The 125,331-nt window shown below is 37.1% G+C and overlaps 21 protein-coding genes, 1 non-coding gene and 5 pseudogenes across 25 annotated transcripts; 15 read left to right on the top strand and 12 right to left on the bottom strand.

Moving 5' to 3' along the window:
• Positions 1-1,304: 1,304 nt before the first annotated feature.
• LOC147280811 (Tetratricopeptide repeat (TPR)-like superfamily protein) lies at positions 1,305-3,284 on the bottom strand. The gene has a single exon (XM_086246410.1). It carries the CDS (start codon positions 3,282-3,284, stop codon positions 1,305-1,307), a length of 1,980 nt encoding a protein of 659 aa, XP_086102536.1.
• Positions 3,285-3,816: 532 nt separating this feature from the next.
• LOC147280812 (transcription factor UNE12-like) lies at positions 3,817-9,791 on the bottom strand. 2 transcript variants are annotated; one of them, XM_086246384.1, is made up of 7 exons: positions 8,847-9,791; positions 8,245-8,343; positions 6,190-6,306; positions 5,758-5,823; positions 5,524-5,589; positions 5,021-5,098; positions 3,817-4,594 (listed from the first exon to the last, which is right to left on the bottom strand). In XM_086246384.1, the coding sequence occupies exons 1-7, from the start codon at positions 9,198-9,200 to the stop codon at positions 4,364-4,366; spliced, it is 1,011 nt and encodes a 336-aa protein (XP_086102510.1). In that variant the 5' UTR covers positions 9,201-9,791; the 3' UTR covers positions 3,817-4,363. The 2 variants fall into 2 exon arrangements, with proteins under 2 accessions (XP_086102510.1, XP_086102509.1); XM_086246383.1 differs by having other exon boundaries at positions 8,245-8,358.
• A 2,189-nt stretch (positions 9,792-11,980) lies between these two features.
• On the bottom strand, positions 11,981-15,578 carry LOC147280813 (Bacterial sec-independent translocation protein mttA/Hcf106). The gene is made up of 2 exons (XM_086247045.1): positions 15,174-15,578; positions 11,981-12,225 (listed from the first exon to the last, which is right to left on the bottom strand). Exons 1-2 carry the CDS (start codon positions 15,501-15,503, stop codon positions 12,103-12,105), a joined length of 453 nt encoding a protein of 150 aa, XP_086103171.1. The 5' UTR covers positions 15,504-15,578; the 3' UTR covers positions 11,981-12,102.
• Positions 15,579-15,799: 221 nt separating this feature from the next.
• Positions 15,800-17,357, top strand: MEF20 (mitochondrial editing factor 20). Its single transcript, XM_086249147.1, has one exon. It carries the CDS (start codon positions 15,833-15,835, stop codon positions 17,243-17,245), a length of 1,413 nt encoding a protein of 470 aa, XP_086105273.1. The 5' UTR covers positions 15,800-15,832; the 3' UTR covers positions 17,246-17,357.
• Positions 17,358-17,852: 495 nt separating this feature from the next.
• Positions 17,853-21,672, bottom strand: BZO2H3 (bZIP transcription factor family protein). Of its 2 annotated transcripts, none has more exons than XM_086247835.1 (6): positions 21,245-21,672; positions 19,754-19,850; positions 19,124-19,334; positions 18,780-18,855; positions 18,534-18,659; positions 17,853-18,391 (listed from the first exon to the last, which is right to left on the bottom strand). In XM_086247835.1, the coding sequence occupies exons 1-6, from the start codon at positions 21,602-21,604 to the stop codon at positions 17,987-17,989; spliced, it is 1,275 nt and encodes a 424-aa protein (XP_086103961.1). In that variant the 5' UTR covers positions 21,605-21,672; the 3' UTR covers positions 17,853-17,986. The 2 variants fall into 2 exon arrangements, with proteins under 2 accessions (XP_086103961.1, XP_086103960.1); XM_086247834.1 differs by having other exon boundaries at positions 21,239-21,671.
• Positions 21,673-23,134: 1,462 nt separating this feature from the next.
• On the bottom strand, positions 23,135-26,247 carry LOC147280816 (vacuolar ATPase subunit F family protein). Its single transcript, XM_086247532.1, has 5 exons — positions 26,100-26,247; positions 25,296-25,374; positions 24,516-24,597; positions 23,789-23,871; positions 23,135-23,572 (listed from the first exon to the last, which is right to left on the bottom strand). The coding sequence occupies exons 2-5, from the start codon at positions 25,356-25,358 to the stop codon at positions 23,408-23,410; spliced, it is 393 nt and encodes a 130-aa protein (XP_086103658.1). The 5' UTR covers positions 25,359-25,374; positions 26,100-26,247; the 3' UTR covers positions 23,135-23,407.
• A 3,455-nt stretch (positions 26,248-29,702) lies between these two features.
• On the top strand, positions 29,703-33,002 carry GME (GDP-D-mannose 3',5'-epimerase). The gene is made up of 7 exons (XM_086247126.1): positions 29,703-29,861; positions 30,735-31,145; positions 31,337-31,430; positions 31,511-31,640; positions 31,733-31,865; positions 32,090-32,297; positions 32,493-33,002. Exons 2-7 carry the CDS (start codon positions 30,736-30,738, stop codon positions 32,646-32,648), a joined length of 1,131 nt encoding a protein of 376 aa, XP_086103252.1. The 5' UTR covers positions 29,703-29,861; position 30,735; the 3' UTR covers positions 32,649-33,002.
• Positions 33,003-34,183: 1,181 nt separating this feature from the next.
• On the bottom strand, positions 34,184-38,591 carry LOC147280818 (calcium-binding EF hand family protein). Its single transcript, XM_086245998.1, has 4 exons — positions 38,210-38,591; positions 37,524-37,718; positions 35,620-35,801; positions 34,184-34,786 (listed from the first exon to the last, which is right to left on the bottom strand). The coding sequence occupies exons 1-4, from the start codon at positions 38,505-38,507 to the stop codon at positions 34,469-34,471; spliced, it is 993 nt and encodes a 330-aa protein (XP_086102124.1). The 5' UTR covers positions 38,508-38,591; the 3' UTR covers positions 34,184-34,468.
• Positions 38,592-40,875: 2,284 nt separating this feature from the next.
• Positions 40,876-43,018, top strand: LOC147280819 (calmodulin-1-like). The gene is made up of 4 exons (XM_086246000.1): positions 40,876-41,105; positions 41,407-41,564; positions 42,090-42,170; positions 42,630-43,018. Exons 1-4 carry the CDS (start codon positions 41,030-41,032, stop codon positions 42,762-42,764), a joined length of 450 nt encoding a protein of 149 aa, XP_086102126.1. The 5' UTR covers positions 40,876-41,029; the 3' UTR covers positions 42,765-43,018.
• Positions 43,019-44,501: 1,483 nt separating this feature from the next.
• Positions 44,502-47,606, top strand: LOC147280820 (putative calcium-transporting ATPase 13, plasma membrane-type pseudogene; annotated as a pseudogene).
• An 11,722-nt stretch (positions 47,607-59,328) lies between these two features.
• LOC147280821 (putative aldo-keto reductase 1) lies at positions 59,329-61,086 on the top strand (the record flags this gene model as incomplete). Its single annotated transcript, XM_086246415.1, has 6 exons — positions 59,329-59,511; positions 59,607-59,819; positions 59,908-60,080; positions 60,223-60,319; positions 60,424-60,577; positions 60,692-61,086. Coding segments are annotated over 6 exons (1,011 nt in total), but the record flags the coding sequence as incomplete, so codon positions are not given.
• LOC147280822 (uncharacterized) lies at positions 60,728-63,211 on the bottom strand. Its single transcript, XM_086245999.1, has 2 exons — positions 62,308-63,211; positions 60,728-60,855 (listed from the first exon to the last, which is right to left on the bottom strand). Exon 1 carries the CDS (start codon positions 63,124-63,126, stop codon positions 62,311-62,313), a length of 816 nt encoding a protein of 271 aa, XP_086102125.1. The 5' UTR covers positions 63,127-63,211; the 3' UTR covers positions 60,728-60,855; positions 62,308-62,310.
• LOC147280823 (perakine reductase-like) lies at positions 61,633-69,479 on the top strand (annotated as a pseudogene). Its single transcript, XR_015122775.1, has 6 exons — positions 61,633-61,732; positions 63,388-63,555; positions 63,834-64,037; positions 64,195-64,367; positions 68,339-68,661; positions 69,287-69,479. The product of XR_015122775.1 is annotated as a perakine reductase-like (transcript).
• Positions 69,480-70,040: 561 nt separating this feature from the next.
• Positions 70,041-70,111, top strand: TRNAG-GCC (transfer RNA glycine (anticodon GCC)). The gene has a single exon. It is a non-coding gene; the product is annotated as a tRNA-Gly (tRNA).
• A 160-nt stretch (positions 70,112-70,271) lies between these two features.
• LOC147280825 (putative aldo-keto reductase 1) lies at positions 70,272-74,338 on the top strand. The gene is made up of 7 exons (XM_086247019.1): positions 70,272-70,430; positions 71,288-71,455; positions 71,720-71,926; positions 72,048-72,220; positions 72,407-72,503; positions 73,056-73,209; positions 73,811-74,338. Exons 1-7 carry the CDS (start codon positions 70,371-70,373, stop codon positions 73,996-73,998), a joined length of 1,047 nt encoding a protein of 348 aa, XP_086103145.1. The 5' UTR covers positions 70,272-70,370; the 3' UTR covers positions 73,999-74,338.
• Positions 74,339-75,437: 1,099 nt separating this feature from the next.
• LOC147280826 (putative aldo-keto reductase 1) lies at positions 75,438-77,710 on the top strand. The gene is made up of 7 exons (XM_086247020.1): positions 75,438-75,596; positions 75,796-75,963; positions 76,056-76,259; positions 76,382-76,554; positions 76,727-76,823; positions 77,090-77,243; positions 77,371-77,710. The coding sequence occupies exons 1-7, from the start codon at positions 75,537-75,539 to the stop codon at positions 77,553-77,555; spliced, it is 1,041 nt and encodes a 346-aa protein (XP_086103146.1). The 5' UTR covers positions 75,438-75,536; the 3' UTR covers positions 77,556-77,710.
• LOC147280827 (acetyl transferase 1-like) lies at positions 77,679-80,956 on the bottom strand. The gene is made up of 2 exons (XM_086247018.1): positions 80,454-80,956; positions 77,679-78,767 (listed from the first exon to the last, which is right to left on the bottom strand). The coding sequence occupies exons 1-2, from the start codon at positions 80,874-80,876 to the stop codon at positions 77,772-77,774; spliced, it is 1,419 nt and encodes a 472-aa protein (XP_086103144.1). The 5' UTR covers positions 80,877-80,956; the 3' UTR covers positions 77,679-77,771.
• A 2,472-nt stretch (positions 80,957-83,428) lies between these two features.
• PNG1 (peptide-N-glycanase 1) lies at positions 83,429-89,350 on the top strand. The gene is made up of 17 exons (XM_086247379.1): positions 83,429-83,578; positions 83,659-83,712; positions 83,827-83,988; positions 84,077-84,175; positions 84,465-84,551; positions 84,894-84,976; positions 85,333-85,446; positions 85,540-85,594; positions 85,677-85,763; positions 85,975-86,030; positions 86,134-86,193; positions 86,321-86,408; positions 86,735-87,499; positions 87,583-87,643; positions 88,255-88,357; positions 88,737-88,871; positions 88,949-89,350. Exons 1-17 carry the CDS (start codon positions 83,501-83,503, stop codon positions 89,031-89,033), a joined length of 2,172 nt encoding a protein of 723 aa, XP_086103505.1. The 5' UTR covers positions 83,429-83,500; the 3' UTR covers positions 89,034-89,350.
• Positions 89,351-89,597: 247 nt separating this feature from the next.
• Positions 89,598-92,600, bottom strand: LOC147280829 (PITH domain protein (DUF1000)). The gene is made up of 8 exons (XM_086247381.1): positions 92,454-92,600; positions 92,108-92,194; positions 91,181-91,304; positions 90,901-90,949; positions 90,764-90,821; positions 90,598-90,644; positions 90,439-90,516; positions 89,598-89,922 (listed from the first exon to the last, which is right to left on the bottom strand). The coding sequence occupies exons 1-8, from the start codon at positions 92,490-92,492 to the stop codon at positions 89,871-89,873; spliced, it is 534 nt and encodes a 177-aa protein (XP_086103507.1). The 5' UTR covers positions 92,493-92,600; the 3' UTR covers positions 89,598-89,870.
• Positions 92,601-94,148: 1,548 nt separating this feature from the next.
• Positions 94,149-95,347, top strand: EMB3119 (Ribose 5-phosphate isomerase, type A protein). The gene has a single exon (XM_086248724.1). It carries the CDS (start codon positions 94,324-94,326, stop codon positions 95,167-95,169), a length of 846 nt encoding a protein of 281 aa, XP_086104850.1. The 5' UTR covers positions 94,149-94,323; the 3' UTR covers positions 95,170-95,347.
• A 1,740-nt stretch (positions 95,348-97,087) lies between these two features.
• On the bottom strand, positions 97,088-98,963 carry LOC147280831 (uncharacterized). Its single transcript, XM_086247538.1, has 6 exons — positions 98,787-98,963; positions 98,524-98,676; positions 98,306-98,383; positions 98,080-98,211; positions 97,895-97,975; positions 97,088-97,358 (listed from the first exon to the last, which is right to left on the bottom strand). The coding sequence occupies exons 1-6, from the start codon at positions 98,884-98,886 to the stop codon at positions 97,282-97,284; spliced, it is 621 nt and encodes a 206-aa protein (XP_086103664.1). The 5' UTR covers positions 98,887-98,963; the 3' UTR covers positions 97,088-97,281.
• Positions 98,964-100,551: 1,588 nt separating this feature from the next.
• Positions 100,552-103,102, top strand: LOC147280832 (uncharacterized). The gene is made up of 3 exons (XM_086248792.1): positions 100,552-100,682; positions 101,708-102,530; positions 102,879-103,102. Exon 2 carries the CDS (start codon positions 101,778-101,780, stop codon positions 102,522-102,524), a length of 747 nt encoding a protein of 248 aa, XP_086104918.1. The 5' UTR covers positions 100,552-100,682; positions 101,708-101,777; the 3' UTR covers positions 102,525-102,530; positions 102,879-103,102.
• An 828-nt stretch (positions 103,103-103,930) lies between these two features.
• LOC147280833 (protein IQ-DOMAIN 19-like) lies at positions 103,931-105,777 on the top strand (annotated as a pseudogene).
• Positions 105,778-106,374: 597 nt separating this feature from the next.
• On the bottom strand, positions 106,375-108,336 carry LOC147280834 (uncharacterized). The gene is made up of 2 exons (XM_086246416.1): positions 108,206-108,336; positions 106,375-107,752 (listed from the first exon to the last, which is right to left on the bottom strand). Exons 1-2 carry the CDS (start codon positions 108,334-108,336, stop codon positions 106,375-106,377), a joined length of 1,509 nt encoding a protein of 502 aa, XP_086102542.1.
• Positions 108,337-112,606: 4,270 nt separating this feature from the next.
• On the bottom strand, positions 112,607-114,509 carry LOC147280835 (uncharacterized). The gene is made up of 6 exons (XM_086249190.1): positions 114,318-114,509; positions 114,037-114,207; positions 113,827-113,904; positions 113,601-113,732; positions 113,414-113,494; positions 112,607-112,877 (listed from the first exon to the last, which is right to left on the bottom strand). Exons 1-6 carry the CDS (start codon positions 114,415-114,417, stop codon positions 112,801-112,803), a joined length of 639 nt encoding a protein of 212 aa, XP_086105316.1. The 5' UTR covers positions 114,418-114,509; the 3' UTR covers positions 112,607-112,800.
• A 158-nt stretch (positions 114,510-114,667) lies between these two features.
• On the top strand, positions 114,668-116,751 carry LOC147280836 (uncharacterized; annotated as a pseudogene).
• Positions 116,752-117,580: 829 nt separating this feature from the next.
• LOC147280837 (protein IQ-DOMAIN 19-like) lies at positions 117,581-119,427 on the top strand (annotated as a pseudogene).
• Positions 119,428-125,331: the final 5,904 nt, after the last annotated feature.

Raw genomic sequence — 125,331 nt, forward strand, 5'->3', positions numbered from 1 at the left:
AATGGCAATTCCTTTCAGCTTCAACTGCTTCAACTGCTTCTCTGAAAAAAAAAAAAAAGTGGTTACAAGTTACAACTAGCAACCCAAAGCTGATATAAACACCCTTAGTATAACACAAGCAATACAATTTGCACTTGATTTCATTGAACAGAGTGAACCTGAAACCAATAAATTGGGGTTGGGGGAGGAGGGAGGTGAAAACAGAGTTGTTTTTGAATAATACCTGAAAGCTACAATTTCTTTATTCTCGGTGTCCAGCTTCAAACCCTCATAAAAACAATTGTCTGCTTCATCAAACTTGTGCAATAGACGCAATGCTGCACCTTTAGCATCAGTGGGATCCATATCAATTGTCTGTAAATGCATGGCCAAACAGAGGGTCAACTGCACATGTCACTAAGTAGTAGTCTGAACTATTTATCATTTGCATCCACCTCAGGGAAGGCTCCAGAAGCTACTCCTGAGCCAATCTTGACATCCACCTCAGGGGTATCTATCCCCTACAACCTCATCACTAGGCACAGCATCAGAAATGTTTCATAAATAATCTTGTGTGAGCTTCACTCTTAAGAAGACCAATATTGTCCACCAAATTATTAATCTTTGTTAACCCTACAAGGATTGCGAAAGAGAATATCACAAAACAATACTGCCAAGTAGCTGGATGTGAAGGGCTTCTGGACTAAAAAGTGGTGTAGTGGTTATTTGTGCGGGCGGTCAGGCCACTCCAGGAGGACGAACGGGGTTTGGAACTGTGAGGACGAACGTTTCAGAACTTGATCTTCTTCCATGGAAACATGTGTTGCATCTACCAATTCTGTATGCTTGCTTTTATGCTTTAAGCTCCCTTCAGGCCTTTGCTTTGGCTCACTCTGTGACCTGACTTTTGCCTTTGAAGATTGCGTGTTGGCCGTGTTATTTGCCATGAATGAGTAGTCATAACACAGAGGGTCTACACAATCATGCTGTTGAAAACTAGTTGCATAATCGTTAATTAAGTTTGCACAGACAACTAGATGGCCTGACTAGAGGAGGAAGCCAAAGACTAATAGACATATCACATGAGCTAATGAGTATTCTTTGAATCTTTGCACTGCCTCTCAGTTGAGTCTGTAATACTTTCTTCTCCATACTATCAGAAAATGCTACGGTTGTAATTTACATAAGACCATTAGAAAAAAAAAAAAAAAAAAAAACAGAATCTTCATGTCTGATTCACCAAGTGACAGCACATAAGAATCTGATATTCATGTAACTAGCAGCGTACGCCTGTGCCATTTCTACAACAACATCAAAATGAAGGCTCAAAGTTCAAACAAAAATGAACATGATGGTTCCAGCAACATGGGCAAGAAATGTGATTGGAAATCAGTATCCAACTTCATTTCGCTTTTCAGACATTGCAAAACAAGAAAGATGTCTACCCATCTTGGATGCCGCTTATCCCCAGCAACAAAGTCATTGATAACTCCATCAACAACTATGCTACTGCAACCAGCAGTCTTCTTCACTCCTCTGATTTCCATGATTTCTCTTATCTGATCTGAGTAGCTCCACCTCCCACAAGCAGCATACATGTTAGATAACAAAATATATCCACCCTCTTCCTCAGGCTCTAACTTGAGTAGCTCTGTAGAAGCTATTTCAGCAAGTTCCATGTTTCCATGAGCTCTACAAGCACTCAGCATTGCCCCCCAAATGTTTCGACTCGGTTTTATTGGCATCTTTTCAATCACATCTTTTGCCTCTGCCAACCTACCTGATCGACCTAGGAGATCAACTAAACACCCATAATGCTCAGCTGCTGGCTCGATACCATATTTTTTCTTCAAATTGTTGAATATATTAAGTCCTTCTTGCACAAGTCCACTGTGACTACAAGCTGTAAGAACAGCAACAAGAGTCACACCATTTGGCAATAGAACTCTCTGCATCTCAGAAAAAAGATCCAGAGCTTCGCTTCCATAACCATGGAATGCAAATCCAGTGATCATTGTTGTCCATACGGTAACATCCTTTTCTGTTAGTCCCCTGAAAACCATGAATGCTCTTTCAATGCTTCCAGCCTTGCAGTACATGTCTATTAATGCTGAACCCAAGAATGCATCTATTTTCAACTGCATCCTCACAATCAAGCCATGCATCCATTTTCCTTGGTCCAGTGCGCCAATTTCTGCTGCAGCAGAGACCAAATTAACCAAAGTGATATTATCAGGCCTCACATTCTCCCTTATCATGTTGTTGAATACCTCCATTGCCATCGTGTAATCACCCCTTTTGGCATAGCCAGCAATTAATGAATTCCAAGAAACAAGATCTCTTTTAGGCATTTGCTTGAACAAAGTGTGGGCAACTTCTATTTTGCCAACCTTAGCATATCCAGCAGTCATGGTGTTCCATGAAATGATATCCTTCTCTACTAAAGCATCAAAAATATTTTGGGCAAGCTCCAATTTATTGCATTTCACATACATGTCTAAAAGAGCATTACCCAAGATCAAATTTGAAGAAGTAATGGCCTTCCTCCTCTCAATCCAAGCATGAACAGACATTCCCAGTCTGGCATCTTCTAGTAGTCCACAAGATACTAGAAGTCCTAGAATGGTAAAGTCATCCGGTTTAAGACCCAAACCCACCATTTCATCAAACAGTTCAAGAGCTTCTAAACAATATCCCTTCTTGGCATAACCAACAATCATGATATTGAATGAGACTGTATCTGGTGTAGGTACACCATGAAAAACCTGGTGAGCAAGCCCCATTTCTCCTTTTTCCATATACAACTTAGAGAGGGTGTTCTGCAGGTACCCATGAGACAACAAGCCAGTAACAATGGCATGACAGTGGATTTGTTTTGCTTCTGATACACATTTGGATGCTTGGAGAAAGTAAAGAAGGGTGTGCTTATCTGGGTATATACCAGAGTGGAGCATGGAATTGTACAAGGCAAATGATTGAGTTTTAGAAAAAGACAAGGCAGAAATCATGGAATTATAAATGTAAAGATTGGGATAAGGAGTAAAGTGATTGAAAAGGAGGATAGCCATGTCTAAATTAAGAGGGTGTGAGATGGCTGAGAATGTGAGAAGCCTGCTCATTGGAAATGTCTGACCAATTAGAGAGGTCCTCATCATGTGCCCCAAAATCTGTTTGAAATGGTGCCTTGAACTGCATTTCTCAAGCAATATAAGAGTTGGGTGATTGAGTTCAAGAGCAACAGTTGGATCCCAGCTGCGAGTTGTAGCTGAACTCAAAAGGCGGATGCCTCGCCCATATTGGTACATAGATAATGAAAACGCAGCAAATACTGAAATACTCAAACACTCTGTGAAACAACTATCGCACTGACATTGAACCAAGTTGCTTCAATTTCTCACCTTTCTTTAGCTAATCAATCTATCGGACCCACTAAAATTTTTGTCTTAAGTATCGTTAGAATTGGCTCATTGAAGCCCAAACCGGTTGTTTGGAGGTACCCCTTAGATTTTGTTGGACTTCGTCTTGAAAAAAAAAAAACACACGCTTATTTGCATCATCTATTCTCTGTTATTTGTTTCTCATTCTCTTGCGATTGTGGGATCTTGCCCAACAAATAAAGAAAGAAAAAGAAAGATATCATTATTTCTTTATTTTCTCTCATTTTTCACTTTTGTCTGTTATAAAAAGTGAACCAAATAGATAGAAAATGTTACCATCTTTTTTGTAGAAGATGTCATTTTCTACTCTCCCTCCGTAGTCCGTCCAATAACTTTCCCTTCAATAATGATTCAGGAAATTTGAGAAAGGACTCACTTCACTTTCCAAGGAAACAACAAATTCAAATCCATCAATACAAATATATTTTTCTTAAAACCAGAAGCTTTCAACATAGCTTTATAAGACAACTAACCATTATCTACTATCAACTTGCATTAAAATTTTCTAAAGATACATCATACACACCCATCCATCCCTTTTAAATGGCCCCATACCCCATTATCCATATAAGAAAATTAAAGAGTTCCCACCAGGCCACCACCAATATTTTGGTCACACCCAACTAACCCCACCATTGATATTGCAAGAGGAACACATAAATTGGCTTTTGAAAATTCTTCCCTAGGCCTTCCATGGAAAATACATCAAGTAACTCACATTTTCTTCCTAAGCATGACAATCAGTCCCTTGTTTGACAAAACTGGGAAAAAAAAGGGGAATGAACAGTTGCAGTGACTTGAATGTTTCTTCTAATGAGTTATAAGCTTGACTAGAGTATAAAATACCCATTGTCATGAGTAAGAAGGGTACTAAGACAGGACTTGGGACCCAGAAGTGTGCTGGGAGTCGTTGATTGGCATGTGCTATTGCATATTTTGGTTGGGGCCTATGAAGAAGTGTTCGATTCTGGCTTGATCAGTGTCGTTGCATCCGGTTGATGTGTCCGGAAAATTGCTGGGGCAAGTGATATGGGCATGATGCAAAGTGCCTTGGACTGAAGGAATTGCATGGCAGCTCCTACATCTTCTTCCATCAGCTTAGCTACTTGTTGTTCTGTGCCATCATTTGACCACTTCTCCCATGCTGGTTGATTGCTTCCTCCTTCAATGCCCTCTCCCTTCATTCCACAATTATCCAAAGTCGATGGATAGGTAGAAGGAGACAGATTAGTGCATAGACTAATTTCAATTTATGAGAATGATTCTTATTTAAAAGATTTTGATAGGTTTAAACTGTTTATTAAAGCCTAATAAAGATTGTCTATTAATTCTATCTTCCTTGATCCCATTATTGACAATAGTTTCTTTTATTTTTCAAATAACCTTATAATACCAGATTAATGAAAATAAATTATGTATGTTGTTCTAGCCCCTATATATGTACATTCTTCTAGGGTACATGCCTGACTAGTAAATCTCGTATAGTAGTTGATACATGTAACAAAGAAGCTACATGCATAATTAAGTTTATTAATTTAAAAATGTGTACAGAAAAATATGATCAAGTAACAATAAGTTTAGGGTTATATTCTTCAGGTTCAAACCTCGACTGCTGATAGGGGCACATCAGCTACAAGCTGAGCCACTGCACCTGCTCCCCCGAGTCTACTCATGCTCAAGACCTGTTTCAATATAAATAAAGTCATTGAATGAAAAGTTGTAGAATTTGAATCGTTTGCTATTTGATTATGACTTCATTGAATTCTAAAGGTTCCAACCAGACAAAGTCATTTCAGGTTTGAAAAAATAACTACTTCATGTAAAGAAAGTTTCAATGCCTTTAATCATGTCTGGGATATGCAACATGACTAGGGCCTACCTTATGGTGAAGTCATTTTAAAGACGTTACCGCACAAATGGTAGGCATTTGGAGCAAGTTTTTGAAACAATGATTACTTCACTGAATGCCTTTAACCATACGTGCAAAAAAAGGCTACGTGAAAATCTAAGACTTCTTTCAACAATTTTAAGCCTACCTTGATTATGAAAATACTAAAAAATAACGAAGGAAATACAATGAATCTATTTAAATTCTGAATACACATACCTTTACTTGGAGCCTTAAAAATTTCACATAATCCACAATTTCGTCAAGCATAGCTGCCCTATCTGTCTGCACAAGATCTCATAAAGTGTCACTACATATAAAACTTATATCTATCTCAAAGGCAAGACATATTTCCAACACCAATAATTGCAGATAACATTATTTGAAATGATGAAACAAAAAATGCAAGTCATCCAGCAGAATGCATCCAAAAAAGCACAGCAAGGCACTAACCTTGTTACAACTGGGTACCAATTCCTGCAAAGCCTTCATTCTTTCTGCAATTCTTTCCCGACGTAACTGCAGCAAGAAAAACAAAATTATAAATCTCATTACCTTTAGCAATGGAGAAACAGGCAAGGATATTGGGAGCTTAAATAATAGAAAAGAAGGGCACCATCAGAAAAGTATCCTAGCATTTTTATCAAGTAATTATTGCTAAAGGTAACAATGAACTACTTTATCAGCCTCAACAAAATTCCACAAGCAAAAAGTTCAGATATTTTTATATCCAAAATATGTAGTACTGAGTCTACTAACATCTTGAATTATCTTACAGTTAAACATATCCAATTTGGACATCTTCAATGAGAATGAATTTACTGAGAAGAACTTTAGTACAAGGAAGATTTTAGGATTCTTTTAGATACGAAAAATATAGTTTACCCGCTCAGCGATACTGTGGGGATCTGTTGCTTGTCCTCGTCTTGCTCGGATCCTTGGGCGGATGGCAGGAGTGTGCTGGACAGCAGCAACTGGCCCTGGTGTTGGTTGGCTATGAAACTGCTACATCAAGAATTAACAAATCGTCATTTCATACATTATAAGTGAAAATGGAAACAAGGAAAAGATGAATACATGAAAACCAATAATTAACATATAGGGTTTATTTCATATTTAGTACCTAAACTTTGACCCTTGTCTTAATGTGGTACCTAAACTTTTATTTGTCCCAATTGAGTACCTGAACTTTTATTTTGTGTCTAATAGGTACCAAAATGAATTTCTATTAAAATTATCAACAAAAGTTAGGGGCAATATAGTCAAAGTATATTTTAATTATTTTCTTTATATGTTTAAAATTATTAAAAAAAAACACACAAAAAAAAAATATATAATTAAAATATAAATTTTTTGAAGTGACTATATTGCCCCTAACTTTTGTTGACAATTTTAACATAAATTCATTTTGGTACCTATTAGATACAAAATAAAAGTTTAGGTACTCAATTGGGACAAATAAAAGTTTAGGTACCACATTAAGACAATGGTCAAAGTTTAGGTACTAAATATGAAAAAAACTCAACATATATTAGGTTTACAAAGCAGAAAAATAAGATACTAATCATCTGATCTGCAAACCAAATAACTATATTAGCACTGACTCTTTACATTTTAATGTGTAGAGGCCAAAGTGAGTACAAATATGTCAAAATTCCGCAGGACAATCAAAAGCTCTTTTATAATAAAATCTTAATCAGTCAATATAAGAAGGCCTAAAAAATTCTCGTCAAATCATACATGACTAAACTTGAGGAAATTATGGCTATGCTTGAGGAAATTATGGCTAAACTTGATGAAATTATGGCTATACTTGACTAACTTACCAGCTAAAAAGTTTCAGCATAAAGATATTATATTTCAGCACAAAAACAGTGCAATTTAAAGTATTCATTCCTAGCCTTTCATTCACTCTTATTGTGACTCAAAGTTAGTTCAACACAATGTTTTCAATTTGGATTTCCATCAGATTAATCCCGACACTCCATGGTGGAAGACCATTTTACAAGTCATTTCACATCTTTTCTAACTTTCCTAGTTCAACACTCCATCGAATGCTCTTTCAAGGAAGAGATAAACCAAAGAACATTGAACACAAGGTTACCACCAGATGGAATTAAGTTTTGACATCTGGTTGCGTACAATCTGGGCATCTGCTCGTGCATATAGGATGTGGGGATGACTGAATTTGGTGTTGGACAAGTCAAGATGTCCTTAATTTCAAGAAAACACTCATTCATTCATTTTTTTTTTTTTGGAGTATTGGCCAGAAAATGTCAAAATTAACACAAAATACCAAATTGACTCAACTCTTAGACCACCCTTTGAGTCACCAACTGAAACATCAAAGAATTAAATATCCACATGCCCAGGAAAAATGTCAAAATAATTAAAAAAACAAATAAACTTCAAATTCAGAATCCTTAAATTCTGCAGCAAAATCTGCCATTCACTAGAAGTCAAGATATTCACAAAGTCAACTGGTAGGAGTCAACCCCATGTGAAGGGCAGGAGCGCATGTTCCCCACACGCTGTGCTAACTCCCAGAAGCGCGTGGTTGTAATAATTAGCCTTTAAACATAAAATGACAAAGATTGCCACTATAAAAACTCAAAAGGACTATAGAGTCCCACGGAGTCGGACGGCACAACTCTCCACACGTTCGAACAATTCACACGTTTATGGTGCCTTCTGTCTGTCGGTACACGTTGTACTAAAAAAGTGTCCCCACGTTCCCCCAAGCGGGTGCAGGACACGTACATTAACTACTAAATTGCTAGAATCAAAGCCCTTGTTTGTTCAAAAATTAGCAACAGTGCTCCTCAGTCCAATTGGGACTGGAGAACTAACAACTACATTACATAACATAAGCTTGAAATATGAAGGGCATCTTTGAAACAGTGAGGGCAATTTCGTCATTATAAATGTTGTTGAGCTTACCTGGTGAGGCTGTGGAGGGGGTGGCGTTGGCCGGACTGAGTGATTTTGCAAATGTCCAAATGCTGGAAACAAACTTGTCATGTGAACCGAATCTCTTTCCTGCCACACCAAGAACTAAAACAATGTGAAATTCACCAAATTAGCCTCACAATACCTTTCATTTTACAGGCATACCCTTTACCCAACATCCCCACCTTCACTGCTTCTCAACTCTCACATCCAGTGAAAAGAAATTCTGGATTCTAAATTCTCCCCAGAAAAAAAAAAAGTACAAAAAAATAAGAGAATAAAAAGAAAGAAATCCTGGGGTTTCAAATTCCAAGGAAAGCTGACAGGGGGTCACTGGTTTTTTTCTTCCAACACTTTCTGGCAAAGTAAAGGAATTTTATGAACCCCAATTGGTAAAAAAAAAAGGAATTTTATGAACCAAACCAAAAAATAAAGCAAAATTTTTTTTCATGGAAAACCCCACTTTCCCAGAAATGGCAAGCAAATCCCACATCCATCATCAAACAAGTAGAAAAAAAAAATTGACATCCTAATAATCTAAAAGAAAGAAAACCAAGATAAAGTCATAAAGATAAAAGTGGAGCAAGACTTACATTAATTGCAGAGGTGACAGAAGCAGAAGCATTGGATGTGTTGTTACTATTGTTATTAGTATTGGGTTCACCTTCTTCTCTGAACCTATCTTGCCCAAGAAACCCCTGCTCCAAATTCAACCCCAAAGGCATGCCCATCCCCATCCCAACCCCTCTGTACCCACCCCCACCAGAAGAAGACCCACCAGACCCCAACTGCAGCACCATGGGCATGGACCCCACCTCTCCACCTCCACCTCCATACCCACCACCAGCTGACTCAGCAGCAGCAGCAGCAGCACCATATCCTGGTGGCACAGCCAGGATCTGCTCAAAGAAATCGTCTCCAAGTCCCTCAGGCGGATTGCCCGCCATAACACTAACACTTCACTCACAAAAAAAGAACTGTTTTTTACTGTAATTTTTCAGAGTGTTGTTCTATGTATGCTTTATACAATTTAGAACAAGAAAAATGAAGTCTTTGGTGGGAAAAAAGAATTAAAGCTGGGTTCTTGAAGAGGGAGAGAGAGAGAGTGTGTTTCTGTGTTTGTTTAATTTTGTTTTATGGGAAGCATTGGGTTTTGGGAACTGGAAGTGAATTTGAGAAGTGGGTATTGGGGAGCCCAAGAAAAAAAAAAAAAAGAGTGTTGGTGAAATGGGTGTCAAACCCGATAACCCGGAAATGGTATTGGGGATTTCCAAGGGGGGTTGAGCTCGGTTTACAGCATGGGCATGGCGTCTGTGGTTGGAGCTTTTTGGTTACGAAAGCTGAGGATGTTTGTTTGATTGAGTTGAGTTTGAGTTGAGAGAGAAAATATGCTCTTGGGAAAAAACGTTCTCTTTTTGGCTTCTGATGAATTCTTTTGCTTTTGGGCTCTGAACTTTGGGTTGGGAAATTGGTTTGTGTGTGCGTGTGATTTATGGTTTTAAAGAGAGAGACAGAAAGAGAGAGAAACAACAATCAGTAAATTTGCACTATTTTGAAGGTTTAAGATTCCCTACTCATTTTTTCTACCATATAAGGATCCTTGTCCATTTTTAAGAGTAGGAACTCGCTGACAGCAGACCCTGACATTTCTTCAAAGTAAAAAAAAAAAATTGAGGCAGCTATAACTTATAAGCTATTGAGCTTAACACAAGAATTTTCCATTTTCTTTTTGACTATTGGATTTCCTCGGTCGAAGAATATAACAAGATTTGAACTTCAACTACAAGTAATAGCTAATGAGTGTGCCAGAATTAATGTATGAGTCTAAACTTAAAGTCTTATTTAGTAAGGATACAGACTACAGTGCATTGATATTTTTCTTTAATAGTATGGTAGAAGTTAGACGTGTTTTTTTAAGTATTTGAGTTTCTGGTAAAGGCAAACATGGGGTTGAAGAAATTAGATTTTTGTGCTTATTATGTACCCAAAAAGAGTGAGAAATTTGCCAAGATCATACGATACATATGGTCATTTGAATCTAATAATTACTCCCCATTGAAAAGATTTGGTAATAATATATTATGAATTTATGAGTTAGACCCCTTGATTATTAATAAAATGCATTATTGGTACTGATTTTGTATGAGATATATTCAATGATTCATTCATACAGAAGACATTTTGTTTTTTGTTTTCCTTTTTTGGTTCTTGTTTTGCTCTCATACTCTCACCAAAATGGGAAATACTTAATTAGGGAGCATACGAAAACTCTACATGACTCCCAAAAGACAGTATATCTGAGATTATCCCTCCAAAGAAATTAGAATACAAGTCCCAATCCAACCACACCAAATTTGTATCATCCAACTTTAATAACCAGACAAGAGTGTATCATCGAAAATTTACAACCGGATTTTAAGGTTTATGTTCAGTACACGTAATTAAGCTTCCATTATTGGGTCATCCATCTCACTGAGTCATCTTTTTTAATTCTATAATCAGGGTCTTTAATCACTAATCAGGATTGGAACTCTCTCCTTGTACGTCTTATTTTCTGAGGAGAAATAGTGGAATTGGGTCATAATTAAACATGGGTTTGATATTATCTTACCAGCCCAAACTGGGATGTTGACAAGAATGGATAGGGCCTATAAGCTGAGGCCTAGCTGACTGGTGACTACCATTGTCCGTTGCATTTTAAAATTTCAATACACAAAGGTTGCCATCTTTTTAGTTTTTAATTATTTTATCTTTTCTGGGTCGGTGTCCTCAATTTAGTGGAGTTACTTTCTTATATAATACACATATATCATACATACATGATGATACACCAAACTACACATGCCAAATAGCCTGGTGTTGCCCAAGATAGGGTGTTTCCATGAGCATGGTGTTACACAGACCTACATGCATGCATAAATTCTAAGTAAACCCCAAAGAATTACTCTTGGGTGCAATGTTGTTAACTATGTCTTGCTTTAAAATCATTGGTGCATCATGACCCTGCTTTTAAATATTGTATGATTGAAGCCTTTCAATCAATGAGGGCAAAAGGCAGATGATATAAAATTGTATAAAGTTGAAATGGATGTTAGTAAACTAATAAGTCGCACATTTTTCTTCCTAAAGAAAAAAAGGATGAAAGAGAGATCATGTATTTCTTGTATTAAATTACATCTATACTCTACGAGGACCTGCTAAAAGAGCTAGCAAAACTGATAGAAGACCTGTTAAAATATTATAATTTAAAATAGTTAATAATTTTTATTTAAAGTGTGAATATATAATTAATAAATTTTTAGTTGGGATGATGTCATGACCCAATTGCCATTAATCCAAAAGCTGGACCACCAATCCATGACCGGTCGGTTTCAAAAATCTGGAAAACGGTTCAGGGTTTTAAAACATTGCTGCAAGCGTTATAACTTGTAAGACACCTTGGCTTTAGAGAAGGTAACCCACATTCAGAAGCTTCTCTCCCTTTCATTTTAAAGCAAAAGGTTTCCTATTTTTATTGTTCTTTCCCCCTCATAACGAAGAAAGGAACTTCCATGTTACAAGTGTATACACCCCTTGTGTCAATCTCTTTAGTCACTCAAAGCAAATTGAGTTCAAGAGATAGGCCAAAATGCAAACTTGCATCCTTAACAAAAGAAGGGAGCTTTGGCTGATCTAAGTTGGCAAGTTCTTAAAACACTACAAAAAATTATAATGAGCATGGTAATCATACAGTTCAAGAAGAAAATTTCCTGCATAACTGATCTGCATTGAAACAATAATCTTGTTCTAAACTTACAGCACAACAACAAAAATAGAGAATGTGTCGACTAAGTGATTACTACAACAACCTCATACGTTTTCCTGTGAGCTTGAGACCTTGACTTCTTGTTTTTCTTCTTCGCTCACTGCTGTTGGCTGCTCTGTGAGGGCCTCAGGTTCTTTTTTAAGCTCTGTCTCAAACTCCTTTGCCGCCTGCAAGATTTACAGACAAACCAAAGACACTCTTATGAGAAGCAGGGAAAGGAAGCCAGCCAGCATAAACAAGTCAATTATAAATTGTAAAATCACTGTGTTCAAGATTGCAAGTAATTCCATAATCCATTATTCACTTATTTTTTGGCACATCAATAGAAAGCAGCAACAGTTAAATCAGTCTTTCATCAAGCGTGAGTGCACGCACAAAAAACCATGCTCTAATTAACTAATTTGATATCTATATGTATCAAGTTCGGGTCATCTGTCCCTATTTTCTCTGTCCGTCCTTTGTCCCTTAGCTAATTTTTTGACATCTGTCCCTCCATTTAACACCAACTTAACTCTGTTAAGTTCCCGTTTGTAATTGTATGCCCGTTCATCTTCTTCGTTCATTTTTTTTAATAATAGGAAAATAGAGACTTCACTCCGGTTTGATTATTCTTGACTTTGGATTTTATCAAGGAAGAAAAGCTTGAACTAAAGGGTCGAGAGCAAAAGAAGCTTCAGGATGCAGTTGAAGAAGCTGTAAGGAGTTCAAACCCACCATACTTTGTTTCATTGATCCCCTTTCTTTTCTTCACTTTTCCAGGATTTTTTTTTCCCTGTGTCGCATTAGCCTCTTTTAGGTTGCTAGGAAAACGGGTGAAAGATTCAGCACTTGAAATTTGGTTCGATGACTCGTGATTTGGGTTTTATCTTTTGTTTGGTTACTGGTAAGTTGGAAGAAAATGAAAAAATGGAGGGATTGCAGAGGAGGAGCCCAAGCAACTACATGGCTGGTGAGAAGAAGAAAATGGAGGGATTGCAAAGAAAAACAGAGAAGACGAATGGACGTACACAGCCGGAGTGAGGATCAGACTATTTTATCAATTTTTTATTAGAGATAACAGAGTTAGAGTTCAACTTAACTCTGTTTATTAAGTGGTGTTAAATTGAGGGACATATGTCAAAAAACTAGCTAAGGGATAGAGGAGGGACAGGGAAAATGAAAACAGACGATCCGAACTCATATGTATCCATCTGCTCACACTCATTTGATCTCTCTCATTTTCTCCCAATCCCCACAAGCACACACCTCAAAAATTTTGTGCAGTAACCAGAACATTAAAAGTTAGGTAGGTAGTATTATTGAACTTGAAAACGCCAGGAGCTAAGATTAAATATGAGTCATGGCCAGTCACATAACTAAACCAATAATTAAATTTGACCATCTAGGTATGCTGCAATGACCATCTCAAAATAAAGTATGCACCCACACCATTCATAGAACCCCCTCAATCATTATATTTTAACCCCTGCAATTACATTTTGACCTCCTCAAGTTTTGTATTCATTTCATCCCCTCCAAAGGAAAGGATCCGACATCCAACCATGGCCATTTGTTATTCTATCCCTATGCCAAGAAAACTAGTAGACAGAACAATGGAACAATGATTCACCAAAAATTCTTTGAGAGAAAACTTTTACACTATGTTTGGTACAAAGGATAGATACAATCGGAAAGATGAGATTATTTATTTTTTTGATAAGTGAAAAGATGGAAAATGGGAAGGATGGAGAAGAGTGTGTTTTCAGGTTTCCCTCATATTTTTTGGTATCCATAAAAGGAAAGGGGTACCATTTCCCTTCTTTGGTATTGCATATTAGAAGGGAAGGATACATTAGAATCTTCCTGTGAAATTACCATTTTAGTTGTTTTCCATCCTAAATCCTCCCCACCGAACATAGTGACAAGGTGTTTAAGGGGTTGGGAGAGTGTTTGAATAGTGAGATCCCTTTATTTTTGCATTTATACTAACCTCTGCAATAATAGCAAATGGTGGAAAAACTTTTAGTTTCTCTGTCTAGTTCTTTTGTCCTTTATATCTGTAAAGTAGTTGTAAAGATATATTACATTATTGTCAACATTACTGTCATCAACATTTATAAATGTAATATTCTACCTCCAATACCAAAATTTCTACTGAAACCTACTTAGATGAAAACTATATGCCCAACATTACAACTTACTGTAAAATCTACTATGACTGAGAGCTAACTGTAGTTTCTTTCAAAAAATTAGGAGGGAGAGATTCTAGTTATACAATTTTCATTGGACCCCAGTGGAGGTGGTGTTATTTAATCAAAACAGAAGATGAAATGCAATGGAATAGAGGGACAAATGACATCTAAGGGGGATGCATAAAAATTGATTTCAGTAGAAGAAATTCTCTGACAAGAAGTCCATTGGCCTTTTATAGGGAGGGGGAGTATAACATACACATGTACCCTAATATATATCTTTAACAAAATCTGAAACATACACATCAACAGTTCTACCTATTGCAAAAGTGATAAAAATGTGGCTAACAGAGAATGATTTGCCTTCAATGCATTTATAATCTCAAACAAGTTTCTACAACTAATTTCACAAAGACGTTTACAATAATACAAGGAAGAAACAACAACTTATCAGAACTTACAATTCCACAACAATCAACATCTAAACATTCCAACAATTGCCCCATGGATGCTAACATAAAGTCGAGATGATAGGTAAATGGAATACTAATGAAAATTCTCTCATTTTAATACTCAAAATATAAAGAATTTACTTAACTGAACACTAAGGCAGCTCTCCAATTTGATATACTCTATTTTAAACAAGTATGTGGCTATTTCTCTCTAATTTTTCATTAAACTTCCCATTTCTGGTGGAAACCAAGACAACATACTCAAACATAAATACCCAATTCCCGGAACTAAAGCTAGTGCAACAATAATTTCAGAAATCGCATAGAATTTCTTAAGAACATAACTGATATTTAGCTGAGTAAAACCACAGATTCTTGATTTTGTTCCAATTTCCAATCACACAAACAACAATAACAACAAAATGGACCCAAAAGGAAATAACTTTCATTCATTTTCTAAGGACGCAAACAGATCCAGATAAAGAAACCTACCTGTTGGAAGCTCTTGACAGTCTTCCCAATACTCTTGCCTACTTCAGGCAACTTCTTGGGTCCAAAAACCAAAGCAGCCACCCCAGCAATAACAACAAGCTCAGGCACCCCTAGACCAAACAAAGCGTTACACGTGAGACCCTTCTTGGCTCTTTCAGTTGTCGTTCGGATTCTGGTCCTGCCCAGAACCAAAGCACTGCTGTTGACCTTGGTTTTGTTCAAGAACGAAAAGTTGGTGGCATTGTTGATCAAGAAGGTGGACTGGGATGAAGAGAAAGGGAGCAAAGGTGGAGATTTTGGAGTGGACAGAGTAAAAGATGAGATCTCCATGATTGTTTTGATTTTTTTTTTCCCTGGTTTGGGTTTAATGGGTTTGGAATTTGGAGCTTCCGATTGAATTTTGTGTGTTTTTGGGCTGCGGAAGATTAGATAACACGAAGGGGCAGGTGGGACCCCCTGGATATATTGACTAATGATTTCCACATGGGCTACTGAGCTATACTCCTTTTGACAATAAATTCTCCATTACATTGGATGATTTTTTACTACAATTTTATTGAATAAGTAGTATTTATTTTACCAAATTGAGATTTATCATTTGGTAAAGTCTCATTGTTCAAATTTTTTGAGACATTCTAAGTTCACTTCCAAGAACCCACATGCACCATCTGCCAAGACTCAGAGCCCTGTCTCTCCTAAACCTCAAACTAACATCCAAACACCAACTCAAACGAATCCATGCCCAGTTGATTACCAGTGGCCTCAAATCACCATCCCTTTATGCCAAACTAATCCAGCAATACTGTGCCTTATCAGACCCACAAAGCACCAACCTTTATGCACATTCAGTATTCAAACACTTTAACGAGCCAAACCTGTTCCTCCTAAACACATTGATAAGATGTACTCAACCTCAGGACTCCATTCTTATTTTTGCCAATTGGGTATCTAAAGCAACCTTATTATTTGATGATTTCACCTACATTTTTGTTCTTGGAGCTTGTGCTAGGTTGCCTTCAGTACCAACGTTGTCAGTAGGTAGACAAATACATGCCCGGATAGTAAAGCATGATATCATATCAAATGTTGTGGTGCAAACTACTTTAATACATTTTTATGCTAGCAATGGCGACATCGTTTCGGCACGGAGAGTGTTTGATGAAATGGCTGTGAAAAATAGTGTTACATGGAATTCAATGATCAAGGGATATTGTTCACAAAGAGGAAGTGCCCGTGATGGATTGGTGTTGTTTAAGGACATGCTAGATGATGTTTGTGGGGTGAAACCAACTGATACTACAATGGTTTGTGTTCTTTCTGCGGCTTCTCAGTTGGGTGTGTTGGAAACTGGTGCTTGTTTACATGGTTATGTAGAGAAGACAATATGTGTTCCTGATGATGATGTGTTCATTGGCACTGGTCTTGTTGATATGTACTCAAAATGTGGATGTGTTGATAGTGCTTTTTCCATGTTTAAGCGAATGAAAGACAAGAATGTTTTGACTTGGACGGCAATGGCAACCGGGCTAGCCATTCATGGTAAGGGAAATGAAGCAATGGAGCTTTTGGATGCAATGGGGGCTTGTGGAATAAAACCTAACGCAGTGACTTTCACCAGCTTTCTTTCGGCTTGTTGCCATGTGGGGCTTGTTGAAGAAGGCCTTCATTTGTTTCATATGATGAAGAGCAAGTTTGGTGTTACGCCTCAGATGCAGCACTATGGTTGCATTGTTGACCTGCTTGGTCGCAGTGGGCACTTGAAAGAAGCCTATGACTTTATAGTAAGGGTGCCAGTTGAACCTGATGCCGTCTTGTGGAGGAGTTTGCTAAGTGCATGCAAAGTTCATGGGGATGTTGCAATGGGCGAGAAGGTGGGGAAGAAGCTGCTCCACATACAGTCAGCTCAAAGTTCTGCAAATGTGACTCTAAAGAGTGAGGACTATGTAGCTTTGTCAAACATTTATGCTTCTGCCGAAAAGTGGGAGGATGTGGAGATGGTAAGAGAGGAGATGAAGGTCAAGGGAGTTGAAAATAAAGCTGGTTCTAGTTCAGTTCAAACCATTGGAAAGTGAAACATTTAGTTGGTAAAGAGAAAACTATTCAGTGCCAACAGAAATCAGCATGATTCAGAAAGATATTCAAATTTGAGCCTGGAATTTGCTTTGAAAATTTTGAGTGGTTAGAGGATTTCATACAGATAATGCAACGAGGCAAGTGTATGTTTGTTCTTTAAAATTCTGATAGAATTAGTTGCAGTTATAACATTTGGTGTTGTGTAAACAAGGCAACAGATTTCATGGACCCTGTGTTACTTCAGTAGAAATTGAATTAGTAGCAAATTTCAATTGATCTCGGACAGCTTTCGAAACCTCAAAGCAACTTTTGAACCAGTTTTGATTTTTGATTTGACCCCTTCTAACTCATTTAAAGTTGAATGCTATTTCTGGTTTAGCACCAGCAATTGAATTAGTAAAATACAAAATAGGCATGGTACCAACTACCAACAGCCATGCTTTGCACAATTGATGGTGTCAGCTCATATTTTAGCCCCATCAGCCATCAAGCCTTTTAATCATGTTGTCGAGCATTTAATAAGGAGTAGGTGAGCCTGTCTGTGGCTGTCAGGCTGTGGAAGCCATTAAGCTATTTATGATTTGTTCCATGCGTGACGTGGGAAACTGAAGGGGGTAAAAATTATCGATCAGTTTAATTTGGTGTAGTTGGGCTAAAGAATAAGCCCAAAGTGATGTTGCAATACAATAATTGTTCAAAGCATCCTTGAATAAATCATTAATCTATTTGTAAGTTTGTAACTATTGCTCTCCATCGCACAGAGGACCAGAGAGAGTGCCACCCCTTATCCGCTTCTGCAGATGCTCTAAGCTAGCCACTCGCTGTAGCGAAGGTGATCGTCCCATCTTGTTTCCCACTGCTTCTGCTGATGTTGCTGAAGAATTCTGCTGCTGCCCATTTTGAGCTGAAGGGATGTCTGCCAAGCCATTGTTGACTCTCAGGTCATGCGTGGGTATAGTGTTGCTAGAAGCAGGTTGGAAAAAGTGATGATTCGAGTCATCTTGCACGAGAACAGCAGCATCTGTTGATGTTTCTGAAGGGCTTCCATCAAATGGTGGCATGCTTATTGAGGACACATCTGACATGGCATGGAACATGGGACTCGACCCAGTAATTCTTTTCACCGTCTCCTCAGCCATCTTTACCTGGAAATATAATCATAAATGAAATAAAAGTATATCAACTTTTCTGCTTCATCTTGAACTAATACTTATGGCTTCAAGAGCCTGCCTAGGAAGCAGTCAGCAAGGCATCCGACTTTCAAAGCAATACTGATGACACACTTACCTTTGCTCTCAATGTTTCAATATCAGCTTTTAAAACTCTATTGTCAACGGCTGCTTCACTGTACTTCTGGTTTATATCAGTCAGACGCTTCAACAGAGAGGAGTTTTCAACTCTTAATTGAGATACCTATAAAGAACATTGTGTTAGGGAATGTGTAGAAGATCAAAAGGCAAAGAGATGCTAGAAAAATGGACTAAAAGAGGTGGCAAGTACAAAAAGAGGCAAAATAAGTAATAAGGACCAAACCTGTGTCTCAAGCTCAGTCAAATGGGCCTGCTTTCTTCTTCTTGAGCGTCTAGCTGACTCTCTATTAGAGAGCATTCTGGAAAAGACCAGATGAATTAATGGAAGTGAGTGGAACCAGATGTATTTGAAAAAAAGAAAATTGATTAATTAATCAAGAGATGAAGATAAGGTGTGCTTATTTTGGGTCTCATGTGAATCAAATACGTGCTGAAGATGACATTTTGCAAACCTATCATGTAATACACCATAATCATTTTTACTTATCCAAAAGGAAAAAGAAAAAACCATCATATTCATTTTGACATGCATCAACTAAAATCCAAAAAAGTAGATACCACTGTTACCTCCTCACACGTTTCACATCAGCAGGGTCCAAATTATCAGTCATTGCAGTTTCTCCTTCAACTTCCTCATCATCAGACAGCTCTCTTGATGATCCACTAGTGGCTTGCCTTGCCGGAACCCCAGATCTATTTTGCGTTGCAGGTAATGAAGGAATTCCAAGTGGTGCATTAGCAATTTTATCATGTGACTTGGATAAATCATACCCGGCTCCTACATAAGTAATAGAAAAGAGGAGGATATTCTAAGTACATAACTTCTTTACTTAGCATGACATGCGAATTAAAATTATACTCTATGAGACTGGTGATGCACCACCTTAGTATGCCTCTTCTTATCAACTTATTTGTTAGAGAGAAAATAAAAATTAACCAATCTCCGAGCCTCAAATCACATTCATTCTCATCAACTAAATAGTCTTCTCCTTATTTGGTTATTATTTTTGCAATCCCGAGTGCAAGGAAGCACTTTCTCAAAATAGAAGAAGAAGATGGCATATTTTTGTTTTAATGAGGAATAAGTCACGGCCAATTTTTTTTCCCATGTTAAAGATGCCCTATACATATGTGCTACACATCATTCATACAATTATACATTACCGTATATAAATACCTAAAAAGAGAGATGCAAACCTTTAGAAGGGGCTTGAGATCCCAATTGTGAAGCATCAGAAGCCTGTGACCCACTGTCAGCTAAAGCAGCAGAATCATGAGCTTTCACTAAAGATCCCTATTGACACGACCAGAACATATCAGCTAGCGTTTATCTATATGGAAAAAAAAGGCATGATTTCAAATCTATTCAACCAAAGATAAAGGGTATAAATCATATGCAGTAAACTATGAGACTGGAGTACACATTTATTGAAACCCAGCATGCCCTACTAAGTATGGGAAGTACTCGCTCATGTCATTCTGGACACATTGCTCTCTCATCCTCCAGGGCACATGTCATCGCTGAAATGTTGCATAATCCAAAAGGCCTTAGAGTTCAGAAATATTCTGTACGATTCCATTTAATCAGATGAATGAGATGATGGCTTCAAATTTGTTAGGGAAAGCTACTACAAGTAGTCCATTGGGCAAAGATATTGATCTATTCAATCTGACTCTACGCTCTCCCTATAGCTTTTTGGGCTAACGGGAGAGCTCTATGAGTCCATTCCCTCACTCCCACTAGAAAGACAATTCAATGGCAATCCATTGGCTACTTTTTAGAGTAAGAAAGACTCCTTCTTCCTGCGTTTGTGCTCATTGTTATCTTCCATCATTGTGTTGCGGTTGATCCCGGGAAAGATTGGTCTTTAGACGGCTTAATAGATCCAAGGGCGATCCTCCCCGACCAAGTGAATCATGATTCTCAAGACTTCAAGTATTCAAAGAGAGTACTTGACCTTTGAAATCCTACTATAGAGTATAGATAGCCCCTTGGACATATACATTCTTCACTCAATTTCACTCAGACTTCAAATACATTCATTCATTCAATTTCACTCAGACTTCAAAACCAAGCTTCAGTTGTTCCTGCTTTAGTTTTAAGCTTTATAAGGAATGATGGGCAAAAGAGGATTGTCATGACTCATGAGGAACCTGGTGACACTGTAATTTTTGGGACTTTGCTAATTAACCAACCCTTCTCACTATTAACTATTTTCAATGTTTAAGTAAATTTTGAAAGTTACTTTTGCTATTACCATGAAGGTCCCACAAATCCACAACCAAAGGTTCCAAGTCAAAGTAAGTTTTTTTTTTTTTTTTTTTTTTCCACCGTAAAAACTCTATCACTCTGTTTGGAGACCGAGAAAATTATAGAAGAAAAAAATATTTAAATCCTACGTTTTCATCAAGATCCAACAAAAAACTAAAAAAATATATTAAGAAAAACTTGAGGGCATGAGGCTAATACAAACTATAAAGCAGCTAACTTGAGCTGAACTTTCCACTCTCAGAGAAACGAAATTCAAGAATTTCCAAGTCACAGTTCAGTTTATTTTCTTTAGCTTTCTGAGCGCCCAAACACAAGCTCATTCTCAAGCCATTAGTTTGGCTTTGACCATATTTTCTCGGAAACCAAACATAACACCAAGCCCTTAAAAGAAAAAAGAAGAAAAAACGAACCTTTACCCGAGACAAGGCGACGGCAGCGCAAGCGAGATCGAGCTTGGTCTTGAGGAAGGCCTGGTACTCCTCGGAATCAATGGGGACATCGGGAGGTTGCAGGTTGAGCGACGGCGTATTGTTGTTGTTGTTGGGGGTGTGATCAGTTGGGTTGGGGTGGGCATTGATCTTAATCTCTTGCACAGCGTCGTTTTGGTCATGAGCTGAGGAAGAAGAAGGTGGTGGTGAGACGGAGGCTTGTTGGAGAAAACGCTGGAAGGCCCACTCGGAAGCGCTCCGGTTCATTTTGGACAAGTCGTCGTCCGGTTCAATATTTTCAGACCACAGCTGCTCCGACATTTCCTCCACTGAAAACACCCTATCCATCTCTCTCTCTCTCTCTCTCTCTCTCTCTCTCTGTGGAATTTCTCTCTCCTATTGTCTCTTTGGACTTTATCTGATTTGGATTCTTTGGATTGTATCATTTTGGTATTTTGCCTAAATAATAATGATTCTAATTATTTAATTAATATTAATATTGTCATGCTGAGTCGGAGATTCTCTGTATTGGTTATGGCAATGTGGATGATTATATTCTTTGGGGGTCCTTGAAAAAAATAGATTAAAAAAATATAGATAGGGAAATTTTCTTTATTGGGTTGTGGACTTGTAGGGAATATTTAGGTTACTCGAGGGTATTTCAAGGTCACTTATCTTTTTAAATTTCTATTTTGACAATGTCGGTGTATAATCGAAATCGTTTATTTTTTAAAAAACCAATTAAAGAGTATCTCTGTAAAAAATCAAATCATTCGAAAATTGTTTGGTTATATAATTATTGTCAATTAGTAGAAAAAAATTGATGGTTTTCAATTAAAAATTAATTTTTTGACCAAATTGTTAATTTTTTTATTTAATCAACAATAGTTATATAACCAAACGATTTCTGATTGAGTTAATTTTTTGCAGAAATAATCTATAATATGTGATCTAAAAAGTGAACGGTTCCGATCATGCGCCGGCATTACCGAAATTACAATTTTGGGGGGAGGGGTGACCCAAGTAGTGTCCATGAAATATTATGTATAATTACCGGTTTTTTTTTTTCCTTCTATTAATGGGTAATAAAAATAATTAAGGCACGTGACAAAACAATAAACAAAACTAATTTGTTGGTCCTCTTTTTTTTCACAGTACGTATCATATTTTGCTTTGATTTTTTTGCTTCAAATTCAAGAGAAGCTCAGTTGTTCATGTTGATAGGAAGAGACGACTTGTTGTTCCAAATCGATATCAAACAATGAAAGAAGCCATTTTGTTTCTAAATCCTATTGGATGCTCATTGTGGATAATCACTAAACTGTGCCCACACATTTTTGTGGGCCGTGAAACTGCGGGGCCCAATATGTTCTCTCTTGTAAGGCACTCTTAAAGTCCCATTTGTCTCTTCCACTTGGTGCTACAACCACCATAACTTTTTGCTTTAATTTACCTTGGACCTTTCCCAAAATTAATTAAATACAAAGACTGGACCTCTCACCTGTGCTTTTTCAATCTGGGCCTCAATTAGGTAACATTAATATATGGCTCAAATTATACATATTTTATGAGGTCAGAATTTGATCTCTGTCTCTCGATGTCCATTGGTTAAAGAAAATGGTGTGAAAATGGGTGGTGGTCCATTGGAAGGATCTTTGATCATTGGATTAGAATTAAATAATTTTGGTTTTCCTTCAAGCTTATCCATTAATCATCATTATTTAGTTAAATACAGGCCCTCCCATCTTACCTTGGTCAGGGTGCTTGGGGTCCAGCAAAGGAAATCTTAATTTCCTTTTTAATGCTACATAGGGTGAGTTGGATTTGGAGTTGATATGAGGTTTACAGAGTCAAAATACCGTAAACAAAACCAGACAATGGACTAAAAGAATCACATCAACTAGATTAAGGATGAAGTTGTCCTTTACATGGTAATTATTTCTATAAAATTGAAATGACATTTAATTTGCATTGGTATTGATAGATAGAGTTTAGGCACAAAAGGAATCTAAAATACACAGATATACCAACCAACTGCAAGTCAGTCAGTCAGTCAGTAACATAGCACTGGGTGTGCATAACGGCAAAAGGCATAAATGCAAAAACTTATTTGGGAACCTGAGGAGTGAAACATACGGAAAGAGTGAGCGATTAACGCCTTCCTGATGCCACAGATTCAGAAGAGAAGAGGTACTTCACTCGTGAAAGAACTGAATCATGAGTAGGGTCATAAGGATGATCCTTGGAAGGGATTTCCAAGATGGCAGGAATTGGCTTATTGTAGCTATCAACTAGAAACCTTATCATGTTTGCAACCTGGAAAGAACAGAAGAGAAAAGGGTAATTTCTCTTCAAAATAATCTTGAACTAACAACCAAATTGGAAGAAATATAAAGATTGCAATACATAAAAAACTTGGTATATACTCTAACAAGTTTGACAACCACTTGGGCACTAAGGATATCACCTTACAAACCAGAAAAGCCATAATCCTGACAGTCGAAGAACTTCAAAGTATGAGAAAGAACTTACATATTGGCTGATTAAGACAATTGCAATATCCTCCTTTGTGGTGAACTCTTTGAATGCATCTTCAATTGCTTTCACCGTTGTTTCTGAGCAGAAAACCAGAAACAAATACTATTAGATTAAAAAGGAAAAAAAAGCACCATTGAATGAACCTTGCCTTAAATATTATTATGAATCATAGCTAAGTTTCTCACATCAAAGAGAAAAAAAAAAAAAAAAAAAAAAAAAAAAGAAGAAGAAAGAAAACTAGATTTTCATTTAAGGGACCAGGTTGTAGGTTAGTTTCAAGCGCTGTGCTACTAATTAGGAAGAAAGAAAGAGATACAAGGAAAGCACAATGACAGCAGTCCAATTTTAACTTCTCTGACCCAAAACCATTCTTATCGACCAAATGAAGTTTTATGCTTTGCTTCACTAATCAAAATGAGCAACTTTCACCATGGATGCATTGGCAATGATACTTACAACAGAGCAATTTCTCAACAAAAAGATATTATTTTTGGTAGGGATTCTACATATAATTCATCTCCTAGAATTTTGTAATTTGGTTACCCTTGCCCAGTCCCCCTTTCATTTACCCACAGGATTAGTTGGTAATAACACTTTATAAATAGATTATTCATTAAATGGCACTTTCATCCATCTGACTACCCATCTGCATAAATATAGAAACAGAGGACCAGTATGGATGAAGTTCCAACATTCAAGCATCAAAAAGCTCATAACATACTTGAATCAACAATAAGGTAATTTGTCTTTCTCCGCAAGTCTACATTGCCCACTCCAGCCAGCAAAAATCCAGTTACAGTGTCCTACATGATAAGAAACACTTCATCAGGAGGGTATTCTAGATTTATAAGATGCGATTCATATATATCATGGATAAACTAGTAGAACCCTTATAACACTCAAAGAATCAACCTCTTTTGGAAGCAGGAAAAAATAAATAAAAAGAATGCATTAAGATAAGTATAAATATAAATTTCTGACCTTTATACCACAAGGTGACTGAGGACCACAACTTCTAGAGTTTCATGGGTGGGATAAAAAAATAATAAGCATGTAGCCAGTTACATAATCTCCAAGGCATGGGACAAAAGGTGGGAGAAGAAATACTTAGGTCAAAAAGGGCAAACTGTGTAAAGGTTGTTTTATGTGCATAACTTCAAGATGACATGTTTTACATAAAGGGGAGCTTTAGAAAGCTATGTTTTCGAATTTCAGGAGATAATCTCATGCCAAGATTTATCAATTATTAGGTCGGCCAATGGTTGGCATGCTTCAGTAAGACTAGTTCTGAATGTAACAGTGTGCAGGGGCAGACAAATTTTCTAAACATAGTCAATCCATAAGGGGCATAATTTTGATCCCCTATCATCACTCTTTATGTGCATAAATATTACTCTTATAATGTTGCAAATCAACAAAAGTTCTTCCTACCAAAACTAGACAAATCCAGAATGCAAGAACTGAATTCAATCAAACAATTACAGAACAACATTATCCATACCTCATCAGCAATCATGGCAATGAGTGCTGAATTCCTAGTGGGGACTTGAGCTCTGCCAGCCATTTTAAGTCGATATCAACTACAGCAAGGAGAAAAAACTATCAGGACAAATATGCGTTCTTAATAACTACATCAAATAGTGTAATTTACAATGTACAGACCTAGTGCCCATCAATATAATGTGTCTATTACAAGTTAAGCAGTAGATAACCCATGTGGGTCACTCCATATAGTATCATAGGCCACACAATCAAATCGATGATCTCTTGTAATCTACATGAGAATAAGTTCTTGTTCGTAGTGAGAGGCTGAATTACTATAAAGTTATGATAAAGATATCAAACCCATTTTTCTATGCCTTTGATTGCTGAAAGGAAAAATGAAATAGATATTTAGATCTCTAAATTGTCATTTTCTTCGATTCATAGATACAAAATTCTTTACCCAACTGAGGCCTAGCTCAGCAACTTCAGCTCAGCTGAGCTGCCTTTCCATTCTTAAGAAAGCATAACATCTAAGAAAAACAAAAAAACCAATAACAATTGTTACTAATTTTTTTTTTTTTCCTTATTCTCTCAGCAACCAGGGAAATTGTTGTTGATTGTGTCCAAAATTTCCGCACAGATAAATCTCTAATATACTTTGTGTATGCAAATTAATCATCAAAAAGACACAAAATTTATAACATTTTCAATCACCAATTTTGACTATTCAAATTTTAGGACCTTAATCATAATAGACTCTAAACTGGGTCGACAAACATGCATGAAAGTGTCAAACAAACATAACAAAGAAAGGAAGTACCTCGAAATTAATGAAAGAAAACTCTGTAACGCAGCGTTTCTCAGTGTTTCGGACTTCAGATCTGCAGAGTGAGGAAGACAGAGAGACCCGACAGAAAGAGAATAAAGACGCTCCGGATCCTGGATGGTTGTGGTTCTGTAATGGATCCGGGTCCGGACCTCTTGGTTACTCTTTCGAAAAAATCCGGCCCATATTAAAACTCGCTCAATGCCCAATTAGCCCAGTATCGGCCCATGATCATGAGGCACCAAAATTTTTCAAGTGGAAGAGCTATTGAAAATGGAATTCAAATAAGATATTTTTTTAGAAAAATATCAGTGACCCATAAAGGTATGCCATATATAAGCCCACAAGGGTTTGAGGAATATGAATTTGAGAGTCTCACCATCTGGTATTCTAGTTAGTCTAGAGTTATTTCTCTTTACATATTGAAGAGGTTTTCAATAAATAAAAAATTCAAGACTCTCGTTGTAAGAAAATAAACTTATAAAGTGTAATCATACTTTTTTCAGCATACCAAATGAGCTTTTTTCATTTTAAAAAAATTATCATAAAGAATAAGATATGCCTGAGGTACTACATTCTAATAAAGAAACAAGTCTCACTCACCTTTTATTAGAGTTCAATGTATTACGCCAGATATATTGAAGATCTTACGACTCATATGAGTCAATGAGTTTGAGTTTAATCCATATGCTATGCCAAGTAAGACATTTTAGTTAGGTAATTACCTAATTTTTTTTTAGTCGAGAGGAGGAGGATCAAACTGAGGTACAGGAAGACAAATTTTATAGTCCGTTTAACCGAACTCCTTCAACAACTGCAATCTACTTAATTAATTACCTAAGATAAAACCAGTGACCAAAAAAAATTACCTAGGGTAAAACCAAAATCTGCTAACATGAGGACTTTCCAAGTAATTTCTCTTGGGCCCAACGAAACAGGCCTTTCACTCTCACTCCTCTTTCTGGGAATTTTCTCCTTTCAAAAAGTACTGGGGCCCATCGAGTCACAGCCCTATTTCCGCGGATGGATCCATATACCAGCCCAAGATTATCAAGAATTTAACTCGTAGTAGGCAACCAAGTGAGATAAGAGTAGTAGTGGACCAGTGGTACTGTGAACAACTTCGCATTGCACGGTATCTCTGTGTCTCTGTCTCTGGCTCTCAATTATTTATGAAAAATAGTAATAAAAAGAGCAAACTATAATTTAGTACTTCAATTTTATATGTTATTTAATTTAATATCTTAATTTTGAAAACATGTAAAAAAGCACCTCAATTTTTATTTTGTGTCAAAATAATACATCTTTTAATTTTTTTGTCAAATAAATTATTATATGCTGACATATTTTTGTCTTTTTCTACAAATTAAAAAAATAATAATATTTTTAAAAATTTTTGAATAAATTTTTGAATAAAATAATTAAAATAAAAATATTTCTCCCTCTCTCTTCCCCAGCCATGCCCCATGCCTCATGCCCCATGCAGAACCAAACCCCCAGCCCCAGCCATCCCCTCCCCTTCCCACCTAACTCAGCACTCCCCCAGCCATCCTCTTCGCTTCCCTTATTTTATATTAAAACAAATTACATGTAAGTACTTTAACTATATCATCATTTTCAAGTTAATATCTCAACTTAAAATAATTAAAACAATAATAATATTTTCAAATTTAAAAAATAATAATATTTTTAAAAACTTTTGAATAAAATAATTAAAACAAAAAAATTTTCTTAAAATAAAAACATTTCCCCCTCTCCCTTCCCCAGCCATGCCCCATGCCCCATGCAGAACCAAATCCCCAGCCCCAGCCCCAGCCATCCCCTCCCCTTCCCACCTAACTCAGCACTCCCCCAACCATCCCCTTCCCTTCCCTTATTTTATATTAAAACAAATTACATGTAAGTACTTTAACTATATCATCATTTTCAAGTTAATACCTCAATTTTAAAAAGTTGCACAAATATATCTTAATTTTTATTTTGTGTCAATTTCATACCTCCATTATATTTTATGTCAAAAATATTGTTATCTGTCGACATGGCACACATGGACCCCATGGCTTTAAAAAATATCCATTTCAATGAACCATACCAAGATCTCAAGCACGCAAGATGGAAAAGATGACTGCAAAAGGTGACTGCAGTGTACTTTTTGAGCCTTAGCCATAGGTTCCTGCCATTTTCCCAGTTAGTTTGGGGAATCAAGAGAAAATTGAATGAAAAACAATAAAAGAAAATAAGCAAACCCTATAGATTGCACATTCATCATCATATGCTTGTAGCTCTTCAGATTTTGCATCTGGAAGGGTTGCATGAAGAGCACCTAAGGCTTTCTTCAGTTTCATGAACCCTTTTATACGTTTTACAATTGCACTTAGTAAGGCCTGCTCAATAATGAATCAATAAGTAGGAAGAAGATTATATTGGGGATGGGGATGGGGATGGGGATGGGGATGGGGAGGATGAGTTGGGGCGGGCGGGCTGGCTGGCTGGGGAGGGGAGGGGAAGGGCTGGGTGGAGGCGAGAAGGGGAGGGGATGGTTGGGGGTGGTTCTATGTGGGGCATAGCTGGGGAAGGGGGAGGGGGAAAGGTTTTTATTTTAAGAAATTTTTTTATTTAAAAGTTTTTAAAAATATAAAAAATTAGGATTAAATACTAAATCTTAATAATTTTTTGGTATAGCATGAAAACCATATAATATTTCAATTGAACTACCAAATTTAAATGTATTTTTTTAGATTAGGTTACAAACATGTTAACCCATTTGATTTGAGCTTTTTTTATTTGATATTTTTGTCATTTAGCCCACATATCATGGGTGTTAGTTAAAATTTATAAAGTTTTGACAAAATTGCTCTTGAGGCTTTTATATTATCTTGAAAATTTGCTAATGTAGTCTCAACTTCACATTTAGTTGTGACTGTACAACGCTCATAACTTCAAATTTAGTTGTGACTGAACGACAGTCACATCTAAGTTGTGAGATAGTTACAGTTAAGTTGTGACTCAATTGAATTTTTTTTAGAGAAATTATACTACAATATTGTATAAATAAAGGTCAAAACAATACTTTTACTCAAAATAATATATAATATAGTGGTGTGAGTTGTCCATTTCAATTTACCAAGACAGTCACAGTTAAGTTGTGACTGAATTGATTTGATTTGATTTTAATACAATATAGTATAAATTAATGTAATATTTGTGATATAATATTTTTTTTATTTTTTTATTGTAGTGGCATGTGATGTAATTTTTGTAAATTATAATACTTTATTATTTTTCAACTAGTAGCTAATCTAAAATACTATTTACTTTTGATAAACAAAAAAATTATTGAAATTTAATAGTTAAAATCAATGAACTTTTAAAAATATTATTACTTTTTTAAATTTAGAAAAAAAGATAAAAATACTCATATCACGTCAGCAAATAACAGTTTATTTGACAAAAAAAATAATATAAATATTTTTTTTACATAAAATAAAAAATGAGGTATTTTTTTGTAAATTTTTAAAATTAAGATATTAAATTGAAATCATATAAAGGTGAGATTACTCTAATAAAATTAAATGAGTGGCCTTGTTTTCTTTGCTCACTCCCAAGGTCCTATATATAGCAGAGCGTTGCAGGCTCCGAATCCATACTCATTCACATCCTCTCACATCCTCTCTTTGAACCCATTTTGCCTTGCATCTTCTTCTTATTCTTCTTCTTCTTCTCAAGTTTCAAAGGATCAAACTTTACTCTTTTCAGGTAAAAATCCCAACTGGGTTTCCGGGATGTCTCACTTGCTCTGTTCCCTCTGGCCCTTGCCTGTATATTGGTTCCAATATTAATTTCCTAATATTTGTATTCTGATTTAGGTTGTAACATTTGATGGGTTTTTTAAAATTGTTTGTATAATGGCTCTGGGGCCACACTTATTCAATAAGCACTTTCTTTTATTTGCTTGATATGCTGGTAGGTTTTATAGCAGGGTTGTTTTGGGTTGTCTGCTAAAATTTCATTCCTTTTTGTACACTGAGATGGATACTTTATTTTAGCAATTTTGAAGATATGTTTGTTTTTTCTATGTAAATTTGTTGTATTTGCCTTTGGATACATTATGTAATTTTAAATTTTTGGTCAATTATAATTTCCTGTTTATTACTTTTTTGACATGTTAATTTACAGACAATTTGATGATAATGCTCCTGCCTATTGAAAAGACATTATTTGTTTACATGTCTTTTTTTGAAGTATACTTACTGGGTTACATTACTTTACTCTTTTCCCAGTTTTCCTATTCTTTTTTTTTTTTTTTTGGGGGGGGGGGGGGGGGAGGGGGAGGAGAGTTTAACTTTTTCTTAATTTTAAAATTTCTATCCAATATCTGTCTTTCAGTGTTCCTAATTTGTACGTTTGTGTATTGTTTTTTTCCTGGAGGGATGGCTATTCATGCATGTTACTTGAGTTGGGGTTCCTTTTCATTTATATCGTTATTTATTTGTTTTTACCAATTGTGATATGTTAGTGGTATCAACTTTTTTTTTGAGCTTGTTTATCAAAGCTAGTAAATTGATCCGTAAATGCTTTAAAAGTGTAATACTAAAGTCTTCATCTTTTCCGATGAATCTAATCTTGCAGAATGGGAAGTACCGGTGGAACTGACTATGGTGCATATACCTATGAGAACCTTGAGAGGGAACCTTATTGGCCTTCAGAAAAGCTCCGAATTTCCATTACTGGGGCAGGTGGCTTTATTGCCTCTCACATTGCCCGGCGATTGAAGAATGAGGGTCATTACATTATTGCTTCTGATTGGAAGAAGAATGAGCACATGACCGAAGACATGTTCTGCCATGAATTTCATCTTGTCGACCTCAGGGTCATGGATAATTGCTTGAAAGTGACTAAGGATGTTGACCATGTGTTCAATCTTGCTGCTGATATGGGTGGGATGGGCTTCATTCAGTCCAACCATTCTGTCATTTTTTATAATAATACCATGATTAGCTTCAACATGCTTGAAGCTGCTAGGATCAATGGAGTGAAGAGGTTTGCTGTCTTCAACTTAGTACATTTTATCCTTGAGTTTGAAATCTTAGTACATTTTGGTTAAGGTCTGTGAATTCATAATGTTTGAGTTGAAAATTGGGACCTTTTACCTTGAAGTTGTTTATCAGCTTTGAAGACATACTCAAATGATAGATAACATTTCTCTATATCTGACGTCTGGGTTTCTGCAGATTTTTCTATGCTTCTAGTGCTTGTATTTATCCCGAGTTTAAGCAGCTGGAAACCAATGTGAGCTTGAAGGAGTCTGATGCCTGGCCTGCAGAGGTAGGTTACTATTTGGTTATGATTTGGATTCTAGTTTTGAACGCATTTAATGAATTTAGTCTTTCCACCTTCATTTGTAGCCTCAAGATGCTTATGGTTTAGAGAAGCTTGCGACTGAGGAGTTGTGCAAGCACTACACCAAGGACTTTGGAATTGAGTGTCGTATTGGAAGGTTCCACAACATTTATGGTCCTTTCGGAACATGGAAAGGTAACCTCTTAATTGCAATGATAGCTAGCATGTATCCATGATTTTATTGCCATGTAGCCTAATTTTGTTGCTTCCTCGTATCTGTTGTATAGGTGGGAGGGAGAAGGCTCCTGCTGCTTTTTGCAGAAAGACACTCACTTCTACTGATAAGTTTGAGATGTGGGGAGATGGACTTCAGACCCGATCCTTCACCTTTATTGATGAATGTGTAGAAGGTGTACTTCGGTAAGCGCTTCCTTATTTTTTAACTTTTTTTGCTTCAAAACTTTTCTTGCTGAAACCCACACTTCCTTTTGTGGTTCAAAGCTTTAAAATAGTAGATTAACCTGGCCCTGATGTAGCAACTTTCACTATCTGTTTTTGTTGGGCCGACTTTTATCAAGTATATACTGTGTTTTGCATTCTCACTTTCATGAATTTTCCATTTTATTATCAACTATCATGATCAGGTTGACGAAGTCAGACTTCCGTGAGCCAGTGAATATTGGAAGTGATGAGATGGTTAGCATGAATGAGATGGCTGAGATAGTTCTTAGCTTTGAGGGCAAGAAGCTACCTATCCAGCACATTCCAGGGCCAGAGGGTGTCCGTGGCCGTAACTCAGACAACACACTGATCAAAGAGAAACTTGGCTGGGCTCCTACCATGAGGTTGAAGGTAAAAATAGAATGAGATCTCTAATGTACCCATTCTGCATTTTCTTAACACCACCAAGTTTGTTTTGAAGTTTGAGGTTATTCTAACCAGACTCACTAGTGGATTATTTATGAACCAAAAATGATTTGACACCTTATTTTGTTGACTTTGCTCCCTATTTGTGGAATAATTTGAATTCACATTTTTTGGCTATAGGATGGGCTGAGAATTACATACTTCTGGATCAAGGAACAGATTGAGAAAGAGAAGGCACAAGGTGCTGACCTGTCAGTTTATGGGTCATCTAAGGTGGTGGGAACCCAAGCCCCAGTCCAACTTGGTTCGCTACGTGCTGCTGATGGCAAAGAATGAAGGGTTTGAAGACAGATAGGTCTTGTATCTGCACTTGAAAGGCCACTATTTAGTAGATTTGGTTATGATATTGCGGCACACAATAAAATATCTATGTGTATGGACAATAAGTCGGGAACCTTTTATTCCCCATTGTATATCTAGCCTTTTAGAGCAATTTGTTGCCCTAGGATCGCCTTTAAGTTGTAATTTGTTTCCCCATCTGAAGCATTGTTCAGTTATGAGGTGTGTCTCCTATTTCCTTTTGTAAGATTAAATTTTGGTTTGAGGTCATCTCATGACCTCTCCCGAATATTGAGATCAGCTGCTTTTAATAGCCGTGCCATTTGCAATCTGTATGTCTAAATTTTATAAGGCGTTGCATGGTCTGAATAAGATGTGCAATCTGTAGTTTTACTGAGAATGTTTCATGGTGTTGATTGCAAGTTTTTTCAGTTTTATTCCTGTGTGGGCAGATATGTATGCTCAGCTGAGCTTCATGACAGATTGCATACTGAGGTGGAAAGATTTCTGCTGTATTATGTTTGCAAAAAAACGACCCCTGCTAGTTTTACTGAGAATGTTTCATGGTGTTGATTGCAAGTTTTTTCAGTTTTATTCCTGTGTGTGGGCAGATATGTATGCTCAGCTGAGCTTCATGACAGATTGCATACTGAGGTGGAAAGATTAGAGCCCTTTTTCTGAGCTCTTATTTGCGGTCCCTATTATAAGTTGACAAACTGTCATGATCTTATCTGTGCTTTTTCAAAATTTTAAAATCCAAATGCCCATGACGTCTATGAACTATCAATTTTCTCAAATGGAATTTTTGGGCCGCGATTAGCTGCTCCTTTACTTGCAATGGATATTCTCTAAGAATATTCAAAAACCATTGATACTAAGAAGTAAGATCTGATACTCCTTTATGCTGGGTATTATTGTCTTTTTAGTTTTTACAACCTACAAGCTGGCGGAATTTGGAACTTTTAATCTTTTTGGTATTATATATGCATCTTGACCTGTCTTTGTCTGAGAAGTTACAGTGAGCTCGGGGTCACTTGCTGTAAAAATTACAGCTTCAGACCATTGAACAAGGTATTAGGGTGTCTTTGAAGCTTAATAAATGTGGTCATTTATTCAATGTGGCAATTTGTAGATTGTGAAAGATATGACTACGTGATAGACTTAGGTTTGGAGGGTGGATTCAATGGCCAAAAATTGCAGATGGTGATGTGGCTGGATTTATTAGGGTTTAGGTTCACCAAGAAAACAAGGGGATCCCATCTTGTTACGTGGAGGCACAAGAGATCCAAAAAAGTACCATCCTTTTCACCTCATGCCCATCGCAATGGAAAATGACTTGTAGCATTTGGCTGGTTTGGGTCGACAGAATATATCTTAGCAATTTGACATGCGGCTGTGCTTCTTTCCGTAGCAACTTTTACGGAAAGCCGATAAGCAGTGGTGTCGGTCACATGTGCATCATGTGTGATGCGTAAAAGTCCTTTATTGCCAAAGCTCTTTGTTTCCAATTCCAAATTCTAATGTCAAACAGTAATAAAAGCAATGAACACAATGCGGTGAAACTCGAAAGCGATCTGATACACAGAGGCTTTTGTTTCTGCTTTGTATACTTTTATAATGGAGTCCTTGAGGCACTCAAAGTACTGAAAATTCAAGTTAAACCATGCTACAAGGCAATGATGATATTACAATGTAATTTTGTTCGTATTTGGCTGTATGGATTGGGACAGGTGAATAGGAATTCGAGAGGGATCTGCACAAACAAGAATCTCTGCCAATTGAGACTTTGATATACAGGATATCAACTTGTCTCTTTCTCAGTGATCACTGTCATGAAAAACAGGGTTCGCTTCCAGCTGCTCTGCCAATTTCTCGAGGACCGCCTTCACAAGATTTCCAAATTTATCTTTATCTACTTCCTTAGCACTCTCATCTTCCCCTAAATCAGTAAACACTGCATCATACAAAAGAGCCACTGCCTCGTTGGCTTTGGATGGTGGTAAGCCCAACTCTAGCCCACTCTTTTCAAGAAAACTCCTGATTACTTCTTCACTATCCAAACCATCCTTTCCATGATGCTTGTCTTGCAAAATCTTCTCTACCAAATTGTTCAATTGCTTCTCATCAGCCAAAACCTGCATAGTGTGGGTTTTCAGACTTTGTACAAAAGAATTCACATAACATAAATCTAGGCTTGTGCCAACAGTGACTAAAAATATTGAACTTCCAAAACCAAAAAAGATCCCACCACATACTCAAATTTCCATCAAGAAAAACTATGAATTTCATTGACTCGATCATGGACTAGCATAATCCACAGTGGATCGAAATGCTAGGTCAGCCTGGTTACCAATGTTAAGCAAATTTCTTTTACTTCTCTAAATAACAAGGGTAAAAACGGGGACCGCAACTTTTAGGTAAGTGCATAATTAAACTTTATCATTCTAAGAGTCAAGTTAACTAAGTATTTATCCCTCAATTAAAAACTGAGCATAAGAAAATTAAACCTGCTCTATGATCTCATACAAAATTAAACCTGCTCTATAATCTCAGAGTTTTTCATTAATGTCCAGATAGTGCAAATAATTCTTCGAGTTTTTGTGAACTTCCAAAGTTATTTTAGAATGACAGCATAATCTACTCATTCTTTAAAATGTGTACACATTAATTCTCTAATTATATGCATTGTCAAGTTTTTTCCATCAAAATAAATTTCAATGTACAGTCTTGCTTTTAAAATAACACAGGAAGTTTATATATTTCAATACTAAATTTGCCACTATGATCAAGGGTAAGGATTACGGAAGAACAGGACTAGCAATATAAGCAGCTCAAGATAGTATGTTATGTCAATACAGCGTCGAGAACACTTGTTATTCCTTTCTCTAAAGATTCATTTAGGGGTCTTCAACTGAATTAAAAATAGTTCATAGAAGCACTAAAATAAAAGATGGGGGAAATGAACTACCTCTCTCAGCTTAGAACCATCGACAATCTTCATGTTCTGGATAAAAACAACATTCTTTTTTGCCAAGGCCTCTGCTAGTTCTTGTAGGACAAGCTGGAGTAATTCAGCAAATTGTGCTTGGCCCAGTTCTTCTTCCCCATCAGCTTCGTGTTTTGTCAAGATATCACTTAGCGGAGGAAATTCTGTTAAATTGCACCTTGTAAATTATCAACTTTATAAAACTAAGAAATTAGGTTTAATAAGAGACACAATACATAATAGAAAATAATGGAAGATGAAAGTTGATGGGATTGGTCCCATATGCATGGAACCAGGGCAAAGACAATGATAAAACTAAAACATTGAAAATATGGAATAGACAATTGATAAATTGTACAGACTGGATTACCAAGTTCATGACTTGCTAGATCTCACAATTGTACATCTGATATAAATCTTTGAACCATGTATAGAAACTTGGCAACACAATCATCACAATTTCCAGAATTAAAATAAAGAAACACCAAGCTTGATTTTAACCAACAAGGTTAAAAGGAAGACTACAACCAACAAGGTAGGAAAATACCAATATCATTCCAGAAGTGCACTTGAAGAATAGCAATCCTGGAACTCTATTGTCATACATAGTGCATATATATAATGCTTGTTAGCAAATGATCTAGCATACGCACTTAGAGATAATGTGCCAAGAGCAAACATTCAGACAGGTGGATGTTAGCTGTTAAAATCACTCAAAATATGCACAACTTAATAATGCAACAGACAAAAGTTATTTCATTATAAGAGTGAAACTTGTAATAATTCTTGATTTGTAAAACACAAAATATGAATTGTACTCTTAAGGAATTAAGACTTGTATAAAAAAAGTTGAGGCAAATGAGATGAGACAACGTTGGTGAATATGCTAGGTTCATGAGTAATATCAGTTCTTGTCTTACTCTACCAGTTTGACCCAATGGTGGAAGACCAGTACTGGAACTATCAGTCATGCACGCTAGATGGATGTGCAGTATCTCTGAAATTCCATGGTAGGTCCAGACTATGGGATGCACACCATATGCCTAAGATTCTAAGAATGAACTTACCTTTACAGGTAGCCTGAAAAATACATGTCATAAATTTTACACTAAAGAGGAAGATTAACATGACAAAAAGGCACCTCCAGGCAGCCACTGTGTATTAACATCTAGGACCTTGCATTCAACATGAAAATACCCAATGCCTTAGGAATGTTGTTTAGAGCCCAAGCACAAAATATCCGAGGGTGATAAATAATCAAGTAAGTTTCCCCTGAAATATCTAGGGCACTAAGCTTAAAGGATTTGCCTCCTCACTCCTCTGATATGACAATTTAGAGTGATAACGGTCTATGGTATTCAAAATCCAAAATAAGCTTATTCTAGCTCTTCCAGGAACTTTGCACATTCTTTCATGCAAAGTCTCAAAGTCCACATAATAAAATGGATACACTTAGCACTAGGGAAGTAAGGATACAACAACACTAACGTATGAGAAGGCGATCATTGTCAACAACAAGTATACCAGACAAAGAGGATGATAGAAAGCGTAACCATGTGTTCAAAATAAATGGATTAAGTCAGTTTACAGATCTGAGTCATAAGGATCAAGATAATCTGGTCTAAATTCAATCCTTTTGCAACTCTTATATAGATAGAGTAATTCCAGCTAGGCAGATACATTCCTACAGGCCAAACAGGCCTCCCATGGACCCAAAAAAGTGCAGTCTTTGACTAATTGAAACATATGAGAAATGTTTAGAGAACCAAATACAAGAAAAGTTGAATTAGTGTCTGCAGAATCCACTACTCATAAAAAAATAACACAACCATATATATTTGAATAATCCTAGAATCAACAGCCAAAGCAATGAATTCAAAATTAACCTGAAATGGGAGGAACACCCATCTCAACTCCCATGCGGATGAGACCATTCCGGATCTCACTCTTGTTGATCTTTCCTTTATCTTCTTCATCTAGATCAGTGAATAGATTCTCTGCTAGCATTGCAAAGTCATCCTCATCCTCTAAAAACTGTCGAAGAGTGTATCCATCCAAGACAGATATGACAAGTGGATCATCTATACACCAAATTTGAGTATAACCATGTATTAATTTCAATTCATCATAATAGTAATCAACAGTATAATCAACCAATCATGAGATGAAAATAAAATGCACATACACAATGAAAAAAAGAAAGTTAACTATCCCACGTTTCTCGCTATCAAACAGCCTCAAAGTCAAACAACCTTTCATGCTAAAAATTACACCTTTCTTCAATCGGTTTTAGTGCTCCATCTATTACCGATCCTCACTTTCTTTGATTCAAAATCACATATATAATACATTCAAGAATCAAGCTTTTCGATTTATTTTCTTCTCAATCCCTTCCCTCAGTTTCTCAGCAACCAAACAAAGCAAAAAAGTTCTCATACATGTCAAAATCCACACACATATACACACGCATACACATTCATAATAGTCTCTAAGCTTCTTCAAAGCTCATTTTCAGTTGTATCATGCAATGTATGTGATATAAAATACATATGTATGTATGCGAATGCAACACCTTTTAATTCATCGGCGATCGCGGTGATGTAGTCCTTGATCGCCTTCAAAGCCTGCTCGCGATCGAGCTCCGTACGACGGTAAACGTCGTCGTCTGGGAGATTGATGCGTCTCAAAGCAGAGGACTTGAGGCTCTGAGGCAGCGAGAGGCCGAAGAGAGACGAAGAGGCTTTGGAGTCGGCGAGGTCGAGGACCTGAGCTCCGGTGAGGGTGGTGACGTCAGCGTCGGGAAGAGAGAGGTCGTCGATGGCTCTCAGGTGGGTCCCGTCGAGGACCGTTAACCAGGCTCTGTCCGACATTTTCTGTGTTCAGATTAAAGAGAGAGAGAGAGAGATGAGGGAGTTTACTGTTTACGCAGTGGACTTGGAATTGAACTGGTCTCGTAGCTGTTGGTTCCTTACTTGGTTTTGTGTCTCTGTCTGACTGTCTCCGTCTTTGCTTTGATTTCGGAAAATGTAACTTTTGCTTTGGCACCCCGATTTCAGGGAAATTACAAAAATACCAAATACTCTGTTTTTTTTTTTTTTTTTTTTTTATTGGATTTTAAAAAATAATAATAAATGAAGAATTTTGTTTTGTTTCAGTCTTTCAGATGCTAGGTGAAGATTTGGCACCAGATTACATCTTATATATGGATGAAGCTAAGTGACTGAAATTTATTTTCTAGTTCAGTTTGTCAATATGTGACTCGTATTTTTTGTAAGGGAATTTAGCATTAAAATAGGCTATTTCATTTGCTCACTCAACATGCTTTGCATTGTGGTTCTATGACGAACGCGATCAATTGGTGAAGTTTCTAAATCTTGATCGGTTCCATGTGAGTTGGCTTTTGAATTTGTAACTCCTTTATAGTTTTAATAAAATTATCATATTCAATAAAACAAAATGATTAATGTGGCAAATAATATATGAAAATTTTGGAATTATTTTTTTTATAGATAAAAAATATATTGCACTTCAAATTTTAGAGGAGAAAAAGTTTTGAATGAGGCAATTGTGTATATTATCGATCCACATTAGTATATTATTAGAGATCGTATTATGCATGTGGCATGCACGATTAACCTCACTAATAAATGTCTCATCTCATTCACAAGTATGTGAACAATACTATACATTTTATATATGTATGAAACCACATTTATCATCAAAATCTAAGTCCTCTAATATATATATATATGTGTGTGTGTCGAATGTACCGTATATGCGTGTGTGTGTGTGTCAAATGTACCGTATATGCATGAAAAATGATACATATTAATATATTATAGAAAAGTCGTTGGTCAAAATCGTTGCGCATGAATTGTTGAAATATATGGATGCATGAATTTAACCGTTCCATGAGCTGCTTTGATCAGCATAATTAAGTATACATGCAGTCGCTGCAGGTGGACACAAAAGTAAAACAACTTCATTTTCAGTTGAATATATTTTTGGCCGTGGAAATACTTCTTCAGCTGAATATTAATTTTATGCATATATATGTATGGTACCTAGAAAGACATACACAGTTATATATTCACTTATGTAGATATATATTAAAGTATATTATATGTTTATGATATTGTTGAACGTACGTGTTTATTAAATATTGATGGCAATAAGTACAAGGTTGAAAACGATGGGCAAATTAAGCATCCATACATATTAATTTGTATGAAAAAGGAAGATGTTGAAGAGAAAACCGTAAGTCCAAATATATTAATTGCCCCATCAATGACGTTTTAATTTAATTTAATTCAATTTTGAAACGTACTTCCCGTCCTTGTTGTTGGTCGTATACACGCATTGAAACATAATTGAAACGAAAGCATGCTATTATATATTACCATTTAATTAATCGTAATATTTATCTTCAAAAATTAATGAAACGTTCATCCTCATTATTAATTAAGCAATTGGCTAGATTTAGTCGATGAAACACTTATTCAGCAGCCTATCAATTCATCTAATAGATCCAATCTGATACTATAGCGCCACAATATTCACCAAGTGTAGTTATATTTCCCTTGAGAAGTTTTAAGTGAATTCTCTAATAAAAAAGGATTTTTTTTAAGGAAGAAAATGTATAATATATAACATATATAAGACACATGCAGCTAGTGCGTGCATATATGTCATTTGAAAACGTTTTATTTCAAGATTCAAGAGTCATGGTCACCAAGGTGGAAATGCAGAATATTGACGACATCAGCATCGTTATGATTATAATTGATTCTAGCTTCCCCAGTACACGACTTTGAATCCAATTTCTAGAAATTTCGTTAATAATTAATTATTTAGAATACATGCACAAACATTTTTACCATGAATATAGTGTCCACTGACTAAAAACAAAATAATTAGAAAAGGACTAATGATGACTAAACATTATGATAATAGAATGTCACTTTCTGTTATAATTAATTATTAATTATGAATCGAAGTAGAATAGAAATGACAATCTCCAAACCATATTAATTATTATTATAACTTGAGGAAATTAAGGACAAGTTTTACCAAATCTATATTCCTGCAAATTCGTAGCCCTTACTTAAGTACGTAGCTACATGTGAACATTAATTAATTAAGATATTATATATACAGCCAAAGCAGACAGTTGGGACTTGGGTCGATCTCATTCAGGCCGGTGTACATATATATATATATATATAGAGAGAGAGAGAGAGAGAGAGAGAGAGAGAGAGAGAGAGAGAGAGAGAGAGAGAGAGAGCTTAGCTGCTAGGCTCTTATCGATCGATCAGCGTAGGTGCGAATTAAAAGTGTACGTGGTCGATCAATTTCGAAATTAGTAAAAGATTCATTATATTTGAAACACAGCATGGGAGAGGTCCTAACTGAAGAACATATTGCTGAGTTTCAGGAAGCTTTCTGTCTCTTTGACAAAGATGGAGATGGTAAGTATTTAATTTCTCTTAATTTTTTCCATTTTTCTTTTTAAATCTATTCATACATACACATATATATATAGAGAAATTAGAGAGTTTGCCTTGTTTTTGTAGAAGTGTCCCTTGTCATATATACAAGGGTAAGCTTATTGTGAAAATGAAGAGCTAGCATTCAAGAAATGAAAGAAAACACGTACAGATAGCAAGGAGAATAAATAAGAAAAATATGATGGATTTCTATTGAAATGATGTATAATTAATTGAATTTGGTTAATTAGTAAGTAGTTAATTTGTTGTTGTATGTATGTAGGGTGCATCACCATGGAAGAACTGGGGACTGCGATCAAGTCGTTGGATCAAAATCCAACTGAAGAAGAATTGCAGAACATGATAAGCGAAGCTGATGTTGATGGGAACGGTACCATAGAGTTTGGGGAGTTCTTGAATCTCATGGCCAGGAAAATGAAGGTACATGCGTGGTCGCTCAATTAACTAATTATAATTTTTTTAGAAAAATTTACAAACATGATACATATTTTAATAATTGATTCATTTCAGTATATTAATTTTACTTTGTGTTAATGAAAGATATATACTTTCATTTTATGTTAATTAAAGACCATATTTTTTTCAATTTTTATTTCAATTTTGGCTCGACCTTGGATCCATCAAAACTCCACAAAATTCAGAAAAATTATTGGGTTTAAAAATATGCATCTCCTCTTTACAACCATATGAAGATCACCCAAATCGGATCTCTACAACTCCAACTAATCGGCCCCAAAGTAAGGTATCTGAAACTGTCCTGAAATAAAACAATCATCAAAGTATGTGTCATGTTTGTAAATTTTTCTCTAATTTTTATATTTCGATACTAATTTTAATTTATAAAATGGACACTTGTTGGTTCATTTTTTTGCTTGCATGTTACCCTAATTACTAATTAATTATAACCTGTACTAATTAAACGTGTGTGGCCATCTTTAAAAATAGGAAAATGATGCTGATGACGAATTGAAGGAAGCTTTCAAAGTGTTTGACAAGGATCAGGATGGCTACATTTCACCTAATGAGGTTGACTTCTATTTCTTCATCACGCACATAAATGAAATTCTTACAAAAAATTAAATTTTTTTGAATTCATTTTGACTTTGCTTCAAATATTGCATGTGAATTGAAAAAACTATACATTGGGCTAGGCTGCTAGCTGTGACAGAATGAATCAACGAAATTCAATAATAATAATTATTTTTTTACTTAAAGTATTCAATAATTATTGTGGAGTCTCATATATACTAACTTATTAAATATATGTGTCAAGAAAGACGTACGGACGCACGGTTGAAAGTATATATATATTCCACCACTCATATATTTATATATACCAAACAAACCACACCTTTAATTAAAGAATTAGCCTTATCAATAATTAATTTATATGCTTCTAGAAATTCATATACGGAGAACAAAATTTTAATTTATTTGAATTGTTTGAGGTGAATACTAATTTGGTGTAATTAATTGTGGATGCAGTTGAGGCATGTAATGATTAATCTAGGTGAAAGATTGACAGATGAAGAAGTAGAGCAAATGATCAGAGAAGCTGATTTGGATGGTGATGGCTTAGTCAATTTTGAAGAGTTTGTCAGAATGATGTTATCTTTTTGATCAATCATGGTTTGATTAGTTATGCGTACGCCTTGTGATCTTGTTGATATATAAATGGCCAATAGTAATATTAATAATCAGTATTATGGTAATTAAACCAGACATAATACAGTATTGCGTACCTGGGTCATGAGTCATGACCTGCAAAATTAAACGATTTCTATTTCTATTTTTTCCCCTAGGGTTTAGTTCTCCATGTTATGATATATATATATATATATAAATGTTGGCTAGCTTGAAAGCCAATTTTTCAATTTATATAAAAATAAAGGAAAAAAGAGAATTAGAAAACTCCTTGTTAATCTAAATAAATAAAAGAAAAATGCTCTTCACACTCTCCATTATATTTCTATACAACTTAAATAACTAAACTTTTCTCATCAAATATGATAGCCACGTTGCGATATGATGTTGTTTACCCTCTACCAAGAAAACTCAAATCCTTAATTTGGAAGGTTAATTTTAAAATGCATGTTGTGGCAATGGGCCTTTAAGGCGTGGCATGAACAGACTACCAAAAGCAATTTGTGACTTTTTCAATGTAAACCGAAAGGTAACAATTTTTGCTTTAGACTAACAATTTTTCCACATTGCGCGCAATATTCATTCTCCTACGTCGCAATGCTGATGGAGATGAACTCCAGTTTTCCACATTCAAATTCAAGACTCGAGATTTGACCAATTGATATGCTACGTTAATTTGTTCAACCTTATTCCATTTTTGGTTTAAAACACGATCTTCTCCATGTTTTTGTTTTGCATTAATTTGGGAAATTAAAAGACGTGTTAATATGGTTGAGAAGGGTTTCATCTTCGTTCTCCTCTATGACACGTACATATTTTTACCAAAACTTATTGGTCAAGTATTCGCTCTAAAATTGGAAATGTAGTAGAAAGTAATAATTTATTGTTTTATTATAAAATATCAACACATGACATTATATCATTGACTAGACCGATAACATTACCATCATGACATGATATAAGCATCTCACATAAATTACGTATAGTCAAAGTTTCATTGTAAAAGAATCTAAAAGATGATCATATAGAAATTTCATGGCGATTTCCATTCTTTAATAAAAGAGAAATAATTGCTTGAGAGACCCGTTTGGATGTATAAGGAAAACCTTCACTCCAAGTAAAAGGAAAACCTTCACTCCAAGTAAAATAGAGTGAAGAAGAAGAAGGAAAACCCTATTCGTTGGTGACGACATAACATTTATTGTTGAAGTAATTTGACTGGTAATTGAAGAGTCAAAATTGAGTGTTGTTATTTTATATAAAATTCAGCAGACATTCATAGCTCTTTCCTTTTTTCTTCTTCTTGAATCAGTTACTAAATAAAGGTTTAAAAGAAAGTCCAACGAAAGTGTTCAAGAGTTTCCAGGAACAAGCAGAAGGTAAATCTTTTTGGGCAACAGTAACTTAGATATGGGGGAGCCTCAGAGGAAAAGGGTAGGTCGATTTTGGGTAATTAAGAGAGAACCACAGTGTCGACAAATTTAAAAACAAAACAGAGAAAGCTTCAGTGATTTTCCTTCCCTCTTCATGCACGCCATGGAAAGGTCGTCTATCTCCTATATATAAACACCCCCCCTACATACATGTCTTCCACAACCATTCATACTCACTAAACCCTCCACTACTGTAGTACTCAACTTTTGCCTTGATTCCATTGATTTTCTGTGTTCGATCAATATTCAACTTGCTCTTAATTGATTTCCATTGTTCGACATGTCTCTGAGGTTTCGAAAACTTGGAGAACCAGCCATCGCTGGTCCTCAAGAAGATGACATCCCAGTGCTGCCGAAACCCCACAAGCGGAGGTGGCGGCTGGCTTTGACAGCCATATACTTCACCAGGGCTCTTGCTTCACTTTCCAAGAAAGTACTACTGCATAACAAGAATGCCTCGTTACTGCGCTCCCACTCTTACGTGGCCATTGACGTGCAACCCGACAATGAAGACCATGCATGCGAGAAGAAACACCTTCCTCTTCTCAACACTGATCAGAAAACGCTTACTGATTTGGTGAAGGAAAAGAATCTTGAACTTTTGAATCAACTTGAAGGGGTTCAAGAATTGGCTGCAATTCTTGAGACTGATGTGAAGGATGGTGTTAGCGGCACTGAGGCTGATCTTATGCACAGAAAGAATGTTTTTGGTGCCAATGTGTTTAAGAAGCCACCTGCAAAAGGCTTTCTGAGTTTTGTGCTTGAAGCATTCAAGGACACCACAATCATAATACTTCTGGTATGTGCAATTCTCTCCCTAGGGTTTGGGATTAAACAGCATGGCTTAAAAGATGGGTGGTATGATGGTGGTAGCATTATTTTTGCTGTCTTTTTGGTCGTTGTTGTCTCTGCTGTGTCCAACTTTAAGCAGTCAAGACAGTTTGCAAAGCTTTCCTCAAAGAGTGGTGATATACATGTGGAAGTTGTGAGAGATGGACAGCGCCATCCTACATCAATCTTTGATATTGTGGTTGGTGATCTTGTGTGTTTAAAGATTGGCGATCAGGTTCCGGCAGATGGGTTGTTCTTGGAAGGGCATTCTTTGAAGGTGGACGAGTCTAGCATGACCGGGGAGAGCGACCACATTGAGATCAATGACAGAAACAATCCCTTTCTGTTATCTGGCACAAAGGTGACGGACGGGTTTGGTTTAATGCTTGTGACCTCTGTGGGCATGAACACAGCATGGGGCGAGATGATGAGCTCAATAAGCCGTGATTTGGATGAGCAGACACCTTTGCAAACACGCCTCAACAAGCTGACTTCATACATCGGGAAGGTTGGTTTGGCGGTGGCTCTACTTGTTCTTGTGGTTTCTCTGATTCGTTATTTCACAGGAAACACCACAGATGACAGCGGAAACAGAGAATTCAGTGGCAGCAAGACCAAGTTTGATGATGTGATGAATGGTGTTCTGGGTATTGTGGCTGCAGCAATCACGATCGTTGTGGTGGCAATTCCTGAAGGTCTGCCTCTGGCTGTTACTTTGACACTAGCTTATTCAATGAAGAAAATGATGAGTGACAATGCTTTGGTCCGAAAACTCTCTGCTTGCGAGACTATGGGGTCAGCCACAACAATCTGCACAGACAAAACAGGCACTCTTACTTTGAACCAGATGAAGGTTACAGAGTTCTGGCTTGGTACAGAAGCAATGACAGAAGAGAATCTCTCAGAGATAGCACCTACCAGTCTCCAATTACTCCAAGAGGCTGTTGGTTTAAACACAACTGGCAGTGTATGTAAGCCAAATTCTTCAGCCCTACCCGAGATTTCTGGTAGCCCAACTGAGAAAGCAATACTTTCTTGGGCCGTGTTTGATTTGGGTATGAATATTGATGAAGTGAAGCAAGGCTGTGAGATAATCCATGTACAAACCTTCAATTCGCAGAAAAAGAGAAGCGGTGTTTTGATGAGGAGGAACGACAAAAAGACCATTCAAACCCACTGGAAAGGAGCTGCTGAGATGATCCTCGCCATGTGCTCAACTTATTCTGATAAAACTGGGACGGTGAGAGCCATAAACGATGAAGAAAGAATGCATGTTCAGTCAATAATTCAGAACATGGCTTCCAAAAGCCTGCGGTGCATTGCCTTTGCCCACAGAATGCTTGAAGACGAGGATGGTCGGGTTCCTGAGAAGATTGAAGAAAGTGGACTGACATTGTTGGGTCTTGTGGGTTTAAAGGATCCATGCAGGCCAGGAGTCAAGACAGCAGTAGACGCTTGCAGAGCCGCTGGAGTGAACATTAAGATGATAACTGGTGACAATGTGCACACAGCAAGAGCCATAGCTGCTGAATGTGGAATACTCAAACCAGATGAGGATTTGGAGAATGAGGCAGTAGTAGAAGGAGTACAATTCAGAAGTTACTTACCCGATGAGAGGATGGAAAAGATTGATAAGATTCGCGTAATGGCAAGATCGTCACCATTTGACAAGCTTCTGATGGTACAGTGCCTGAAGCAGAAAGGCCACGTGGTTGCAGTCACAGGAGATGGCACGAATGATGCACCGGCGCTAAAGGAAGCAGATATTGGGCTTTCAATGGGGATCCAAGGCACTGAAGTTGCAAAGGAGAGCTCAGATATTGTCATCTTAGATGATAACTTCACCTCTGTGGTGACAGTTCTGAGGTGGGGCAGGGGTGTGTATAACAATATTCAGAAGTTCCTTCAGTTCCAACTGACAGTCAATGCTGCTGCGCTTGTTATCAACTTTGTTGCTGCTGTATCATCTGGTAAGGTTCCATTGAGTGCAGTCCAGTTACTGTGGGTGAACCTCATAATGGATACATTGGGGGCTTTAGCTTTGGCCACTGAACAACCAACTAACGATCTCATGGAAAAGAAACCTGTGGGTCGAACAGAGCCACTCATAACCAGAGTCATGTGGAGAAACCTCATTGCTCAGGCCCTGTATCAGATCACCATCTTGCTGACTCTGCAGTTTAAGGGAAGATCCATCTTTGGTGTAAATGAAAAGGCTAAGAACACCCTTATCTTCAACACTTTTGTTCTTTGCCAAGTCTTCAATGAGTTTAATGCAAGGAAAATGGAGAAGAAGAACATATTTAAGGGGTTACTCAAGAACAAGCTGTTCATAGTGATAATCGGTATTACCATAGTTCTTCAACTGGTGATGGTGGAATTTCTGAAGAAGTTTGCCAGTACCGAGAGGCTGGATTGGGGGCAATGGGGTGCTTGCATTGGCATTGCAGCTCTGTCATGGCCGATTGGTTGGCTTGTCAAGTGCATTCCAGTTTCAGGATACCAGGTTCCAAGGCCAAGTGTTTCTGCATTGTCAAACATATGGAAAAAATAAGTCCTCATACTGAATATTTTGTAGCTCTTTTACTATTCGGATTTTATTCCAGTCAGTAGTTTCTCCTATAGATATTTTCAATCTATGGTTAGGAATATACATGTATGGGGATACCAATACAAATATGATTACTAGTTATTACATCTTCAGCTCTATAATGCAATTCTCATCATGGAACATAAAAGAAACAATTCTTATTGAAAATTTTGTTAATGCAACCTTAATTTGCAAGATACAATTGAAAAATTCCAAATAAATCCAAAATAATTGAAATTTTCATACTTTCACTGTGGAGGTTCTATTATTGTCCATTCTGCCATCCCATGTTCCTGTGAATATTTATATGGTACATGGAGCACTTGACCACATCATGTTCTATAAAATTCTACATAATTTGTTTGTACGCAAAGCATTGCTTTTGCAAAAGTTATGATGGAATAATAAACCAACTTTTGCGAGGATCAAGCAAATTCAGGGCATAAATATTATGTTACATCAGAGAGAGAGAGAGAGAGAGAGAGAGAGAGAGAGAAGCATAGCTACATCAATATTATGCTACAATCGAAGTGCAATAACAATGTCGAGAAAAAGAATGACATCTAGTTCAGTTGATAGTTTCAAATAGCTTTTTTAGATTTAATTTGATGCTGAAGAATTGAAGAATGAAAAATAGCGTAGGCAAATAATTCAAAAGAACTCTTATGATTAGCCAAAACATAATATCCATGAACAGTACAACAACCACCACACTGTCACCCCCCAAAACTCCTCTCCAAGGTCACATACACGTTATCTTTAAGAAAATAACATTAATAAAAAGTAGTCTTTTAAGTTTGGCAAGCATGATTAATTAGCTTAAATAAAAGTTTTAGCTAGGTAGGGTTCATAAAGTAACCATTTCTCCTTGCAGTTGCTTTAGACACTAGAAGAATTACAAAAAAGTTAACTTTAATACATTGTTACACAGAGCCGAACAGCTTTCTTCAATCGTTTCAGTCCCAATATTAATCCAGCTTTGGTCTTCTTTAAACTTTCAGTTACATCCAGAAAGCAGCAATCAGAAATTAATGCTTGGAAATGTAGTGTTTGAGTTAACAATAAGCAGCTGGAAAAGCATCAATAGAAAAGCTTCTCTTAAGGCTCTTAAAGCGCATTTAAAGTATTTCTAACCTGAGTTTCTTGAGGGTTAAGATTCTTTTAATTACTTTTATAGTGGCTTCCTGAGTCAAAATTTTCAAGATCCATGCAAACCCCTCAAAAGATACACGAAAAGCCACTATAAAAGTAACTTAAAGGAAGCTTAACTACCCTCAAGGGACACTCAAGTCAAACACACTTTTGAACCTTAACAGAAGCCTTTCTGATTACTGCTTCCTGCAGCATGCTACAGCTGCTTCATTGTAATCTCAAGTACTACATTTCTAAGCCTTTCTGATTGCTGCTTTTCTGGATTTGACTAAAGTTTTGCTTGTCAGCTTGTTAGGAGCATTCCTGTTTCCAGTCAGCAGTTTCCCATCTTCCCTAGCTAAAAGCTTATGCACTTCAAATCAGAGTCCCACAATCAGCTCCAAGATGTTCTTTTATAATATAAATGGATACATATAATATTTATAAATATAGAGTCTAGTTTCTGGATATCATGACAGAGTTTTAAGCAATAAATCAAATTACTATAGCCAACAAACTTATAGGACACTATATGTACAAGATGACTGTTGAAGTGGTTCTCCATACAGAACAACCACATTTGCCTTTCGGCAGATATCAAAAGGGTCCATCATTAAGGTTGCAAAGCTTTTCCCAAAGCAGAAACGAAAATCACTTAAAACTGGTGAAATTTTCCTAGTAGCTCAATTGAATTCACAAAAAATGCAAAAATAAATGGCCCCAAAATTAAATTTGACAAGTCGACAAAAGTTGATTCAAGCTACACCTACATATGCCCCAAAAAGTTAATAATATGAACTTTTCCTGTCACACCCAAATGCCTCCTTGTTAGAGAGTCTTCCAAATAGTTCAATCAAGCAATTTAACTATATAATGTTAACTAAATCCCTAGATTTGAAATCACAGCTCTGCTTCCAAATACGCCCTAAGATTCACATCCTTAGTTGAATTTGTTTTGCAGCTTCGAAGACAGTAACAGAAGATTATTCAGTACCACTGCTTTTCTCACATTTTCCCAGTAACCAAACAGTGCTTCTTCCACATTAAATAAACTCTTGAAAATTATTCCCAATAAAAATTGGTAAAGTTTGGAGTTTGCACATGGGGTCCAATGAACATAAAAAATGAACCCATTATTTACTGTGCTGTGTCGTAATTAATTAAGTAGAATAATTAATTGGTGATTATGATTAACATCAATCATGCAACGACAAACGCATGGGTCTGAACGAAATTATATTTATATGTTAAGACTTTAGATTCATATTCACCAGGAGTAAAGGAAGATCAAAGACTTTTACACAGAGAAAAAGCGAGGGAGAGAGAGAGAGAAGAAACTTAGGGGCAAACCTGGGTGCTATGCTAGCTGCCAATATGTACTTGGCTTCAAGTGTCGTCTTCCTGGGCCATTGGGTCCTTGCCCCATAGATTTCACTGTGATTTCTGCTGGAAATTGTTCAAAGAACAAAAGTTGTCACTCTTCTTTACTTGCAATTTAACATGTATTAAGTATTAAGTATTAACTTATTAGAAAAAATTAATTATTAAAATTTAAACCAAAGAACCAAATATATCTCTTTCTTATTTGGGCAACTTCATAAAATGGCTAGTAATAAAGAATTACACATGTAAAGGGACCCAAACATTTTTGTTTTGTTATTTGGGAAACTTGGTAAAATGGTGTTTATTATTTTGACTCTTCAAGTTTTATATTCGAATTATGCCTTTTTTAACTTTTTGAATAATTCAATACTAATAACTCAGAAGAATTAAAATTGTTAGCTTTGAAAATAGGCTTAATTACAAAATGCACCTATCAATTATATGGGTGCATTTTGGTCCATTAACTATATTTTAACTATCAAAAACCTACAAATTAGCAATTATGTTAAAATTTTCATTAAAAAAACTGTTAAGTGCCATATGAACAATGCTGATGTAGCATTTGTTGTTGACATGACATATTGGTAGAGGTATTTTCGGTTAAAGGTGAACATTATCTTATTTAATAAAAAAAATTAAGGAATGTGGCCAGTGTTTTCAGACGCAAAAACATGACGCGAGGCGTTTTAGTCGTAGAAGGCGAGGCGTAAGCCTCAACGCGTTAAGGCGTAAGCTTTTCGGTATATATTTTTTATAATAAAAAAATTATAAATATATATAAACATATATAAATAGATAAATATATATATATAAGTATATATATAGAACATAAGACCCAAATATATATATAAGCAAGGGTATTGTTGTCTTTTCAGCACATGTAAAAAAATTAATATTTTAAAATGTTTTTGAATAAAAAATAAAAAAAAACAGTATTAGGACTGTTTAGGCTGTAAGACCAAAGCCTGATGGCCCAAACATATATAAATAGCTCCAGGAAGATTTTATTCATTCCAAAAAGACCAAAGCCTGATGGCCATCACCATAACTGCAAGTCAACCTTTGCCTTGCACGATCTTACTCGGTTGGAAGAGTGGGTTCTTCTCCAACCGATCTTCTCCAAAACAGAGGTGCAAAAAACCTAGAACAGAGGTTGAAAAAAATCCCGCAGAGTTGGTCGCGAGGCGACGCCTTCAACGCCTTCAGCGCCTTGCCGTCGAGAGGCGTACGCCTTCAACGCCTTGCCGTCGCCTTTCAGTCGTTTTTCACAGTCCGGCGACGTCGTGCGCAATCGGCCGCCGCCTCGCCATGACTCGCGCCTGAAGCTCGCCTTTGAAAACACTGAATGTGGCTACATTGAGTTTTGAACTACTGACCACCAAATTGAAACTCAAGCACCCCTCCACCTGAACTAACTTCACTTCTTATTCATTTAATAACATATAATATATTTTTAAGATTGTACCTACTTTACTCCAGTAAATATAAGTATTTTTGTATCTAACTCTGGCCACTAACTTTTTAGTTTCACACTTTCACAACCGTCATCTTTCTTTCAATGCTCTCACAGTTTCTACATCCTCATTTTTTTTTAATATTTTGTTTCATCTATAGTATATATATATATATATATATATATATTTTTGCCAATCATCTATAGCAAGATTATTCTTGCTAGAGTATATATATTGGCCAATCGATCATCTTTTTTTTTTTTTTTTGCCAATCATATATACTTATATTTGGCCAATCATTTATAAATTGACAAAAATTAGGTAGAACATTACTTATATTTGTTAGAATAAAGTAAGTGAAACCTTATAAATATATTATATGTCACTAAATGAAGTTAGTTCAGGTGGAGAAATGCATGAGTTTCAACTTGGTGGTCAATGGTTCAAAACTCAATGTAGACACATTCCTTAATTTTTTTATTAATTAAGATAATGTCCACTTTTACCTAAAAATACCCCTAACAGTATGTCATGTCAACAACAAATGCCACGTCAATATTGTCCATGTGACATATAACAATTTTTTGAATAAAATTTTTAACAAAAGTGCTAATTTGTAAGTTTTTTATAGTTGGTGGATGTATTTGAAATGTTTTATAATTAATGTACCAATTTGAAATACCCCCTATAATTAGTGAGTGCATTTTGTAATTGAGCCTTTAAAATATAATCAAAATTATAGGCACCTAATTAAGATGTATCATTTATGAAGTTCTCCTGATCGATTTCTTCTGTAGGCGTCTCATTATTCCAAACCCCAAACTTTCTCACATCTAAGTTAAGGATATAATCCGAGTGCCTTTGTTTCTCATTCTAAGTGTAAATAATGCATTAAGGCCTTTTTTTAATATTTAAATTTCAAGTTTGGGCCTGCCAAAGTTTCTGAATTTTGTGTCTGAGTCTAGGTTCCATAATAATAGGGCTCAGGCTACTTAAATGTCCAGTACCAAAAATCAAATTCACACTATATATTTGCCTAAACCCTTTGTCTTCATCTCCAGAAGTTTAGTGGACCAATTATGCATAATTTTTTGTGTGACAATATATATATGAATTTTTTTGTATAAAAAAAGGGATGACAAAAAGAACCGTGGATTTGGATAACCACAGATACTCGAACAAAATGGGGCGAGTATAGGGAGAAAATTTGGGCATGGGAATGAATTTGAGGATTTTTTAAAATATCCGATTAGGTATGGAGCGGGAATGATATTGTAATTCTCATCCCCGAACGCGCCCTAAATTAAATATATATTTTATATTTTTATAATATTTAAAATATATAATAATAGTTTTTTTTTACTAATAACTAATTATTGTCAGAGTTACTATACCCTAACCCTACTCTTACCCTGTCTCCACCTTCACCTATATTGTTGATGCAAATTCTCGTGAGGTAGATGCAGCAACTTAGAAACGCTGATCTGGCTGATCAGATGCTTTGCTGGATGATGAAGTGGATGTTGATTGAGATCTTCCTGCAAAAGAAACAAGATCAAAGGAGATGGACCGGTGTGGTACCAGCCAAACACGCTCCGATGATGAAATCAGTGATGGTGTTTGATGGCGGATGAGGAAGAACAGAGGATGAACTTGGGAGAATAGGAAGAACAAGGCAAATGTTCTGGGTTATTCTCAGCAAGTTGGGTAAGCTCTTTGGTGAGTGGGAATTTTTGTGTAAGTGTTTGTGGGTAGATTCATAATGTTGGTTTTTGCACATATGAGTTGATATATATAAGCAAAGGAAGTCTTGATGAGTAAGATACCTGCATGTGAATGAATGGTTGCCAGTGACCCACGCGCCTGGTCAGAACTAGTTGCATGTACAGCTGCTCACCTCCTCAGCATTCAATGCTGCATTGAATGCCCCATTAAATGCAAGGTTGGAAGATTCAGGCAAACTGCCCCAGTAGTCATGAATGCAGACTGGATATTCTATCTGTCAGAAGATTTGTGTCAGGTGCATTTAAGTGTGGCGGTTCATCCCAATGTGATCTTCCTGGGAATGGCGGCGGAGAGCCGAGCCGAACCGAACATATATCCTTATGCGTATGCATGAAGTCTATGTGTGATCGGATCGGGCATGGGATTCCAGACCGAGCCGATCCAAAAGATAGGGGTCCCTCCGAGCCCTAACTGGCCGATGCCAGAACTCGAAGGAGGTTCCTTCAGTGCCGAGCCGAGCCGAACCAGGATGACCGTGGAAAGATGAACACTCAATCCCTTGGAAGATCATCGGTTCGGCTCGGACCGAACATGGAGGGCCCGGCATGGAGACCCGGTCTGAGCTGGCAGAGGAAATGCTGATCAGTGATGATGTGGAGGTCAAAGTTTGACCACTGAGAGTCAACTCCGAGGTTGGTTTTGACTGGCCACGTGTCGAGCCGTGATTGGCTGTTCGGATTGATGTGGGTTTTCCCACAAACATATATATAATCTCTATGTGACTTTAAAGTAAAATTTATTTGTTAATAATTTTAAAAAATTAAAAAAGTTTTTTACAAATGGGGCATATTCGGGGATTCCATATGGATATGGGAATTCATTCCCTGCAAATATGGATATGGGGAATCCCCAAATTGAAAAATCGGGGATTGGGTAGGGTATGGGGGGCAAAAAAAATTTGGGTATACGTATGGAGGTGGCATACCCATCCCCAATATCCCTACCCGTAGTCCGTACCCATTGTCATTCCTAAAAAATAGGTCTTATATACATGTTGTGTTCGAGGTCATATATATACAACATTGTCAATCTGTCATGTACAATCATTTGTTTATGCTATCTCAAGTCTCCTACCAATTACGTGTAGGTCACTACAATGAGAAACAGATAGCGATGAGATCGAAGTGGGCAGCTCGATCATAGTGTCACGGGAACTTCCTATTAATAGCATGTAACAAACTCTAGCAAGCAACCCAGCAAACCAGTTGCTATATATATATATATATATTGTTCAGGGTATCAAGACAAATGAAAACCTGGCCTGCAAGTGCTAGCTTGCGAAAAACAAATGGGTGACGTGGGTACGTTGCACTTAATATATATCCATCAAGTCCATATGGAGTTTAGCCAAACGCGGCTGCCAAACAAAACCAAATGTGAGTGCACATCTCCAACAACCCAACCAAAACTAACATCATCAATCAAATTGGTTCCATGCAGTGCTGGAGATAGCTACAGTTTCAAACATACATTATATATGTATATATTGAGAGGGGGGGAGAGAGAGAGAGAGAGAGAGAGAGAGAGAGAATCAAGGACTCAAAGGTAGGTTCAATATATGTTCCTTGGCCAAAAAAAAAAGGTTCAATATATGTTCCTTGGCCAAAAAAAAAAAAGGTTCAATATATGTTAGTTGAAACGCAATCAATTCATAGCCACGTCATAATTAAGATTGATCGATCGATCACTGATGTGCAGACTAGTTAGTAGTACTATGTACGTGGTCAGACATTATATATATACAATACAATACAATTGCCTAGGTAGCTTGCTAGCTGTTGCTAAGGAACTGATCACCGCAGGAGCTAGCTAGCTAGATGAATAATCATGACTTGTCCCTCTGATATATGTTTTCTCTGAAAGTCTGAACAAAACATTAATACCAAGAAATTTAATGGGAAAGCTAGCTTATAATTAATTAGCACACGAGATGAGAAATTAGAGATCTGATCGACCAACTTCATATTATTGAGAAAATGACTACTCGATCTTACACAGTGACAGTACTGCCTTATTTGTTTGAATCCAATCTATATCTCATAATTAATTTAAGATAATGTGGCAATATATAATAAGATATTGATCGACATATCATTTATTTAATGCATAGGGGAGTTATTAATTAAATGATATATATGAAACACTGCATGTTATTTTATTTGGTAAATAAAATTTAGTAATCAAATTAGGAGTGTAGCAATAGTACTCAAAATTAAATAAAGTCTGTGTACAAAGATATGCATTAAAACTATGAAAATTCTCACAAAATGCATGCGGAGATCGATGTTTGCCCATTTCGGTTACTATATATGAGATACAAGTTATACAACCACCACCGCCATATATATATAAATATGTGTTTTGGGACAGAAGTCTAGCAAGTACATTTCCTGATAGAGAGGATCGATTTAATTACATACATTTGATTTCTCTCTATATATACATATTAAAATTCTGTCCATGCATATATGTATACAACTGGATTTCGAAACCCTTTTTTTCTACTCTCTATGCATCAGAAATTGCGAAAAAAGATTAGCTTTGAGGGGGAGATCTAGAGAGATAGAGCGAGTTCTTAAATTGACAATTAATAAGACATCTGAAAAATAAATTCGGATCCTCAACAACATGATTTTTGCTGATTTGAGAGGAAAACACCATTCAATTTGAACATTTCTTTACAAACTTTTTTTCTCTGATCATATATATATTAGAGAGGACAGAATCTCAATTCAATAAACAAGAAAATTAAGAAATATATAGATCTCGGTCCAAAGAAAGGAAAAGAAAAAAGAAGATATAATTAGAAGTAGAACATAAGAGATATGCGTAGATATACAAACATGATCGAATGGACACAAATTAAACTGTACATGATATGAATTGAAGGAATATATATATAAAAAGTTATAAACCACTCTTCCCAATGAACGAGAATGGATCTCAAAAGCACCAACTCATTGACACACAGAAATTCTGTCACTCAAACCCCTAACAGTATCCATCCCTTGCTAATTTATAAGATTCTCCACAAGCCATAGCAAGAGTTAAGCTAGCTTTGATACTTTATATATCAATAACATGCACAACGTCCAAAACATCAAACTATGCTACACAAGAACTGTGCACAAAAGCAAAATTGGTGAAGAAATAGAGTAAATTTTGAGATACCCAGATGAGTAAAATAATAAATTATAGATAAGTAATTAATAATATATATATGTAGTATATGTATATGTAACAGACCTTTTCTAGGGTTTTGCCAAGGGAAAACCCTAATGGGTTTTTGAAGAGATTGGCTAAGATGATGAATCTAGGGTTGAGCCTGATCGATTATCCATATGGGTTTCTCATGCTTCCGTCAACAGGTGAAGCTACCACATGATCTAGCCCTTCCTATATAAAGAAAGCTCAGATCATGCTGGCAGCTTCAACTGTTAGAGGTGCATGATGGCATAAAACGCACCCTTTTCTTCTTATTCTTCACATTCTCCTCCTCCTCCTCCTTCTTCTTCTTGGAGAGGTTTCAGAGATAAGGGAAGATAGGGAAGATGAGAGGATATAAATAGAGCCAGAGGACAATTAGTCTTTAATTTCTAATTCTTCCAGGCAAGCTTTTGCATCTTCCACTCTATCTTTTTTTGTCTCATGTGAATAGGACGTTAGAGGTCTTCAATTTTGCTTCTTCCAGGCAACCTTTTGCATCTTCCAGTCTATGTTTCTTGTCTCATGTGAATAGGGAAAGAACGGCCTATAATAAATCAATAATTAATGCTCCAAAGAAGTTAATTAGATTTTCCATTTTGATTCTGTCTTGCAAAGAAATTCTAATATATTCATTTCATATATACCCTTAAAGAAAAAGAAAAAGAAAAAAACGACTATTTCCTTTTTTTAAAAGAACGAAAGGAAAAGTAATAATATTATGCTTGAAGGGTAACTGTTTGCACTACCACTATACAATATCTTTGTAATTTAAACAACCCAATTAATTATACATAATGCACATAATTTGGTGTATATATATATGAATTTTCAAACGGATTAATCAAGAATATGGTTCAATTTACAAGTTTATGCGTTTTTTTTTTTGTGGGAACGAAACAAATTTAGATCTAACATAATCATAGCTCGATCATGTCATTCTCATCCACTCTCATCACTTAGATTAATTCCACGCAATTATGTTTTGTTTAGTTCAAAATTTTGATGCGTATTTTTGTTATCAGCTGGCATACGAATTTGATTAAGTATATGAGAGATGAGAGAGTGTGAGAAGTGATGGAGAAAATGAAGCACTAGGCACTAAGGAGATGAAAAGTAAAACAAGGGAAAAGATGAAAGATGCATGCATCATGTGGCCCCAAAAGAAGATTGAAATTGAATATTATTATTGTCACGCCCACGCCATCACATGCAAACAGGCCTTTCTGAGGGTTTCTATATTTCTTATGGTCGGGACTCGGGGCCGGTTCTTATAACTTTAGTTTCAGCTACGAGTACTTTTCATATTCTCTCTCTCTCTCTCTCTCTCTCTCTCTCTCTCTCTCTCTCTCTCTCTCTCTCTCTCTCTCTCTCTCTCTCTCTCTCTCTCTCAGCTAGCAGCTCTGAATTGGTGTGCATGTGTGAGTGTGCTGTAAGGTAAGCATCAACCATGAAACCAAAAAGAGTATAGAACACAGATCAGCAAAAGGGGGACCAGTTTGCATGCCTAGCTAGCTCATTGGGCCTGCATATAACATAAGGTTCACACAAAAAGGAAGAAATTAAGGCAGCAATCTCTCTCTCTCTCTCTCTCTCTCTCACCTGAGGGCCGGGTGAGGTAGTATTAATGTGTTTCTTTCTTTGTTTTGTCCCTAGCTATGAAGAAGAGGCAGTAATTTGCTACACTACTGCTACTGCATACTCTGCATTCATTGCATAGCCTATTTATTTTCTTCAGTGATGCTAACATCTAGCTCATTTTTTTAGGCAAACATTTGGTTCATTTAACTTGAAAAAATGGAAGCCAATTGGAATTTGTAAATGCTTGCAATCTCTTGCACTGATTAGTGGGCCAGCCACTAGGCCCACCACTTATGGACCAGAGGCCAAAATATCATAGACCTGGTAACAAGTGGAAGTGATCCAACTCACTTGATTAATCGAGACAATGATGTGTCAAACCTTGGAACAAAGTTGTTATGCCTTTTTTTTTATTAAGAGGAAGGTGGATCGAGGGTGAAGTCGGTCAAATTCTACAACCCTTTTAACTAAAAGTTATTATTTTTTTATTAATCAATACAAACGTCCTTCATAAGATTTAAATTCAGTAATTTTTTTTCATAAAAAGAAGATTATTGGCGATAAAAGTTGGTGTTGAATTGGACTTAATTCCTATTTGTTTTTTCATCTAATATTTTATAATTTGAAGTAATGGAAAAATCTATCTTCTGTTTTTTTTCTTCTACTTTTTTTTTTTTTTTTTCCAATGAGGACCATGACAATGCCACTTTGATTAATTAATATATATATTTGAACCACACCCTCCTTAATGCATGAATGATTTTTAATTAGCCTACATAATTAAATATCGATCTCAGCTGTGGGACAGCTAGCAAGGAAGTCAAAAAGTGGGAACAGAGCACATGCAAGCATTTGATTTGATGATTATATACATAGTACATTTTGACATAATCAATGATCAAAACAGAAATTAAAGTAACATAATCAATGATCAAATTGGGTCAAGCACCACTTTGTACCCCTAACAATATGCATGCATGGGCTAAAATTGTACTACTAGTCTATATAAATATATATTGTGGAGCTCATGAAAGAAACAAGCCAAAGGAAAATCATATCAAAGAGAAATACAAATCTATAGAAAAGGAAAGAGCTAGGTATCAAAATGGGTCATGTGCAACAGAGTACTGTTGAGATACCAGGGGTGAAACTTGGGACTTGTGGACTTGAGGTATATCATATATCCCCATTCAACTTCATTAACTATATATTGTTTAAATTTCCTTTGGGTATCATCGTCATTCATCAAGGAAGCTTTCAAAAGTGGGATCACATTCTTCGACACAGCAGATGTTTATGGACCCTACACTAACGAATTATTGTTGGGCAAGGTAACATAATTAATTATGAATTTATAACTCATACACTATTGTTCCTGTTAGGGTTTGTTTTTGTTTTTACATTTATTTGTACTGTCTTTGCATAGGCATTGAAGCAATTGCCTAGAGAGAAGATCCAAATGGCCACAAAATTCGGCATTGTTAGAATGGACCACAGTGATCCCACAAATGTTGTATTTAATGGTGGTCCTGATTATGTCCGATCAAGTTGTGAGGCTAGTCTAAAGCGTCTTGGTGTGGATTATATTGATCTCTACTATGTACATAGAATTGATGCTTCAGTACCCATAGAGGATACTGTAAGCAATTTTCTTTTCCTGTTAAACTGTTTGATGCAGTTCAAATTTACCTTGTATCTGAATTGTTGTGATCATTTGCATGAGGTAGATGGGGGAGCTGAAGAAGTTAGTAGAAGAGGGGAAGATTAAGTACATTGGATTATCAGAAGCAAGTCCAGACACCATAAGGAGAGCTCATGCTGTTCATCCCATTGCTGCACTGCAGATGGAATGGTCGCTGTGTACACGCGACATTGAGGACAAAATTGTTCCGCTTTGCCGGTACTTCTTCAGTTTCATCTTTATATTACGAATTTATCGTACAAATTCTTGAACCAATAAAGCATTTTAACTTGTATAAATTTGCTTGTGATTAGCTAAGGATGTATGACTGAGGCCATCTGGGCAATACTAAAACATGCAGGGAACTTGGAATTGGTATAGTTCCATACAGTCCTATAGGTCGTGGCTTTTTTGGTGGCAAGACAATTGTGGACGGTTTACCAGCAAATTCTCAACTTGTATGGAAACTTTGTTCATGTTTTGAAACTCTTATTCTTGAGCATGGTATTCAAAACCCTAAACATCAATTGCTTGGTGACTGATGCCTTACTTTGAATTACAGGAATCATATCCAAGGTTCAAGGGAGAAAATATTGACAATAACAAGGTTTTCTACACCCGTATAGAAAATTTGGCCAAGAAGCATGGACTCACCACTGCTCAACTGGCCCTCGCATGGGTTCTCAATCAAGGGGACGATGTGGTACCTGTTCCCGGTAAGTTTCATTTTTTCTTTTTCTTTTTTTGGTTAATGTTATGTAAATCTGTATTCAAATTATTAAAACCTTGCAGTATTGTTTTGTGATATTCTCCTTGATCAATCTTTGTAGGGACAACAAAGATTAAGAATTTGGTGAACAATATTGGGTCTCTAAGAGTGAAGCTCAAAACAGATTATTTAAGAGAGATTTCTGATCTTGTGCCTGGTGATGAGGTTGCAGGGGATAGATACATTCTCTCTCGCTACACATGGAAGTTGGCAAATACACCACCGCTGAAAGATAGCAAGTTTACAAATTAAAATGTACTGCATGGAAGCCATGTTGATGCGTCAAAGTATTTTGTGATTCGTCTTTCTATAACTTAATAAATATGAAGTGCAAAAGCAGAATAAACCCATGTCAAGGAGTCACCAACTTTATTCTGTTTTTTGTCACTATATACGATTTTGCTAGAATGATATATTTAGCCAAGTGATTCTTACCATTCACCAAAAAGTTTATAAATTTGGAGCTGGGAACTTTAATCTACAAGACTACAACAAGATCATATTGATCAAAGTTTCCATATCTTCGATTGGAATTGCTCATATTGGTAATGATTTTGATAATAGAAAAATTCAACTAGCACCCAACTTCCAAGAAATTAAAAGGACCAACTTCCATCAAATTAGACTCATACACCCTTTGCGCATGCATGAATATGAAATTATATGTGGTAAAAGAAAGTAGTCTGAAGCAATTAGGAATGAGAGGGAGATAGTTGGGGAGGACAAATTTGGGATATTGGTATTTTTATAGAAGTAACAAATGGCCAACATGTTTTATTAAAAATAAATTGAAACTTCAAAATCACGTTCAAGATTTTAGTATATATTAATGCAGAATGCAGAATGCATGATCCAATTTCTAGATGACCAATAACAAAGTCAATGACCTAGAAAAAATAATGTAATACATGATAGACACAAAATTTAGAACATAACATAAAGATAAAACTGTTTTGGCTGTCCTGAACACCAAGCTGTTCTCTGAACTGATAGAAATTGCAATTTCCCCCATAACAAAGAACAAAGAAGGAAGAAGAACAGAATGGCTGAAGAGCAGAGAGTCCCAATTCCAAGGGTGCAACTGGGAAGTGAAGGATTTGAGGTGAAACCCATTTCAGATCCTTGATTTCATGTTTCAATGGCAACAAGAAAAATCAACATTTTGTGGTTTAGATTGTATTTCTTCATTCTTTTCTTCTGTTATATATGTGTTTTCTGCAAAATTGCTCACAAGTTGGTGAAATTTAAAAACCCAAGTTCCTTCTGCATATACCATTGTATATATTGTCAAGTAAATAGAGCTACTTCCATGTCTTCCTAGTGAGTATATAGACAGATGAGGCTTCAACAAAACAACATTGACTAATTACAGGGTTTACAGCAGAAAAACCAAGAATAAAGCTCAATGGTCCAGTTTCATTTGGCTAGATAGAAATTAGCAAGGTCCTACCACAGATTCCATTCATTCACAAAATATGAACCCCTTCTCGTTCTACATTACAACTCACAACATAGACATTGCAACAACAGAAACCTTTCAATCCAGACTTTAAATCAACAGAGTAATAAGAAAAAGTAGGTTCATGTCATAAAAGTTATATAATAGCTCATCATCCACAAACAAGCAAATCTAGACATTCACGCAAACAAGTAAAATAGAACTAAAGACAAAAGTACCAATCACTGTTGCTGCTGGTTCTGAGGGTTCGGCGGCGGAGGCGGCATGCCGGGGCGGGGTGGTCCATACACAGGAACTCCACCGGGTGGAGGCGGCATTCCGGGGCGAGGCGGCGGTGGTCCCCTCATCATCTGCCCAGGCGGCGGAGGCCCCATCGGTCTCTGCCCGAACTGCATCTGCGGTGGGCCCGGGTATTGCTGGGGTGGACCACCGGGTCTACCGCCAGGAGGAGCAAACTGCGGAGGTGGAACCCCAGGCGGTGGGCCCCGGCCCATTGGTGGCGGACCCTGACCCGGATACATTTGAGGCGGAGGCCGGATCACCGGCGCAGCTGGGTACGTCATGGGCGGCGCAGACAGCTGTGGAAGAGGCGGGCGAGAAATCTGCGGCTGCATCATGCCGGGTGCGGGCCCACCCACGCCGCGAACGGGGCCGGAGAGACCGGGCTGGGCCTGGGCAAGAGGAGCGGTCGGGATGCCTCTCCCGGTGGCCCGGCCGATTCCTGGACCGGCTAGAGCAGCGGCGGAGGCGGCCTTGGCGCGGGACTCTTCCTGAGGCGGTGGGCCCTCGACGGTCATGGAGACGACCTCTTCGCCGCGGAGGAGGACGAGGCCGAGCGTGCGGCGGTCTTCGCGGTCCTCGTTCTTCTTGCCTTTTGCGGGAGGGAGCTTGCGGAACTCTTCGCAGTCGCCGAGGACGAGGTTCATGTGGCGGTCGAAGGCCATGAACTTCCCCACCAGCTGCCGACCGTCTTGGATCGTCACCCGCATGCGGTAGTTTATGAATTGCAGCATCTTCGAGCTCTTCGACATCGACATTGTTGGGAAAATTTCAAGCTCCAAGGCTTGGCTGGGTTCAGGGTTTTGAGATTTAGGTTTTTGAATTTATGAGGACGGTGAAGTTGTTTGGTACTATTTCTATTTATAAGGGCTAGCTTTCCTAGAAAGATTGGGCCTATTTTGAATTGGGCCGGTTACAAGCTGATTGGGCTCTAATCTGCAAGTGACCCAAACGTTTAATTATGTTTCTCATTGAATTTGTAAGTTAAAAGTTGTGAACTTTGAATTGGGGTTGTGCAGGTTTCCAAGTTGGGATTTGGATGTATGGGGCTTAGTGGAATCTACAATGCTCCAGTCCCAGAAGAGTTTGGCATATCAATCATGAAGCACGCATTCGACCAAGGAATAACATTCTTTGATAAATCAGATTATTATGGACAAAATGCTAATGAAGTTTTGGTTGGAAAGGTAAGTCTGCTCCCAAGTATACCTATTCATATCATCTCTTTCTTCCTCAGCATTTGCCATGAATATTTACTCATTTCCATTACAAATTGAACATGGAGAGCTACAAACTTTAAAATCTTAATTCAGAAAATGGATTAAGAGTTTTAAAGTTGTATGTTACTCTTAGGATTTTGCTTCAACAGAATGTCACTCATGCTTTTATTGTTGGTCATTCTATGCTGTCTTGTGAGTTGTGAGAGGACTTTAAATTAACGAAGTACTCAAGTGTTTGACTTCAGGCATTGAAGCAGTTGCCTAGAGAAAAGGTTCAGTTGGCTACAAAATTTGGTATAGTAAGAATTGAACCTAATGAAGTTGTAGTAAATGGCACTCCTGGATATGTCCGCTCCTGCTGTGAGGCTAGCCTGAAGCGCCTTGGTGTGGACTACATTGATCTTTACTATCAGCACCGGATAGACACATCAGTCCCTATAGAGGACACTGTAAGAGTAATCTAAAGTCTTTCTTTTTCATTTTTTCGTTAAGTTTTCTCCTTACTTGCATTGCAATCAAGCCTGTACTGGTAGCAATCAGTAGTGTTGGGATTTCTCAACTTCTTGGTTTCTTGATTAAACCATTAATACTTAGTTGTAATGGTAGATGGAGGAACTAAAGAAGTTGGTGAAAGAGGGAAAAATAAAGTACATTGGATTATCTGAACCTAGCCCAGACACATTAAAGAGGGCGCATGCAGTTCATCCAATTACTGCTATACAAATGGAGTGGTCCCTTTGGAGTCGTGAAATCGAGGAAGAAATCGTCCCACTTTGCAGGTAGACAGATCTTATATTCCAGCAGTGGGTGTGGAATGGAACTCCTCCAAAATCTTTGCCCGCCAATTGGAGGACGCAGGAACAAATAAGCCATCACGATAATAAAGGCAATCATCACGCAAACTGTAGTGAGGCTTGGCTGAGGAATTACTTTTGAGAGCTTGGATGAGCGAAAGAGTCTTAGGATCCTGCAAGCAATGTTCTTGGATTTGAGCAACACTCTCAAAGATAGGACTAGACAATCCCATGATAGCACATAGCTCATGCTTCCGAGAAAGGACATCGGGAACAGTGTTAGAAGCCCCGGATCTATATTCGAGCACATAATTGTAACCCAGTAGTTTAAGTAACCATTTTTGTTGTGATGGAGTTGTAATCCGCTGATCTAAGAAATATTTGATTGTTTGATGATCCGTTAAAATTTTGAACTGGCTGCCAAGTAAGTAATGTCTCCATTTTTGGACCGCAAAGACTACTGCCAGCATCTCCTTATCGTAAACGGAGAGAGCCAAGTGTATACCCGACAAAGGTTTACTCAAGTATGCGATCGGATGGCCACCCTGAGTAAGTACTGCACCAATACCACCGCCCGATGCGTCGCATTCGACCACAAATTGGCGACTAAAATTGGGAAGGGACAATACAGGTGTTGTGGAAAGTGCTTGTTTGAGAGCCAAAAAGGCTTGTTTGGCTTCTGAAGACCACACAAAACCGTCCTTTTTGAGCATATCAGTGAGAGGGCGTGAAATACTCCCAAAATCCCTGACAAATTTTCTGTAGTATCCAGCAAGTCCTAAAAACCCACGAAGACCTTTGAGATTAATTGGCAAAGGCCAATCTTGGATACATTGTATCTTCTTAGCATCCACAGAAACCCCAGCTAAAGAAATGGTGTGGCCGAGATAATCCACAGTAGCTTGACCAAAAGAACATTTGGAATGCTTCACTTGCATCTGATTGGTACGCAGCACATCAAAAACAACCCCAACATGCTGTACATGCTCTTGAATATCATGGCTATAAATGAGAATGTCATCGAAAAATACCAGAACAAATTTGCGCAAAAAGGGCTTAAAAATGGAGTTCATAAGGGCTTGGAAGGTTGAAGGGGCATTGGACAACCCAAAGGGCATAACCAAGAACTCATAATGACCCTCATGTGTCCGAAACGCCGTCTTATGAATGTCTGGCTCCCACATTCGAATTTGATGATAACCAGACCGGAGGTCTAATTTAGAAAACACGGCTGCCCCATTGAGTTCATCTAATAACTCATCGATTACAGGAATTGGAAAACGGTCTTTAATAGTAATGTTGTTCAATGCCCTGTAATCCACACAAAATCGCCAAGTGCCTTCTTTTTTTTTGAACTAGTAAGACTGGAGAGGAGAAAGGGCTGGAACTTGGTCTGATGATGCCCATAGACAACATCTCAGTTACTTGGCGCTCAATTTCAGCTTTCTGGACATGAGCGTAACGATAGGGTCGTACATGCACAGGTCCTGTACCTGGTAGCAATGGAATGCGATGGTCCATCTCCCGCAAAGGTGGCAAGGCAGAAGGGAGGGCGAATAAATCTGCAAATTGCTCTAACAATGGGCCGAGAGCATCGGGAATGGTGGTAGTGGGAGGTGTCTCTTTGTCCGAACCCAACAATTGAGCCACCATAGAATCTGCGTCCTCAGGTTCCTCTGCGACCATCTGATGCACCGCCGTGGTTGAGCACACGGACGAACGATTCTTGTCCCCTACAATGCGATAATGTTGTCCATTAAAATTGAACTCCATCACCTTATCGCGGAAGTGCCAACCAATCAATCCCAAAGATTCTAACCATTCTGCTCCCAATACTAAATCACAGCCCGTGACTGCTAAAAGTCTGTAATCATTAGTGAATCGGAACCCTTGTAAATCCACCTCCACTTCAGTGACTGACCCTTGTGTGGAATAAGTCTTGCCAGTAGCGACAACAATAGGCTCTACATCAGAGGAATCGATTAGTTTGCCCAATTTTATTGCCACATGCGGATTTAGAAAATTAAAGTCAGCTCCCGAATCAATAAAAACATGAATGGGTAAGGTCCCAATTCGTCCCCACACCCGCATTGCTCTGCCTTTGGGTTTGCGATTAGAGGAAATCGCGTGAAGATGGATGGGACTCACGGTAGTAGGCAAAGGTGAATCAGTGGGTGCGGCCAGCTGTGGCTCGTCCTCTGATCCATCATACTCGGATTCGATCATTAAAATCTGGGGTCGTCGACAACGATGGCCTGGTTTGTACTGTTCGTCGCAGTGGAAACAGAGACCCTTAGCTCTGCGTTCTTGAAATTCTGCCTGAGTACCACGAAAAACAGGCTTCCCGGAAGGAGCTGGTGAAGGAGTGGGAGTGGTGGAGGCTCCTATAGGTGCAGAAGACTTCGAATATGAGCTGAAGGTAGTGGTGTTAGGCTTAGAGTAAGGAAGCTTGGCAGAAGTTTTGCGACGAAGATGTCGGGACTCGAATAGGCGGGCTAACTCCATGGCCTTGGCCAAAGAGAATGGTCCAATGGCCATCACATCCTCCTGTATTTCTTCCTTGAGACCGCCCACAAAAATTCCCATTAGTTGCTCATCAGACCAACCCGGAGCTCGACAAGATAATTTGATAAATTGGGTGACATATTCCTCTACTGACCCAAATTGAGTGATGTGAGACAGGGCCACATTGAAGTTTAAAGGGCCGCCAGGACCAAAACGTTGCAATAGCATCTCAGTGAACACAGCCCAGGAGTCAAAGGGGTACCGGGTTTTGAACCATTTGAGCCATAACGCCGCGTCGCCACCGAGATGGGTCGCTGCAACAGCCACTCGTTTACACTCTTCCACTTCATAGTAATCGAGAAACTCCTCTGCCATGGCAATCCACCCATAAGGGTCATCCCCGTAAAATCGGGGCAGTTCAATTTTCAAGGAGCGAAAACCTCCTGGAGGAGAAAACGGCGAATACCCAGAAGATTGGGTAAAGAACACAGGTGGTGTTGATGGAGGAACATGCCCTTGTGGCTCGGAGAAAGGAATCGATATCGATGGACTGGCCGAGACAGGAATCGGAAGAGTTGTTGGGCTGGAGGATGGAGAAGACGCTGGGATCCGGATGGGATTTGTGACGACGGACGGCGCTGGCGACCGAGGCAACGGAGGAAACTGGGCCGAGCAACCCAAAATGGGTCCGCCTAGCAGAGTAGTTGGACCAGTTAACGGAATCTGAGTAGATCCAATGGAAATATGAGGAACCGGAACCGATGGATGCACTACTGAGGCCGGTGGGCGAGTGTGTCCCGAACGGAGTAGGCGAAGCTCCTCCATAATCGAACGCTGAAAAGAAACTTGGTGGTCCTGTTGGAGCGTCAGAGTGGAAAGAGCTTTCTGAATCTCCACCATATTCTCGTGAAGCTCGTCCTGGCGAATCGTCAGAGAAGAGAGGTTACCTTGAACATCGTCAAGATGGTTGGCTATTTGGACACGCTGCAAATCCAGCTCCAACTCCGTCGTCGTCGGAATGTCGGTAGCGGAAAGGTGAGAAGCGGCCTTCTTCCCCATGGAAAGAGGGCTCTGATACCAAAATGGTAGAGCCTTGACAGAAGTGTAGAAAGGAAAATATTTAATTAAAAGTTTACTTCATTCCTCCCCTTTCACCAGGGAAAGATATGCCTTTATACAACTCAGAGAGGCAACATTCGCGTGACCTTAAGCAAGAAAAAGGGAATTGGCAAAATACAACCAACCAAATACTGACAGCTAGACAATAAAAGGAAATACCTAAATAACCCAATAAGCAATTACAGCATTATATGTAAATGACAAGGAATATAGATAAGGACCCCATCAAAACCACAGTTCTGGATTGTTAAATGCTGGAGGTTACATAACTTATTTACTAAATAGTGATTCATGTGGGGAAAATTGTGTTGTGTTTGTTGGAACATACATAGGGAACTTGGAATTGGGATAGTGCCATACAGCCCTCTTGGTCATGGATTTTTTGGTGGCAAGGGAATTGTGGAAAGTCTACCTGCAAATAGTCCTCTTTGGTTCTAATTGTTGTATGAATAGTTAAGTTCTCCTCTTCTTGCTTATGATGGCCAATCAATTTGTTATCAGGCATCAAGTCCTCGTTTTATAGGAGACAACTTTGAGAAAAACAAGGTCCTTTATCGTAAAACACAAAACTTGGCTGAAAGGCATGGATGCACCCCTGCACAACTCGCCCTTGCATGGATTCTTAATCAATGTCATGATGTGGTACCTATCCCTGGTGCGTGCCCCTTTCCTTCCTAATCAATATGATCGATGCTCTTCATATTAATAACTATATAGAATAATCATGACATTTTGCTGAAAACTTCTTATTTATCCTCTTTATGTTTGCCAAGAAAATGAAATATTTTCTTGGGATATATGTAAAATCAGTGTATCAAAACATCTAGACTAATTGAAGTTCTATACCAAGCATATTAGGGGGGTGTCCCCAACTCAGATTTTAAAAGAGTTTAATGGATTTTAAAATCCATAGAATGCATCAAAATCCAAAGGAATTTGGTGGAATTCTCATAGAATTTGTTATGTGTAAAAAATGTATGCAAATCCATTAAAATCCATCCAAATCCATCCAAATCCTTCACTTAATGAAATCCATGACTTTTTGAGGACACCTGGATTTCATTGGAATCCATTAAAATCTGAGTTGGGGACACCTAAATTTCATTGGAATTCATTAAAATCTAAGTTGGGGACACCTAGATTTCATTGGACTTTTAAAATCCAATGAAATCTAAGTTGGGGACACCCCCCTAAGACTTCAGAGCAAAGTATGTTGATGAATGTATCAAACATCACAAACTAATTAAGCTTATTACTGACCTCTTCTTGTGTTCATGCAGGGACGACTAAGATAAAGAATCTTGATGAAAACATTGGTTCCTTGAGAGTGAAACTCACTAAAGAAGATATAGCAGGGATTTCTGATATGATACCCATCAACGAGGTAGCAGGGGATAGAGTCCCTGACATTTTATTCGCTGCTCGTGGAAGTTTGCAAATACACCAGCAAAAGATAACAAAATGTCATCTTAAATGTTTGTATATATGCAGTCAGATCTGCACATTTCTTGTAAGAATTTGTATTCTTGCTACAACTAAAAGCAGGTAATAATCTTGTGGAAAGTCCAGAGTTTCCATAATAGAGAATATGGGTGTTGTTGGCAATTGCATTTGCATGTGTGTATTAATAAGATTCTGATGTTGATTTGCAATGAAATTGGACTTCTTTGGAGCAGTTATGGATGTGTATTTGGTGCCAAAACTATCAGAATCATTAGTTTTTAAGTCTCACTCTTTTCTAACAAGATTAAGCTTTACAATCACCCAAAGAAAACCACACTTCTCAATGTTGCATTCTCAGGGACAAAAGGGGTCTTTCAGAAAAAAATTCAAGTGGAATTTGATATTTGTCCATCCATTTCTAATTTCTTTAATCAAAACTTAGCACAAATCAGGCCTTAAAGCTCTCTTTGGATATTTTATGTTTGAGAAAATTTTAGTTTCACAACTTAAAGATGTTTTCAGATGTGTATAAATGTACAATTCATGCTTTGTAACGTTTATAAAGTGATCTGAGCTCTAATGCTCACCGTAGCACCAGTGGTCTAGTGGTAGAATAGTACCCTGCCACGGTACAGACCCGGGTTCGATTCCCGGCTGGTGCACTTTTCTTTTTGGTACTTTTCAATTTATTATTATTATTTTTTGGCCTCTTTTCAATTTATTTTCTTTTGGAAACACCCAATTGGCCAATTCATCATTGGCCATTGCCACTTGGACCATTTGTACTGAAAATCCACCTTACCACCTACCACCTCCACTCCATTTAGTCCACAGCAGTGAAACTGGAAGGAACTTAAAAATCTTGGAAGAGAGAAAGAGAGAAAGAGAGAGAGAGAGAGAGATAGGTGAAACTTTGGAAGGATGGCTGAAGATAACAAAGTCCAAGTTCCAAGAGTTAAATTGGGCAATCAAGGACTTGAGGTATGTATCTCATACTTATTCTTTGAATACCCATTTCAATTTTTCTTCTGTTTTGTTATTGTTTGCAAGAAAACTACAGTTCCATTTGTGTTCAAATCACGTTTCTTGAAAAGCCTACTTACATAAAATGTTTACTTCTTCAGTGAAAACAATCCGCTTTGTTGAATAATATTATTTTTGTGATCAGAGTGTAATTTAGCTTCTTGATCTGGTAAAGTTGTAGAGTTGATCCTGTTGGGTCATTTCCAATAATATATAGGACTGGGTTTTTTTCAAAGAGGTTACTTTCTAAAGTATTTGCATGTTTGTTCAGTGTTGGCATAGTCAACATGGAAGAATAGATAGCATAGTGACATAGTCAGTGATGTCAGTGTGAGAGTATATATATAATCAGTGTCTGTGTATTACTTTGCCAGTTTGCCTATTCTCAACGGTTTGAATTCAAATTATTTAGAGAAAAGAAAAACAATATGTCTGAGGGGAAAGGAATACTGGTTCCAAGAGTTAAAATTGGTAGTCAGGGATTTGAGGTATTATCCGTTTTGGTTCCTAATGTTATTCAATTTTGGTCTTTTGTTCTTCAGATTGAATTTTGTCATTGCATATGTTTGCTTTTGCATTAGAACTGATCGCAATATTTCTATTTCTGCTAATTTTAAAATGATTGCATTATTTTCTTTTTGTTGAGTGAATAAGTTATTGCATTTATTTAACAAGTGCACAAAAGGATACAGTGTTGAACCAAGAAGTCTTGTATGGTTTCTTCCAATAAGGCACATAAGTGATATAAGAATGGTTAATAATTGATCTAACTGATGTTTAAATTCCATTAACTTGGAGAGTTTTGAGTTTTTCAGGTCTCAAAATTGGGGTTTGGATGCATGGGCCTATCTGGGGTCTACAACTCACCTGTTGCCGATGAGGATGGTATCTCGATAATAAAGGATGCCTTTGTTAAAGGAATCACTTTCTTCGACACAGCTGATGTATATGGACCTCATTTGAATGAAGTTCTTGTTGGGAAGGCATGTATTTGCACTTGCTACTTTATCAATTTACTTAACTACTCTAACTCTAGAAGTTAAAATATGTGTATTGCTTAATTGATGATATATATAATTTATATTGAAGCAGACTATTAGCTAAATGCATCTATGTCAATGTTGTATATATGTTTTTTTCCCTTAAGGAGCAGAAACATGCTGTTACCTTACATGTAATTGAGGACCTATCATTATGATATTTATTGTTATATTCTGTATTCAACTGCAACGTTCTATGTTTTCTAGGCCTTGAAGCAGTTGCCAAGAGAAAAAATTCAATTAGCCACAAAGTTTGGTATTGTTGGAAAAGTGGGACCTCCTGGTGTTACAGCTAATGGTACTCCTGAGTATGTTCGCTCATGCTGTGAGGCTAGCTTGAAGCGCCTTGATGTGGATTATATTGATCTGTATTACCAACATCGGGTGGACACTTCGGTTCCTATAGAGGAAACTGTATGTGTTTCTCTTCCTCATTCAACTGCAACACCACACGTCCATAATATCCCCTTGTAGAAGTAATGGGGATTTGGCTGGAAAAATTGATTAAGCTACTTTTGTTTTTCTTGGAGTTTAGATGGGTGAGCTGAAGAAACTGGTGGAAGAAGGAAAAATACAGTATATTGGGTTATCTGAAGCCAGCCCAGACACAATAAGAAGGGCACATGCAGTTCATCCCATCACAGCTGTACAAATGGAGTGGTCCCTTTGGACTCGTGACATTGAGGAGGAGATTATTCCACTTTGCAGGTATGTTCCAAAATTTAATCTGAGTTATACAAAATTGTTTCCCTTAATTGCTTTTATAGTTCCACAGTACTCGTTAAAAATTGATCGGGGGTTACTTAAACCCTTGTGCAATTGTTCTCAGACTGTGGCTATAACTTTAATATGTGTCAATTATTTAGTTGGATGATTTAATGTTATCACATACAGGGAGCTTGGCATTGGAGTAGTTCCATATAGTCCTCTTGGTCGTGGGTTTTTTGGTGGCAAAGCAGTTGTGGAAAGTGTGCCTGCAAATAGTTTTGTGGTAGATATTTCTTCATTATTTTTGTGCCCAGTTTGTTGTAAAAGTAAATGTTGCAATTCATTATTCTTTTAATGAATTTGCAGTAATCCTTGATTAATCATGTGCATCTCCTCAGTAGGATTTACATGAAATTACTTCATCACCCTTATATTAATTAATTATTATCTAGAAAAAGGATTTTAAGACGCAATACCATTGAAACAGATGGAGCCTTTGTCACTCTTTAAACTTGTCAGTCATTATGTTTCAGTTTGAAAATAGTTCATTCCCTAGATTAAGAACACACTTAAAGGAGAGGTAGCACTAATAGCATAGTTGTGAGAACCATACTGATTATTGACCTGTCCATTGTGAGTTTACGGTTTCTTCTGCAGTTGTTATTGTGTATTTCCTTATGCAGTTCAATTACAAAACCATACCAGTTTAGGGCCCTGTTCATTGTTTTCCTGGTTGAACTGGCTTTTACAACTATACTTTAGATAATGTTTTCTTTCTGTGTAAGAAGACTACTTTTTGTTGAGTAAATCATTTTTCTTTTTTCTGTTATGTAAGATGTCAAATCCTCGGTTCATAGGAGAGAACTTGGACAAGAACAAGAGCATTTACAACCGAATAGAAACACTGGCTAAAAAGCACCAATGCTCTGCCGCTCAACTAGCACTAGCATGGGTTCTCCGCCAGGGAGATGATGTTGTACCTATCCCGGGTGAGTCATCATTACATTTTTGTTTCTCTTGAACTTGAATTAATAGAAAATCTGCTGTGATGCATCTGCAACTCATTGTTTGCATGCAAATGAGTTTGTGCATGTCTTTGTGATGGACCTGATGGTTGATGGTAATGTAATTTTCCTCCAGTATCTTATGGAATATGTACTCTAAGTGTAGTTCTTTTCCCTTTTCATCTGATGATTATGTTCCTAGGGAAATAAAATCATGAAATCTCATACAGACATAATGATGAGAGAACGGAAGATCCAATTTGAGTTTTTAAAAATTGAATGCAACCTCTGATTGTTGTCAATTAGTGTCTATCCTCCCAGTAATATTTTATTTTTAAGATGTAATCAGAGACAGGATTTTGCTAATGCTCCTGAGTGATTTGGTTGCTCTGGTTTATTTGATTCTATATATAAGCAGCTCCAAGTTGGTGCACTAACATATTAAGATTAAGAACTAATATAACTTCATGGCCAAAAAAAAAAGAACTAATATAACTTAAAAGTTGTTGTTAGCTCCTCCAAGTTGGTGCACATATATTGCATCACTTGACTACATTGCTCATTTGCTTTGGATTTCCAACTGCAGGGACAACAAAGATTAAGAACCTGGATGCAAACATTGGCTCCTTGAGGGTGAAACTCAGGGAAGAGGACCTGAAAGAAATTTCTGATGCTGTACCACTCAACGAAGTAGCTGGTGATAGAAGCTTTGAATTGCTGGCCCATTTGCAATGGAAGTTTGCCAACACTCCTCCAAAAGATTCCAAGGTCTGAGCTGAAGACATGACCACTTTTCCATCTCTCTAGGACTTGGAAAGTATTGTATTTTGTGAAATTAAGGCGAATGAAACTTGTTGTAAGTTATGTGCTCTGATCACTCACAGACCCACACATGTACAAGGGTTGAGAGCACTGCTAGTCTGCTACCCCTTCACTATCTAAATAAATGTATTAGCAAGAAAAGTTTCTGTTGTAAAACATTATGAACATAAGTTTAGAATTTGCCTTGTGAATTGTGATCCGAAAAGAAGCAAACTGTTAATTGTAAATGGGTTTCTTTTTTTGTAAGGACGCATCCAAACCGTCCAATAAACGATTATGCTTCTTTTCCGCAGCCTATCCGTATAAGAGGACACAGATTCCAAGAGTTAAACTTGGAACCCAGGGATTGGAGGTAATAAATAATCCATTTAATAAAGTTTTTTTATGTTTTGGCCCGGCATTTAATAAAGTTTCTTTCATGAGTTTCTTTGACTTTTTTTTTTTTTTTTTTTTTCAGATTAGTTTATGTCATTGCACTTGCAGACTTGCTTGCTTCTTCATTAGTACTGCGTGCTCACAATGCGCTCAAAATTTTATAAATATTCACCTTTACAGGAAAAATCTAATGTTTTGCCCCTTTCAAGACTTTCTAGGTTCTCTTTCATTGGGGAAGGGTCTCTAAATGAAGAAAATATTAAAATCAGAATAGAATATACAGCACAGTGACATAATCAATGATGGAATGAAGAATGGATACTAGTGACATATTGACATAGTCAGTGATGTCAAGTGGCATAGTGACATAATCACTTACCAAGAAAAAAGCACAGACTAAATCTTCGATGATGTCTCAACGGAGCATCTTTAATATGAGGCGGGACTCACAATGACACAGTTAAAAAAAATTCCATGAGGCATGCCTCAGTGGAGCATCTCTAGCATGAGATGAGACCCATAATGATATAATAAGTTATATGAGTCAGTAAAAGTATATATATATATATATATATACAAGAATATTCTAAAATTAATTAGTTTGTAAGTTAATACAAAACTAATTATCATGTTAGGCCCACCGCACAATGTAATCTCAAAATCTAAACTGTCTGTTTTTAGGCCCTACTTCAAAGATCATTCTTGTAAAAAATCTCCAAAATCAGAAGTCATTTAGCTATTTGATTAAAATAACAACTATTTCTATGCTTTTATCGAAAATACTGATCGTCTATTTATTTGATATCAATTAAATGACTACGTGATTTTCGATTTAGTTAATTTTTTACAATGATGATCTTTGAAGTAGGACCTAAATAATTGATGGTTCGGATTATGAGATTAGTGATGTGGTGGACCCAAAAGTGTGGTTAGCTTCGTATTAACTTGCTAACTGGTTAGCTTTAGAGTACTCTTATACTTGGAATAGACTTGGAATTACTTTGCTATTTCTTGAATTCATGTAGCCTATTCTCAACAGTTCGAATCCCATTTACATTTGGGATTGATCCATAGGAGGAAGCAATCAAAAGAAATCAGTGAAACAGAAGAATTATATGGCTGAGGGGAAGGCAATACAGATTCCAAGAGTTAAACTTGGAACTCAAGGATTTGAGGTATAGCTCTGCATTTAGATTCTTAAAGTTTCTTTCAATTTCTCTTTCTTTTTTCTGTTCAGATTAATTTTTTCAATGCATATGCTTGTTTCTGCAATAGGACTGATCACAATGAGCACAAAATTCACTAATTTTCACCTTAAAACTAAATTTCTCCATTTATCTCAAAATTTCTAATATTTGCTTGCTCTTCGATCAGGTCTCAAAATTGGGGTTTGGATGCATGGGCCTGACATTTGTCAACTCTCCTAATGCTGAAGAGGATGGAATCTCCATAATAAAACATGCCTTCAGTAAAGGAATCACTTTCTTTGACACATCTGATATATATGGAACTGATCATGCCAATGAAATTCTTGTTGGGAAGGTATGTATGTGTATCTGATATCTCCACTTGTGAAGAAGTCATTTAGTGTATGTGTGAGTGAGTAACTGCAACATTTTATGAATGATTTATAGGCCCTGAAGCAGTTGCCAAGAGAACAAGTTCAATTAGCCACAAAGTTTGGAGTTGTAAGCTTGGGACCTCCTCGTTTCGTAGTGAAGGGTAGTCCTGAGTATGTCCGGTCATGCTGTGAGGCTAGCTTGAAGCGTCTTGGTGTGGACTACATTGATCTCTATTATCAGCATCGAGTGGACCAAACGGTGCCTATAGAGGAAACGGTATGTTATGTACTTATGTGCATGCATTGTCTTCCTCATTATAACATTAGAATTTATATTTGGAAAATAATTAAATGAATGTAAGCAAAGGATGTGTGACTAGAAACTTGTTTGGAAGTTAGATGGGTGAGCTGAAGAAACTGGTGGAAGAAGGAAAAATAAAGTACATTGGGTTATCTGAAGCGAGTCCGGACACAATAAGGAGGGCACATGCAGTTCATCCCATCACTGCTGTACAAATGGAGTGGTCCCTTTGGACTCGTGATCTTGAAGAAGAGATTATTCCACTTTGCAGGTATATAAATTGGGTTCAAAATCTAATCTAAGTACTGCTGGAAACTGCTTCCCAAAATTGCTTCCATAATTCCATTGTATTTGTTAAAAAAATTGATTTGGGGTTACTTAAATGCCTGTGCAATGTTGAAAAACTGTGGCTATAACTCTAATATGTTATCATATATATGCAGGGAGCGTGGCATTGGAATAGTTCCATATAGTCCTCTTGGTCGCGGTTTTTTTGCTGGCAAAGCAGTTGTCAAAAGTTTGGATTCTAGAGTTCTTGCGGTACACATTTCTTAATTATATTCTCTGTTCAATCTGGTTTACAAGTAAAGTTTGGATTCTTGCGTTCATGTGTGACATAGATTATGTTGTAGGAAGAGAAAAAATGAGGTTGGTGAGATAAGAATGGATAGGTTCAAAGTAGCTAGGAATGCATGGTTGTGAAGACAGAGCTCACTTATTCAAAACCAGAGCTAATCTAATCTCAAACTTAAAATAGATATAACATTTTGAAGATAATCTAATCTTTTCTCTGTCTTTGTGTTAAGGCCACACATCCTCGGATGACAGGAGAGAACTTGGAGAAGAACAAACAGTTTTACCATCGAATAGAAAGCCTTGCTAAAAAGCACCAATGCTCTCCTGCTCAGCTAGCACTGTCATGGTTTCTTCACCAAGGGGATGATGTAGTACCTGTCCCCGGTGAGTCGACTCATCATTGGATTTATATTTCACTTCTCCATCCTCAATTAAGAAAATTGCTTACTCTTTATTGCAGTTTACACACATTGCTCACAAATTACTTCATTTAATTTAAATTCCACTGCAGGGACAACAAAGATTATGAACCTGGATACAAACATTGGCTCCTTGAGTCTGAAACTTAAGGAGGAGGACTTGAAGGAAATGTCTGATGCTGTACCACTCAACGAAGTAGCTGGTGAGAGAACTCACAAATGGGCCAGTCACGTGCAATGGAAATTCGCCAACACTCCTCAAAAGGTCCCAAAGTAGTCTGAGCTTAAGGCATGGCCACGCACTTTTCCATCTCACTTGGACTTGGATGATATAAGTAGTACTTTGTGAAATTGAGGCAAATGATACTTGTTTATGATTTTTGATAAAGTGTTGGAGGTGTAACCAGTAATACGAAAGTAATGTTTATGGGATGATCGTTGTAGTATGCTGGTCTTACAATTGAAATAAATGAACTCAAAGTAGCTAGAAATCTTAATAAGTTTGTCTCCCACATAAAAGCATTGTTGGGTTTAGGCTCAAAATATCTTGTGCCTCACATAGCTGTGCCACTTCCTCCTCTGGCAATGTGACCAATACCATCCTTGCAAGCCCTCCTTCTGGTGATGGCGTCACCATGATCAACCCTTCACCTTCCACATTCCCCACATGGTATGACACATGAACAGGCTTCTTCTCCTTCTCAAATCTGCAAGCTGCATACATCAATGCCTCCTCATTCACGCCACTACTCCCCGGAACACCAATCATGTGCTCCATGCTCACACATGTCAATTCCGGGCCATACATCCGAAAGGGTGCCCCAAACTTGTCTCCCTCATCCCCCTTTTGTGATTCAAACCAATCTATTCCAGACCAAAACTCCTCCTCCTGATTCAGTACATGGCGGTGCACCAGTCCTGCAACGCGCCCTAACCCATTTGTGCCTTCTTTCTCTTCCACATCTGGTACATAAAGCATCGAAAAATGCAAGGCATTACCATAGTAACCATAAGAAAGCTCTGGAGCTTGCAATTGCAACAGCTGCTTCCTGAAATCAATACAAATTGAGAGGGAGTGTTTGGTGTCACATTTTGGGGGCTTCAAGCGCGCAATGTGTGTCCAAAAGAGTGAAGCAAGCAAATCAAATGGGGTGGCATCAGGGCATGTTTCATGGACTTGTGAGAGGCGTTGCTTGATCATTGCACTGGAGAATTTGAAAGTGGCTGTGCCCATTTTCTTTGAAGGGGTACTCTGTGCCATGGACTTGTCAGCATAATAGGCAGCAACTGACTTTTTATTGATTATGTTTTGAACATTGGGTCGGCAGGGGACTGCCGCCGACCCATCGAACAAAGGCGGGTGTGTGATGGGTTCCCGGCGGTGAGTCTCAGCCCATGACTTGAGGAGCAAGGTTGCACAAGTTGGGTCTGCATGCATGTGAGTGCAACTTAGCCCAATGGCTACCCCTCCTCCTTCAAATTCATTTACCTGCAACCATTGTAAGTTTGTAATTTCATTGTTGTAATTGTTAAATTTTTTCATAAAATCAATCATCTGATGTTTCAATCTTAATTATATATTATAATTTTTTTTTTTTAAAAGCATATAATTAATGCATGCAATAACTTTTTTTTTTACTGAGTTTGACTTCGTTACAAGAAAATATAGAGATGCCGTGGCTCGGTTGCCTTTGCAATAATGCATGTGTGAACAGCGCGGTGGTCCTCCGACTTCATAGTTCATATTATGCCTATTCTGACAAAAAAAAAACAGATATATGCCTATTCGAGGAGCATGGTACTAATTTAGTAATTTGGACCTTTTCCACGTCAATGTCCTCATCAATTCGGACTTCCCACTCATTTTTAGTGGGCATTTTTGGTTTTTGTCACTTTTATGTTAGCAAATAAAATCTGAACACATGAAAGAGAATGTCCATGAAGAAAGTGGAAAAGAGAAGGTATATAGCACTTTTTTTCTTTTTGGGCTAATTATAAAATACACTCTCAAGTTTGCCTCCATTTTCAATTCTTCCATAAGATTCTAATTTTTTCAATGTGCTACATGTAATTTTCAATGTAACTCTTCATTAGACTTTGGTAAGGCAATTGGTGGTGGTGGGTGGAGTTCAAGAGCCTTGCTGGAGCCGTTGTCGATAGATTGGGCGGTTCCATTCATATAAGGTGGGTGGATGGGATGTGAAGAGGGGCTCTTGAGGGGGTGTGGGTGGGTGGAGAAGAATAAGGGAGAGGAGGAGGGGATTGAGTGCAAGGGTGGTGTGGTGTGGGTGTCTGCAGTGGGAAATTTTTGGGTATTTTAGTTTCCTTAGTTTTTTTTATTTTATTTTCTTTTTACATTTTTAAAAGATCACATTTCTCAAAAACGGGTTATTGTATATTGTCCACATAGTGTTAATTGGGTTTCCACATTAAAAAAAAAAAAAAAAAAGTCTCATGCATGCTATGTCATTACTTAATGCTTGACCAAACGGTTAATCTAACGAAAGTTTGGCAATGAGTGACATTCACTTAAATTGAAAAATATATATACTCCATTGAAAAAACTCAAATTTTATAGGGGGATTGAAAATTACAACAAACTTGGAAGGAATACTTTGCAATTAATCTTTTTATTTTCATTGAAAAAAAATGAAGATTCAAATTTGAGACCTCTCAATATTATAAAAATAAGTACCACTAAATTAATAACTAATTACTTACCTAAATCCTACTTCCTCTTTAAACAACAATTAACGAATGAAGCATCCATCTTTCAGGGCAAACATTTGGGTACTCACGTTGTATGATTTGAGCATGGGAATTATTTAAGAGTTGTATTTACGATACGGAAACGCGACGATTCTCAATTGTACATACATGCGAGATCCACAATAAACCCACATATATTTGTAGTGAGATTCATCCATGCCGACGTGGATGACTATCGATCCCCAACATTTTTTATTATTATTTAAACAGCTTAAAAATGATATGGCTAAAAAAAAAAAAAAAAAAACAGCTTAACAATGATACTAAATTATCATTAAAAAAACAATGATATATACTCAGCATTGCAAAAATTCTGAATTGTTTCTTATGCAAATAATTTCTACATGGATTGGAAAAATTGGAATCATATTAAAAGAGAGAGAGAGAGAGGATGGTACACTGGTACCTGGATCCTATAGGGCGACCATGTAGTGTGATCATCAGGCATATCATACCATCTGGTCAAAAGCCTCTCCTCGGACCAATCAGCAGATCTGAGCCACTCATCAAGCGTGGTCCCCACCCGGGCCAATATGACCCGAACACCCGCGTCATTACACTTAACTTCCCAATTTCCCTCTTGTGTTCGGGCGATCCGACCCGTAACCGGCGGGTAAAGTGAGAGGGCCTCCGAGAGGGAGACCCGCAATGGGTCCAGGTCGAAACACTCGAACAACCTCTCCTTGTAGTAGAAGACTATGTGGACGCTGTGGAGGGCCATTGCATGGTCCAATGCAGTAAACGGGTGGGTCGTACCCGGATTCACTGGCCTGCTGGATACTGCCGTTAGTGTTGAATGGACTACCACCCGGCTCTTCTGGGTCGACATTCTCTCAGACTCTGTGAGAGAGAGAGAGAGAGAGAGAGATGTATGTTGAAGGATTATAGTAAATCACTAAATCCTATACCTTTATAATCAAGTGTATGCATCTGTATCTGTGCTTGCATATGTATCTCCATATATATGGAGAAAAAGAGACATTTTTGGGACTGGTGCAGCACAATTGGACATTAAAGAGAGGAGTAAGTTAGTTGAGTTCATTAATGGGTGGGCTGCTCTTTTTATGTACAAACTTCGAAAAAATATTTATATACACACTAAAAAGTCTGAAATAAATTGAGTTGATATAAAATTAAAGACCATAAACTAAGTTAACTAACTACTGGTCTACTGTGTGATATTTTTTTCACAAGAGTGATGAAAATATTTTAAATTCAAATCTTTCTTTTCAATTACACTTTTGATGTTACTACTATTAATTGGGATAATATACCACATTTTGGTATTATCGTATTATCTTGTGTAACATTTCCTTGATAAAAGTAAGACATATTTGTATCAACGAGTTATATCTCTATTAAAAAAATAATACATAAAATGATACTAAAATGTGGTACACTTAATATTAATATATTAATTGTGATAATAACTTTAACTTTAACCGGAGTTGTAGCGCCTTATTATTTTTTCTATTTCTTTCTTTTAAGAACAAAAGAAAAATATTAATTGTGAACAATTTCTCACTAGATCTTCAATAAAGTGCAATACCGTAATTTTTTACTTTAACTAGGGATGACAAATAGAAAGAACGAATAAAGTTCCAGGCGATTGTCTTTTTTTTTTTTTTTGTGTTGATAAAATTTTTCTTTGCATCATTAAGTAGTTGGATATATATGGTTATCAAGCCATTAAGTACTACATCTTCTCTTCTCTTCTGACGATCATAGTGTCAAACTGTCAACCCATATATACAACCCATGACATTAACCAAAAATAAAAAAGAAACCCCCACTGGTACCAACAAAAAGAAAATAAACAAATTAAATTAATGACATACTACTATACTACAAATAAAAAAAGGTGGGATCGAGAGTAGAAGCAGAATAAGACTTTTCTCTATTCTGCTTAGCAACATCCTTTTCAATTTCATTTCATGTCTAGACTTTTTTTGATCTGGTCACACTACTCTTCAATTTCATAATTAATTTCTTGTCCCACGTCCGTGACTCATTTGTACCACTCTACAGTCTCTACTCTATCTTTCTCATCTTGTCATCATCTTTATCATTATTTCAATTTCAACTATTTTGCGACCGATATCTCTCAGCTACTAACTAGTTTTCATTATAAATGCATCTGTTATTTAGTACATTTATTTTAAATTAATTTTATATTTTTCGGTCACTTCTATTAATATTGAGAAATTTCATATAAACATGTGAATTATCTGAGTATATATGAGCATTTAATCAACATCGTTGCACTTAATTCAACATATTAGGGCTGTTTGGAAACATTTTATTTTATTTTATTTTTAAATCAAATACCTATAAATAAAAAATATATAAGAGGATAATGAGTAAGAGTGATTGCAAAATGTAAGGGGAAAAAAGAAAACTTATATGAAGTGAATCAAGTGATGCATAAAAAAGTACGAAAAAACTAGAAACAATTTCAATAATTTATTTTTTGATTGTCCAAATTTGTATTTCATGCATTCTTCTTCATTTGATCTTCACATTTCTCATATCTTGTATTTCCCCCTCGTTCTCTCCATTTATCTATTTCTTTAACCAGAGTAATGAAAATGAAAATGTTACCGAATGGGCCCATTAGAAATCCAACAGTTCTTTTTTTTTTTTTTGGCCCATTAGAAATCCAACAGTTCAAACACGAATATTTAGATTATATTCACTTTTTTCGTGGAAATAATATTTATCATTCATCTTAAATTCTTAATATTCATTTTATGCATCATTGTTGTTTTTGTTTTTTAAATGTTAACTTTATTATGTGTGTTGTTTTCCTTTTTGTGAGAAATTGGGACCCAAAAGGCCCAAGCAGACAACTCTAACTCTACTAACACTAATCAAACTCTACCAAAATGGGCCTAACATGGGAAGGGGAGGCAAACAAAACAAAGCCCATTACCATGGACAAACCGATATGAATTATTTTTTAAATCAGAATTCTATTAATTATTTTTTTATTAACCAACAGTGTTATATATGAAAGTTTAACTCAATACCTCATTTCGATAAATGAAAAATTGAATATTATTCACTATACCAAATTGTGTAATAGTCAATCTACATATTCTTATGACACATTTCATTATTTGTCTCCATGATTTTTTTTTTCTTTTACATTTTCACTCATGTTCGTGTCTTTGATATTTTGATCGATGATCCAGCATTGCATATACTGATATACGTACTTTAGTAAATAATAATAATAATAATAATAATAAAATAAAAGCTTGGCATATACCATAAACGAGTGTCGGTAATGCATAGTTATAATAGAAACGACACGTCGGTTTTGCTTTTTGTGGAAGAAACTACAAGGAGAAGGAACATAACAAATGGTGAGTGGGAAGTTTGAGTCTGAGACAAACAAATTCATCCACTTTTGGCTTCTGCAGAGTTGAGACTCAGAGTCACGCAACAGAAATGGTGGCTCGGAGCTTTCAGGTTCTCCACAATGACTCCAGCTTCCACGTTGACTACGACACCGACGATGGCCTCGAAGTCTCTTTCTCTCTCTCTCTCTCTCATTTTCTTCTTTAAAACTCTCTTAATTTCTCTCTCTAACATGCAATTCATTGCAGGTTTTCAAATTCCAGCTCTTCTCCCTCACATCTATCTCCCCTGACGAGCAAAAGGTTCGTCTCTCTCTCTCTCTCTCTCTCTCTCTCTCTCTCTCTCTCTTTCTGTGTAATTGTACGTTTTTTTTTAGCTCAATTTAATTAAACTGAATTATTTTTCTTATTGAAAAGATTTTAGTAGTCGATGACGATCGTGTCGTTTCGGATGATACCGACCTCGGTGCCATCTCTGAGAAGCTCCGTTTGGTTTCGATCAATGAAGTGCATCAAGAATCAACAGCCGGAAACGACGAATTGCTCAAATCCGACGAGGAATTGGCCAGAATGTTGCAGGTTTCGTTACAAGTCTTTTGCTTTTGAACCTTTTTCAGGGAAGACTTTGTTTAATTTTAACTTGGATTTTTTCTTAAAAAACTATTAGGCAGAGGAGGAGGCGCTTTTGTTTCAGCAGTACGTTGCTCAAGAAGATAATGGACAATTTGAGGGAAGAGTACGGCCTTATGTCAGTCAAGTTCTAATGGTAATGTTCTTTCTTTTTACCTGATTTGTTTGGCTACCGGGAAAATGTAGGAAAACAGTGCAAACTGAAGATTTGGATTTCAGAAGTTTATATTTATTCAGACACGAAATTGAAAACAACTTAGCTTTTGACTCATTTTAATAGAAAATAACGAAGAAAAAACGCATAGAATAATTAGTATTTTTGTATTTCTCAAATTTTCTTAGCAATTTGACAAATTGCACGACATTTGTTTAACCATTTTTACAGACTGATGTTTTTATTGGTGTTTGGCCTGTTGTTGGTTTAGTATGAGGATGTGTTACGCCAGGAGGCTGCTCGGAAAACAGTCCCTGTAGAAGAGCTCGAGGAGAAGGCATTGGTCAGTTTGGCCAAGGTGAGAGTACCAGTCACTTGTTTTAGGAAATAATGTCGAAGAGTGAATTTCATTGTTTTATTTATGTACATGTGTACATATATTACATAAATGTTTTCTTGCCCAACTGAATTTAGATCGTTCATTAGATTGACTCTTTACTGAATGTAGTCTACGATTTAAATATTCTGAAACTGAAGCTTGTATTGATTTTGAATTTGTGATCTTATTATAATTGTATTATTAATGAGGACTAAAACAAATGCTTTCTTTTTAATTTTAAACTGGTAGCTAGTGATATAATAATGATTGAACTCTGCAATGTTGTCTTGGTAATAAGCAAATCTGACAAACATGTTTTAGGAGGGGAACTTAACTCCATCAAAAGATGAACAAGATCATGCTTTCCTGCTGCAGCTGCTTTTCTGGTTCAAACAATCCTTCAGGTGTTTTTTCTGTTACTTTGCTGTTTTCTACTATTGGGCCTCCGAACTATAATAATCAAAATATTGAGTGAATAAATAGTACAGACCACAAATAAAGTACAGCTTTCAATTTAGCAATCGCATATTACCATATGTAGTCAATAATATCAATCTATTTTAAGTAGAGATAACAAACAATGCCGGGATGAGCAGGATTGTTTATTTAGGCCAGTTGGACTTGCTTTCAAGGTGGCTCAGTTTGGCCCAACTTTCACCCCTGCTCTATATGTTGCAGTACCTTATCATTTTCTTTCATCACAAATTGCTGACAGCTGAATATCGCTTATGTGTGTTCTGTTGCTGTTTTAATATTGCAGGTGGGTTGATTCACCTCCCTGTGATGGTTGCGGCAATAAAACCATAAATCATGGCATGGGTGTTGCACTTCCTCAAGAAATTCTTTATGGAGCTTCTAGAGTTGAGATATATCGGTATGCTATAGAATATACATATGGCCCCTCACCCTTCATTTGAGTTTTCCCCTGCTAGTTTTGCACTCTTTGCTTACTCTTTAACAACCCCAGATGCAATTCTTGCCCAAGAATGACTCGTTTCCCACGCTACAATGATCCATTAAAGGTATTTATGCTTCTTGACCTCATTAAGAAGCTTAATTGATATTTCATGTCTCCATCATTTTACTTTTTCCCTCCAAATGCAGCTTGTGGAAACAAGAAGGGGGCGTTGTGGGGAATGGGCGAATTGCTTTACGCATTATTGCCGAGCTTTTGGTTATGAATCCCGCCTGGTTAGTCATTTTCATTTCTAATTTTCGTGCCACCTAACTTTCTTAAAATTCACTAATAGTAATAGACATGCTTAAAACAATAAAAATGTATTTAATCTGTCTTGTACTACATTTAATGTGGAATTATTATCCTATCTAATTACTCATTATGGGGCCCTAAAACGGCCAATGATAGAGTTCTATTAACTAAATGTGTTTTTTTTGGGGTCAGATCTGGGATTTCACAGATCATGTTTGGACAGAGTGCTTCTCACAACCTTTAGGAAGGTAACTTTCATTTACAAACTACTGCTTTCTCATTATTTCTGCAGGAGATTTCAAAAGCCAATAACCTATGGTTATTATCTTTTTTCACACCTTTGTTGTTCAGATGGATGCATCTTGATCCCTGTGAAGGAGTGTATGACAAACCACTGTTATATGAAAGCGGGTACCTTAAGTTTTTCTAGTTTAATAATTTTTCTAGAATAGTCTGTTCATCCAGTTTTTTGATACTAGATGAATTATTTTACCTTGATGTATTCATAGTAAAATATAACTTCTTGCGTTTCTTGAAGGTGGAATAAGAAATTAAATTATGTCATTGCCATCGCAAAAGATGGGGTTTGTGATGTTACTAAACGCTATACGAGGAAGTGGCATGAGGTATCATAACAGTGGGGCTTTACTTTATTGAATAGCCTACATTTCTCATAAAGAGAACTTCTCATGAAGATTTTAGAAAAAGGAAAATGCTTGGGTACTCAAGTTTGAGTACCAACCTTGTACTCATCACCAATCAAATGAGCTCATGATAGGGTCCACCATCATCTCTTTATGGTGGACCCCATCATGGGCTCATTTGATTTGTGATGAGTACAAGGTTGGTACTCAAACTTGAGTATCCAAGCATTGTCCTTAGAAAAATAATCTTCAGTACACATACCATTAAGTTGTGTCATTGATAAGGAAGAGAACTTTTACTTTTGCAGGTTCTTTCTCGACGTAACATCATTGGAGAGCCTGCACTGTCAGTCGTGCTTGCTAATATAACAAAAGATTGTCGAAAAGGCTTTACTTCCCAAGTGCTTTCTGTACTTGAAGACCGTGATGAGAAGGAAAGACAAGAACTCGAGAGAAACATACATTCTACAGACAATAATGCCTCAACCTCATTACCTGGGAGACGAAGTGGGGACAAGGAATGGCGCAAGTCAAGATTAGAATATGGTTCTGATGAAAGTTGCTCCTTGAGTGGTTCGTCTTGTCCAGTTCGTGCATGCGTAGACGAGCATGTGACAGAAATTTACAATGCATTTCTTCCGATTATTTCACAGTTTGTTCATGAAGAACTTTCCAAGTCAAGGGCTGTTGAGGTACTTGAGACTCTTAAAGGAGTTCTCATGGATCTTAAGAAATCCCATTTTAAAACAAGGAGGGCCTCAATAGGTTCGGCTTCAAATAACAGCCAATCTCTTGTTCGTCAGTTGCTGCCCTCTTTCACTGAGTTACTTAATGCTGTTTCGATGATTGCTAAGGCAGATGCTGATGGGAGGGTTGACATTTCTTTGGCTGGAAATGCTGTTAAAACCTCTTTGGCACTTCCTGTTGCATTGGATGCTTTGGATGAAACAATCCATAATTTTAACAATTGTGATAAATTTGTTAAAGGTTCTCTTTGTTTGCCACTTCTTAAGTTAAACAGAATGCATTCTGGTACAGTCCTTGCAAGTGGTGAAGAAATTCCTTTTGGAATTGTGAGTGTTATTTGGTCTGTGTAGTGATATTTTTTACCATTTCATTTAAAATGTTTCTCCATAATCTCCTTGAAAAATTTCAGGCCACATCAGCATTTGACGGGACTCGCGTGTCCAAGTGGGAAGAACCAAATGGCGCACGAGGTAACTAAAAATTTTTCTCTTTTTTTTCATTATTATGACCCAAACATAAGCTAACCTGCAAAGCATCAAGTATAATGATCTTGTAAAAATGTCACATAGGATTTGTGGATTAATGTTTAATGATTAAGTTTTGTTTCTTCACCTACTTCTCAAGTTACCATATATGGCATTTTGTTCCGTCATATTCTAGACATAAATAGTATGGAAAGTTATGTAGTTTCAATGATTTCATCATTTCAATTGGGGGTTGCCACACAAATTCTTCATTAGTTTTGGTATCACACAGGATCAGTTGCGAAACTGAGTCCCATTCAAAAGTACAAATGTTCATGGACTCCTACCCTTTGTATTATTATACTTGGGTTTAAGAATATAACTTTATGTGCAAGAAAAGAAGAAAAATAGTTGGGGTTAAATGAGATGGTGTAATAGCATATGATCTTTATTTCTCCATGCCCCTACGTCCCAGGCCTCAATATGTGGAGGTAGATATACATCTACATACATGCATGCGTACATACTTAACACACATATGTATGTGTAGAGTAATACTAGATTATCTGAATATGTAACAAGCTCACAGTGTGAAGTTTCTTTTTATGGCCTTTTAGGTTGTTGGATCACGTATAAATTATCGGACAACCAGATGCACGAGCTTGTGGCATATGAGTTAATGTCAGCCAATGATGCACCAGAAAGGGATCCAATGGATTGGTACGTTTTATATAGTACATTTATGATTCAGGCACAAGATCTTTGTGGCATCTTTCAAGGAGTTTTAGCTCCTTGTTCATGCAATTTTTCAATGATAATGGAAATGAACTTATAGTTGAGGAAACTAAAAAATTTCTCATTTTTATAAGCTCAACAATTGGATGCCAGAAGAATTTTTTTAATGTATATTAAATGACTATTATGAAGTTAATGAAAGCAGAAGTTAGAAATGAAAATGGTGTTCTGGATATAGTAATTGGCTTTCGTCTCTGCGCATGCTTTATTCCTTTCTGATGTACCTTGAGGTACAATTATACTGAAATAACGATATTCAGCCATTCTGTGCATCAAATATCTTGCTAAGCATCCAATATTTCAGGGTTGTTGAGGGAAGCAATGATGGGGGATCAAGCTGGCATCTATTGGATAAACAAACTTCTCAAAAATTTGACAGTCGTTTCCAGCGTAGAACATTTAAGATTTCGTCTCAAGGTTTTGCATCAAATGCTTTCAGGTAAAATGTACCCTGAAATCTGTTCGAACATGTGTTAATATTCTGGCTCTTCTTTAACTTAAAGTTATGTATGGCAGGTTTAGATTTTTGGCAGTTCTAGATGTTCAATCAAATTCGCGGTTGCAATTAGGCAGCATTGACCTCTATTCTAGAAGCAGTTGACAATTAGACTGGAATTATGAGCCAAAAAGGAGTGTTTGCTCCCTTTATCTCATCTAATTGGTTTTAGTGCACTGCTGTTATTGTTGTTGACTGATGAAGTTCTTATCCTCAGTTTTATTGTATTCCGTCTGGCCGTATATGTTGCTCTCTTAAGCTCTTTAGGGGGACCGCCCATGCGATCTGGAGTCTGTAACGTTGTCATTTCTTCAAAGTCTAATGAAGTTCTTTACTCTTTAAATTATTGAGCTCGCGGAATACTAAGATAGTCTCAGCTTATTGTCCTTTAATACTGGCTTAAGAAATAGGTTTTTTATTTATCAATGGTTGCCTTCAGTTTAGTTCAGCCCTCTGTATTATTGCAGGTGGTACCTGCTTCCAGAAATGTCTTTACTGGGTGACCCATTTCAGCTAATTGACAAAGAGAATTTGGTGCTGTCCTTAATTTTCACAGCGGGTTGAAACACGTAGACTCCCAAAATGGACGGATTTTTCAGAAATACAAAGAGACTACTTAACATCAGATTCTTAAAGGCAACCCATTTCTTTTTTAAGAAACCCATCCTATTCAACATAAGAGAAACCCACTTGGGGATCTCGTTTAAGAAATTGCAAGCATTCCAATGCCAAGCACATTAAACCATCACAACCAGATAGCGAGGGGAGTTCGGTCTCCTAAATGTAATTCTAGGAGATCATCTGTTACAGACATGGCTGAAAAATCTACTAGTCACATAATAGAAAATTAAAGTCATGATGAAAAAGACTACTTATGATGTAAGGTTAATGTGATTAACGCTTGTCATGTTGGCCAAACAATTGCTCGATTTTCTTGTCTCTTCAGTGTCCATCCTCAATTTTCTTCAAACCCTTCATGTCTGTTGTTTCCACCCTACATTACAAGGAAACATCATCAGATGAATTATGTGACATTCTGGCAGATCTAGGACAATGCAACATACTCTATTTATATATATGCAATATAAATCATACAAACTATGCTGGGAGAACCAAAGGGGATTAGATAACCCATTAAAAAAATGACAGATGTTTGATCCATTCCAAACAACCTATGATAACTCATCAATTGGGATGTTGCATAACCAGGATGGACTAAACATTAAGTAAGGCAAGCCTAGCCAATTTAAGCAAGGCACAAACATGTTCCCTGAAAAGATATTTCCATTATTGGTTGGAGCCAGCCGACACTTATTCTTAGTACCAAAGAATAGGGTGGCACCATTGTTTCATAAGACAGGAACTTAAAGTTAATGACAAAAAAATTTATATGTAGAAAAGAAAGTATCAAAATATCCAAAAGAATGCAAGAAAGGTGCATTTATGTTAAATATAATGAACAGAAATAAAGAGAAAAATACATGGAAAATGTGGATTATTAGAAACTTACGTTGTTCCACACAGCACAATCTTTTGGACTTTTGTGATTTCAGAGCCAGATTGATTGTCCTCAATAAAAATTGTCAAGCTGATAGAAGTATAATGTGAGACTTTCTACTAGATTAAGCGAAAATAAAGCAGAACATCAACAGGAATAGATTTAAGATACCTGCGAACATTTTGAAATTTGACATACTTCAAGACAACTGGTTTCCCCTGTAACATGTAAATGATATCAAGGATAACACAAAAAAGGTTCCAACTATGTATTACTAAATTTGTCTTCAACAAGCCAAAGAACCACATAGTCGAGGTAGCAGTTATGAAATCCCAACCTTTAGATTATCAGGGGATAAAACAATAGTGTCACTTGCTGGGAAGTCATTGACATTGCTGCCATATCAAGAAGAAAGAATCATGAGCTAATTATTATTTTTTTATCCATTATCAATAATCATCCATCAAATAATACCTGAATCCCATGTGCTCCTTGTTTGAAAAAAGTTTCACTGTCTTAGGACCTGAAAAATTGCAGTAGAAAATTGGCAGGATTAAAATGTATAAGAAAACAACATTTTCTCTGTATCGTTCCAATTTTATCGGAAAACAACATTTTAGTTAACTAAGAGGTCAGATGAGAAAAGAAAAAGGAAAAAACACAGATGACACAGTTGAATGAAAGCCAAAACAGCAGGAAAATCATCTTCATTACATGCAACTGAACGTATACATTCAGAAAAACTCATTGGTACCTTCCTCTTCAGGTCCTTTGATGACAATAGAGTGCAGTTTAATGACTTGAAGAAAAGGTATGTACATCAAGAGCTGCTCATCTGCATCACTCTCCAGATTCAAACCATCATCTTCTCTATAACCCTAATTATTAATGAACAGAAGTAATTAAATATAGCTGCATTAGCTCCAAAACATGTTTAAGTACTGAGAACACATCAGAGAAATGTGAAACAAAAATTTCACACATTAGTCATAAATCCAATATTTTAGTTAAACAAAATTACTCAAGTTAGCATGCAAGATACAACTTTATTAGGTGCAAGATCTTGCAATTCGCAAATCAAAAGGTACAAAAATAAAAATCTGATTTTTATTCGCTTAGTTTCTCAATCTGTCAACCCTCAACATAGATCTTGGTTGTCAAAAAAGAAACTTGGAAATATTTAAAGAAAACAACTGGAAAAAGATTTCCTGAAAGTAAACATATTATTTTTTTCAGACTGAAAGTAAAGATTCCTACTCACATTCTGGTACATGGCAAAAATAAATCAGTTACATGAACATATTTTCTTCAAATTAGCAGGCAAGCTGAGGACAAAATAACAAAGAATAACTACTCAGTAACAAAACATAGCTAACTGAATATCTAAGTAACAATAACTAACTGCAAAAAATGCATATGAAAAGGAAACATGGTTTAAAACAATCATAACTATTTGCTATCATTCAAAAACCAAGCACCTATGGTCCTACACCCATCTACACCCCCCCCCCCCCCCCCCCCCAATAATTAAAGCTCCTAGCTTGTGTTTAAGATCCGTTTTCTCGTATTAAAGAGAATAACTCTATTAATATTTTGAATTTTAGAATGCTAATACAATAAAAAACAATAATTCATAAACTTCAGAAAATAAATAGAAGCCCAGAAATTGAATATAAGTTACCTGCTTGAGAGCGTTGGGGATAGAGTGACTGGTGCTTTGGTTGAGGCATTCAACCCCAGACCAATCAATGAAGTCCAATAGATCAACCTGATCATGAAAAATTCAACATCAGAAAGCTAGAGTCTTTTTTTTTTTTTTTTGGTAAGCAGAAAGCTAGAGACTAGAGTCTTTCAATGCACTATCATGTTGCAAGGAATTTGGGGATAAAAAAACTGGGTTTTAGCCCTAGAAAGAAACCCAGATTCCAAATTTTTCCCACTAATTTTTCGCATGCTCTCTTAGTGACTAAACCACCAAAAAAAAAAAGGAAAAAAAGAGAAAGAAAATTGGAAGTCGGAATACTTACTTGGCTTCTTTGGATTGCACTGGCTGATTCTGCAGACATGGTTTGTGAAATTGAGAGAGAGAAAGAGGGAGAGAGTTGGAATAAGGAGGACGAAAGCTAGAGAGAGAGAGAGAGAGAGAGAGAGAGAGAGAGAGCAAGAGAGATGGAGTTTGGAGGACGAAACTTATATTGGTCCAATTGAATTGAAGAATCCGAAAGGAGGAAGAAGTTGGGAATAGGGAAAACGGCGGCGTTTGCTTGAGGGGGTGTTTTTTTTTTTGGTCAAATTGCTTAAGGGGTTTTCCTTTTCCTCTTTTAAAGTTATCACGTTATTCTTTTTCTTTTATTTTTTAATTCAGGAAAATATAGATCAAGAATCAAAATTCTTAAGGATAAATGCTCTACTATTTGAACTTTTTTATTATTTTATAACACTACTGTTTAAAGTTTTGAACTAAAAGCTCCCACATTACACGTAATTTATAAACTTAAAGATAATCCCATAGAAAAAATAAAAAAAATAACTTAAGAATAATCAATTTTTGTACAAGTTATTATGTACAAGTTGAGGTGGCTCTAAACTTGTTATATTGTAGGTTGATAATTTGATATGCCTTGGCAGCTCTCTCCAAATGACCATGTTAAAGCTGAAACATGTTTTTAAGAAAACAAATTTTGTGGATTGACAGGTTTTGGTCAATAATTGCCTTTCGTTTCTCCATATGTTTGTAATAGGGTTTTATTTGATTTTTTACCACTAGTTGTCGTAGATGTCTATTTAAATTATTCATTAAAAATAATTATAATAAGTGTAATTAAGTGCATAAAAGTTTCTTAAAAATAGGTTTGCATAATTATATTCAAACCGGAAAATGTTTGGGTACTCAACTTTGAGTACCAATCTTGTACTCATTATCAATCACATGAACTTATAATAGGGTCCATCATCATATGATTTGTGATAAATACAAAGTGGTATTCAAAGTTGAATATCCAAGGGACAAAAGTAATTAATGAGGTAACATATAAAATTTATATATGATAAGTCTAATATTCAATCCACTAACAATTTAAAATAAAATAGAAAATCATAGCATCCACTAAATTTTTTTAAGTATTCCTTATATACTTATTTATTCCAAGAAAAATTGTTTTCTTAATAATGAAATCTCTTCATAAATTTTGTTTCGCATCTCTCTTCACCCCTCCTATTTCGTGAAACACATTCTTTACATGTATATTCTTTACTCTTATTGGATTAAAATAGGTTTTGGAGTAGAATATCTGTGCACGTGACTCCATTGCCTCACAATCTCACATGAATGGTGATATATCCTTGCCATAGTAATGGCGTGGTTGCTCATGCTGTAATCTGTATGAGTACAGAAGTATCGATGGTGATCGAGAGTACCTAGTTCTCAAAGCCGTTGGTCTTGGTCAATGGTCAGCACTCAAATATTAATGTTTCAGGTTTGAATCACAGATAATATGGTAACAAATATTCAACTTCTCAATAGATCTTGGCTTCTCAAGATTTCTTTCAAGGATTTTTAATTCTATAATTAAGAGTAAAAAAAAAAAAGTAAAAATCATATATTATAATCCTCACCAAAAACTTCCCATCCCAACCAACCAAATAGCAAGTCACCAACCACCCAATCTCAAAAAGGTCACTTTTTTTTGGTGTGCAAAGCATAAAGTAGAAACCTTTGCACAAACCAAAAAAACAGAGCTCACAATCATAAAAACCAAACCAAGAGAAGAAGATAGACAACAGAGAAAGAAACAAAAAACAGAGGACCAAAGCCCACCTCTTATTCCTCTTCTTCTTTCTCAGACTTTCTTTCTTCTGTCTCCAGTCTCCACACCTCCACCCACCCAAAAACCAAAAATGGCCTCCTCCTCCTTATCCCTTCTCTCACCCCACAATGCCTCTACCACCCACCTTATCCTACGCACCCCTAAAACCCCTAACCTACGCTCTTCGTCTTCTTACAGACCCATGTCCATCAAAGCCCGCACAGTCCCTGCTCTCACTCAAGACGACCTCAAGAAACTCGCAGCCGATAAAGCCGTCGAGTATGTCAAGAGCGGCATGGTCCTCGGCCTCGGCACAGGCTCCACAGCCGCCTTTGTGGTCTCGAAGCTCGGCGAGCTCTTGAAATCGGGTCAATTAACCAACATAGTGGGAGTCCCAACCTCGAAGCGCACAGAGGACCAAGCTCGCCAATTGGGTATTCCTCTTTCGATTCTCGATGATCACCCAAAGATCGATTTGGCCATAGATGGTGCTGACGAGGTTGACCCAAATCTTGATTTGGTTAAAGGGCGTGGTGGGGCTTTGCTGAGAGAGAAAATGGTGGAGGCTGCGTCTGATAAGTTTGTTGTGGTGGCGGATGAGACCAAATTGGTTTCGGGTCTTGGAGGGAGTGGTCTGGCAATGCCTGTGGAGGTGGTTCAGTTTTGCTGGAAATACAACTTGGTTAGGCTTCAAGAGTTGTTTAAAGAAGAAGGGGTTGAAGCAAAGTTGAGGTTAGATGGTGAAGGAAAGCCTTACGTGACTGACAATTTCAATTACATTGTGGATTTGTATTTCAATACTCCAATCAAAGATGGGCCTGCTGCTGGGAAGGAGATTTCGACATTGGAAGGGGTTGTGGAACATGGGTTGTTCTTGGACATGGCGACCGCGGTCATCATTGCAGGCACAGATGGAGTGGATGTGAAGACCAAGTGATTAACTTTTTCACTTGTTCAGGTGGTGGTGAGTATTGGAATCTCCTTGTGTACTCTGTTTTTTTTCATGTTTATGGGGGTTTCTTTTATTTGCTTCTTGTTGTTCAATATTTTTTATTACTAGTTGCTTTGGTGTAACTCTTAGATTGGTGATATGAGTAATTGTTAGAAGTTTTGCATTTGATGCTCTTATTGTTTGTTGAGCATCTCGATTTGGATCAGTAGCTTAGAAATAATACTAAAGATGGGAATGTGAAATGTGAAATAATTGGAGATGAATTCCCTTCATGCTTATAGAATTTTTCGTCACACTTTTGGACCTGATTATTATCTTAGCTCACACTTTCTGTTCTGATGTTGCCCTATTGAGTTATTGGCAGTCTTGTTTCTGGATACTTTGTCAGGAGAGTGAACTAACAATCTAACATAGTTAAAATGTTTCTCCATCAACTATCTTTGCAAGGGCATGTTAGATTAGCAATCATCTGGATGAAAATGATCTAGGTTGGACATAAATACATACTTTATCATCTCAATGAAACACCTTGCTCAATGCTTGGATTACTATATGACATCAGTTAAGCATCTTGGTTCATCAATTAGTAAAATCCAGGTGAGCAAACTCTGTACCAAATCTAAACTGCTCAAAGTCAGACCATAATCTTCAAGCTAAATACTAAATTCACAGCACCAATAATTCCAAATTCAACAAAATGAAAACACTAAATTAAACTCAAGGATTGGAGGACCAGACCTTAAGTATATTAGATAACATATGACGTCATCAGTTTTGGATTTGAGTTGGAGTGCGGAAGTATAATAAAGTAATGTAATTGAGCAAAACGAACATGAAGCAAAAAGAAGCAGGAAATAAATAAACAAGGAAATATAAGATTTAAAGTGCCATATACCTAGCTACCTCGGTTTGACTTGATCACTATGGTTTCTTAAAAACATTCCAGGAGGCTCTGGTGGACCTCCAGCGCTGAGGGGAGGGGGAGGATAATTAAGGACATCCTTCCTATATATTGCCATATATAGGAGGCACTCAAACTATATAAAGGTTAAAACAAATTCAATATTAAATCATTTGCTATATATAACCTGCGCACAGCTTAAAATTTCAAGTTTTCTTGTTGGAGCAAGGGATAATAATATTTATAAAACATTATAGCACCAATGGCGCCAGCGGGTATCAGGAATATCGCGGGACTGATTTGCAATGTCATATATCCGGGTGTTTTTGTTACACTTTGTTTCCAATTAGGATATTAGGGTTCCTACTCCAACCTCCTTTTCGCAGAATTAGGGTTAGTCGGAAGGTAGGGTTTCATTTCTTTACAAATAAGTAACTAGTAAGTGATCACCCCTTGCGCCTAGGGTTTAATCTTTTGTTTAGATGAGCCTATTTTTTTGGGCTTTTCATTAATTGTTTGTTTGTTCTGGGTCTCTGGACTTTTGTTTTGTATTTTGTTTGCGTATTGGGCTTTCTTAATGTACGGCCTTTTCGACCAAAAGTGGACGTCCCGGTTTGGATCCTGGAGTGGCCCGCCCGCTAAAAACTGGGCTTGGTTCCTAAACCTAACGTCACACCATCTTGGTTCATCAATTAGTAAAATCCAGGTGAGCAAACTGTTGTCTTGTAAGAGTTGATGACATTATTGTTAACAGTTTGATCTACATAACTTTCAAGATCATTAATTGATTGATCACATTTGTCAATTCTCATCAAGAAATCTATTTCTACCTGGTTTCTGTGGGAACCACTTCTTCCGTGTTGAGTTTGTATATTATCTTGGAATGCCATCGGATTCTTTTGAAAAATCTGATGTAAGTTTGATAAAATGTGACTTTTAACCGTTTAGTCCACTTGTTGTTATTTCATTTCAGTATAATGTACTTGAATCCAAAGAGCAAAATAGACAAGGAAATGGAATTAATGTACTCAGAACAATCTGTCTACAGAGGTGTTGTATATATGACAGTCATTGGTGTATGACTGTTTTGACTTATTTATACAAACTGGCTTTACAAAACAAAATGATCAACTGGGAAAAATCAAGGAATGTTACAATAAATGAAGCACAATCAGGTGACAACAATTTCCAGTACCCTACTTCCACAGAATCATACCCACAGACACCATCACAATGGTCATCAACTGGAACTTTCCTGGAAGAAACGAGATAGCTGCAAAACAAGAGCAAAGGAGAAAACCATCAGTATGCATGTTTGCTTCTTTGAAATACTGTTTTCTGATTACTAAATTAGTAAATTGGATGTTGTCTTAGTCCCATGGCCCTTAAATTAAATGATGCCTTTTAAAAGTCAATTGCGTAGAGCTGTATACTTCTGGAACCTCAAGGTGTCTTGACTAAGTCTTAATCCTCACCAAGCAAGTGTAAGATGCAAAAGCCAATTTTAAAACCTCTTATTTTTTAGAAACAGATCATGGGTTTGACCTACCTATACCTTTAAAATACTGAAACATTATTTGTAAGACAATACATGAAGACACTATGAAATCTTTATTCTAATAGTTCCTCAACAGGTATTACTGTACTCTGGTGGTTGTATTTAGGTGTGGCACCTTCTCTTAATTAATTATTATGCAAGAGTGCCATGTGTTCAGATTAAATTCAAACTGTGATAATCTGAATACTAATAATACTAAAGACAAGTAAAGATCGAGCAGATATTGGTGTTTTCTCGACCGTCAATCTCACCTTGATTACTGTCATTCCCAGTGTCAGAAGTTGAATTTGCAACCTTAATTCCAAGGCTTGCACAGTCGGGTTTAAGTGTGCCTGAAAGATAATAAAAATTTAGAGCTCCTATTCAATTCTTGAACTTTTTGTTGTTTGTTAATTTTTATTTTTTTTTAACCAAAATACTAGTTTAGTGTTCTTACATTCTTTGTAGCAGGGGAATGCTGAGATATCAAGAAGATTAGAGGAGCCTGAATTGCATTTACATACGGGTGTGTAGGCATATGTTGCATTCTTCACACATTCACCTTCCCCACAGTAAACCCAGTAGCAAGCTGTTAAACCACAGAAAAACAAGTCATTAGGAAAAGAAGCAAGTAATTATGAGAATGAATGGATATGATGATTGAGGTGATTAATAGTAATTACGATCAAAGGCGGATATGTTGTGTGGAACTTCTGTTTCAGGAACTTTTGGGGGTGCCTGGCAACCGTAGTCCAGTGTACCTGCAAAGTCATGATAAATTGACAAAGATGAGTGAATTGGTCATGACCCTTTAATTAAAGAACAAAGTTGAATAATGAATATATATATATATATGCAAAATTGGAAGTGTTATTTTGAGAGGGAGAGAATATGAACTTACAGTTGGGAATGACACAAGGGAGAAATTTGTGGTCATCATCGCCATCACGGGTTCGTTTCCAACCTTGATCACACTCGCAGGAGAAGCCTAATTGCTGGTCTGTATCAAATTTGCAGGTTCCCTTTCCACACTCCACTTCTTTACAAATTTCATCTGTAATTTGAAGGTACCCAACATTAACAAGATATATAACAAGAAAGGTACAAAATTAATGTTTACATAGGTTGTGTGTTTCAGAGAGAGGCAGAGGATGAAGTACTTACTGGCAATAGAAGGAGATATATCCCAGTCCCAAGCAAAAGCAGACATGGGTAGCAGTACCACAAGCACAGCTACAAAGGCCATGGTCTTAGAGAAAGCCATTTGTTTCAGTCTTTGAGAGAGAGAGAGAGAGAGAGAGAGAGAGATTTTATCTGATGCTAGAGAATAGGTGAAGGTGGTGTTGTGCTTCTAAAGCTCTTGGGCTCTATATATATAAAGGTTGAAAGTTTTTGAAGATTTCTTAGTACCCAAACATTGAAAAAGAATATGAATAATAAAATCAACACGCTTAGGAGGTTATTAATGTAAAGACTGAAATTTGAGAAGCTTTCTAGGTAGAAGAAGCTTCTGATGGTTCCGTGAGTCCGTCGTCTGAGAGAAGCTTCCAAGGTTTAATAAACGTGAAGGGGGTCTCCTAGCTTGTTGTGCCATTGCCATTTGTTCACGTCGTTAAATTTAGAAATGGGATTTTATTGGGTCCACCAAGGTTGCCAAAGTCAACAACATGCTACTAGAAGAAAATTTCAAGTACCGGTTTTGAAATTTATGGAGATGATTCGGTCCAATGTAATTTACGTAAAATTAGTTACAAAGTTTCTTCGTCGCCTTTTCCAAGTTCCTAAGGGTTTGCTACCAATAAATTCCACATGGTGTGCAAAATTCAAAAGAATAGAGGTTCTAGAGGAGTGACACAAGCAAAGGATAACCCTTAATTCAGCTTCCAAAGTCAACCTTTTCAACATCAGTGAGCCGTCTTAACTCTTAACTAAACAATACCCACACAATAAAGAGGTACCCGATAAGGCCAATAATTAAGGAAGAAAATGTATCAAAGACCAATATATATACAAATCAAAATGGGTTTAATTTTCTCATATGTAGACTGGACATTTTTTTTTTCGGCCAGGAGAATGGACATTAATTTTACAATAAAGTACAAATTTTCTTGTGCTTGAAAACAGAAAGGGTATATTACATGTTCTTCCTATTTAGATGTGACGTCTGCATAACTTTTCTCATTTGGAGTAGGTACGTGGTTGAAAATCTTGATCTAGCGAAGACATTTGAATTAGTATAAGTAGTAATTAAATCACATATATCCCTATGTTATTAATTTGCTAACAAAACTTTCTAACCAAGTTTAGTTACATTCAGAAGATATCTATTTAATTATTGTCTAAGAAGGTTGGCCAATAATCCTAAGAGGAGGTCATGTCGTACGTGGTTCCTCTCGTGGGTTAATCAAGTAATCTTCATTATTAACTCACAGCAGAAGGAAACAATGAGAAGAAGACGGAAATGAAAGTCAAATCCACATAAATTAAAAGCCAAAAACATAGTTTGCTGATCAATATTCGAATCAATGTTTTGAAATAGAGTAGTTATATGTATGCCCATGTATGGTGTTCTTATTTATACAAAAATAAACAATTATTTGGGTGAGCTAGCACTAAAAAAATACCAACCTAACTCAATTAGTTAGCATGCCAATGGCATAACCAAGGCTACAGTTGATAATGATTCTCTTTCTGGCCAGAATTAATGTTCTAAGCTAGCTAGCACTGTATTATACAACAATAATATATACAAGCATGGATGCTATGGTATCCAAGTGGGGAGAGAGAAAATTAAATCTTAATTAACTCTTAATTAACAAGCTTGGGCTAGTTTTGTTGTCTTATGGGCCCATATGTGACTTTATTGGATTGGAGAAGTTCACCTCACCCAAGCCCAACTCTAGCCCAACCATAGTTAAGCCCTAAGCCCAAGTAACCTTCTCGTCTCCGTCGATTTTCTTTTCTCAGTCCTCAGTTTCAGTTCCTCACTAGTCTGTAGTCGCTCATCAGCAAAATCCTACCACAGCTAATGAGCTTATTGCGGTTCAGTTAAGCTAATAGGTATGTTTGTCAGCGTATATGTCTTTGTAATTTTCACTTGAATGCTTCCATGTCTCAAATTTTTTTGATCGATTTGTTTCTCTGTTTTCCTTTGTCGCGTTTCTGAACATTGGTTCTCTCTAAGCATGAAAATTTGATGGGTAATATTTCAAATTTCCAATCTTCTTTGGAAAATGATAAGATTCTTCTATTCCTCCTTTAGCATTCTGTGTAATTTGAGGTACACATTGTTTTAGTTAGGTTTCCTTCTCAGGTTAGATTTTTTTTTTTTTGGGGATTTATTGAAAGTTTATTCTCAGGATTGTAATTAAATTATACCAGAATTATGGGTAATGCTGTGAGCGTTTGACAAAAGTAAGAAGATTGGGGATGCTCTTGGTTCATCCCTCCCTAAAGATTTCTGGTTCCGCCCTTGTAATTTACTTGTTGGTATTTCATTCATGTTTATACGCTGTGATTTTTAACTTTTCATTAGAAAATTAGAAAAAAAAAACAGGGGGAAAAGGAAGTGTGACTTTGAATGGTTGGTTAGATTTTACTGTGATTTTGCACCTGGAAATGAAATCCTTGCTTTACGGTCTAAGCTAATAGAAGTAGTTGTAATTGTATTTTATCTGGCTGTTTCCCTAATACAAGGTCTGCTGAAATTGGATCCCAAGTATTTGTATCTGGCTGTTGAAGTGATAGAATTTGAATATAATATTGCAACTCTTAGAATCCACAACTGGGTTTTTTGAAACTATTGCTTTTTTTTTTTTTCTTTTTTTCTCACGAATGCTAGTTTCTGAAATTTCGTAATATTTTGGGACTTTCCTTCGAATCCAATTTAAAATTTTGTCAGATCCTATGAATATGAGTATTTGGATAAAAGGCTTAGTTGAGTTGAGATTATGGCACTTTTTGTTTGACCTATTTTTGCTGTAATACTGGTTTTGCATTTGGGCTGGTGGATGATGTGATTTTAATACATGTGCTAGTACCCTTTGATAACCTATAATCTATTTCTTGGTTTACTGTAATTGCAGGCAATTTAAAGTAATTGTACAAGCAAGGCTTTCACTATATTGTGTTGAAGAGCTCGGTGGCTTTCAGAAGATGATACGAATCTTAAAGATTAGACCCCTGACATCTTCTATTGAATCTTCTTCAAGCCACCACTTCCTTCAGAGATGCTCTGTAAGTGGGACTGCCAAGGGTAAATCAAAGACAAAAACTGCAGCACCACTGAAACGGTCTAAGATAACTGTAAAAAAAGGTACTGCAGAATCTGCTCCTAAGGGTGGAGGAGGGAAAGGATCTCAAAAAGATCGGCTCGAAAAATTTTATGATCAATGCTTAAATGCCCCCACACCTATTAGGTACTTACCGCCTATACAAAGAAAACGTGAGATAGAGCGAGAGAAGTTGGGTCTTATTAGCAAAGACCGACAACGTGAGCTTGATATGATGAAGAAAAATAAGGGAGACTTGGGCATCTCAAAAAAACCAACACTTATGGGAACTCCTGGTTTGGATTTGATATCACTAGGTTTGGTTGATGAGGAGAAGATACCAAAATATGAACTGACTGTTGAAGATGGTCGGAGGCTTGCAAAGGAGTATAGTAGGGTTTTGATGAGGCGTCACCGAGCAAGGCAGGCAGCAGAGACAACACTGTTGCGGTTGAAGAAGGAGGCGATTGAGGCATTGCCTGAACATTTGAAGGCAGCAGCGATGGTGCCGGATCTGACTCCATTCCCAGCAAATCGGTTCATGGCAACTCTGACTCCTCCAATTGAAGGTTATATTGAGAAGGTTAAGGAAGCTGCAAGGAAGAGCAGTGAGAAGGGGAAGCTCAGATGACCTGAGGTTAGTTTTTTTTTTTTTTTTGCTTCTTAATATTTTATTTTCCCTGCTATGTATATATATTTTTAATAGTTCTTGGATGATAACTATTTTATTTAGAGACTTGCTTGATAAATTGAGAGCCTAGCTTTGAAATAGTTTAAATTGAATGTCTACTGGGTCTTCCAGGATAGGAAATGATTACTTTACTGTGCACCAAAACAATCTGCCTAATCTATGTGAGCTTGAAACATAGCATTTTAGAAAGAAAATTCATGTGACATTTCCTAGATTCCATGCCCCTGCTCGGCTTGATATGCTGGTTCTTAATCTTGTCATGTTTGATATAATTTCATGTTTCTTCTTATGCAGATGGAGTTATGCTTGCGAGGCAGGAGATCCTTAGTTGTTGGACAACTGGTCAATTCTGAAGTCAGAAGTGAGCTAATATTCGAGTTCAGGGAGTCAGCACATAAATGACAAAGTGATGAAATAGTGTTGTTGAATTAGATCTTGTGCTTGTGTTTTGGTGGCCTATAATATGCTTGAATGTTTTTAATAATTCGATGTGGCTTAAATTTAGTATTTTTGACCAATTTTTGAATCTTACATGTTTGCATGGTCATGAATAGTTATGTTCTCTTAACTAAATTGCTTCGGGGTCTAACCAGTCTTTCAAGGAGAATCACATATATTCAAAACTATATCACTACTAAGTACGCCATAATGGTCAGGCCATAGAAATTTGGTAGCTAGCTTAACAAAACAAGGATTGGTACGTTATAAATTTGCCAATTTTTTAATCCATGCATTAGGGAAAAAAAAAATCATTGGAATTTTTACTAAAGGTCAATCCTTTTTATTTTTTGGGTATTTGCACCAAGTTCTATTTTTCTGTTCTTAATGTTACAAAGCCGGTTTGGAAAGTGATGAATATCCCTTTTGCCGGCATGGGGCAGAAGTTTGTGGACTCTTTAAGGGCTTCATAGCTAAATGATCCATAAGGTTGAAAACTGAAAAGAAAAAAGAAGATGGAACAAATAAGCAATTGAGCAGTTGTTTGATGATGAATGAGAATATAAGGACATGCAGTGCACCAACATAAAATACTTACTGGGGCGAGGAATCTTTAATTTGCTTATGTTTTATGAGTTATGACTTGTGAGGGTGGCAAATGGCTTAATCAGGGAAACCTCTGCCGGCCATACTCATTAAATAATGTCACCACTTGACCACACCAGATAAGAACTTGAGAGAAAAAGCCAGGCATGCTAATTACTATACTAGATTTTCATTATTATATAGTAAGTATCATTACCATACAGAGTCAACTAAGATTAAGTAGCAATTTAGTTTGTTTAATCAAAAATTAACATCGTCGTACTATTACTCCTCTATATAAGACTAAGGGGTCTAACTCTGTATTTTATTTGTGGTATACAACTATATATCATGACTATCAGTATCAGCATGTCTCTCTTTTTAGTCAGCAGCCTAGAAATTAGAACAAGACTTTGATTAAACAATTAAAGATGGGAAAGGCAAGCAAATGGATTATAAACTTTTTGATAGGAAAGCATGAAAAGAAGAAAGAAAAGGTTTTGAATCAGCAATCTCAGTCTTTTACTAGCATTACCAAGGCTGCAGGGACACCAAGAGTTAAGCGCAGATGGAGCTTTGGAAAATCAGCAGGAAAAGAGGCATCCCACAAGTTTTCCAAATCTGTTGATTCAATTGACACCACCAAGTTGCCATTGAAGGTTCAGCAGATTAATCATGCCATGCTATTGGCAAGAGATGTTGAAAATAATGCTGCCACAAGGATTCAAGCTTCTTTTCGTTCTTATTTGGTACGAATTACTTTCCTTCCAAAACTTTAAGATTCCTGTTCTTGATTAACAACTGAGCAATTCCCATTTGCAAACATTTCAAATTTGTTTATGATAGCAAGATGGAACAGCCTAAGTTAATCTATTTTCATGATCATTTTCTGGTATTGTTTCAGGCGAGGAAGGCTTTGCATGCCTTAAGGGGACTGGTCAAGTTACAAGCACTCATAAGAGGTCACATAGTGAGGAAACAAACAAATGCTACTGTGAGGCGCATGCATGCTTTAATGGCAATCCAGGTTAGAGCTCGGTTTCAGAGAATTCAGATGGCAGAGGCAGCGCATGTAGTTACTAAAAAGCAGTCATCCATTCAAAGAGGTTTCACTCAGGACAATGGAGTGCATAGAGTAAGCCTCCTCCTTTAATCTGAAACATTTTCCTAAAATAAATTTATCTGTGCCAGTTTCTAAGATGGGAAATGGTCTTAGAATTTAAGTTCCTTGTTTCTTTTCATCTTTTGGTTGTTGGGAAGACGTATAATACACTGAAACCAAAAATCATTTACATATCGAATATAAGATGTATATGATTCCAATTGAACATAAACCCAATACCAAGCATGAGGTCAGGGACCTAAATTTGTATGTGAGTAAAATCTTAATTAAATCTACCTAGTAAAGCTTCCAATGCTAACTTGCAATATGGCCTTATTTATATATGCAGAAGACAATGGATATGAATCCCAATGAAACACAAAGAGTTTCCAAAAGCCCAAGTGGCTACTTTAATCATTCACAAGCTGAGAGGATTGAGCATGGCTGTACAACATTTTATTCTGAACGTCTTTCCATCTCAAAACGACATAAATACGAGGAATCCCCATTCACAACTGCAGAAAATAGTCCCCGGATAGTTCCGGCTGCATCCAAACCAAAACCAACAGAACCCTCTTTCCCTTTTCAACAGCATGATTGTGTAGACCCTCTGTCTTATGACTACACATTCATGCCAAATTACATGGCCAACACACAATCTTCGAAGGCAAAAGTCAGGTCACAGAGTGAGCCAAAGCAAAGGCCTGAAGGGAGCATGAAGCATAAAAGCAAGCATACAGAATTGGTAGATCCAACACATGTTTCCATGGAAGAAGATCAAATTCTGAAACGTTCGTCCTCACAGTTCAAACCCAATGGTCCTAAAAACCATGACCCCAGCTGGTTTGTTAAGCTCTAAAGGTCAAGAAGATTGTTTGAGGACAGCAAGCGTGCTTCGGTTACACCAAGTACCAGTCATCCCAACTATACTGAATTTCTTGATGCATATGAGGTAAAAATTGTACTCTTTAACTTGACTGCATTGCGCAGGTTTGTATTTTTAATTGATGCCTATTTCATTTCATAGTTGTCTAATATCATTGAATTATGTGATTGCAGCCCATGTGATTTTGTACTAACAGCTACTCCCTCAGCAACTTTGAGCTGGAAATATAAATGGATGCTGAAGCCTGAGGCCATCCACAGTGGTGAGAGTGAGAGTGAGAGTAAGACATAGCCTGAAAAGTGATTTTTTGTCCTGAGAGTGAGAGTGATATGTGCTGAAGCTACAGTGGTGCTGAGAGTAAGAGCTGAGAGTAATGTAATTGTATATAATTAAATTAAGCCTAAGTTAGATTAAGTTATAGTTAAGTTATAATTTATAGTTTAAATATTTATAAAAATTATACCATTAGTTTTATTTTAAAGAGATCTTTAATATAAGGTCAATATTGACTATATTTGAATTTATAATTTTTTTACCTAAAATATAAATTCTATATTTTGTCTCCACCAATACCTTTATTTCATTTCACCAACATAAAACAAGAAAATTTAAGACAAACATAAATAAACATAAACAAATAAAACAAAAAACAATCACAAACAAACACAAACAAACACAAAACGACAGCCACAAACACAAACACAAACACAAACACAAACACAAACACAAACACAAACAAACACACAATGGTATTGGAGACATCTTCAACATTTCGGCGTTCATCGCCGGCGTCGGCGTTGTGCTTGGCCACGACTTCCTTCTCGCGTCCAAAGGTGCTGGACCAAATCATTCTTCAGTTGCCGGTGGAGTGTTGTTGACCGTATCAACCTAACCCGAGAAAGCCGTTGCTCTAAAAGAATTGGCTGATAACTTTGGCCTCCATCATATGGTTCAGTGTCATACCGTGCCACAGCCCGGGAGATTCTTTCCTGAACGTGGTCAATGTCATCGTCCGATTCATCGTCCTCGTTCTCTGGACGCTCGTCCTCAATGATCATGTTGTGCAAAATTATGCATGTCTTCATAATATAGCCCAGATCATTGGCTTTCCATCCTCTGGCGGGCTTTTTTAGAATCTCCCATCTAGCCCTCAGAATCCCGAACGCCCTCTCGACATCTTTCCGGTAGGACTCTTGATATCTTGCAAATAGCTGACTTGCCTCTCCTACCGGATTCGTTATTGTTTGTATAAGCGTGGCCCATTTGGGATAGATCCGATCCACTAGATAATACCTCATTGTGTAGTCATTGCCATTAACCTTATACCTGATCTGATGGTTTCGCATCTGCTCCTCATCATCAAAAAGGTGTGAGCCATCCAATACGTTGATGTCATTGTTGCTCCCTGGAAAACCAAAATTGGCATGCCAAATCCACGTGTCGTACCCGGCAACGGCCTCTAATATCACAGTTGGGGTGTGATAATGGCCTTGATATGCCCCTTGTTGTCCTACTGGGCAATTTTTCCATTCCCAATGTATGCAATCCAGACTCCCTAGCATACCTGGGAATCCTCTTTTTTTAGCCTTACGCAATAGCCGTTGGAGATCAGCCACTGTTGGTGTGCGGAGGTATTCCGCTCCGTACACCTCCGGAATAACTCTTATGAACTTCTTGAATGACTCCAGCACTGTGGTTTGGGCAATTTGGAAGCCCTCGTCTGGGGCATCAGCCGAGTACCCAGCGGAGAGCATTCTCATGACCGAAGTCAGTTTTTGCTCTGGCGTACAGCCCCATCTTCCAGTAGCGTCTTGTCTTTGTTGGAAGTAGACATCTTTGTTGCACACATCTTGCATCATCTTTAAGAATAGTGATTTCTTCATCCGATAGCGTCGTCGGAACATCTCTTCAGTATATCTTGCTCCAGGGTCGAAATAGTTGCTCATAATAAGACCATGGCCTAGTTGTCGGTCTCGAGGGATATATCGTCGTGGTTGGGATGTGCCTCCATGTATTGGCCTTCTTTCACTTCGTTGTGTATGTCGTCGGTAAGCAGCCATGGCACACGCCGTGATATTTGCGAGCTGGTCATCGTACATGTCTAGTTGTGCCTGAAACATCTCTTCATCTGAATCATAATTGTGGGGGGTAGACATCCTGAAGCAAAGTGTAAACGAATTTTCTGCAATTACTAAGCAGGGTGAATTGGTGAAGGCACGACATGGTGAAATTTATAGACTAGGTGTGATAATGTAAACGAATCAAAATCTTATCATCTTGGAAAATTAAACGAATCAGAATCTTATCATCTTGGAAAGTTAAACGAATCAAAATCTTATCATCAGTCATAACAGGCTATCTTATCATCTTGGAAAGTTAAACGAATCAGAATCTTATCATCTTGGAAAGTTAAACGAATCAAAATCTTATCATCAGTCATAACAGGCTATCCTATCATCTTGGAAAAGTAAAGGAATCCGTGACATATTTAATAATAGGGTATTTTATTTTAATTCATAATAAAATGCATACATAAAGTAAACGACAGAAATAGTTGGAAAAACAATGACACGTCAGTCATATTGTGAAAAGTCAGTGTTGGGGAAGTACCCTCCCGAGCTTGACGTGCCCTGATTGGCCTCGTTAGCAGCACTTGCCCTCCACCTCGCCAAAACCTCACGCTGTTGTGCCTCCCAAAACGCTCGTTGTTCTCCGTGCATGTTGGTGAGGTCCTTGCCCATGACCTCATAATCTTGCTGCTTTTGTTTGAAATCGGTGTGCTCTTTGATCAATCGGTCGCGTGAAGCAGCTATGTCCTTCTGCCCGTGGCAAAGAAACCTGATACTATCGGCAAGGTCATCATCATTAGTATCAACTTGTTTGGCCCTCTTGGAGTTGTTTCTACCAGGTGGCCTCGGGCGACTACCGCTAAGTGGTTGAAAGGCCGGGGCATCCTCATCCGCGCTCAATTGAACCGCTTCAGCTTCGGTATTGGCATCAGTGGGGGTGTCGGTTTGTGCATGTTGCCACTTCACAAAGTGTTGCATCTTAGCAAAACAATGGTGCCAAGCAAAAGGACGGTTTTTCGGGTTTATTGCTTGGTATCGTGCGTTGGCAAAGGTCACCTAGTAATATGAAAACAAATTAATGAATTATAAATGGTACTCAAATATTTGAATTTAATTATCACAAATATTTGAGTTTAACTAGCAAAAATAAAGTATACACAATCTCAAATATAGTACACACATATTGATCAAACATAAATATGTGAATTTAATTAACAAAAATATTTGAGTTTAACTAGCACAAATAAAGTATACACAATCTCAAATATAGTACACACATATTGATCAAACATAAATATGTGAATTTAATTAACAAAAATATTTGAGTTTAACTAGCACAAATAAAGTATACACAATTTAAAATAAAGTACACACATATTAATCAAACATAAATATGTGAATTTAATTAATAAAAATATTTGAGTTTAACTAGCAAAAATAAAGTATACACAATTTAAAATAGAGTACACACATATTAATCAAACATAAATATGTGAATTTAATTAACAAAAATATTTGAGTTTAATTAGCAAAACTCACCGTATCAATTTGATTTTGCCCGCTAGTGCGTGATCGTTCGGCCGCCAAGATACATTTATGATATTTCGAGGTGGCTTGCCCTATTTTCTTGAAGTGAGCCATGACCGCCCCAATTTGTCGCCCATTCCTCACGGCGAGAGGAGATTTCCGAATAAATTGATCGTACACTTTATTCCAAAATTCCATGTTTCTTTGATTGGATCCGATTTCACAATCTTCCGAATTTTCCATCCAAGCTTCAACAAGCGCTACCTCTTCTTCAATGGACCAATTCTTTTTCTTTGCATTTTCCATGATTGGAAAAAAAGAATTTTCTAGGAAAAGTGAGGTGATTTGAATAGATTGATAAAATGAATGAATTGGATAGATAGATGTGTGAAAAAATGAAGTGTGAATGCTCAATTTATAGGAAAAATGATGAAATAGCCGTTATAAATTTTTCAGAATTTTTAAATATTTTTTCGAATTTTTTTTGTATTTTTAATTGCATTATAACGGTCAATTAATTCTAGCCGTTGATCTCCAACGGATACACTCATCTGAGCCTCCAGACGCTGCCACGTGTTGCTGCCTTCTTTTTTTTTAATTGAAACCGGGCTTAAAAAGAGGACCGTTGATCTGCAACGAGCAAGTGATCTGGGCCAACGGTGTGAAGCAGGCGCGCGTGTGGGCGAGTGGGAGGCAGCACCTGCGGTGAACAGTGGCGTGTCGGCCACTTTATCCCCTCCCTCCGAAGTACCAATATGCCCCTGCCAATAATGAAAATTCCGGACCGTGCCTCAGCTTTTTGAATTTGTCAAAAGCCCTTTTTCGTCTTTTTGATTTCGGTGCTTCTGCTGGTGAACAGTAGCTTGTCGGCCACTGTTTTCTCTCCCTCCGCAAGTACAAAAATGCCCCTGCCAATAACGAAAATTCCAGACTGTGCTGAAGGGTTTTAATTCTTCTCTCTGCCCTTTTTCGTCTTTTCGATTTCGGTGGGGCCCACTTTGATAAAAAACTCGCACACTCTCACTCTCAGCCGGATCCTCTCCTCACCCTCAACTCTAACCCTCACTCACCCTCACTCTCATTACTCCGGCCCACTGTAAGCAAAATTAGAGCTTCAGGGCACTCTCACTCTCACTCTCAAGCTCACCACTGTGGAAGGCCTGAAGAATGAAGAGTTCTTACAGACCTATATAGCATGTATCGCACAGAAAGAAACTTTTCAGTGAAATATACTAATCACTAATTGAACTTATTTATGCGTTCAGTGTCATTTCATGATAGCATCATCATTCTTGCATTTATGGAGACACAGACAATTTTTTTTTTTTTTTCAAAGGAGACACAGACAATGAATGCATCACAATGAATTACAACAAGATATTTCAATCTAAGAACAAAGTGGTTTGTGCCTGGAATGAAACGTAACAAAATATTTCAATCTAAAAGGAAAAAAAACACACACATTTTTATGCAATACAGAGACTCCCAAAATAACCAACAATCTCAAACATCAATTACAATAAAGAAAATGAAAATACCAAGACAAATGCAAACATATGAAAATTTCTGTGCTCTGGTTAATTTCAGCAAACATCAAAAATTTGTTTTGATGTGCATAAAAGGTGGCTCTGGTAAATTTTGCAATTGAATCCTTCTTCTAATAAGCAATAAGAGTTGCCTTACATCTATTTTTACAAGTGAATGCATGCCTGGATATGATGTACACGTATATTACATCTAGATAACGATCATGAACTATCATATGAAGAATACCATGACGTGATATACATCATGTATAAGACATCATTGTCAATTGCAAATTGCAGATCAAAGCTATATCATGATCCCGTATTATATGCATCCATCTCCATCTGCAAGCTGTGTACTGCTAATTTGACTCTTCTTCGATCCCACTTGAAAGAATGTTGGTGGGTAGATTTAGTATTAATAGGGGAATTTCTAAAACAAAAAAATAATAAAAGATGCTCAGATGATTCTTGGTACACAAAGTCAGAAGCATCAAAATAATAAAAAGAACAAAAAAAATAAGAATAGTTACCAGAACCCTAGAAATTTCGATTTTGTCTCCAGCCTGTTAAGAATCACCTGCCTCTCATCAAAGCCCTGATTCTCTTCTCTAACCTCGTCAAATTCTTGCCGACACAGCTTTATTTCTTCTCGATTCTTCGATTGAGGGATGAAAGGGTAGAGAGAGTGACAGCTGACACCGATCGTGGTTGAAACTCCGAATTTCTCATGCTAACTCTCACTAGAATTGAGAAATTCGGAGTTTTAACCACATCTCTCAATCGAACGAAGAACAGCAGTCCACCACGAGGCTGTCGAAACAAATAAAGAAGAATCGAGAAGAAATCAAGAAGAATCGAGGAGAAATACAGCTGTGTCGGCAAGAATTGGCGAGAGGGTAGACAAGAGAATCGGGGCTAAACTTGATGAGAACAGAAGCCCTCCCCTTCGTCCAGCCATCTTTCCAGCTGCCCCTCCCTCCAACACCGACTCCCCAACTCCGGCCGGTCAACACTCCTATTTCTTTCTCTTTCATTTTTTTTTTTCTCCCTCACACCACTCATGTCCTGACTTCCACCATTTTCAACCCAAACACCCACCCATTCACAATTGGGTGTATCATGACCAAAAACGAAAAAAGAAAAGAAGTACTAGAACTGATTTCTCCTGTGTTGTACGAAAGGCATAGAGAAAAAGAAGTAAAACTAAAACTGGGGTACTGCCGCACAGATGTAGATCACTGTGTTGAGCGGCAGGCACCAAAAACTGAATTGTGATGAGCTATACCTAAGCCTTTTATATATAAAACACCTTCACCCCGAACAGGATTTTTAGAGGGAGGGGTGGATGCACAATTGCACACCAAGTATTTTCCTATTTTAAGTGCTTTTGTTTTTATGGAATTTTGAATACCAAAAGATAAGGAATTCATTAAATGTTTTTGCATAAGTTTACGAGGACAATGGGTCAGATGGGCAAATTTGTCATTTAAGTAGATAAATTAAAAAAAAAACAAAAAAAAACAGGAGAAGAGACTGCAGAGTGCATAATAACTTTTTGGGAGTAGCAACAACTTTCAAAAAAGATGCAAATCCACTTTATCTTTAAAAGACAATAAAAAACTAAGAGAAAAATCCCCATCCGTACAAAAAATTAGAGGTAAGTACAGTCAACAACAGTATGACTTGTAATTCTCATCAAGAAATCTATTTCTACCTGGTTTCTGTGGGAACCACTTCTTCCGTGTTGAGTTTGTATATTATCTTGGAATGCCATCGGATTCTTTTGAAAAATCTGATGTAAGTTTGATAAAATGTGACTTTTAACCGTTTAGTCCACTTGTTGTTATTTCATTTCAGTATAATTTACTTGAATCCAAAGAGCAAAATAGACAAGGAAATGGAATTAATGTACTCAGAACAATCTGTCTACAGAGGTGTTGTATATATGACAGTCATTGGTGTATGACTGTTTTGACTTATTTATACAAACTGGCTTTACAAAACAAAATGATCAACTGGGAAAAATCAAGGAATGTTACAATAAATGAAGCACAATCAGGTGACAACAATTTCCAGTACCCTACTTCCACAGAATCATACCCACAGACACCATCACAATGGTCATCAACTGGAACTTTCCTGGAAGAAACGAGATAGCTGCAAAACAAGAGCAAAGGAGAAAACCATCAGTATGCATGTTTGCTTCTTTGAAATACTGTTTTCTGATTTACTAAATTAGTAAATTGGATGTTGTCTTAGTCCCATGGCCTTCAAATTAAATGATGCCTTTTAAAAGTCAATTGCGTAGAGCTGTATACTTCTGGAACCTCAAGGTGTCTTGACTAAGTCTTAATCCTCACCAAGCAAGTGTAAGATGCAAAAGCCAATTTTAAAACCTCTTATTTTTTAGAAACAGATCATGGGTTTGACTACCTATACCTTTAAAATACTGAAACATTATTTGTAAGACAATACATGAAGACACTATGAAATCTTTATTCTAATAGTTCCTCAACAGGTATTACTGTACCCTGGTGGTTGTATCTAGGTGTGGCACCTTCTCTTAATTAATTATTATGTAAGAGTGCCATGTGTTCAGATTAAATTCAAACTGTGATAATCTAAATACTAATAATACTAAAGACAAGTAAAGATCGAGCAGATATTGGTGTTTTCTCGACCGTCAATCTCACCTTGATTACTAACATTCCCAGTGCCAGAAGTTGAATTTGCAACCTTAATTCCAAGGCTTGCACAGTCGGGTTTAAGTGTGCCTGAAAGATAATAAAAAATTTAGAGCTCCTATTCATTTCTTGAACTTTTTTTTGTTTGTTAATTTTTATTTTTTTTAAAACCAAAATACAAGTTTAGTGTTCTTACATTCTTTGTAGCAGGGGAATGCTGAGATATCAAGAAGATTAGAGGAGTCTGAATTGCATTTACATACGGGTTTGTATTCATATGTTGCATTCTTCACACATTCACCTTCCCCACAGTCAACCCAGTAGCAAGCTGTTAAACCACAGAAAAACAAGTCATTAGGAAAAGAAGCAAGTAATTATGAGAATGAATGGATGTGATGATTGAGGTGATTAATAGTAATTACGATCAAAGGCGGATATGTTGTCTGGAACTTCTGTTTCAGGAACGATTGGGGCTGGCTGGCAATCATAGTCCAGTGTACCTGCAAAGTCATGATAAATTGACAAAGATGAGTGAATTGGTCATGACCCTTTAATTAAAGAACAAAGTTGAATAATGAATATATATGCAAAATTGGAAGTGTTATTTTGAGAGGGAGAGAATATGAACTTACAGTTGGGAATGACACAAGGGAGAAATTTGTGGTCACCATCATCATCATCGTCATCACGGGTTCGTTTCCAACCTTGATCACACTCGCAGGAGAAGCCTAATGGCTGGTCTGTATCAAATTTGCAGAATCCCTTTCCACACTCCACTTCTTCACAAATGTCATCTGACTCATCTGTAATTTGAAGGTACCCAACATTAACAAGATATATAACCAGAAAGGTACAAAATTAATGTTTACATAGGTTGTGTGTTTCAGAGAGAGGCAGAGGATGAAGTACTTACTGGCAATAGAAGGAGATATATCCCCGTCCCAAGCAAAAGCAGACATGGGTAGCAGTACCACAAGCACAGCTACAAAGGCCATGGTCTTAGAGAAAGCCATTTGTTTCAGTCTTTCAGAGAGAGAGAGAGAGAGAGAGAGATTTTATCTGATGCTAGAGAATAGGTGAAGGTGGTGTTGTGCTTCTAAAGCTCTTGGGATCTATATATATAAAGGTTGAAAGGTTTTGAAGATTTCTTAGAACCCAAACATTGAAAAAGAATATGTGGACCTAGATCCTCTGCCAATCTTTTGGTACCAGACTGGCACATGACTTTTAATTCAAACCCTTAATTTTCTTTCCTTTCGGATAAGGATCCTCTGCCAGCCTCTCGGATATGTGTGATGTGTAGAGTAAGAGTACGAAGGATAATGATGGCGGCAGAGAGGTTGGGAAGAAAGGAATGATGGAAATTCCTGCGCAAATGGAATGATGCGCATATGGCAAGCAAAAGCTAGCTAATTCCCAGTGTCCAGAACACCAGAACCAACCATCACCATGCAACCAATTCTTTATCATTTCATATCTGATTTCTTTACTCAATATTCTGAAATTCTTGCAAAAGCACCACTGCACCGCAACAGTACTGCATAACAAAATTGAGTAACTTAATTTATTATAATATTCTCTTTTGCATTATTAATTTACATAATTTAATTCGCAACTCGCAAGCAAGTAAAGGCCAGAAAATGAAAAGAATATTAATTTGATTAATATTGATATTTTGAAGGCTGAAGCAAGCGCAGTGGTAGAGTACTGCGGAGGTCCAGGCTTCCAGCTAAGCTAGTAAAAGTAAAAGAAGATGGTGAAAGACAAAAAGTTAGAAAAATCTGAGATGGCGAGGCGGCTTCGAGGACGCCGGTATATTTGGCGTGTGCAGGTAAACGTAGGATAAATATGGTGTTGTGATGACCATTGGATCCTTTTAATGGCCAAGATCAAAAGTCTGGTACCCTTTGATAACCTATAATCTATTTCTTGGTTTACTGTAATTGCAGGCAATTTAAAGTAATTGTACAAGCAAGGCTTTCACTATATTGTGTTGAAGAGCTCGGTGGCTTTCAGAAGATGATACGAATCTTAAAGATTAGACCCCTGACATCTTCTATTGAATCTTCTTCAAGCCACCACTTCCTTCAGAGATGCTCTGTAAGTGGGACTGCCAAGGGTAAATCAAAGACAAAAACTGCAGCACCACTGAAACGGTCTAAGATAACTGTAAAAAAAGGTACTGCAGAATCTGCTCCTAAGGGTGGAGGAGGGAAAGGATCTCAAAAAGATCGGCTCGAAAAATTTTATGATCAATGCTTAAATGCCCCCACACCTATTAGGTACTTACCGCCTATACAAAGAAAACGTGAGATAGAGCGAGAGAAGTTGGGTCTTATTAGCAAAGACCGACAACGTGAGCTTGATATGATGAAGAAAAATAAGGGAGAATTGGGCATCTCAAAAAAACCAACACTTATGGGAACTCCTGGTTTGGATTTGATATCACTAGGTTTGGTTGATGAGGAGAAGATACCAAAATATGAACTGACTGTTGAAGATGGTCGGAGGCTTGCAAAGGAGTATAGTAGGGTTTTGATGAGGCGTCACCGAGCAAGGCAGGCAGCAGAGACAACACTGTTGCGGTTGAAGAAGGAGGCGATTGAGCATTGCCTGAACATTTGAAGGCAGCAGCGATGGTGCCGGATCTGACTCCATATATTCCCAGCAAATCGGTTCATGGCAACTCTGACTCCTCCAATTGAAGGTTATATTGAGAAGGTTAAGGAAGCTGCAAGGAAGAGCAGTGAGAAGGGGAAGCTCAGATGACCTGAGGTTAGTTTTTTTTTTTTTTTTGCTTCTTAATATTTTATTTTCCCTGCTATGTATATATATTTTTAATAGTTCTTGGATGATAACTATTTTATTTAGAGACTTGCTTGATAAATTGAGAGCCTAGCTTTGAAATAGTTTAAATTGAATGTCTACTGGGTCTTCCAGGATAGGAAATGATTACTTTACTGTGCACCAAAACAATCTGCCTAATCTATGTGAGCTTGAAACATAGCATTTTAGAAAGAAAATTCATGTGACATTTCCTAGATTCCATGCCCCTGCTGGGCTTGATATGCTGGTTCTTAATCTTGTCATGTTTGATATAATTTCATGTTTCTTCTTATGCAGATGGAGTTATGCTTGCGAGGCAGGAGATCCTTAGTTGTTGGACAACTGGTCAATTCTGAAGTCAGAAGTGAGCTAATATTCGAGTTCAGGGAGTCAGCACATAAATGACAAAGTGATGAAATAGTGTTGTTGAATTAGATCTTGTGCTTGTGTTTTGGTGGCCTATAATATGCTTGAATGTTTTTAATAATTCGATGTGGCTTAAATTTAGTATTTTTGACCAATTTTTGAATCTTACATGTTTGCATGGTCATGAATAGTTATGTTCTCTTAACTAAATTGCTTCGGGGTCTAACCAGTCTTTCAAGGAGAATCACATATATTCAAAACTATATCACTACTAAGTACGCCATAATGGTCAGGCCATAGAAATTTGGTAGCTAGCTTAACAAAACAAGGATTGGTACGTTATAAATTTGCCAATTTTTTAATCCATGCATTAGGGAAAAAAAAAAATCATTGGAATTTTTACTAAAGGTCAATCCTTTTTATTTTTTGGGTATTTGCACCAAGTTCTATTTTTCTGTTCTTAATGTTACAAAGCCGGTTTGGAAAGTGATGAATATCCCTTTTGCCGGCATGGGGCAGAAGTTTGTGGACTCTTTAAGGGCTTCATAGCTAAATGATCCATAAGGTTGAAAACTGAAAAGAAAAAAGAAGATGGAACAAATAAGCAATTGAGCAGTTGTTTGATGATGAATGAGAATATAAGGACATGCAGTGCACCAACATAAAATACTTACTGGGGCGAGGAATCTTTAATTTGCTTATGTTTTATGAGTTATGACTTGTGAGGGTGGCAAATGGCTTAATCAGGGAAACCTCTGCCGGCCATACTCATTAAATAATGTCACCACTTGACCACACCAGATAAGAACTTGAGAGAAAAAGCCAGGCATGCTAATTACTATACTAGATTTTCATTATTATATAGTAAGTATCATTACCATACAGAGTCAACTAAGATTAAGTAGCAATTTAGTTTGTTTAATCAAAAATTAACATCGTCGTACTATTACTCCTCTATATAAGACTAAGGGGTCTAACTCTGTATTTTATTTGTGGTATACAACTATATATCATGACTATCAGTATCAGCATGTCTCTCTTTTTAGTCAGCAGCCTAGAAATTAGAACAAGACTTTGATTAAACAATTAAAGATGGGAAAGGCAAGCAAATGGATTATAAACTTTTTGATAGGAAAGCATGAAAAGAAGAAAGAAAAGGTTTTGAATCAGCAATCTCAGTCTTTTACTAGCATTACCAAGGCTGCAGGGACACCAAGAGTTAAGCGCAGATGGAGCTTTGGAAAATCAGCAGGAAAAGAGGCATCCCACAAGTTTTCCAAATCTGTTGATTCAATTGACACCACCAAGTTGCCATTGAAGGTTCAGCAGATTAATCATGCCATGCTATTGGCAAGAGATGTTGAAAATAATGCTGCCACAAGGATTCAAGCTTCTTTTCGTTCTTATTTGGTACGAATTACTTTCCTTCCAAAACTTTAAGATTCCTGTTCTTGATTAACAACTGAGCAATTCCCATTTGCAAACATTTCAAATTTGTTTATGATAGCAAGATGGAACAGCCTAAGTTAATCTATTTTCATGATCATTTTCTGGTATTGTTTCAGGCGAGGAAGGCTTTGCATGCCTTAAGGGGACTGGTCAAGTTACAAGCACTCATAAGAGGTCACATAGTGAGGAAACAAACAAATGCTACTGTGAGGCGCATGCATGCTTTAATGGCAATCCAGGTTAGAGCTCGGTTTCAGAGAATTCAGATGGCAGAGGCAGCGCATGTAGTTACTAAAAAGCAGTCATCCATTCAAAGAGGTTTCACTCAGGACAATGGAGTGCATAGAGTAAGCCTCCTCCTTTAATCTGAAACATTTTCCTAAAATAAATTTATCTGTGCCAGTTTCTAAGATGGGAAATGGTCTTAGAATTTAAGTTCCTTGTTTCTTTTCATCTTTTGGTTGTTGGGAAGACGTATAATACACTGAAACCAAAAATCATTTACATATCGAATATAAGATGTATATGATTCCAATTGAACATAAACCCAATACCAAGCATGAGGTCAGGGACCTAAATTTGTATGTGAGTAAAATCTTAATTAAATCTACCTAGTAAAGCTTCCAATGCTAACTTGCAATATGGCCTTATTTATATATGCAGAAGACAATGGATATGAATCCCAATGAAACACAAAGAGTTTCCAAAAGCCCAAGTGGCTACTTTAATCATTCACAAGCTGAGAGGATTGAGCATGGCTGTACAACATTTTATTCTGAACGTCTTTCCATCTCAAAACGACATAAATACGAGGAATCCCCATTCACAACTGCAGAAAATAGTCCCCGGATAGTTCCGGCTGCATCCAAACCAAAACCAACAGAACCCTCTTTCCCTTTTCAACAGCATGATTGTGTAGACCCTCTGTCTTATGACTACACATTCATGCCAAATTACATGGCCAACACACAATCTTCGAAGGCAAAAGTCAGGTCACAGAGTGAGCCAAAGCAAAGGCCTGAAGGGAGCATGAAGCATAAAAGCAAGCATACAGAATTGGTAGATCCAACACATGTTTCCATGGAAGAAGATCAAATTCTGAAACGTTCGTCCTCACAGTTCAAACCCAATGGTCCTAAAAACCATGACCCCAGCTGGTTTGTTAAGCTCTAAAGGTCAAGAAGATTGTTTGAGGACAGCAAGCGTGCTTCGGTTACACCAAGTACCAGTCATCCCAACTATACTGAATTTCTTGATGCATATGAGGTAAAAATTGTACTCTTTAACTTGACTGCATTGCGCAGGTTTGTATTTTTAATTGATGCCTATTTCATTTCATAGTTGTCTAATATCATTGAATTATGTGATTGCAGCCCATGTGATTTTGTACTAACAGCTACTCCCTCAGCAACTTTGAGCTGGAAATATAAATGGATGCTGAAGCCTGAGGCCATCCACAGTGGTGAGAGTGAGAGTGAGAGTAAGACATAGCCTGAAAAGTGATTTTTTGTCCTGAGAGTGAGAGTGATATGTGCTGAAGCTACAGTGGTGCTGAGAGTAAGAGCTGAGAGTAATGTAATTGTATATAATTAAATTAAGCCTAAGTTAGATTAAGTTATAGTTAAGTTATAATTTATAGTTTAAATATTTATAAAAATTATACCATTAGTTTTATTTTAAAGAGATCTTTAATATAAGGTCAATATTGACTATATTTGAATTTATAATTTTTTTACCTAAAATATAAATTCTATATTTTGTCTCCACCAATACCTTTATTTCATTTCACCAACATAAAACAAGAAAATTTAAGACAAACATAAATAAACATAAACAAATAAAACAAAAAACAATCACAAACAAACACAAACAAACACAAAACGACAGCCACAAACACAAACACAAACACAAACACAAACACAAACACAAACACAAACAAACACACAATGGTATTGGAGACATCTTCAACATTTCGGCGTTCATCGCCGGCGTCGGCGTTGTGCTTGGCCACGACTTCCTTCTCGCGTCCAAAGGTGCTGGACCAAATCATTCTTCAGTTGCCGGTGGAGTGTTGTTGACCGTATCAACCTAACCCGAGAAAGCCGTTGCTCTAAAAGAATTGGCTGATAACTTTGGCCTCCATCATATGGTTCAGTGTCATACCGTGCCACAGCCCGGGAGATTCTTTCCTGAACGTGGTCAATGTCATCGTCCGATTCATCGTCCTCGTTCTCTGGACGCTCGTCCTCAATGATCATGTTGTGCAAAATTATGCATGTCTTCATAATATAGCCCAGATCATTGGCTTTCCATCCTCTGGCGGGCTTTTTTAGAATCTCCCATCTAGCCCTCAGAATCCCGAACGCCCTCTCGACATCTTTCCGGTAGGACTCTTGATATCTTGCAAATAGCTGACTTGCCTCTCCTACCGGATTCGTTATTGTTTGTATAAGCGTGGCCCATTTGGGATAGATCCGATCCACTAGATAATACCTCATTGTGTAGTCATTGCCATTAACCTTATACCTGATCTGATGGTTTCGCATCTGCTCCTCATCATCAAAAAGGTGTGAGCCATCCAATACGTTGATGTCATTGTTGCTCCCTGGAAAACCAAAATTGGCATGCCAAATCCACGTGTCGTACCCGGCAACGGCCTCTAATATCACAGTTGGGGTGTGATAATGGCCTTGATATGCCCCTTGTTGTCCTACTGGGCAATTTTTCCATTCCCAATGTATGCAATCCAGACTCCCTAGCATACCTGGGAATCCTCTTTTTTTAGCCTTACGCAATAGCCGTTGGAGATCAGCCACTGTTGGTGTGCGGAGGTATTCCGCTCCGTACACCTCCGGAATAACTCTTATGAACTTCTTGAATGACTCCAGCACTGTGGTTTGGGCAATTTGGAAGCCCTCGTCTGGGGCATCAGCCGAGTACCCAGCGGAGAGCATTCTCATGACCGAAGTCAGTTTTTGCTCTGGCGTACAGCCCCATCTTCCAGTAGCGTCTTGTCTTTGTTGGAAGTAGACATCTTTGTTGCACACATCTTGCATCATCTTTAAGAATAGTGATTTCTTCATCCGATAGCGTCGTCGGAACATCTCTTCAGTATATCTTGCTCCAGGGTCGAAATAGTTGCTCATAATAAGACCATGGCCTAGTTGTCGGTCTCGAGGGATATATCGTCGTGGTTGGGATGTGCCTCCATGTATTGGCCTTCTTTCACTTCGTTGTGTATGTCGTCGGTAAGCAGCCATGGCACACGCCGTGATATTTGCGAGCTGGTCATCGTACATGTCTAGTTGTGCCTGAAACATCTCTTCATCTGAATCATAATTGTGGGGGGTAGACATCCTGAAGCAAAGTGTAAACGAATTTTCTGCAATTACTAAGCAGGGTGAATTGGTGAAGGCACGACATGGTGAAATTTATAGACTAGGTGTGATAATGTAAACGAATCAAAATCTTATCATCTTGGAAAATTAAACGAATCAGAATCTTATCATCTTGGAAAGTTAAACGAATCAAAATCTTATCATCAGTCATAACAGGCTATCTTATCATCTTGGAAAGTTAAACGAATCAGAATCTTATCATCTTGGAAAGTTAAACGAATCAAAATCTTATCATCAGTCATAACAGGCTATCCTATCATCTTGGAAAAGTAAAGGAATCCGTGACATATTTAATAATAGGGTATTTTATTTTAATTCATAATAAAATGCATACATAAAGTAAACGACAGAAATAGTTGGAAAAACAATGACACGTCAGTCATATTGTGAAAAGTCAGTGTTGGGGAAGTACCCTCCCGAGCTTGACGTGCCCTGATTGGCCTCGTTAGCAGCACTTGCCCTCCACCTCGCCAAAACCTCACGCTGTTGTGCCTCCCAAAACGCTCGTTGTTCTCCGTGCATGTTGGTGAGGTCCTTGCCCATGACCTCATAATCTTGCTGCTTTTGTTTGAAATCGGTGTGCTCTTTGATCAATCGGTCGCGTGAAGCAGCTATGTCCTTCTGCCCGTGGCAAAGAAACCTGATACTATCGGCAAGGTCATCATCATTAGTATCAACTTGTTTGGCCCTCTTGGAGTTGTTTCTACCAGGTGGCCTCGGGCGACTACCGCTAAGTGGTTGAAAGGCCGGGGCATCCTCATCCGCGCTCAATTGAACCGCTTCAGCTTCGGTATTGGCATCAGTGGGGGTGTCGGTTTGTGCATGTTGCCACTTCACAAAGTGTTGCATCTTAGCAAAACAATGGTGCCAAGCAAAAGGACGGTTTTTCGGGTTTATTGCTTGGTATCGTGCGTTGGCAAAGGTCACCTAGTAATATGAAAACAAATTAATGAATTATAAATGGTACTCAAATATTTGAATTTAATTATCACAAATATTTGAGTTTAACTAGCAAAAATAAAGTATACACAATCTCAAATATAGTACACACATATTGATCAAACATAAATATGTGAATTTAATTAACAAAAATATTTGAGTTTAACTAGCACAAATAAAGTATACACAATCTCAAATATAGTACACACATATTGATCAAACATAAATATGTGAATTTAATTAACAAAAATATTTGAGTTTAACTAGCACAAATAAAGTATACACAATTTAAAATAAAGTACACACATATTAATCAAACATAAATATGTGAATTTAATTAATAAAAATATTTGAGTTTAACTAGCAAAAATAAAGTATACACAATTTAAAATAGAGTACACACATATTAATCAAACATAAATATGTGAATTTAATTAACAAAAATATTTGAGTTTAATTAGCAAAACTCACCGTATCAATTTGATTTTGCCCGCTAGTGCGTGATCGTTCGGCCGCCAAGATACATTTATGATATTTCGAGGTGGCTTGCCCTATTTTCTTGAAGTGAGCCATGACCGCCCCAATTTGTCGCCCATTCCTCACGGCGAGAGGAGATTTCCGAATAAATTGATCGTACACTTTATTCCAAAATTCCATGTTTCTTTGATTGGATCCGATTTCACAATCTTCCGAATTTTCCATCCAAGCTTCAACAAGCGCTACATCTTCTTCAATGGACCAATTCTTTTTCTTTGCATTTTCCATGATTGGAAAAAAAGAATTTTCTAGGAAAAGTGAGGTGATTTGAATAGATTGATAAAATGAATGAATTGGATAGATAGATGTGTGAAAAAATGAAGTGTGAATGCTCAATTTATAGGAAAAATGATGAAATAGCCGTTATAAATTTTTCAGAATTTTTAAATATTTTTTCGAATTTTTTTTGTATTTTTAATTGCATTATAACGGTCAATTAATTCTAGCCGTTGATCTCCAACGGATACACTCATCTGAGCCTCCAGACGCTGCCACGTGTTGCTGCCTTCTTTTTTTTTAATTGAAACCGGGCTTAAAAAGAGGACCGTTGATCTGCAACGAGCAAGTGATCTGGGCCAACGGTGTGAAGCAGGCGCGCGTGTGGGCGAGTGGGAGGCAGCACCTGCGGTGAACAGTGGCGTGTCGGCCACTTTATCCCCTCCCTCCGAAGTACCAATATGCCCCTGCCAATAATGAAAATTCCGGACCGTGCCTCAGCTTTTTGAATTTGTCAAAAGCCCTTTTTCGTCTTTTTGATTTCGGTGCTTCTGCTGGTGAACAGTAGCTTGTCGGCCACTGTTTTCTCTCCCTCCGCAAGTACAAAAATGCCCCTGCCAATAACGAAAATTCCAGACTGTGCTGAAGGGTTTTAATTCTTCTCTCTGCCCTTTTTCGTCTTTTCGATTTTGGTGGGGCCCACTTTGATAAAAAACTCGCACACTCTCACTCTCAGCCGGATCCTCTCCTCACCCTCAACTCTAACCCTCACTCACCCTCACTCTCATTACTCCGGCCCACTGTAAGCAAAATTAGAGCTTCAGGGCACTCTCACTCTCACTCTCAAGCTCACCACTGTGGAAGGCCTGAAGAATGAAGAGTTCTTACAGACCTATATAGCATGTATCGCACAGAAAGAAACTTTTCAGTGAAATATACTAATCACTAATTGAACTTATTTATGCGTTCAGTGTCATTTCATGATAGCATCATCATTCTTGCATTTATGGAGACACAGACAATTTTTTTTTTTTTTTCAAAGGAGACACAGACAATGAATGCATCACAATGAATTACAACAAGATATTTCAATCTAAGAACAAAGTGGTTTGTGCCTGGAATGAAACGTAACAAAATATTTCAATCTAAAAGGAAAAAAAACACACACATTTTTATGCAATACAGAGACTCCCAAAATAACCAACAATCTCAAACATCAATTACAATAAAGAAAATGAAAATACCAAGACAAATGCAAACATATGAAAATTTCTGTGCTCTGGTTAATTTCAGCAAACATCAAAAATTTGTTTTGATGTGCATAAAAGGTGGCTCTGGTAAATTTTGCAATTGAATCCTTCTTCTAATAAGCAATAAGAGTTGCCTTACATCTATTTTTACAAGTGAATGCATGCCTGGATATGATGTACACGTATATTACATCTAGATAACGATCATGAACTATCATATGAAGAATACCATGACGTGATATACATCATGTATAAGACATCATTGTCAATTGCAAATTGCAGATCAAAGCTATATCATGATCCCGTATTATATGCATCCATCTCCATCTGCAAGCTGTGTACTGCTAATTTGACTCTTCTTCGATCCCACTTGAAAGAATGTTGGTGGGTAGATTTAGTATTAATAGGGGAATTTCTAAAACAAAAAAATAATAAAAGATGCTCAGATGATTCTTGGTACACAAAGTCAGAAGCATCAAAATAATAAAAAGAACAAAAAAAATAAGAATAGTTACCAGAACCCTAGAAATTTCGATTTTGTCTCCAGCCTGTTAAGAATCACCTGCCTCTCATCAAAGCCCTGATTCTCTTCTCTAACCTCGTCAAATTCTTGCCGACACAGCTTTATTTCTTCTCGATTCTTCGATTGAGGGATGAAAGGGTAGAGAGAGTGACAGCTGACACCGATCGTGGTTGAAACTCCGAATTTCTCATGCTAACTCTCACTAGAATTGAGAAATTCGGAGTTTTAACCACATCTCTCAATCGAACGAAGAACAGCAGTCCACCACGAGGCTGTCGAAACAAATAAAGAAGAATCGAGAAGAAATCAAGAAGAATCGAGGAGAAATACAGCTGTGTCGGCAAGAATTGGCGAGAGGGTAGACAAGAGAATCGGGGCTAAACTTGATGAGAACAGAAGCCCTCCCCTTCGTCCAGCCATCTT

This window comes from Dryas octopetala, chromosome 6, assembly GCF_963921425.1.
Source record: "Dryas octopetala chromosome 6, drDryOcto1.1, whole genome shotgun sequence".
NCBI lineage: Eukaryota > Viridiplantae > Streptophyta > Magnoliopsida > Rosales > Rosaceae > Dryas > Dryas octopetala.

What these genes read in the sequence shown, in the direction of transcription:
- LOC147280811 (XM_086246410.1), bottom strand. Translation starts at nt 3,284, where the DNA reads ATGTACCAATATGGGCGAGGCATCCGCCTTTTGAGTTCAGCTACAACT.
- LOC147280812 (XM_086246383.1), bottom strand. Translation starts at nt 9,200, where the DNA reads ATGGCGGGCAATCCGCCTGAGGGACTTGGAGACGATTTCTTTGAGCAG. An exon ending in CCCCTCCACAGCCTCACCAG is followed by an intron (nt 6,307 to 8,244) that starts GTAAGCTCAACA and finishes TTGATGTAGCAG; the next exon opens with TTTCATAGCCAACCAACACC. An exon ending in TTTTAAGGCTCCAAGTAAAG is followed by an intron (nt 5,099 to 5,523) that starts GTATGTGTATTC and finishes ATATTGAAACAG; the next exon opens with GTCTTGAGCATGAGTAGACT.
- LOC147280813 (XM_086247045.1), bottom strand. Translation starts at nt 15,503, where the DNA reads ATGGAGATCTCATCTTTTACTCTGTCCACTCCAAAATCTCCACCTTTG. An exon ending in CTGTCAAGAGCTTCCAACAG is followed by an intron (nt 12,226 to 15,173) that starts GTAGGTTTCTTT and finishes TAAATCTTGCAG; the next exon opens with GCGGCAAAGGAGTTTGAGAC.
- MEF20 (XM_086249147.1), top strand. Translation starts at nt 15,833, where the DNA reads ATGCACCATCTGCCAAGACTCAGAGCCCTGTCTCTCCTAAACCTCAAA.
- BZO2H3 (XM_086247834.1), bottom strand. Translation starts at nt 21,604, where the DNA reads ATGGATAGGGTGTTTTCAGTGGAGGAAATGTCGGAGCAGCTGTGGTCT. An exon ending in ATCTCAAGCCCCTTCTAAAG is followed by an intron (nt 19,335 to 19,753) that starts GTTTGCATCTCT and finishes TTACTTATGTAG; the next exon opens with GAGCCGGGTATGATTTATCC. An exon ending in TTGAAACATTGAGAGCAAAG is followed by an intron (nt 18,392 to 18,533) that starts GTAAGTGTGTCA and finishes TTATATTTCCAG; the next exon opens with GTAAAGATGGCTGAGGAGAC.
- LOC147280816 (XM_086247532.1), bottom strand. Translation starts at nt 25,358, where the DNA reads ATGGCTGGCAGAGCTCAAGTCCCCACTAGGAATTCAGCACTCATTGCC. An exon ending in TTGCCATGATTGCTGATGAG is followed by an intron (nt 24,598 to 25,295) that starts GTATGGATAATG and finishes CTTATCATGTAG; the next exon opens with GACACTGTAACTGGATTTTT. An exon ending in TTACCTTATTGTTGATTCAA is followed by an intron (nt 23,872 to 24,515) that starts GTATGTTATGAG and finishes TTTTCTGCTCAG; the next exon opens with AAACAACGGTGAAAGCAATT.
- GME (XM_086247126.1), top strand. Translation starts at nt 30,736, where the DNA reads ATGGGAAGTACCGGTGGAACTGACTATGGTGCATATACCTATGAGAAC. An exon ending in AGGATCAATGGAGTGAAGAG is followed by an intron (nt 31,146 to 31,336) that starts GTTTGCTGTCTT and finishes GGGTTTCTGCAG; the next exon opens with ATTTTTCTATGCTTCTAGTG. An exon ending in TGTGTAGAAGGTGTACTTCG is followed by an intron (nt 31,866 to 32,089) that starts GTAAGCGCTTCC and finishes TATCATGATCAG; the next exon opens with GTTGACGAAGTCAGACTTCC.
- LOC147280818 (XM_086245998.1), bottom strand. Translation starts at nt 38,507, where the DNA reads ATGTCGGACAGAGCCTGGTTAACGGTCCTCGACGGGACCCACCTGAGA. An exon ending in GATCGCCGATGAATTAAAAG is followed by an intron (nt 37,719 to 38,209) that starts GTGTTGCATTCG and finishes TTTGGTGTATAG; the next exon opens with ATGATCCACTTGTCATATCT. An exon ending in GGGTGTTCCTCCCATTTCAG is followed by an intron (nt 35,802 to 37,523) that starts GTTAATTTTGAA and finishes GCAATTTAACAG; the next exon opens with AATTTCCTCCGCTAAGTGAT.
- LOC147280819 (XM_086246000.1), top strand. Translation starts at nt 41,030, where the DNA reads ATGGGAGAGGTCCTAACTGAAGAACATATTGCTGAGTTTCAGGAAGCT. An exon ending in TCATGGCCAGGAAAATGAAG is followed by an intron (nt 41,565 to 42,089) that starts GTACATGCGTGG and finishes CTTTAAAAATAG; the next exon opens with GAAAATGATGCTGATGACGA. An exon ending in GCTACATTTCACCTAATGAG is followed by an intron (nt 42,171 to 42,629) that starts GTTGACTTCTAT and finishes TTGTGGATGCAG; the next exon opens with TTGAGGCATGTAATGATTAA.
- LOC147280822 (XM_086245999.1), bottom strand. Translation starts at nt 63,126, where the DNA reads ATGTCGATGTCGAAGAGCTCGAAGATGCTGCAATTCATAAACTACCGC.
- LOC147280825 (XM_086247019.1), top strand. Translation starts at nt 70,371, where the DNA reads ATGGCTGAAGATAACAAAGTCCAAGTTCCAAGAGTTAAATTGGGCAAT. An exon ending in ATGAAGTTCTTGTTGGGAAG is followed by an intron (nt 71,456 to 71,719) that starts GCATGTATTTGC and finishes TATGTTTTCTAG; the next exon opens with GCCTTGAAGCAGTTGCCAAG. An exon ending in CGGTTCCTATAGAGGAAACT is followed by an intron (nt 71,927 to 72,047) that starts GTATGTGTTTCT and finishes CTTGGAGTTTAG; the next exon opens with ATGGGTGAGCTGAAGAAACT.
- LOC147280826 (XM_086247020.1), top strand. Translation starts at nt 75,537, where the DNA reads ATGGCTGAGGGGAAGGCAATACAGATTCCAAGAGTTAAACTTGGAACT. An exon ending in TGGATTCTAGAGTTCTTGCG is followed by an intron (nt 76,824 to 77,089) that starts GTACACATTTCT and finishes CTTTGTGTTAAG; the next exon opens with GCCACACATCCTCGGATGAC. An exon ending in TGATGTAGTACCTGTCCCCG is followed by an intron (nt 77,244 to 77,370) that starts GTGAGTCGACTC and finishes ATTCCACTGCAG; the next exon opens with GGACAACAAAGATTATGAAC.
- LOC147280827 (XM_086247018.1), bottom strand. Translation starts at nt 80,876, where the DNA reads ATGTCGACCCAGAAGAGCCGGGTGGTAGTCCATTCAACACTAACGGCA. An exon ending in GGTCGCCCTATAGGATCCAG is followed by an intron (nt 78,768 to 80,453) that starts GTACCAGTGTAC and finishes CAATGGTTGCAG; the next exon opens with GTAAATGAATTTGAAGGAGG.
- PNG1 (XM_086247379.1), top strand. Translation starts at nt 83,501, where the DNA reads ATGGTGGCTCGGAGCTTTCAGGTTCTCCACAATGACTCCAGCTTCCAC. An exon ending in TTGGTTATGAATCCCGCCTG is followed by an intron (nt 85,764 to 85,974) that starts GTTAGTCATTTT and finishes TTTTGGGGTCAG; the next exon opens with ATCTGGGATTTCACAGATCA. An exon ending in CCACTGTTATATGAAAGCGG is followed by an intron (nt 86,194 to 86,320) that starts GTACCTTAAGTT and finishes CGTTTCTTGAAG; the next exon opens with GTGGAATAAGAAATTAAATT.
- LOC147280829 (XM_086247381.1), bottom strand. Translation starts at nt 92,492, where the DNA reads ATGTCTGCAGAATCAGCCAGTGCAATCCAAAGAAGCCAA. An exon ending in TCCCCAACGCTCTCAAGCAG is followed by an intron (nt 91,305 to 92,107) that starts GTAACTTATATT and finishes ATTAATAATTAG; the next exon opens with GGTTATAGAGAAGATGATGG. An exon ending in TATCCCCTGATAATCTAAAG is followed by an intron (nt 90,645 to 90,763) that starts GTTGGGATTTCA and finishes TACATGTTACAG; the next exon opens with GGGAAACCAGTTGTCTTGAA.
- EMB3119 (XM_086248724.1), top strand. Translation starts at nt 94,324, where the DNA reads ATGGCCTCCTCCTCCTTATCCCTTCTCTCACCCCACAATGCCTCTACC.
- LOC147280831 (XM_086247538.1), bottom strand. Translation starts at nt 98,886, where the DNA reads ATGGCTTTCTCTAAGACCATGGCCTTTGTAGCTGTGCTTGTGGTACTG. An exon ending in TATATCTCCTTCTATTGCCA is followed by an intron (nt 98,677 to 98,786) that starts GTAAGTACTTCA and finishes TTCAAATTACAG; the next exon opens with ATGAAATTTGTAAAGAAGTG. An exon ending in ATTCCCCTGCTACAAAGAAT is followed by an intron (nt 97,976 to 98,079) that starts GTAAGAACACTA and finishes ATTATCTTTCAG; the next exon opens with GCACACTTAAACCCGACTGT.
- LOC147280832 (XM_086248792.1), top strand. Translation starts at nt 101,778, where the DNA reads ATGATACGAATCTTAAAGATTAGACCCCTGACATCTTCTATTGAATCT.
- LOC147280834 (XM_086246416.1), bottom strand. Translation starts at nt 108,336, where the DNA reads ATGGGCAAGGACCTCACCAACATGCACGGAGAACAACGAGCGTTTTGG. An exon ending in GGCACGTCAAGCTCGGGAGG is followed by an intron (nt 107,753 to 108,205) that starts GTACTTCCCCAA and finishes ACTTTGCTTCAG; the next exon opens with GATGTCTACCCCCCACAATT.
- LOC147280835 (XM_086249190.1), bottom strand. Translation starts at nt 114,417, where the DNA reads ATGGCTTTCTCTAAGACCATGGCCTTTGTAGCTGTGCTTGTGGTACTG. An exon ending in CCCTTGTGTCATTCCCAACT is followed by an intron (nt 113,905 to 114,036) that starts GTAAGTTCATAT and finishes ATGACTTTGCAG; the next exon opens with GTACACTGGACTATGATTGC. An exon ending in ATTCCCCTGCTACAAAGAAT is followed by an intron (nt 113,495 to 113,600) that starts GTAAGAACACTA and finishes ATTATCTTTCAG; the next exon opens with GCACACTTAAACCCGACTGT.